We start from the raw sequence: 144,179 nt of genomic DNA on the forward strand, positions 1-144,179 counted from the left end.
ACCATCCGGATTGTTGTAGGCGCAAAGTTGAAAAGCCAGCATCTGTGATGGTATGGGGGTGTATTAGTGCCCAAGACATGGGTAACTTACACATCTGTGATGGCGCCATTAATGCTGAAACGTACATACAGGTTTTGGAGCAACATATGCTGCCATCCAAGCAACGTTACCATGGGCGCCCCTGCTTATTTCAGCAAGACAATGCCAAGCCACATGTTACATCAACGTGGCTTCATAGTAAAAGACTGCGGGTACTAGACTGGCCTGCCTGTAGTCCAGACCTGTCTACCATTGAAAATGTGTGGCGCATTATGAAGCCTAAAATACCACAACGGAGACCCCCGGACTGTTGAACAACGTAAGCTGTACATCAAGCAAGAATGGGAAAGAATTCCACCTGAGAAGCTTAAAAAATGTGTCTCCTCAGTTCCCAAACGTTTACTGAGTGTTGTTAAAAGGAAAGGCCATGTAACACAGTGGTGAACATGCCCTTTCCCAACTACTTTGGCACGTGTTGCAGCCATGAAATTCTAAGTTAATTATTATTTGCAAAAAAAATAATAAAGTTTATGAGTTTGAACATCAAATATCTTGTCTTTGTAGTGCATTCAATTGAATATGGGTTGAAAAAGATTTGCAAATCATTGTATTCCGTTCATATTTACATCTAACACAATTTCCCAACTCATATGGAAACGGGGTTTGTATATATATATATATATATATACATATGTATATATACGCCTGTATTTTTTTAAAATTATTATTATTTTTTAAATCTGTCCTTCCTAATCAATTTTCTACCACTTGTTTCTCTCTGTGTCTCCTAGCCACTGAGGCAAATCATATTGTCTAAAAATGCACTTTCCCATCGATAACGTGACATCAAGTGCGCGCTCTTTCAGTCAATTAGTGCGTGAGGAATATATACTGTATGTATATATGTATGTATATATACGCATACATATATAAATTTACATATATATGTATATATATGTTTATATATGCATATATATATATATATATATATATATATATATATATGTGTATATATATATATATATATATATATATATATATATATATATATATATATATATATATATATATATATATATATATATATATATATATATATATGTATATATATATATATATATATATATATATATATATATATATATATATATATATATATATATATATATATATATATATATATATATGTATGTATAAAAAATTAATGAGCGTGTCGTCAACTTGGCAAAGCAATTTGAGTGTAACACTGCTGGTCTGCACCATACTGAAGCAGAATGAGTCGAACACCAGCCAAGAATGTTAAAATCATCTTTAAATGGCGGATATTTAGCCATTAAAAAACATGAAAAGCTGCTAATGGTGTGTTTGACGGAGAGGCAATTGGAAGGAGATACCGTAAAAGTCCATTCTTCAAGGTAAATGCTGTACATTATTATTACATTACGTCATAAAACTACTGAAGTATATTGTACTACATTACGTTTTCAAACAATATTTCTCATCTTAAAGATTGTTTTTATTTTTAAAAGGCATGTTACATGTTAAATTGGTTCAGTTTTTTTTTTTTAATTGAAAAAATTGAATTCAATTCATTTACATTGATTTGAGATACAAGTGTTTTTTGAGTTAGGAGCTCCGTCACAGAAAGTTGAGGTTTTACTGTAGCTGCAAATTAAAAATACACATAAATAAAGGCCCAAAACACGTGCATGAGCTATATTCTGCACAAAACGGGAATTAGCTAGACTACCAGAATGTTAACAAAGCGACAAGGCAGCGTTGCCAGCTGGGAAATGTTATCATTATCAGTTATTGTACAATAAGGTTAAAATGATTGTTTTTTTTAGGAATATTATCATTCATATACCTTATTTGACATTGCTCAGTCAGGACCATTTGTTACATTAAAACATTAAAAGTATAGTGTATTGTATACTTCCGTTATACTACTTTCAAATAAACTAACAGCACTGTTGGAACAAAAACTGTTTCGATGGCATCACAGCGCCCCCACTTGGCTGTAAAATAACACACAAATAAAAGGTAATGCACAAAAGGTACTGGATGTTTGTGTTTGATGATATACATGTATTGAAGGGGCGCAATTATCCTACATTAGGACACTTTTGGTATTATTGATCGTACATCGGACAGAAGTGTAAATACAATAATTAGGCTATCCCTCTTTAAAAACATGTCCACAGGAAAGATGTTGAAATTAAATTGTATTGTAATATTGCAACCGATTGTTACAGCCAAGTGTTTAACAGAGAAAAATGTAAAACTGTTTCACAAGCAGCTATCAACGATTGAAAAATTATGAATGTATATATTATTTTAGTTTTTTCTTACAGTACAATAAACAAATAAAACATGTGTACAACTATTATACTATACTAATACTGTCTGTATAATCTAATAACTAATACAAATCTAACCCATATACGTGTCGTGTGCCTATTTTAAACACATAAATTGGCAAACTGCATCAATACTTTGCTTTTTCCTTTGAATAGTATTATTTTACATGTGTACAAAAAATATAATAATTATTCTCAATGGAATGCAATAAAAGGATTTGTGATGGTTGCACATTAAATGTATGTACATTTGACCTTTAACCTTTCGAAACACCATGGGAAGCCATCCAATAAATGTGGGTGGCGTTCAAATTGTGTTACTCTCAAGTGTTTATACTGAACTCTTGTGTTCCGAGTCTGCATTACATTGATCAGGGTTTTTCCTTTCATGAATAAAATGGCTAGACAATCAACTACAACAGTGATTCTCAGCATTATTTCAATGAAACACCCCATGTTTAATTTTATTTCAGTCAAATAACAGCCCCTAATCCGAAAACCGTTTTTCTTTGGTTGAAAAAAATAAATAAAACATAGTCAGGTAGCATCAGTGATATGATTTATTATTGTCCTAAACAGTGCTCATTTGTAGCGTTCTTGTGTGAAACATTTGGAAATACAAATACATAATCTATATGTATATGTATTTTTTTATATTACAAAACTTTACAAAATATTTTACGACTATAATTACTGGGGTGTGGGAAAATATCGATTCGAATTCGAATCGCGATTTTCACGTTGTGCGATTCAGAATCGATTCTCATTTTTTAAAAATCGATTTATTTATTTTTTGTAATTTTTTTTTTTAATTTTTTTTTTTTAATTAATAAATCCAACAAAACAATACACAGCAATACCATACCAATGCAATCCAATTCCAAAACCAAACCCGACCCAGCAACACTCAGAACTGCAATAAACAGAGCAATTGAGAGGAGACACAAACACGACACAGAACAAACCAAAAGTAGTGAAACAAAAATTAATATAATCAACAACAGTATCAATATTAATTACAATTTCAACATAGCAGTGATTAAAAATCCCTCATTAAAATTATCATTAGACATTTATAAAAAAAAATAGACATTTATAAAAAAATTTAAAAAAAAGAACAATATAGTCACAGTGGCTTACACTTGCATCGCATCTCATAAGCTTGACAACACACTGTGTCCAATATTTTGGTTCAATTAATAGTTAAAACAAATTTACATTATCGCAATCAGTTGATAGAACATTGTCCTTTACAATTATAAAAGCTTTTTACAAAAATCTACTACTCTGCTTGCATGTCAGCAGACTTGGGTAGATCCTGCTGAAATCCTATGTATTGAAAGAATAGAGAATCGTTTTGAATTGGAAAAAAAAACGTTTTTGATTCGAGAATCGTGTTGAATTGAAAAAAAAAATTGATTTTGAATCGAATCGTGACCCCAAGAATCAATATTGAATCAAATCGTGGGACACCCAAAGATTCACAGCCCTAATAATGAGATATATGTTCTTAAACGCAAATAAATATTAATTTATAAAGTTGATTTGATATTTAATTTATGGATAAAAACTAAACATTTCATTATGTCTCTCTCATTTACAATTACCATAATATTAAAATGATCAATCAATCAATCAATCAATGTTTATTTATATAGCCCTAAATCACAAGTGTCTCAAAGGGCTGTACAAGCCACAACGACATCCTCGGTACAGAGCCCACATACGGGCAAGGAAAAACTCACCCCAGTGGGACGTCCGAGTCCCACTGGGGGAAATTATCTACTGTTTTTATTTAATCAAGTTAGTTAAAGTTAAAGTACCAATGATTGGGGCGTTATAGCTCGGTTGGTAGAGTGGCCGTGTCAGCAACTTGAGGGTTGCAGGTTCGATCCCTGCTTCTGCCATCTTAGTCACTGCTGTTGTGTCCTTGGGCAAGACACTTTACCCACCTGCTCCCAGTGCTACCCACACTGGTTTAAATGTAACTTAGATATTGGGTTTCACTATGTAAAGTGCTTTGAGTCACTAGAGAAAAAGCGCTATATAAATATAATTCTTTTCACTTCACTTCACACACTAGGTGTGGTGAAATTGGTCCTCTGCATTTGACCCATCCCCATGTTCACACCCGGGAGGTGAGGGGAGCAGTGAGCAGCAGCGGTGGCTGCGCCCGGGAATCATTTTTGGTGATTTAACCCCCAATTTCAACCCTTGATGCTGAGTGCCAAGCAGGAAGGTAATGGGTCCCAGTTTTATAGTCTTTGGGATGACTTCTTTTTTTTTTTTTTTGTCATAAAAAAATACAATCATGCGTGCTTACGGACTGTATCCCTGCAGACTGTATTGATCTATATTGATGTATAATGTAGGAACCAGAAATATTAATAATAGAAAGAAACAGCCCTTTTGTGCGATTGAGTGTGAATGAGTGTATATGGGGGAGGGAGGTTTTGTGGGTTGGTGCACTAATTGTAAGTGTATCTTGTGTTTTTATGTTGATTTAATAAAAATAAAAATGATTTTTTTTAAAAATGGTTTTATTTCTTGTGTGGCTCGGTACCAATCGATCCACGGACCGGTACCGGTGGTTGGGGACCACTGTGTTAGGGGATAAACTTTCGAAATGAGTTATAAAATGACGCCATAAATGCTCAAATAAATACAGGCCTACTCGTGAAAGTTCAATAATAAGGTTGCTTGACTCAAATTAAGAATGTCTTACCCCCTATCGAAAATGCACAATGGTTTGTTCCACTTAGATAGGCAATATTACCTATGAACACATCAGAGTCACACAGACAGTCATGGCATCATCAAAGCTCACAATTAAGCTTTCAAACACACCGCCATTTATCAACAACACCCAGAAACGCCGCCGGCTTTGCTGGGCCCGAGCTCATCTAAGATGGACTGATGCAAAGTGGAAAAGTGTTCTGTGGTCTGACGAGTCCACATTTCAAATTGTTTTTGGAAACTGTGGATGTTGTGTCCTCTGGAACAAAGAGGAAAAGAACCATCCGGAATGTTCTAGGCGCAAAGTTGAAAAGCCAGCATCTGTGATGGTATGGGGGTGTATTAGTGCCCAAGACATGGGTAACTTACACATCTATGAAGGCACCATTAATGCTGAAAGGTGAAAATGATAATAACGATGTGTCATTACGATTTGTATTATCCACTGATAATAATCCCATGTGTATCAGCTAATCTTTACTTCACACCGAAGTAAAATAAAACTTGACTTATTTTTAATCATATTTAAGTAAATAATGACAGATTATATAAATATTTAAAATCTTATTCTTGCCACTTTATATTGAATTTCCCCTTTTTTTTGGAAAAAAACCCCCCAAAATATATATATTTTTTAATCGTTTTATTTCTTGTGTGGCTCGGTACCAATCGATCCACGGACCGGTACCGGTGGTTGGGGACCACTGTGTTAGGGGATAAACTTTCAAAATGAGTTATAAAATGACGCCATAAATGTTAAAATAAATACAGGCCTATTCGTGAAAGTTCAATAATAAGGTTGCTTGACTCAAATTAAGAATGTCTTACCCCCTATCGAAAATGCACAATGGTTTGTTCCACTTAGAAAGGCAATATTACCTATGAACACATCAGAGTCACACAGACAGTCATGACATCATCAAAGCTCACAATTAAGCTTTCAAACACACCGCCATTTATCAACAACACCCAGAAACGCCGCCGGCTTTGCTGGGCCCGAGCTCATCTAAGATGGACTGATGCAAAGTGGAAAAGTGTTCTGTGGTCTGACGAGTCCACATTTCAAATTGTTTTTGGAAACTGTGGATGTTGTGTCCTCTGGAACAAAGAGGAAAAGAACCATCCGGAATGTTCTAGGCGCAAAGTTGAAAAGCCAGCATCTGTGATGGTATGGGGGTGTATTAGTGCCCAAGGCATGGGTAACTTACACATCTATGAAGGCACCATTAATGCTGAAAGGTGAAAATGATAGTAACGATGTGTCATTACGATTTGTATTATCCACTGATAATAATCCCATGTGTATCAGTTAATCTTTACTTCACACCGAAGTAAAATAAAACTTGACTTATTTTTAATCATATTTAAGTAAATAATGACAGATTATATAAATATTTAAAATCTTATTCTAGCCACTTTATATTGAATTTCCGCCTTTTTAAAAAAACCAAAAAAAAACCAAAATATATATTTTTTTTAATTGTTTTATTTCTTGTGTGGCTCGGTACCAATCGATCCACGGACCGGTACCGGTGGTTGGGTACCACTGTGTTAGGGGATATACTTTCAAAATGAGTTATAAAATGACGCCATAAATGTTCAAATAAATACAGGCCTACTCGTGAAAGTTCAATAATAAGGTTGCTTGACTCAAATTAAGAATGTCTTACCCCCTATCGAAAATGCACAATGGTTTGTTCCACTTAGATAGGCAATATTACCTATGAACACATCAGAGTCACACAGACAGTCATGACATCATCAAAGCTCACAATTAAGCTTTCAAACACACCGCCATTTATCAACAACACCCAGAAACGCCGCCGGCTTTGCTGGGCCCGAGCTCATCTAAGATGGACTGATGCAAAGTGGAAAAGTGTTCTGTGGTCTGACGAGTCCACATTTCAAATTGTTTTTGGAAACTGTGGATGTTGTGTCCTCTGGAACAAAGAGGAAAAGAACCATCCGGAATGTTCTAGGCGCAAAGTTGAAAAGCCAGCATCTGTGATGGTATGGGGGTGTATTAGTGCCCAAGACATGGGTAACTTACACATCTGTGAAGGCACCATTAATGCTGAAAGGTGAAAATGATAATAACGATGTGTCATTACGATGTGTATTATCCACTGATAATAATCCCATGTGTATCAGCTAATCTTTACTTCACACCGAAGTAAAATAAAACTTGACTTATTTTTAATCATATTTAAGTAAAAAATGACAGATTGTATAAATATTTAAAATCTTATTCTAGACACTTTATATTGAATTTCCCCTTTTTTTTAAAAAAAAAAAAAAAAAAAATTTTTTTTTCTTTTTTTAAAAACAAAACCTAATGTGGAAAAACAGTGGATTACACGTTTTGGCATTAAGTGGTTCCAATTTTTTTTTTCACGCTCCCCATAATGGACAGACATTTTTTCATGACTCCCTCCCCCCAACTTTAAATACCATATTCTTCTGACTATAAGTCGCTCCGGAGTATAAGTCGCACCAGCCGAAAATGCATAATAAAGAAGGAAAAAAAACATATATAAGTCGCACTGGAGTATAAGTCACATTTTTGGGGGAAATTTATTTGATAAAACCCAACACCAAGAATAGACATTTGAAAGGCAATTTAAAATAAATAAAGAATAGTGAACAACAGGCTGAATAAGTGTACGTTATATGGCGCATAAATAACCAACTGAGAACGTGCCTGGTATGTTAACGTAACATATTATGGTAAGAGTCATTCAAATAACTATAACGGGGACGGCGTGGCGAAGTTGGTAGAGTGGCCGTGCCAGCAATCGGAGGGTTGCTGGTTACTGGGGTTCAATCCCCACCTTCTACCATCCTAGTCACGTCCGTTGTGTCCTTGGGCAAGACACTTCACCCTTGCTCCTGATGGCTGCTGGTTAGCGCCTTGCATGGCAGCTCCCGCCATCAGTGTGTGAATGTGTGTGTGAATGGATGAATGTGGAAATACTGTCAAAGCGCTTTGAGTACCTTGAAGGTAGAAAAGCGCTATACAAGTATAACCCATTTATCATTTATTTATAACATATAGAACATGCTATACGTTTACCAAATAATCTGTCACTCCTAATCGCTAAATCCCATGAAATCTTATACGTCTAGTCTCTTATGTGAATGAGCTAAATAATATTATTTGATATTTTACGGTAATGTGTTAATAATTTCACACATAAGTCGCTCCTGAGTATAAGTCGCACCCCCGGCCAAACTATGAAAAAAACTGCGACTTATAGTCCGAAAAATACCGTATTGAGAACCTGATAATACTTACCGTAATTTCCGGACTATAAGCCGCACCTGACTATAAGCCGCACCAGCTAAATTTAGGGGAAAATACAGATTGCTCCATATATAAGCCGCACCCGACTATAAGCCGCAGGGTTTTGATGTGTAATTACCGTAGTATATAGGGGTTCCTGCTACCACGGAGGGGATTGTCGGGACAGAGATGACTGTTTGGGAACGCAGAGCATCCCATTTATTAACAATAAATCTTTCAATCATTCAATCAAACTTTCACATCTTTGACATGGCGAACAGCATTCGTGCAGAGTACAAATAATACAACGGTGCAAAGTAATACAAAGTGCTCGCCTGTACGTTATCAAAATAACCAGCCTACCGGTATATGAAAAGTCAGTCTTTAATCATTGTGTCATCGTCTTCCTCCTGCGTACTAAAACCACCGAAATCCTCTTCGTCGGTGTCGGAGAAGAACAGGCCGTAAATAAGCCGCACCCTTGTATAAGCCGCAGGGACCAGAACGAGGGGGAAAAGTAGCGGCTTATAGTCCGGAAATTACGGTATTTAGTTAAACATAGCTATATTTCGCATTATCCGATTATCGGAATCGAATAGTAAAAATGATCTGCAATAACAAACACACACACACACACACACACACACACACACACACACACACACACACACACACACACACACACACACACACACACACACACACACACACACACACACACACACACACACACACACACCTCACTGTGGGACAGTGAGAAGTATTGTGTTTAGTATCTGATAGCGGTGTGTTCCACTGAAGTATATTTTAGATACTCTATTATACCATTGGATACAAATTTGCCAGTTGGTTATTTATGCGTTTTTATTGTATTTGCAATAATAAGGACATTATGATCCGAACAAAGGCGCAAGAAAGCCTACTTTGTGAGTAATTCCGTAGAGTGGGAGGGTCTCACTGGCCGCTCTTGTGTGTATTGCAGTAAAAAAAAACAAAAAAAACCCAAACCCAACAACATTCAATCATTCTTCCAAGTTCAGCACTGTTGCTGCTGCCTCGCTTGGCTGTTTTGACCGCAACCGAGCCACTCCTCGGGGGGACAGAAGACAAGGTAAAGTAAAATAAAAGGTCTATTTAGAGAATATCATCAAGATGTCATCTGTTTGTTTTAATGAGCTTGATCATGATATTTCCAACCTTAATCTTGTAAAATGATAATAAAATGCACGTCACCTGCATGTGCACTTGTTGTTAGTGCGCCTTATCTCTCCTGTGAAAACCATATCTCAGCACATGGCAAGGCCAAGTGTTAAGTCTGGTCAAAGGTAGCCTTGATTAGTCCACACAGGCTGCTTTCCACTGGCCTCACGCCTGCCCTGCCGAGGTGGATGCCAGGAGGGATTAGGTGGGCTGAAATCCCCCCGTTAGTGGATGAGGAAGTAAAAGCTACTTCTCATGTGAAGAAAATGTGCAGCAATGCATCAGCCATGAATGCTGCTTTGTCCTCCCGCGGGTCATTCATTCCCTCTCAGGGCTGCTACGTTTGCCAGAGCCCCACCTTCAATGGTTCAGTGTTAAAAAACAAAAAAATGCGCTCAATAATCAAAGCCTTTTACAATGACACTGCACATCCACAACAGCATGTTATCTCTGTTATCTCTCAGCGTGTAATCAGTAAAATGCAATCCTTATTTGTTTGTGGTTGCTAGTTGATAGCCGTCACTGAACGTAACAATCCCGACTACCTGGAGATATCGTCTGACATGAAGATGCACTGGTGAGGTGAGTATTTATTCATTTTTATTGTTGAATACCGGGACCTCGTAAAAGTAGAAGGAAGTTGCAAATGGTTGCCTAACAGTTGTGATTGGCAATGCAATTTTAAACAGGCACATTATATTGCATAATGTAATGTGATTACAGGGAATGATGGAATGTATTAAATGTGAGATGGTGAGTCAGTTCAAATGCTGAATCAGGATTTTAATGCAAAACAAACTGCTTAAATAACTTTTTCCCCCCAAACAAAAAATAAACACAAAAATTAAGATAATAATAAAATTAATAAATAAATTAATAATTTTATTGTAAAAAATGTAATTACAATTTTTAAATTATAAATGTCATTGTAGCAAGTGCAACTAAGTTGTGTGAAGTCCTATTCATTGCAAAAAACAAAAACATATCAACGCATTTTTCTCAGGATTCACTTTTTTACCAAACGTTTCCAATATCATGATTGTTTTCCGTCCCATTATTCTGCAGAATCCAGTGCCCAAACAAAAAATCCCACGCGTTGGTAAATCAGTCGCGTTTTTTTTAATTGTTGCAAAATAACCCACCAGGGGGCCAAAGAAAGTCGCAAGTGCCAGCGCTTTGAGAAAAAAGCTGATCGACACTATTGAATTCAAGAAAGAACAAAACTTTGTTCACACTTTTGAGACAATGTTTATCATTTTATAACCAAACTTGAATCTAATTTGATGCATGTTTTGTACTAAAACTAATTCAAAGGGAAGAAGGTTTTTTTTATATTTGTGAAAAATACCAATATTAACATCATTAGAACCTAAATGGGAAAAAAAAAAGGAAATTGGATAAAATTGCTATGGTATGAAAAGGGGTAGGATTAAATAAGTTCTGCTTCTTTCTACTCCTTTTCGGATGTGCTGTAATGAAACAACTGGAAATGTGTGATGCATTACATTGTATCGTATGCATGTTCGAAATGAACTGAAACTGAACTGAACTGAACAATAAAGACAAAGCAAAAACAAAAAGAATAATGTGTCCTGAATTGCACATTTCATTGCAGATAAATAAGTATTGTAGTTAGTTTAATATTGCATCATGGTTTCATGAAAACTTCTTAGAAACAACAAGATTTGGCGTGTTGGATATTGCACGGGAGCAGTAATTGTTGACTTATTATTGCGACTACCCTGTGATATGTAGTATTTCTTACACAATGTAAGCAAATAAAATATTGAATGTGGCGACATGTAAGAGTGATGGTGTGGAACAGGGGTCCCCAAACTTTTTGACTCTGGGGCCGCATTAGGTTAAAAGAATTTGGCTGGGGGCCGGGCTGTATATATATATACATATATATGTATATATATTTGAGTGCGATGATGTCACCTTATCGATGGGAAAATGCATTTTTAGACAATATGATTTGCCTGAGCGGCTAGGAGACACCGGGAGTAACAAGCGGTAGAAAATGGATTAGAAAGGACTGATTTAAAAAAATAAATAAATAAAATAAACAGGCACATTGTATTGCATTATATTGCGTTCGATATAGTGTGATCCCATATATATATAAAAAAAAATGTTCCAACTTTTTTCCCGTGGGCCAGATTTTGGACGCTGGCGGGCCGGAAACTCTGCTTCTTTCTACTCCTTTACAGACATATGGAATTGTACAAATGTAACCACGTGATGTAAATTGTAGGGCTGTCAAAGTTAATGCATTAGCGCATGTGAATAATCACAAAAAATTACCGCATTAATCATGTATGTGCAAACGCAGATTAAAGGCGCAATTTATATTTTGAGAGCACATGCTTCTTTTAACGTTAAAGCGGATGGTTGCATAAAAGAGGGAGCAGGATTTTACACGGTCAGTGATCACGTCAAAGATGAGCGAGGAGACTCCAACTGTGCTCGCTGGTTAATTTCACTTCAAAATACACCCTGACGGTCCTTTAGACAAAACTGTTTGAGGCAAATAAATGACGTGCATTCAAAGTGAAACATAAAAAAAAAGAAAAGCTGGATGACATAATGACAATAACATTGCATTTGTGTCCAAATATTGGGCTGTGTTTTAAACGCAAGTCATTTACTGCGATTAATCGCGATTAGTCACAATGTAAAAGTGTGAAAAATCTGATCAAAAATGTAATTGTTTGGCATCACTAGTAATTTGTTAAGCATATTTGAAACAACAAATCCTTCCAAAAACCAAAATGAATCAATAAAATTGCATTTATGTTAAAACATTGGACTCTTTTTGAAAGTACACTCAAAGTTCGATATAGTGCGGTCCCATATAATGCAACGTTGCAGTGACGTGCGGTCACGGAAAGAAAAAAAATGTAAAAAGAAAAAAAAATGATTTAATTGTTATATGTATTCAGTGATTATACTATAAAGTTATTTTCTATTTAACTTCACCAGTTTTAGATTATTTTTATTCAAAATTGCTGAATTTTCACATTTGCCGTTCAAATACTGAGAAGAGACGGTGCGGTGATCACCAGCCAGTTGAGGCACGTCACTCAGTTGTGCCTCAACATGGATTGCTGACTCGGCTAACTGCTGACCTGCTGTGCAGTGAGACCGTATTGCTATATGAATTATATTATACATTTCCATAGTTTAGTTAGCTGAGGTATATCATGTACAGTGTATTTTGTCAACAACTGTATGTGTGTAAAGTATTTCTTGTGCTGAGCGATCATAAAACTGCTGCGAAGACGCACTGTGGGAGGCTCGCAGTAACCCCGCCTCCTTGTGCCAAGCACCCCCGCCGCAGAACCCCCGACGGGAGCGCCACACCAACCAAAGCCCACACCCAAACCCTCCACGTGCAAGACCGAATACACCCAAAAAAAGTCACTTAACAAGAAGCCAAAAAGTGCAAAAACAACAATGCTCGCGCCGGAGGAGCCGTGAACGAGTGCAGGGACACAACATTAGGTACACCTGCAGACTGCAGCACGGATTTCATATTTCATTCATTCACAACTCCTCCAACACGAACACCACTGTTCCCGCACTTATAAGTAAAGGTAAGACCATAATAACGTTTTTTTTTATTAAATGTGCTTTTTTGTGTGCTACAGTTTGTATGTGTAAAGTTAAAGTTAAGTTAAAGTACCAATGATTGTCACACACACTAGGTGTGGTGAAATTTGTTCTCTGCATTTGACCCATCCCTTTGATCACCCCCTGGGAGGTGAGGGGAGCAGTGGGCAGCAGCGGCGCCGTGCCCGGGAATAATTTTGGTGATTTAACCCCCAATTCCAACCTTCGATGCTGAGTGCCAAGCAGGGAAGAATGCTGGTATGAGCTTTTAAACATAACCCATTAACTGCTGCCAATCAAATGGTGAATAAGATACTCTTTAGGGTTCGTATGTTTGTAAATCTGACTGTGATGAAGTCAGTGCCTCACCAGCCATGAACCTCACCGCACGCCACTGCAACGTTGTATACAACGCAATTGTGCCGTGGACCCGAATTTTCGCCCGTTAACATGGCAGAGTCAATCGCGTTGTTTTTCAGCAAATTATTGCATATTCACAAACTTACAAAGTACGTTTTTATGAAAGTCTCCAAAAAGAAGCAATAAAAAAAAAAAATTGTTTAAATATTGTCCAACAAATGATGTCCAAAACTATACTGGTGGATAGTGCCCGCACCATTCTGCGACGTGCAGGCACTATCCACCATTCATGTCATATGGAGGCACTATCCACGATTCACGTCACGTCACATGGAGGCACTATCCACCAGTCACGTCACGTCACATGGAGGCACTATCCGCCATTCACGTCACATCACATGGTGGCACTATCTGCCATTCACGTCGCGTCACATGGAGGCACTGTCCACCAGTCACGTTATATGGAGGCACTATCCACCAGTCACGTCACGTCACGTCACATGGAGGCACTATCCACCAGTCACGTCACATGGAGGCACTATATATCCACCAGTCACGTCACATGGAGGCACTATCCACCAGTCACGTCACATGGAGGCACTATACACCATTCACGTCACGTCACATGGACGCACTATCCAACAGTCACGTCACGTCACATGGAGGCACTATCCACCATTCACATCACGTCACATGGAGGCACTATCCACCATTCATGTCACGTCACATGGAGGCACTATCCACCAGTCACGTCACATGGAGGCACTATCCACCATTCACGTCACGTCACATGGAGGCACTATCCACCAGTCACGTCACATGGAGGCACTATCCACCATTCACGTCACGTCACATGGAGGCACTATCCACCAGTCACGTCACGTCACATGGAGGCACTATCCACCAGTCACGTCACGTCACATGGAGGCACTATCCACCAGTCACGTCACGTCACATGGAGGCACTATCCACCAGTCACGTCACGTCACATGGAGGCACTATCCACCAGTCACGTCACGTCACATGGAGGCACTATCCACCAGTCACGTCACGTCACATGGAGGCACTATCCACCAGTCACGTCACGTCACATGGAGGCACTACCCACCAGTCACGTCACGTCACATGGAGGCACTATCCACCAGTCACGTCACGTCACATGGAGGCACTATCCACCAGTCACGTCACTTCACATGGAGGCACTATCCTCCATTCACGTCACGTCACATGGAGGCACTATCCACCATTCACGTCACGCCACATGGAGGCACTATCCACCATTCACGTCACGCCACATGGAGGCACTATCCACCATTCACGTCACGTCACATGGAGAAACTAGTCACCATTCACGTCCCGTCACATGGAGGCACTATCTACTATTCACATCACGTCACATGGAGGCAGTATCCACCATTCACGTCATGTCACATGCAGGCACTATCCACCAGTCTCGTCACATGGAGGCACTATCCACCATTCACGCCACTTCACATGAAGGCACTATCCACCATTCACGTCACGTCACATGGAAGCACTATCCACCATTCCCATCACGTCACATGGAGGCACTATCCACCAGTCACGTCACATGGAGGCACTATCCACCATTCACGTCACGTCACATGCAGGAACTATTCGCATTTCACGTTACGTCACATGGAGGCACTAGTCACCATTCACGTTACATGGAGGCACTCTCCACCAGTCGGGTCACGTCACATGGAGGCACTATCCACCAGTCACGTCACGTCACATGGAGGCACTATCTGCCATTCACGTCACATCACATGGAGGCACTATCAGCCATTCACGTCACGTCACATGGAGGCACTATCTACCATTCACGTCCCGTCACATGGAGGCCCTATCCACCAGTCACGTCACAGGAGGCACTATCCACCATTCACGTCACGTCACATGGAGGCACTGTCCACCAGTCACGTCATATGGAGGCACTATCCACCAGTCACGTCATATGGAGGCACTATCCACCAGTCACATCACGTCACATGGAGGCACTATCCACCAGTCACGTCACATGGAGGCCCTATAAACCATTCACGTCATGTCACATGGAGGCACTATCCACCACTCACGTCATGTCACATGGAAGCACTATCTGCCATTCACGTCACGTCACATGGATGCACTATCCACCAGTCACGTCACATGGAGGCACTATCCACCATTCACGTCACATGGAGGCACTATCCACCATTCACGTCACATCACATGGAGGCACTATCCACCATTCACGTCACGTCACATGGAGGCACTATCCACCATTCACGTCACGTCACAGGAGGCACTATCCACCATTCACGTCACGTCACATGGAGGCACTATCCACCATTCACGTCACGTCACATGGAAGTACTATCCACCAGTCACGTCATATGGAAGCACTATCCACCAGTCACGTCACGTCACATGGAGGCACTATCCACCAGTCACGTCACATGGAGGCACTATCCATCAGTCACGTCACATGGAGGCACTATCCACCAAGCAGGTTTAGGCAGCCGAGCTACACGCATAAAAGATAAGGATTTGTAGATAAAGTGATCTCAGGAATAACAAGATCTGCAATTTATGGACCCCAAGGGCCGTGTTATATCAGACTTTGAGTGTAACGCAACTAATTTACTGCAATTAATGGTGATTAGTCAGTATGTTAAAGTGTGACTAATCTGATGAAAAAAATGTCATTGTTTGACAGCACTAGTCATTTGTTCAGCGTGTTTCAAACAACAAATCATACCAAAAACCAAAATGAATCCATAACATTGCACTTGTGTCAAAATATTGGGCTCTTTTTGAAAGTAACTCGAGCAATTTAGTGCGATTAATCGCGATTGCTTGTATTCTTCATCATATATTGTTGTACTATAATTTGTCATTTTCTTTCATTATTTAAAATCTGATTATGATCATTGTCTGTCTTCAATAATAGGCCAACATGGTTATGCTGCCTTATGTCAGACATTGTCCTATGAAGAGAGGCGGTATAGTATTTCATAGTTACGATATGAATGTCCTCTGTTAAAGTCCTACACTGCAAAACTGACCTGACAATTATTCACTGACACGTTGAACGATCCGCCCATTCCTACACCTACCCTCTCCCCTCTCTACATCCTCCACTCACTCCCTACCTCCTTGCGTGACATCCAGCCGCGCTCCCACCTGTGTCTTCTTCTCCAAGTCCCTGGTCTCTGCGTCCCTGAGCCTAAAAGCATGGCGTGCGCCACCCTGAAGTCGCTTTTGGCCAGCCTGTCCCAGAGGAAGCCCCTCGAGCCAGAAGGGGAGCAGTCTACTTTCAAACGATGCCTGACCACCCTAGACCTGGTGGCCCTCGGCGTGGGCAGCACCCTGGGGGCCGGCGTCTACGTCCTCTCTGGAGAAGTGGCCAGAGAAACGGCCGGACCCAGCATCATCCTCTCGTTCTTCATCGCCGCCCTGGCGTCCATATTCGCCGGGCTTTGCTACGCGGAGTTTGGGTCCAGAGTTCCTAAAACTGGCTCGGCGTACCTCTACAGCTATGTGACGGTTGGGGAGCTGCTGGCTTTTATCACCGGGTGGAATCTGCTTCTCTCCTATGTCATAGGCAAGTTCTCTGCATCTTTTTATACCAAGTATAGCAGTTTAATTGTCTGCAATCTGTCATGGTGTCTACAAACCCCGTTTCCATATGAGTTGGGAAATTGTGTTAGATGTAAATATGAACGGAATACAATGATTTGCAAATCCTTTTCAACCCATATTCAATTGAATGCACTACAAAGACAAGATATTTGATGTTCAAACTCATAAACTTTAATTTTTTTTTGCAAATAATAATTAACTTAGAATTTCATGACTGCAACACATGCCAAAGTAGTTGGGAAAGGGCATGTTCACCACTGTGTTACATGGCCTTTCCTTTTAACAACACTCAGTAAACGTTTGGGAACTGAGGAGACACATTTTTTAAGCTTCTCAGGTGGAATTCTTTCCCATTCTTGCTTGATGTACAGCTTAAGTTGTTCAACAGTCCGGGGGTCTCCCTTCTGCTATTTTAGGCTTCATAATGCGCCACACATTTTCAATGGGAGACAGGTCTGGACTACAGACAGGCCAGTCTAGTACCCGCACTCCTTTACTATGAAGCCATGTTGATGTAACACATGACTTGTCATTGTCTTGCTGAAATAAGCAGGGGCGTCCATGGTAACGTTGCTTGGATGGCAACATATGTTGCTCCAAAACCTGTATGTACCTTTCAGCATTAATGATGCCTTCACAGATGTGTAAGTTACCCAGGTCTTGGGCACTAATACACCCCCATACCATCACAGATGCTGGCTTTTCAACTTTGCGCCTGTAACAATCCGGATGGTTCTTTTCCTCTTTGGTCCGGAGGACACGACATCCACAGTTTCCAAAAACAATTTGAAATGTGGACTCGTCAGACCACAGAACACTTTTCCACTTTGTATCAGTCCATCTTAGATGAGCTCGGGCCCAGCGAAGCCGACTGCGTTTCTGGGTGTTGTTGATAAACGGTTTTCGCCTTGCAAAGGAGAGTTTTAACTTGCACTTACAGATGTAGCGACCAACTGTAGTTACTGACAGTGGGTTTCCGAAGTGTTCCTGGGCCCATGTGGTGATATCCTTTACACACTGATGTCGCTTGTTGATGCAGTACAGCCTGAGGGATCGAAGGTCACAGGCTTAGCTGCTTATGTGCTGTGATTTCTCCAGATTCTCTGAACCCTTTGATGATATTACGGACCGTAGATGATGAATGCCTAAATTCCTTGCAATAGCTGGTTGAGAAAGGTTTTTCTTTAACTGTTCAACAATTTGCTCACGCATTTGTTGACAAAGTGGTGACCCTCGCCCCAATCTTGTTTGTGAATGACTGAGCATTTCATGGACTCTACTTTTATACCCAATCATGGCACCCACCTGTTCCCAATTTGCCTGTTCACCTGTGGGATGTTCCAAATAAGTGTTTGATTAGCATTCCTCAACTTTATCAGTATTTATTGCCACCTTTCCCAACTTCTTTGTCACGTGTTGCTGGCATCAAATTCTAAAGTTAATGATTATTTGCAAAAATGTTTATCAGTTTGAACATCAAATATGTTGTCTTTGTAGCATATTCAACTGAATATGGGTTGAAATTGATTTGCAAATCATTGTATTCCGTTTATATTTACATCTAACACCATTTCCCAACTCATATGGAAACGGGGTTTGTACTTTTCTATGCAACATATTTTGCTGGAAGACCGCACAGAACATAAATGATCAACCATCAACATCATGTGACTTTTCACCTGCTGTAGAAGCAGATTCTTCAAAGGGGACACGTCACATGTGACAGCCATGTAAATAGGACCATAAAACCTAGAGTCTAAAGTGTAGCGGATGGCAGGAAGGGAAATCATCTTTTTGTTTTTATGACAGCAGTTACACGGTGACTCACTTTATTGCGTTTTTCCACTTTCTGCAGGGACGTCCAGCGTTGCGCTCGCATGGAGCGGGACCTTTGATGACCTCCTCGGGGGTGTCATGTCCAAATTTTTCGAAGAAAATGCAGCCATGGGCCTTCCGGGCTTGGCCTCCTACCCAGATGTGTTTGCAGCTTCTCTCATTATGCTCTTATCTGGTAATACTGAGAAAAACTACATGTTGTTACAGTCAGGTTTTTATCATGTTTTTTTGTTGTTGTTTTTTTTATACAGGTGTACTCTCCTTTGGGGTCAAAGAGTCAACCACAATCAACAAGGTCTTCACTGGGGTCAACATCCTGGTGCTGGTCTTCGTGGCCATCGCGGGCTTCATCAAGGGAGACATCTCAAACTGGCGAATCAGTGAAGAGATGGTGCTCAACGCCTCTGCGACACTCAAGTAAAGTCAAAGAGAAGCACGATGCTGTCTCTGTTTGGATGCATGCTGCAGATAAACTATCATCGCCTTGCAGATTACAATATTCAACTACCGTATTTTCCAGACTATAAGACGCACTTTAAATCCTTTTTTTTCCCTCAAAAATCGACAGTCTGCCTTACAACCCGGTGCGCCTAATGTACGGAATAATTCTGGTTTTGCTTACCAACCTCAAAGCTATTTTTATGGTACATAAGTGTGACCAGTAGATGGCAGTCAAACAAAAGAGATACGTGTAAATGGTTATACTTGTATAGCGCTTTTCTACCTTTTTTTAAGGAACTCAAAGCGCTTTGACACTATTTCCACATTCACCCATTCACACACACATTCACATGGCGGGAGCTGCCATGCAAGGCGCTAACCAGGACCCATCAGGAGCAAGGGTGAAGTGTCTTGCTCAAGGACACAATGGACGTGACTAGGATGGTAGAAGGTGGGGATTGAACCAGTAACTAAGATTGCTGAGATTGCTGGCACGGCCACTCTCCCAACTTCGCCACGCCATCCCCAAGTGTAGACGGCAATATGATGGCAGTCACACACAAGAGATACGTGTAGACTGCAATATGATTGAAGTAAACAACGCCAACATTTTATTTGTTCCGTTGAAAATATAGAACAATACACACGGCGCTCAGAAATCTATCAATATTTTAAGTTAAGTTAAAGTACCCATGATTGTCACACACACACTAGGTGTGGCGAAATTATTCTCTGCATTTGACCCATCACCCTTGATCACCCCCTGGGAGGTGAGGGGAGCAGTGAGCAGCAGCGATGGCCATGCCTGGGAATAATTTTTGGTGATATAACCCCCAATTCCAACCCTTGACGTTGAGTGCCAAGCAGGGAGGTAATGGGTCCCATTTTGTAGTCTTTGGTATGACTTGGCCGGGGTTTGAACTTTAGTACGACTTTGGTAAGCTATGAAGTCGCAACGCTTGATGGATTGTACTGTGCTTCAACATACGAGTATTATTATGGTGTGTGTATAAGGCAAGACGTTTTGATTCGCAATGTTATGCAAAAGCAACTTTTCTTACCTCCTGGCACCTGCTGATCTGTATTTGGGATCTGCATAAGTCCTGAAAAATTGCACGCCTTTGTAGTCCGTGCCGACACCGTAGTCGATAAGCTATTTATTTTTCTCTATCTTGTTATGTGACTGTGACAGACTCCAGCTGTCGGGTGGGTTCTCAGGACCACCAAGGAATGACATTGTCGAGCAGGTGTAGACTTTCTTTATTTTTCAATATCTCAAAGTCTCTCGCTGGTTGCTTTTAAGCTCCGGCTCCACCTGCTGCTCGCTTTTCCGCCTGCTTTTCAGCCGCCTGCGTCTTCATCTCCCTCTGGCTCTCCTGCGCTCTCGCTCCGCATCCGCCTTTCGTTGGGTCTGTCTCTTTTCGTCTCTCTCCGTCTCCTTCTCCTTTCTGTCCTCCTCTGCTTCTCCCCTTTTATTTAGTGCGAGGAGGTTAATTAATTGTGCCCAGCTGCCCGATCCACGCACCTGCAGTCCATTTCGATTGCGGCGTCGCTACCGGCGCGCCCCGCCTTGCTGCTCGCTCGTCGTCCACGCCTTCTCGCCGCCATCTTGGAGCGGGCTCCGGTGTGCCCTGCTTCGCCGCTGGACCATTGGCCACGCCTCCTTGCCGCCATCTCGGAGTCGGCCCCGGCGGGACACGCCTCGCTGTCGGTCCGCCGGCCCCGCCACCCCACAGTGACATTCATCCTCCGCTGTTGCTATTTCTAATATAAAGTAGCGTAAAGTTCTTACTTATATCTGTCAGTAAACTTGCCATGAAAGCGCTAAAACATACCGGTGTAGTGAGTTTACAGTATTCACCCAAGGAACTTTAGCTATTAGAGAGTTCCGGTTGGACGGTTTTTCACAGGACACATTTCCGGCATTGTTATTGCACAAGTGAGCCACGGATGAGGAGATGCTGCTCCGTTATTGATATACGTAAAATCTGAATGTCATTAAAACAGTTAGCTCCCTCTTTTGACATTTCTTCCACTCCCGTCCTTGCACGCTACACCGCTACAACAAAGATGACGGGGAGAAGACGCTGTTGAAGATGAGCCACGTAAATAAGACCGCCCACAAAACAGCGCATTCCTGAAGCGACTGTCAGAAAGCGGCGTGAAGATGATCTGTAAAACACAATCTATGCAACATTTTGACCAAATAACCACCATTACATGTTATGTAGACCACAAGGAAGTGTTTTCAGTGTAGAAAAAAATAATAATAATATGACTCTAATGCGCCCAATGTCAGTGTGCCTTATGTTTGAAAAAAGATAAAAAATAGACCGTTCATCGGCAGTGCGCCTTATAATCCGGTGTGCCCTATGGTCTGGAAAATACGGTAAATTGTTTCGGGGGCCACATTTACAGAAAGCTAAGAACCGTACTTGTCCCTTTACTATGAGTCTTATTTTGTTTATTTCAGAACTAGCATCCTCTCCAGTAAACATTTGATTTTGGTCTATTTTGTCAGCGTTACAGGAGCGCTCACCTTCTGCAAATAATCTAGTCAAACATAACCACCATGACTCTTTTTTACAATTTTTTTTTTCAACCGAACTTGCGGGCTACTACCGTATTTTTCGGAGTATAAGTCGCTCCGGAGTATAAGTCGCACCGGCCGAAAATGCATAATAAAGAAGGAAAAAAACATATATAAGTCGCACTGGAGTATAAGTTGCATTTTTGGGGGAAATTTATTTGATAAAACCCAACACCAAGAATAGACATTTGAAAGGCAATTTAAAATAAATACAGAATAGTGAACAACAGGCTGAATAAGTGTACGTTATATGACGCATAAATAACCAACTGAGAACGTGCCTGGTATGTTATGGTATTATGGTAAGAGTCATTCAAATAACTATAACATATAGAACATGCTATACGTTTACCAAACAATCTGTCACTCCTAATCGCTAAATCCCATGAAATCTTGTACCTCTGGTCTCTTACGTGAATGAGCTAAATAATATTATTTGATATTTTACGGTAATGTGTTAATAATTTCACACATAAGTCGCTCCTGTGTATAAGTCGCACCCCCGGCCAAACTATGAAAAAAACTGTGCCTTATAGTCAGAAAAATACGGTAGTTGAATTGCCCAAATGATGAAAAAAGAGAGGACCTAAAATGGAACCCTGAGGAACGCCACTAGTATAACTAAAGAAGTTAAACAAATGACTACTGACTGCATCAGCAACACTTTTGTTACATAAATCTCATTACGGAGAAGAAGAAAAAAAGGAGAGGCCTTTAAGGGGTGCCTTGGTTATGTAAATCACAAGTTATGCCCCCCAGTGTTCTATGTTTGCTAGAAAGGTTAAAATTTCAATGCAAGGATCTGCCAATGTGTTTGTATTGGTACAAGTTCCTCTATACAACAGGAGCACTGTGATGTTTTATAGGGATTTGCTGCAAAAGTTTTTGCCTCCCATGTTTTGAACAGAACAGTTTTGAACAGTAAACACGCTAACGAGATAATGCACTTTTTTTTGTACAGTAACCTGAGCAGCACCGCCAACCACACAAGTTCGTATGGAGTCGGCGGATTTTTCCCCTACGGCATCAGCGGAACCCTGGCTGGTGCAGCGACATGCTTCTACGCCTTTGTGGGCTTTGACTGCATTGCGACGACAGGTGAGATGACGGTCTGAGGATATAAACATGTTTTATTCTATAGATGATTACTTACATATCAAACAATATGCAGTGAACTGCTGTACTGTATAACTAACAAAACCTCGAGCAATTATATAAAAGCCTTCTGCATATTGTAAATTTTGACATCCTCCAGCAACATCCGAAAAATCATCTTGAAGTCACACTAGGTCAGGGGTCGGCAACCCAAAATGTGAAAAGAGCCTCATTGGACCAAAAAAATAAATTAAAAGCCTTATATAAGTTTTATAATGAAGGCAACACATGATGCAAGTGTCTATATTAGCTATATTAGCCCAAGGCTGATACACAGAAATGTTTTATCAACATTTTTATTCTACAGGCTTCTCACAGGATGAAATACCTTTTGGAAATTACTGACTCATAATGGCCAAAAGGTATAGATGTGTGTGTCCAAGTTTAAGGAAACAGCAGGCTATCTTTTTCTAATGGATTTATTACAATCTTTGTTAGATGGGTAACGTTTGCTGTGGTCTGGAACAACATGGCACACAAACAACTATGAGAAATTCAGCCAATATTACATACGGATAACGTGTCATGAGACACGCAAATATAAATTAAATACGGATAGGAAATAAGTAAAGAAAATTAAATGAGCTCAAATGTAGCTACAAACAAGGCATAATGATGCGATATGTACATGCAGATAGCCTAAATAGCAAGTTAGTATCGATTAGCTTGCAGTCATGGATTGACCAAATATGCCTGATTAGCACTCCAGCAAATCAATAAAATCAACAAAGCTCACCATTGTGCGTTCAGACACAGCATAAAACGTTTGGTGGACAAAATGAGACAAAGAAGGAGTGGCATAAAACCAACTTTCTGTGGCAGTATCGGAGAAAATTGTACAAACTATGATGAGTTCAAGGACCGCTGAAATTAGTAGGACAAAACGGTGCTTGCCAAATACTCTCATCAGTGAAGCATGTATAACATAAACATTGGGATTTCTAACAATTAGGAAGATTTGTGTCCTGTTTGTTCTCCTACAGAAAATATATATAATTTTTTCTTCATCTTTTTCGATTTTCACACATCTCTGAAAGAGGTCCAGGGAGCCACGAGGGCGACACTAAAGAGCCGCATGCGACTCTAAAGCCGCGGGTTGCTGACCCCCGCAATAGGTTATAAAAAGAACAAATGCATCTTTATATTCCCATAAACATCAACTGTACTTGACTCTATAGTGCTGGTCCACAGGCCGATGCCTTTCAAATGCTTTTTCCCACAGGAAGTAATGCAAATTATCTGTTCCAGGGTCCAACTGGTGCCATTGTGACATGTTCTGTTTGAATAATAGGCCATCTATTGTTAGTTGTAAAAATTAAAAACAACAAAACTTCCATTCAACCTTATAGCCCCACTTAAGAACTTTCGGTTTTGGTTGATTTTGGCGGCACCAGTGGACCAAAGCGGTAGTGTTTTGCCTGAAGAAAGACCACATTTCCCATGAGGACCAGCCGATAGCGTCCAAAATTGTCAGAAACTACTGTCACTGACACGATAATACCACAATGATTCAGTATGACTGATCTTTCCACAGAATGAACCTACATATTTTACTCAAAGTTTATATTTGCGGTTTGTTTTTTTTCTTAATACAGTACTTTTGAGTTTGTTGCGTGGCTGGTCATGTCAGTGTGGAACTGTAAACATTTCCGATAGCTAACATTAGCAATATCATTTTGATTTGAGGTTGTTGGCATAAACCGAGAAGTTGGTCAACTTTGACATTCAACTTAGACCCGGAGGTCGTGAGAATGACACGAAAATAATATGCTTTTTTACCTGGGCGAGGGTTATGATAAACTGAATTGAGAAACTTCCCATCAGTCAGCATCCCTGTGAGAGCAGACATTGTACAGTAAGTGAATATTTTATGACGTTTATAGTTTGTATTTCTTGTTACTTGCTAGATATGGTTATCGCTCAGCTTCTAAAACTTGTTGCTTATCTTCCGCAAAATAAGGCTCAAAAATACAAGGTTTTGGATCATCATTTGTCCCAAAGTAGTCTTTGTTTTCTCCCATGAAGTCTGCCATGATTAGTAGTGTTGTTGTTAAAGGAAATAGTAAATGTTGTGTGATGCTTAAAATGACCAAAACATGTAAATATTACATGTTATTATGATCATGTCTGCTACCAGATTACCAGAGGTGGGTAGTAACGCGCTACATTTACTCCGTTACATCTACTTGAGTAACTTTTGGGATAAATTGTACTTCTAAGAGTAGTTTTAATGCAACATACTTTTACTTTTACTTGAGTATATTTGTAGAGATGAAACGCCAGATTTAATCCCCTCCATTTATCTACATTCAGCTCGCTACTCGCTACTAATTTTTATCGATCTGTTAATGCACGCTTTGTTTGTTTTGGTTTGTCAGACAGACCTTCAAAGTAGGATCTATCGCATGCCTGCGTTTCACCAATCAAATACAGTCACTGGTGACGCTTGACTCCGTTTCATTTACATTTATTAACACACTGCAGCCTCATAGACACGCACAGTCGCACACACACTCACGCATGCATACAAACACCAATCAGAAGTGCACAGTGTGTTCTCAGGTGCAGCCCACACCTATCAGTTTATGGTTTGCGTAAAGGCTAACTTGTTATTTTCCTTTGTAATCTCTGCTTACTGAGCCTATGGTGCTGTTAAGTTATTGTGGCTCAATTTGCCTTCATTTTTTTTTATGTTAATGTATTATTATTTAATATATATTATTGTTTTAGTTGCTTAAGAGATATTCCTGGCTCTGAATTTGCTCATTGCTATTTTTATGTTTTTGTGCATTATTTGTTGCCGTCATCATTAAACGAACAGGTTACTCATCAGTTACTCAGTACTTGAGTAGTTTTTTCACAACATACTTTTTACTTTTACTCAAGTAAATATTTGGGTGACTACTCCTTACTTTTACTTGAGTAATAAATCTCTAAAGTAACAGTACTCTTACTTTAGTACAATTTCTGGCTACTCTACCCACCTCTGCAGATTACATGCATACTTATTAGACTTAGACTTAGACAAACTTTATTGTTCCACAAGGGAAATTGTTCCACACAGTAGCTCAGTTACAAAAGATGGAAAGGGTAAGGATGGAAAGGATAATGCACTCAAAGGCACAAAAAGAGGGCGAAAACAAAAGGTATAAAGTAGATTAAAATTGTACCATAGTAGCAATGTAAAATATAACATATATGTAATATTTACATATTATATACAGTATACAGTATATATTATATACTGATATTTGGTATTATTATATCATACTATATTGTGTGTATATAAAACATTGTTAGTGGTCTTTAGATGTTTTTAGAGTGCTTAATAGGCGAAACAATTGCTATTGTTTATTTACATGCATCAACAAAGAAAAACACATGTTTGCTTGTCTCACATAAGAAAATTCCAATACAAGTACAGTTCCCTTTTAATCATCTAATACAAGTTCTGGGTCATACATAAAATATAGTATGTGGACATTTTATTGTATGGAGTTGTCATGCAGGAAGGTGTTGCAAATTTAAACGACCACTTTTATTGAATTTACACTTTATAACTCTCAAGGAAGCCAGGAGCCAAATAAATATTTATAGACTGTTTATGAGAATTCATGTTCTTCCCAGGTGAGGAGGTGAAGAACCCTCAAAAATCTGTTCCTGTGGGGATTGTGGCCTCGCTACTTATCTGCTTCCTGGCCTACTTTGCTGTTTCTGCCGCGCTAACCCTGATGATGCCTTACTACATGCTCAGCCGAAAAAGCCCCCTGCCTGTCGCTTTTGAATATATCGGCTGGGGTCCTGCCAGATATGTTGTGGCAGTGGGGTCACTGTGTGCTCTGTCCACCAGGTACAGTATGCCACTTGTTATAAATTGTTGTTTTGCACCAACTTGTATGTTTAGTTGTTCCGCATACCAATACTAACACCCTGTGTACGCGAATGTGTGCAGCCTGTTGGGTTCCATGTTCCCCATGCCGAGGGTTATGTTCGCCATGGCGAGAGACGGTCTGCTTTTCCAACCGCTGACCAAAGTCACATCTAAAGGTAGTCCTGCAGTGGCTACCATATCATCTGGAACTGTGGCAGGTAAACAGTTTTTTTAATGCCTAACCACCTGTTGCTAGGCAAAATTCAGATCGCTTGGTTGTAACTACCCTATTAAACAAGTGTGTCCATTTTTATACGGGAAATTTGAGGGCAAAATTCATACGTGTTGTAGAAACGAGCAAAGCAAAACAGCTTTTGTTACAGGTGACAAAGGAAATTAGTGTAATTTACAGTAATATATATACCGTATTTTTCGGAGTATAAGTCGCACCGGAGTATAAGTCGCACCTGCCGAAAATGCATAATAAAGAAGGGGAAAAAACATAAGTCGCACTGGAGTATAAGTCGCATTTTTTGGGGAAAGTTATTTGATAAACACCAACACCAAGAATAGACAATTGAAAGGCAATTTAAAATAAATAAAGAATAGTGAACAACAGGCTGAATAAGTGTACGTTATATGACGCATAAATAACCAACTGAGAACGTACCTGGTATGTTAACGTAACATATTATGGTAAGAGTCATTCAAATAACTATAACATATAGAACATGCTATACGTTTACCAAACAATCTGTCACTCCTAATCGCTAAATCCCATGAAATCTTATACGTCTAGTCTCTTACGTGAATGAGCTAAATAATATTATTTGATATTTTACGGTAGTGTGTTAATAATTTCACACATAAGTCGCTCCTGAGTATAAGTCGCACCCCCGGCCAAACTATGAAAAAAATTGCGACTTATAGTCCGAAAAATACGATGTAATTAATTTTACATTGATTTTATATTTTACAACAGCCAATAAAAAGCGAGCTGCAGGCCCCAAATGACCAGACCATCCCAGAATTTGCGATGTTGTGATCGCATTCATTCAAAGAAATTCAACCAATCTAGCGAAACACACACAGCTGTGCAATTTTGTCCTATCCCCTCAACTTTACCGCACATTTGGCCAATCATCATAATTTCCCCCCTGAGCCAATGGAGGGTCAAATGGGAGAAAAATACACAAACAATCTGTAAGTAATTATTTAAAAGTGTCATCAATTTATTCATTGTAAAAGTACATTTAATGATTTAATAATTTATTTCAATATTTATTTATTTAATGATTTATTTGGTTATTTATTTAACAATTTAATACATTTTCTAAAGATTTCACTTATTATTTATTTAACAATTTAATAAATGTTCTAAAGATTTCACTAATTATTTCACAATTTAATCAATCCAATCAATTAAGTGAATGATTACATTTGTGTTAGCCTCGCTCTCTGACTTCGATGGGTGCATTTGACAAATCAAATAAACTCATAAAGCGGTTCATTAAAAGAAAAAGAAAAATCTAATAAATCATTAAAACATAAAATAATTACACTACCGTTCAAAAGTTTGGGGTCACCCAAACAATTTTGTGGAATAGCCTTCATTTCTAAGAACAAGAATAGACTGTCGAGTTTCAGATGAAAGTTCTCTTTTTCTGGCCATTTTGAGCGTTTAATTGACCCCACACATGTGATGCTCCAGAAACTCAATCTGCTCAAAGGAAGGTCAGTTTTGTAGCTTCTGTAATGAGCTAAACTGTTTTCAGATGTGTGAACATGATTGCACAAGGGTTTTCTAATCATCAATTAGCCTTCTGAGCCAATGAGCAAACACATTGTACCATTAGAACACTGGAGTGACAGTTGCTGGAAATGGGCCTCTATACACCTATGTAGATATTGCACCAAAAACCAGACATTTGCAGCTAGAATAGTCATTTACCACATTAGCAATGTAGAGAGTGTATTTCTTTAAAGTTAAGACTAGTTTAAAGTTATCTTCATTGAAAAGTACAGTGCTTTTCCTTCAAAAATAAGGACATTTCAATGTGACCCCAAACTTTTGAACGGTAGTGTATATCAATCGTGAAATAATTATTTAAATGATTAAATAGGGCAGCACAGTGGCACACGGTTTAGTGCTGGTGCCTCAAAATAAGAAGATCCTGGCTCCGATTCCTTGGCTCAGGGTATTTCTGTGTGTGTGGGCTTCCTCCCACCTCCAAAGACATGCACCTGGGGATAGGTTGGTTGGCAACACTAAATTGGCCCTAGTGAGTGAATGTGAGTGTGAATGTTGTCCGTCTATCTGTGTTGCCTTTGCGATGAAATAGCGACTTGTCCAGGGTGTACACCGCCTTCTGCTCGTATGCAGCTGGGATAGGCTCCAGCCCCCCTGAGACCCCGAGAGGGACAAGCGGTAGAAAATGGATGAAATGTTATTGGGGGGAAAAAAATCGCAACTCGGAGAAAAAGCTGTTTCTCAGAGTTTCATGATTTAAGTACTGTCTCTCTCCCATTTTCAGCCATAATGGCTCTGCTATTTGACCTGGACGCCTTGGTGGAAATGATGTCAATCGGCACCCTGTTTGCCTACACACTCGTGGCCATTTGCATCTTGATACTGAGGTTCCAAATGATCTTGAACACTTTGTGTCACGTTCAGCCTGCATGCTTCAAGATATATCCTTCATACATGTGAACTCTTTGAAGGTACCAGGTGAGCCCGTCTCAAGAGAGAGAACTGCAAACCATCGAGAGAAACACCAAGTTTGGCTTCCTGAAGCCGCCGTCATCTCCAAATTCAGTCAGCTCAAGAGCAGTCACTATTCTGATTTTAGTCTCTGGTAAGCACCAAATAGTCAACTTAACTCCGTCCTTGCATGGTGGTGTACGTCACTGTGCTTCTCTTCTGGGCACAGTTGCATGTGTGACTGCGCTCTGCATCACCCTCAGCCTCGGTATCGATGCGTTATCGTCTATGGAAGCATGGAGCATCACACTCGTCTGCACCTTCTCCATCATCCTGATACTTACGGTTTTCCTTATCTGGAGGCACCCACAGAATGCTTCCAAAGCCTCCTTCATGGTACTTCCATCTGAATGCAAAATTTAAGCAACAAACCGTGAATCTCCATGTTATAAATATTTCTGTACTCACAGGTGCCCTTACTCCCTGCACTTCCCATTGTGAGCGCACTTATAAACATCTACCTCATGTTCCAGTTACAAGGCGCCACGTGGGTTCGCTACGCTGTCTGGATGGCAGTCGGTGAGGCTAAACTTGGGATGGACAGGTTTAAAAAGGACTTCACTGTCCAAGCCAGTGAGCTGTATTGTTGTGTCTCTGCAGGCCTGCTCATCTATTTTGGCTACGGGCTGCATTACAGTGTCCAGAGGCAGCGGATGAAAACCAACGTGCCAGCATTCAAAAGCATCAGTGAAAAAGCAGACAAGAACATCATTAAAGAGGACAAATTCTAAGCCCAGGATGGTGTGAGCGGAGATGAATAGAGATGTTACAGTGAGTCACTGTTTTGTAATTGTGTGCACCTACATGCATGGCTGCTGCTCTGACAGTGTTAAGCATAAGTACTTTATCACATATATGTGCAGTTTGAATTAATTTCCTGTTTTTTCACTTTGAAGTTGTGTATCATCATTAATCATTCGTATATATATATTGCCTTTTGATTGCAAAGTAGTTCTGTGCATTTTTTAAAAATTGTATAAAATGTACGGCATCAAAACATTTTTTTCTAATACTATTTCTACTTTTAGAAGTGTATATAAATGATCTGTAATAGTATTTCTGATTTGTTGATACGGAATGTATACATTTATTTTGTATTTGTTGACAATGTGGATATGTATTGTTTCTTGTTTCAAAGTGTAAATATGAATAATGTACATGTTTTGTCAATATATATTGTAAATGTATCTTTTAATTAAAGAGAAACTCATATTTTCAAGATGTTTTACGGAATGATTTCTAACTATTTTCCCCCGTGGAACATATGGAGTTTGTTTTTACGATAAATAAATAAATAATGTTGTTTTTTTTACCCCTATTGTTCACATTAGGTAGCTGGTGATGGATTCCAAAATATTTTAGTTTTAGTTTTAGACACTCTTAAGCGATTGTAATGAGAGAACACCACACTGATGTTGTTATGTATAAATACTGATGATTATATTCTGAGCATCAACCAGTTTTTAGTAAAAGTTGCATTTTTTATACTATTCCTTTTTAATTTAAGGTTTTCAATCATCTGTTGTGGTGAAGAAGGAGCTGAGCCGGAAGGCAAAGCTCTCAATTTACCAGTCGATCTACGTTCCCATCCTCACCTATGGTCATGAGCTTTGGGTTATGACCAAAAGGACAAGATCACAGATACAAGCGGCCGAAATGAGTTTCCTCCGCCGGGTGGCAGGGCTCTCCCTTAGAGATAGGGTGAGAGTGTGACCCGACCTCGGATAAGCGGAAGAAGATGGAAGGATGGTTTTCAATCAAACCTGAAAAGCTCCTGTAAATTGTTAAGGTTTGACATAAACTTGAGAAAATGAACTGAAGTTGAGTTGATAGAGCAACCTTGACAATATTCTCAGCCTTTTTAAGTACAGGTGGACTAAAATCCTAAAGAACTTGACAGTTATTGGATCCTTGACAAATTTGTCACCTGAAAACGCAAAATAAGTCAAAAGGATCTTGGCTAAATTCTCACTTGAAAATGTGAAATAAGTCAAGCGGAGAGTTCTTCAAGTCTTTGGTATGTTCAGGGAAATTGACAACGCAGTTCCGGAACAAGAGAAAAACTTGGTTCTCCCCAACCAAATGAAAGATGATGACAACAAAGCCCTAGGCCTTGGCTGTCATCTTTAAGATAATTGTATTGATCAACATTTCCAAGAAGGAAAACAAAATGAGATGAGGAACATCTCACCAAAGAAGTGTGATGCAACACACCAAACATTTTAAAAGAAGAGAACTCTTAAGCCAAGTTGCCAGACTACATGATCCTACTAAGCAAAAATAAGCAATCCTCGTCACAAGCATTTCAAGAAGTAGGGAAGGAAAAGTCAACCAGTGGGAGATGGGACAAACGAGACTCTGATAGCCTTAGGGAAGAAGCTATTAAGTCATTTGAGGAATATGTGCAACTTGCACAAATTAAATTCCACAGGAGCCTCACGTTACACAACTGTCAGGGAGAACTGATTAGAATCACATTCTCCAAGGGCAGTGACAAAACATTAGGAGCCGTAATGTACCTAAGCTGGAACACTGACCAAGGAATTCAAATAAGACTTGGATAATCGAAGGCAAATTGAAGTTGACACTACTAGATGAAAAGGCAAAAGCTGCCAAAGCAGAGACTTTTGGGGAAACCTTTGCAGCCAGGCTCAGAAAATATATGGAAAAACGAGGTATATTAACCGATGGTTCCACCTAGTCGACAGTCAAACCATCCTGGAAACCATTCAAAGAAGAGCTATGATACCAGACGTTCTGCACCAACATATTTGAGGAACTACAAAAAAATTGGCCAAGTACAAGATTGGTGGTGGATCCCTGGAGATCCCAGCATTGCTGACATCACAAGCAGATGCAACCCTGATGAGCAAAGATAATTCCACAAGTAAAAATGCACCTGAACTCCTGAAATGGCCAGGAGAAAAGTGGCCTACAAAGTCAGCTGGAGAAATGATAACACAAGCCAGAGAAAGTGTCCACAAACTCCAGAGACGCCATGTTGTCTCTACAAGACTTCATTGTAGTGCCAAATCAGAAAAACAAAAGTCCAAAGTTGCCGGGACCAGGGACTTTTGTCAGTGGATAAGAATAACACAGCGAACCGGGAATTGGCGACAGAAGCGGGATCAAATTAAGCAGATTTCATTGTATTGTCATTAAAACATAACAGAAGCTCACAAAAGTTACTACTTAAAAGATGATGAATTAGTTGATTTCCATGATAAGTCCAATGGCAAAAAGAAATAATACATTCCTTAAAAAGGGGCTTTTTTTGACACACTTTTTTTAATGTTGTTCCAGTAAGACCAGCTACAAAAACAGCATATAACAACATGTACTTATTTTGCACAACAGAAAACATTTTTATTTGGCGTTTGCACAGGTCCCATCAGGACGGTGTTGTTGTCACATGCTGCTGGCAGACTTCACTCCAGCAGCTAAGCAAACAGACTGTGTGACTCCACATGGAGGGGCCTCTGGTTTTACACCCTCATTGGTCCAGACAGGCTTGAAAGCCTCCATTGAGCCCAGTCTGGAGGAATTTGGGGTACTAATGCCACTCTCAGGAGGAGGAACTCGTGTGATTGCGGAAAAGCAGCTGACCATTCACATTGCGAGTTTGGTTAACCACCTCCTGTCTCTGCACCTTCTTTTCTGTCGCTCTCGATAAAGTTAGCACTTTGTGTTGAACCGCAGAAGGTTTTGGTAAACCAGTATCATGACTTCAGGGACCTTGTTTGGGTCGAAGCGGAGGCTGGTGTTGGGCACTCTCCTTATTTGTTTGATAATCTCAGAATTAGGTAAGTGATTTATTTGCCTTGCTAAGTGCTTCTGTGAATGTACAGTATTATGTAATAGTCTGACACCACCATTGGATTTGTAGCTATACACAAATACCAAATACTGAATAATTACAATACAATAAAAAATAGAGCATGACATGGACCACAGGAGTTGAAAAAATGGTGCACTGCCATATTTGTGTTTGATGGTTCGCAGGCTACTTCCTGGATCATAGAACATAGAGGACATTCAGATGGACGGTGCTATCATGGTCCATCGTGATCACTTCCTCTAAACGGGGCTACATTTCCAACTTTTCAGACTTACATTTATGTTTAAAATATTTTTATTCTGGTCTACATGATTCCGGAGCACGGCCACTGCTGCTGCTCACTGCTCCCCTCACCTCCCAGGGGGTGGAACAAGGGGATGAGACCAATGCAGAGGATATTTTCACCACACCTAGTGCGTGTGTGACTATCAGTGGTACTTTAACTTTTGTAACTTTAACTTTACATGATGTGGGGAAATGTCAGTAAGGTGGTGTGTTTTGAGTTATCCCTTGTTTCATTTTTATGTCACTTAAAAATTAGTTGGGTACGAGAAATCTTGTGAATTTCAACTTTAGGTAGTCCACGTATGGAAATTGGTGCACACAGTAACCGATGCTTAATACTGTTTGTTCCGGTTACTTGAAAATGGCAGACATGAATGGTTTATTTTTAATCACATCTAAGAATTGCGTATCCAAACCAGAGAAAGGCATTAATGGGAAGAATTTTTTTGTTCACAGGGGTTCTAATGGTCTACCTCAAGGTCATTGTTTCTCTGCTCTCGCTGCTTCACAGACAGCTGTTTTGCAAACAAAGTTCTCCAATTCTCTAATATTTATCCAATTCTGCAATAAAATGTGACTTGTTGGGGTGGTGGCAAAACCACTGGGGGGCTACATGATCATGGCATGCACTGCAAAAAGTCAGTGATCAAAAACAAGGAAAAAAAAATTACAAAAATAAGGGGTATTTTATTTGAACTAAGCAAAATTATCTGCCAATAGAACAAGGAAATTCGTCAAGACTTTCCAAAACAAGTAAAATTAGCTAACTTAAATGAACCCAAAAATACCTTAAAATAAGTATATTCTCACTAATAACAAGTACACTTTTGTTGGTAGAAAAAAAAAAGAGATCTTTTTGCTCAATATGTTGAAAAATATTCTTAAATTAAGTAAATGCCAGTGCCATTATCTTGACATAATGATATGGGCTCGGCATTACATTTCTTGAAACCAGCAAACTTATACTAAACACTAATTTATTGTTCTTAATGGAAAGGCAACAAGGAAACCGCTTGTTACTCTTGGGGTCTCCTACCCGCTCAGGCAAATCATATGGTCTAAAAAGGCATTTTTCCATCGATAACATGACATCATCGCGCCAAGTGCGTGCTCGTTCAGTCAATTAGTGCGCATACTGTATATACAGCCCGACCAAAAAAATTTTAATTGTAATTTTGAAGAATTTATCTGAATGTGCATGAACTATTTCTGTTCAAAATTGTTAGAAATGTCTAAATATTAACTGTCAGTTTACTGTACTGTGCCAACTGTACTACTATATGAGTACGTATTTTCTATAGTTTCATTGAAAATAAAACAGCAAAGGCAAAGTCCATTCGGCTGTCATCTGTTTTAATTATGAGACACAATTGTGTCAAAGTCATGATTTTTTTTTTTCATGCTTGAAGTAAGAAATTATTACTTTAAAAAAGCAGTTTTATACTTGTGAGTGTTGATGAAACAGCTTTGCAACAGTTGATATTCTAGTTTCAAGCATGTTTTAGTCAATATAGGTCATAAAATCTCAGCAACACGCTGTAATATCTTACTGAGATCATTTAGGTCTAAAACCCTTAAAACAAGTAAAACACTCTAACATAAAATCTGCTTAGTGAGAAGAATTATCTTATCAGACAGAAAATAAGCAAATATCACCCTTATTTGAGATATTTAATCTTACTTAGATTTCAGTTTCTGCAGTGTGGGCTTTTGTAAAGATTTGACGATTTTTCATCTAAATCAGGGGTGTCAAACTCGTTTTTATTGAAGGCCACATTGCAGTTATGGTTGCCGTCAGAGGGCCGTTTTTAACAATGAGTAACACATGTATGTATATATATATATATATATATATATATATATATATATATATATATATATATATATATATAATACATTAAAATATTTTTTTTTACATAAGCTGCACAAAAACTGGCAGCTTAGTCACCAGAATTTTACAGTAAAAGCAGTGTTTTTTTTTACAGCATATAAAAAAAATGGAATAAATGGAATGGAATGGAAAAACAATACCGCTGTTTTTAGCGGTAAAATTCAAGCAACGGAGCTGCCAGCTTTTGTTTTTTTACCGTTAAATCTTGTTGTTTCAATGTTTTTTGTTTGTTTTTTAATGTTTTAGTGTCTTACTGTGTATATGGAAAAAAACAGTACCAATGTTGATTTTACGGTAAAAAAAAACCTCAGTCAGCGGAATTTAACCGTAAAATCCATTGTCAATTTTACAGTTTACAATTTGATTGATCATTTTTTTCAAATCATAAGTCAAGCAGATATTTAAGTACAGTATTTATCTTTATTTTAACAAAAAATATTGTTGGAATACATGATAATATAATATTTTGATTTTGATAATATTGCATTTTAAAAGATATGCAATTGCATGCGGTACATTATTTTTTACATCAAAAGGGAAATAAGAAATACAATTAGTAAGAAAAGATCAAGCATTTTACTAACGCATATTATTTCCAGGCTTTCACGGGCCACATAAAATAATGTGGCTGGCCAGATTTGGCCACTGGGCCTTGAGTTTGACACCTGTGATCTAAATCCATCAATCCTGAAATAATAAGTTAAGATAAAAATCAAATTTGCTGTCAAAGTTCAATAAAGAGGTTGTTTGAATCAAATTAGGAATGTGTAACACTACCTACCTGCCCTATAAAAATGCAAAATATAATTAATTTTGGTTGCATGCAACACTGCGCTGTTCCATTCCACATAGATGTCATAATGTCATCAGAGCTCACATTTATGCATTCACACACAGCACCAACATTGGGAACCAGGATGGGGTGATGGAAGGAAGGTTAACATATAATACATTCATTTGTGGCAATATTATGTAACAGAGGCCAGCCAGTGTGGCTGGGCAATGTGTACGTTGGTAAAACACACTCCCTGACAACCTCAAGAGCAGCGCTGGCTATTGGGTTGGTAGACCAGGATTTTAGCTCGGTACTTAACATGCTTGTCTCTCATGTGAACGAGCCAGGTACGAGTCCTGGGTGGAACGGAAGTTATGTGGAAGTTTCCCATTTGCATTCCAGAGCATAAGTGTGGTGCATTCAAGGACCCTTAAACTATTAATGCACTAATTTGATATGAATTTGAATTACGATAGCGCCAAAATGGCTGACCCTTATCCCCGGACCAATCTCAACAGAGGTCTGGGAAGAGGCTCCGGAATCCAAGTATGTAGGCCTACTGTAGACCAAAAGGAGAAGAATCCAGATTTACCCTTTACCCAACTTCAGTTTTATGGAGTATTTTATTGAAATAGACTCAATTCAATATAATTTGCGAAGCCCCAGAAATGAGCAGGATTGAGCAGGACCTTTATTAATGAATTCTTGTGCCTGCACCTTTACTCAGACTCATCAAGATGTATTCCTTTGCCAATGCACAGCCCACTATAAACTTATGGAAAGGATTATCTACCCTACAAAACAAATTGACTGCTGTTATTGAACAATAACAATCGCTCATTGCTGGCATCAGAAACTCTTGATGTTTTGCTCGCCAGCACAGATATTTTATGATGATGTGTTCCAAATGTTATCTAGTTTACTGTCATAAAGATGCTAACGAGCGGAAGAAAAGTCCAGGCAGGAAGGCCAAGTCTAGCAAACCTAAACTGGGAAAAGCAGCAACCAAAGATACACCAGCAGGAAAAAACAAAGCAAAGGTTAAAGCTCCAGTGCAGGCTCAGACCTTACTTACGCAGGTATTTTCACCAACGTCGTCTTTAAACATGACCAATCATTCCCTTCATGTCAGTACAGTAACTCTTCTTTATAGGTCATAAACAAAGGTAAGTTCACCAAGGTGGGAGAGACAATCAGCATTCAGGCTGGAGACACTCTGGAGCTAAGGTGCAGAGGTAAACCTGTGCAGTGGGGCGTCCCCCCATACTTGGAGGACGATGACGAGGGCAGGCTAAGGTAAGCTTTTTGATTATGGAGCGCAGATCCGAGTTTGACTCGTCTTTGCTTAATACAAGTTTAAGTGTATTTCCTGTTTCGCTTCCACAGGATAGTCCAGAATGAGCGATACGGCGTTCTGACACTAGTCAATACAACAGGTGCAGATACAGGGGAGTACACCTGCTACCCCATGTTCTGTGAGGACACAGACTGCAGAAAGAACCACGACAAAGCGGGCAAAGTCTTTGTTTTCTTCATGGGTACAGAGAAATCGAGACTGCAGTATCACAGCCATTTCATTCAAGTCTAAGTTTACTTGTCCAAATGTTCCGAAATAGACCCGCAAGAGCTTTTCGTCCCATCGTCTGACTACTACGAAGTGATCCAGCTGAGAACCAACTGGCCAACACGCCTCCCCTGCCAAGTGACGTCACCGGAAGCCAATGTGACGCTGCACCGCGAGTACCCGCCAGTGGAGGTGCCAGTGGACGGGACAGAGATCTCCTTCAACATCAAGAAAGGCTTCACCATCCATCGGCCGAGACCGCATCACGCCGGAGCGTTGTACTGTGTGGCCAGCCTGGGGCGCCTGAGGCAGAGCTCCACCAAGTACATGCTCATCTATGTCAACTGTGAGTGCTGCGGACTTCACACTTTTTACATTCATTTAAGAACCCAACTTAATAAGGGTTGTATATGTGTGTTAGTCTACTGCAGACCTAGGCAAATTTAGCTTTTCAATCTGGCCCGCCGGACAGTCCCCAAACATTTTTTTAGATCTTTAAGATGGAAACTGTAGGTGCCATTATGATTGATTGATTGATTGATTGATTGATTGATTGATTGATTGATTGATTGATTGATTGATTGAGACTTTTATTAGTAGATTGCACAGTGAAGTACATATTCCGTACAATTGACCACTAAATGGTAACACCCGAATAAGTGTTTCAACTTGTTTAAGTCAGGGTCCACTTAAATTGATTCATGATACAGATATATACTATCATCATAATACAGTCATCACACAATATAATCATCAGAGTATATACATTGAATTATTTACATTATTTACAATCCGGGGTGTGGGATGTGGAGGGGGGGTGGGGGTTAGGTTTGGTTGTTAACAACACTTCAGTCATCAACAATTGTATCATCAGAGAAATGGACATTGAAACAATGTAGGTCTGACTTGGTAGGATATGTACAGCAAGAAGTGGACATGGAGAGAGAGAGAGAGAGAGAGAGAGAGAGAGAGAGAGAGAGAGAGAGAGAGAGAGAGAGAGAGAGAGAGAGAGAGAGAGAGATCAGCAAGCATAAGAAAAAGTATCTACCTTTGATTGTTTACATTTGATTATTAACAATACGGGGAGGGTGTTAGTTTAGGGTTGAAGTTGCCTGGAGGTGTTCTTTTAATGCGGTTTTGAAGGAGGATAGAGATGCCCTTTCTTTTACACCTGTAGGGAGCGCATTCCATATTGATGTGGCATAGATGTGCAGTGATGTTTTCAAGTATTTCAATGTTTTTTTGCATGATATACTAGTTACTATGGTAATTTAAGTCACAGCAGCTCAGACGGGGCACCAAGCAGTCTGGGTGGGGAGCGTTTCCACAGAGTGTTTCCAGAGCGGCCAGCCTGAAATGCAGGTGTCAGGGACAGACACGGAAGGAGATTTTTACAGTAAAGTTCTAAAATTTAGTGATATATCAGATTGTAGTTGGGGTTTGTTGTTTTTACCCAATTTGCATTCATATTTCACTGTTTGTTGCATTTTTGTTGCGTAAATTATGTCGATCGAGAGGGGGTGTGACATTCATATTTTGTAAATATTCCGTGTTTTATAGTTCATAGTTAATATTGTACATCCCGCATTATTTATTTTCATTAAGTGCTTTTCCTTCAAAAATAAGGACATTTCAATGTGACCCCAAACTTTTGAACGGTAGTGTATATATATATATACATATATACATATACATACATATATATATATATATATATATATATATATATATATATATATATATATATATATATATATATATATATATATATATATATATACATATACATACATATATATATATATATATATATATATATATATATATATATATATATATATATATATATATATATATATATATATATATATATATATACACATATACATACATATATATATATATATATATATATATATATATATATATATATATATATATATATATATATATATATATATATATATATATATATATATATATATATATATATATATATATATATATATATATATATATATTCGTCAATTGGAGGAGCGAATTGACGAAGCAAATGAGCGAAAGAGGGCCAAATACGCTGAGCTCACTGTAGAGTGTCGGAGTAACGGCTGGAGAGCCCGCTGTGAACCAGTCGAGATTGGGTGCAGAGGTTTTGCTGGTCATTTACTACAGCGTGTGTTCAGAATCCTTGGCATTAGAGGACTGCAGTCGAGAAAAGCCACCAAGAACATCCTAGAGGCCGCAGAAAAGGCCTCCCGGTGGCTGTGGATCCGTAGGGGGGATCCGTGGTGCGCTACTTGGACACAGGCCGGGGTCTGATCACCCCCGGCTGGGTCGCCCGGGCGAGGGTGTCTGATGATTAAAGACCCGAAACACCCTATGACCCCGGGTTTATCACTGATGACGTGTCTGATGACGTTCTATATAAATATATATGTATATACCTGTATATATATATATATATATATATATATATATATATATATATATATATATATATATATATATATATATATATATATACATATACATATACATATATATACATATATACATATACATACATATATATATTATATATATACACACATATACATATACACATATACATATATATACACATATACATATATTCATATATGTATACATATATACATATAAATACATATATATATATATATATATACATATATACATACATACATACATACATACATATATATATATACATATATGTGTATATATACACATATATATATACATATATATACATATAAACATATATATATATATATACATATATATATACATATATATACGCATATGTATATATTTATATATACATATTGATATATACATACATACATACATACACTACCGTTCAAAAGTTTGGGGTCACATTGAAATGTCCTTATTTTTGAAGGAAAAGCACTGTACTTTTCAATGAAGATAACTTTAAACTAGTCTTAACTTTAAAGAAATACACTCTATACATTGCTAATGTGGTAAATGACTATTCTAGCTGCAAACGTCTGGTTTTTGGTGCAATATCCACATAGGTGTATAGAGGCCCATTTCCAGCAACTATCACTGCAGTGTTCTAATGGTACAATGTGTTTGCTCATTGGCTCAGAAAGATAATTGATGATTAGAAAACCCTTGTGCAATCATGTTCACACATCTGAAAACAGTTTAGCTCGTTACAGAAGCTACAAAACTGACCTTCCTTTGAGCAGATTGAGTTTCTGGAGCATCACATTTGTGGGGTCAATTAAACGCTCAAAATGGCCAGAAAAAGAGAACTTTCATCTGAAACTCGACAGTCTATTCTTGTTCTTAGAAATGAAGGCTATTCCACAAAATTGTTTGGGTGACCCCAAACTTTTGAACGGTAGTGTATATACATATATATATATATACATATATATATGCATATGTATATATTTATATATACATATTGATATATACATACATACATACATATATATACACATATGTATATACATACATACATACATACATACATACATACATACATACATACATACATACATACATACATACATACATACATATATATACACATATGTATATACATACATACATACATACATACATACATACATACATACATACATACATACATACATACATATATACTGTATATGTATAAACATTTTGCTGTTTTCCTTTTTTTTCCTAGTTGAATTCCTACTATAATCTGCCCTGAGTTTGAAAAAACAAAAGCACAGGTCCAAGCCCAAGGCTTGACCACACTTTGGAGTTCGAACACTTCAGATATGCAGCTGTTTAACCACTAAACGTTTCTAGTTTTAAGTATGGTGAATGTTGTTAAAGTATATACGCCTCCTTTTTGCAGTAATTTCTTCAGTCTATTTTGTATAGGACTTCCAGGTTCGAGTCATGGGTGTTATATACATGTGTGGTCACTAGTCAATCACAAGCAGACAAACAAGCATTCACACTCACATTGTCTTTGTGAACCACTACACTTTCAGTGACTACATTACACCCATAATGTACAGTATTTCTGCCCAGACAGCTGCTCATTCGGGTTTGCAAGCTTTTCCGTGGTCCTTCAACGTGTCTGGAAAAAATAACATGTGTTTTAGAAATGTCAAAATATCCCTGCATGACACTACAATTATGTTCCGTTTGTACAGAACCCCGGCTGCTTCTCTTCAATAGACACATTTTAGTCATTTTTACATGCCTTGGTAAAACAAAATTGTGTTTTAGACCCAATGGCACCTCCCGCTCCAGTAATCCAAGCCAATGCGAGTTCAGTGGCCACTGGTGACAATCTACGCGTCAGCTGCACAGTGATGGGAGAACGTGATGTGGTCGTGGATGTCACATGGGAGTACCCAGGACAGGAGGTACTGCTACACAACTTCTATAAACATGTGCTTATTTATGTACAGCAGGGGTGTCCAAAGTGCGGCCCGGGGGCCATTTGCGGCCCGCAGGTCATGGTCATGTTTTAACGGCCCTACGGCACATTTTAAAAATACAATTTAAAAAATAAATAAATTTAAAAAATAAAAAAAAAATAAAAAAAATACAATTAAATTTTTTTTTAAACGTACCAAGTGGTATAAAAGAGCAAACAGGTGAAATGTAACAAGAAAATGTTGCAATGTTTACTCTTAATAACACAAAGCTGCCATGCAGGCTGTTTCTTTCTTTAAAAAATAATAATGAATCAAAATCAATGTCATTATGAATTATTGACCTATTCAAAAGGCTCCAATTACATCACGTTAAATATTCCACATTGAGATATTTTTGGGGGAAAATGTAGCATATTTTGTGTTTGCCATATAAAAAACTGAGCTGTTTTTTTTTTTTTAAAGAAAGGCCTAAAACGAACAAACAAAAAACAAAAACAACAATAAAACTTATAATTGACGGATGGATCTGAAGTTGATCTTGAGATTATTGTGTTAAAAGTAAACAGTAAAAAAAATTGTATAATTTATTTTTTTAACACTTTAATGAGTAGGACCCTTTTGGATCCACAATAGTTTTAGTGTGATTTGTTTTTAAGTGTCATTGCTCAAAAAATAATAATGAATTAAAATCAATGGTGTTATGAGTTGACCTTTTTAAGGCTCAAATGATTATATAATCTCAAATATTCCACTTTAAAAAAATTATTGGGTGAAAATATTGCATATTTTGTGTTTTTTCCATGAAAAAACTGCGTTTTCTTTGACAAAAAGAGAATACAACTTAAAGCTTTAAAAACATTATATTGACAGATAGACCTAATGTTGATCTAGAGATTTAAAACTTGAATAATAAAAATAATAATACCGAATAATGACACATTTATTATATTTTTTTTGACCAAAATCCTTTGGGGTCCCCGGGATCAAGCCTGAGTGCAGGCCTGAATGTATATTTGTTATACATATATTGTATTGGTTTTTAAAATAAAAAATATCAAAATGGCCCCCGCTCCTTTTGATTTTTCAGTGTGCGGCCCTCAGTGGAAAAAGTTTGGACACCCCTGATGTACAGTAAGAATGTTGTTTGTGTTTTACAGATTGGAAGGCCTCAGTACACGCAAGAGAGCATCAGTCCAGTGAGTGGAGTGTCAGGAGGACTCCTGACTCAGTCCATCCTCCTGGTGGATGAGGTGAGGGACGTGGACCAAGGAACATACACCTGCACTGCTGAAAACCTGCAGGGATCCAAATCTGTGTCCACTACAGTCAATGTGATTCCCAAAGTTAAACCTCCAAAACCATAAAACCTGCAGCTCGACTGCACTGATGTTGATGTCAATGCTACTTTCGTGCCAAACAATATTTCTTGTCAGGACATACAGAATATAACAAAAATAAGAATAATTATGTTTTTTCCCTCTGACATGTATGTAAAATATTGTGTTTTACAACTTTATATATTAAACAGATGTATAACTGTCAGTTGTTATTTTTGCTTTAATTCTCAAATTATAGGAAACTTTTTTTGGAGTAAGACGTCCTAATAAGCAATCAGATTATGTTTTGTTTTATTATTCTTACTGTATAGTAGATAAAGGTACTTGGACAGCGGTAAAGTTTTTATCATTTGTGATTTTATTTTACAATGTAGTTGGAGCAGTGATGGGCAGTGGAAAGTTACAGTCGTGGTCAAAAGTTTACATACACTTGTAAAGAACATAATGTCATGGCTGTCTGGAGTTTCCAATAATTTTTACAACTCTTATTTTTTTGTGATAGATTGATTGGAGCACATATTTGTTGGTCACTGAAAACATTCACAAAGTTTGTTTCTTTTATGAATTTATTATGGGTCTACTGAAAATGTGACCAAATCTGCTGGGTCAAAAGTATACATACAGCAATGTTAATATTTGGTTACAAGTTTCACTACAAGAAGGCGTGTTTAGTAGCCATCCACAAGCTTCTGGCAACTTCTGGGTGAACTTTTGACCACTCCTCTTGACAAAATTGGTGCAGTTCAGCTAAATTTGTTGGTTTTCTGACATGCACTTGTTTCTTCAGCATTGTCCACACGTTTAAGTCAGGACTTTGGGAAGGCCGTTCTAAAACCTTAATTCTAGCCTGATTTAGCCATTCCTTTACCACTTTTGACGTGTGTTTGGGGTCATTGTCCTGTTGGAACACCCAACGGCGCCCAAGACCCAACCTCCGGGCTGATGATTTTGGAGGTAATCCTCCTTTTTCATTGTCCCATTTAAAGTGCCAGTTCCATTGGCAGCAAAACAGGCCTATAGCATAATACTACCACCACCATGCTTGATGGTAGGAATTGGTGTTCCTGGGATTAAAGGATTCACCTTTTCTCCTCCAAACATATTGCTGGGTCTTGTGGCCAAAGAGCTACATTTTTGTTTCATCTGACCACAGAACTTTCCTCTAGAAGGTCTTATCTTTGTCCATGTGATGTCCAATGAAACAAAAATGTAGCTGTTTGGCCACAATACCACAATTTATATGTTTTTATAAATCAATTGCAATGTCTAATAACAGCTATTATACTAATAACTATGTTATCGTCCAAGTACTTTTTGACATTGTGTAATCATAAGGTGCAGTTTCTGAATATGTTTCTGAATTCTAATCTCACTTAACCCTTGTGTAATGTTCATATTGTTGTTACTGAGCCAGTGTTTGTGGGTCTGATGGACCCGTTGCATTTTGTGGCTTTTAAGCCTCACAACCAAACACTTTTATGTTAAAATAGTGAACAGATGTTTATTGGGATAAGATAAACATGTTTGTGGGTCTGATGGACCCGTTGCATTTTGTGGCTTTTATGCCTCACAACCAAACACTTTAATGTTAAAATAGTGAACAAATGTTTATTGGGATAAGATAAACATGTTTGTGGGTCTGATGGACCCGTTGCATTTTGTGGCTTTTATGCCTCACAACCAAACACTTTTATGTTAAAATAGTGAACAGATGTTTATTGGGATAAGATAAACATCTGTTCAGTATTTTAACATAACAGTGTTTGATTGTGAATCATTAAAAGCCACAAAATGCAACGGGTCCATCAGACCCACAAACACTGGCTCAGTAACAAAAATATGAACATTACACAAGGGTTAAGTCAGACTAGAATTCAGAAACAACCAAACACTTTTATTTTAAAATACTAAACAGATGTTTACCTTATCCCAATAAACATCTGTTCAGTATTTTAACATAAAAGTGTTTGATTGTGAGGCTTTAAAAGCCACAAAATGCAACAGGTCCATCAGACCCACAAACACTGGCTGAGTAACAATATGAACGTTGCATGGAAATGTATCTGCCAGTTTCTGCATCCCACAGGGATTCTTCTTTTGTGTTTCTGTACCTGCGGTTCCCACACAAGGTTGCAACATTGTTTGTCAACACGGTCTGCTCTCATTTTCTCGCACATTTGACCCTCTAAAGTTCTGTGTACCTACACTCTGTCCTCCTCCTGTCTAAGTCTGCTGTGTGTGTGTGTGTGTGTGTGTGTGTGTGTGTGTGTGTGTGTGTGTGTGTGTGTGTGTGTGTGTGTGTGTGTGTGTGTGTGTGTGTGTGTGTGTGTGTTCAATTTCCACACTTCTATTAGCCCCGGGTCCAGTGGACCCGGACATCTTATATGTAATAGAAATGTGTAGGGGGTGGGGGGTGGGGGGGTGTATGGTGTGTAGGGCTGCGAATCTTTGGGTGTCCCACGATTCGATTCAATATCGATTCTTGGGGGTCACGATTCGATTCTAAATCAATTTTTTGCGATTCAACGCGATTCTCAATTCAAAAACGATATTTTCCCGATTCAAAAGGATTCTCTATTCATTTAATACATAGGATTTCAGCAGGATCTACCCCAGTCTGCTGACATGCAAGCAGAGTAGTAGATTTTTGTACAAAGCTTTTATAATTGTAAAGGACAATGTTTTATCAACTGATTGCAATAATGTACATTTGTTTTAACTATTAAATGAACCAAAAATAGGACTTATTGTATCTTTGTGAAAATATTGGACACAGTGTGTTGTGAAGCTTATGAGATGTGATGCAAGTGTAAGCCACTGTGACACTATTGTTCTTTTATTTTTTATATATAAATGTCTAATGATAATGTCAATGAGGGATTTTTAATCACTGCTATGTTGAAATTTTAACTAATATTGATACTGTTGTTAAAAATATTTATTTTTGTTTCACTACTTTTGGTTTGTTCTGTGTCTCCTCTCAATGTGTTGCTGGGTCGGGTTTGGTTTTGGAATTGGATTGCATTGTTATGGTACTGCTGTGTATTATTTTGTTGGATTGATTAATTAAAAAAAAAAAAAAAAAATTTTTTAAATAAATTAAATAAACTAAAATAAAAATAAAAATCGATTTTTTAAAAATGAGAATCGATTCTGAATCGCACAACGTGAGAATCGCGATTCAAATTCGAATCGATTTTTTCCCACACCCCTTTAAATATGTATTCTGATATATGTTCTTCACAGAAAATGAGCCAAAGCCAGTGAGTCTCAGTTTGAAAAATTCATTAATTGTATCCTTTTTCTTTTTATAAAAATCGAAAACGGGTCCCACAGACCCGAACACCACACAAGGGTTAAGTTTAAAGATCAAACCATTCATCATTTTTTTAATATTCGTTATCCTGAGAACACACGGCAACCTTCTTTAAAACAAATGATAATTGCATTGTTGTGTTTTGTGCTCAAATCCCGAACAATGAACAAAAAAACAACTTAAGTAAGTTACTCATAAAAAGATAATATTTATCAATAAAAATATTAGACATAAAATTATATTATCTTTTATGGACTTGGAATTAGTCCTTTGAGTACAATAAGTCACCAAAACCAATCAAGCATTAAACAACTGTAGTGTCACGTTATGGCCACTAGATGTCCTCCTTCCCTGCAGCACCATGCTGCGTCCTCCCAGCCTCTCATGTTTCACTCCGTCCAAACCTCGCAGAGGCAAAAGGTTCAACTCTCAGTCTGAGTTCTTACGAGCAGCGAGCAGGCAGATTCTTCTCTGCTGCTGCATATGCAGAAACTTTGGAAAGTATCTCCAGGACCACTTTAAGACACTTGTAAAAAAAAAAAAATTCACCAGAGGGGTCCACGCTGAAGAAGATGTCGTTGCGAGATATGGTGAGTGTCAATCTTTTTTTTTTTTTTTTTAAATCTTTCTCCCACTTCATTCATGAATGCATGCACACATGACGTGTATGATAAGATGAGTTGGATGTGATGATGATTAGTTCATGCACACTTTCATTGTACACGCAGCCATGGTGGTCCTCCATTGCTCTCTAGTGTGTTAAAAGGTGTTTGGCATGCACAGCTGTAAATGTTTGGGTTCACACACACACACACAAACACACACATGGTTTCTTTTGATGTACTGCAGTTTAGGGGACAAAAGTTGTGTGTGTGTGTGTGTGTGTGTGTGTGTGTGTGTGTCACTCACTCGGTGTGTGTGTGTGTGTGGGCAGAGTCAGAGGGGATAAAACTCAGTGTTGGGGACTGCCAGGCTGTCGTCCTGGAGACCGGAGGCCACAGGTGACCTCTGACCTAAGGGCTCTTGGAGGGTCCTTTGAGCATGGTGGCTAATGTGTGCATGATGACGTAAGTGAGGGACAATGGAGACACAATAGATGTGTAGAGAAGCCCCTGGTAGCTTGTAGGTGATTTTGGCCTCTGCAATGTGAACAAACACACAGTTTCCATTGTTGTAGCAACATGATGTTAAAAACTGTGCGTTCTATCCTTCCAAGCTGGCACGTGTTTTTGTTATAAACACGAGTTCAAACAAAATCTTCATAAAAACTGCCTCAAAAGTCAAAGAAAGCGTGGACTAAACAAACGATCATCACGTGTGACATCAGCATCTACAAACCCCGTTTCCATATGAGTTGGGAAATTGTGTTAGATGTAAATATAAACGGAATACAATGATTTGCAAATCATTTTCAACCCATATTCAGTTGAATGCACTACAAAGACAAGATATTTGATGTTCAAACTCATAAAGTTTTTTGTTTTTTTTTGCAAATAATTATTAACTGAGAATTTCATGGCTGCAACACGTGCCAAAGTAGTTGGGAAAGGGCATGTTCACCACTGTGTTACATGGCCTTTCCTTTTAACAACACTCAGTAAACGTTTGGGAACTGAGGAGACACATTTTTTAAGCTTCTCAGGTGGAATTTTTTCCCAGTCTTAAGTTATTCAACAGTCCGGGGGTCTCCGTTGGGGTATTTTAGGCTTCATAATGCGCCACACATTTTCAATGGGAGACAGGTCTGGACTACAGGCAGGCCAGTCTAGTACCCGCACTCTTTTATTATGAAGCCACGTTGATGTAACACGTGGCTTGGCATTGTCTTGCTGAAATAAGCAGGGGCGTCCATGGTAACGTTGCTTGGATGGCAACATATGTTGCTCCAAAACCTGTATGTACCTTTCAGCATTAATGGCGCCTTCACAGATGTGTAAGTTACCCATGTCTTGGGCACTAATACACCCCCATACCATCACAGATGCTGGCTTTTCAACTTTGTGTCTATAACAATCCGGATGGTTCTTTTCCTCTTTGGTCCGGAGGACACGACGTCCACAGTTTCCAAAAACAATTTGAAATGTGGACTCGTCAGACCACAGAACACTTTTCCACTTTGTATCAGTCCATCTTAGATGAGCTCAGGCCCAGCGAAGCCGACGGCATTTCTGGGTGTTGTTGATAAACGGTTGTCGCCTTGCATAGGAGAGTTTTAACTTGCACTTACAGATGTAGCAACCAACTGTAGTTACTGACAGTGGGTTTCTGAAGTGTTCCTGAGCCCATGTGGTGATATCCTTTACACACTGATGTCACTTGTTGATGAAGTACAGCCTGAGGGATCGAAAGTCACGGGCTTAGCTGCTTACGTGCAGTGATTTCTCCAGATTCTCTGAACCCTTTGATGATATTACGGACCGTAGATGGTGAAATCCCTAAATTCCTTGCAATAGCTGGTTGAGAAAGGTTTTTCTTAAACTGTTCAACAATTTGCTCACGCATTTGTTGACAAAGTGGTGACCCTCGCCCCATCCTTGTTTGTGAATGACTGAGCATTTCATGGAATCTACTTTTATACCCAATCATGGCACCCACCTGTTCCCAATTTGCCTGTTCACCTGTGGGATGTTCCAAATAAGTGTTTGATGAGCATTCCTCAACTTTATCAGTATTTATTGCCACCTTTCCCAACTTCTTTGTCACGTGTTGCTGGCATCAAATTCTAAAGTTAATGATTATTTGCAAAAAATAAAATGTTTATCAGTTTGAACATCAAATATGTTGTCTTTGTAGCATATTCAACTGAATATGGGTTGAAAATGATTTGCAAATCATTGTATTCCGTTTATATTTACATCTAACACAATTTCCCAACTCATATGGAAACGGGGTTTGTAAGTAAGTAAGTACCAATTATTGGTACACACACACTAGGTGTGGCGAAATTAACCTCTACATTTGACCCATCACCCTTGATCACCCCCTGGGAGGTGAGGGGAGCAGTGAGCAGCAGCAGTGGCCGCGCCCGGGAATCATTTTTGGTGATTTAACCCCCAACTCCAACCCTTGATGCTGAGTGCCAAGCAGGGAGGTAATGGGTCCCATTTTTATAGTCTTTGGTATGACTCGGGGTTTGAACTCACAACCTACCGATCTCAGGGCGGACACATCTAGAGCAGCGACTCTATTAGTGTGTTTGGCTTTTTCGTTGGCTTTTTAAGTGACGCCTCTACAGAAGGATACCAGTGATTGCAAAGAGAAAAAGTGTAACGATGACCATAGAACATGAAATTCAACTTATTGTTACTTGGGAATTACTTTTACATGCTGAGTACAATACGAATAAAACTTCCATGTTTCAGTAATTCTAAAGGAGGTCCCACATTAGTTTATTGGCCACAATGCAATTTAAACAGTTAAAACGTGCTTTTAGGAAGCCATACCTGGAACACACAATTCTGTGGACCTTTAGCTTTTATGGTAATGAGCTGTGTCTATGATGGATTGTACACTTTACTCACTTTTTATATATATTTATATATATGGTACACTTTAACACTAAGAGGATTGGCAAAACTAGACGGTGCTAACATTACACCCACATTTTAACAGTAACATCATGCTACTGCAGGTTGCAAAAAACACAATGATCATGTCTGTAGCTGACTGACGGACAGTTGGCAGAGCTGTAGGTTTTATTTTAAGATGTGTAGCAAAGCCTGCCACAGCAGCACGATATGTGCTTTCACGATAAGAGTGTCCAATAAGACTGGAAAAAGGCGCTACAGTTGTCACTTTTTTGAAAAAGTCCGAATACTCGCTAAATATACCAACACATTTGCCTGATCCCTGAACCCTCCTGCTACTTATTCTTATTCTCTGACAGAGTAAGTGTGCATGAGGTGATCCAAAGAGGTTCATTAGGTGTTCAAAAAATTATGCAATTTGAGCCAGACCTGTGTGTTTATTTCCGTACCTGACCGGACAACCTCTGAGGAAGGCAACAGTTGTAGCCGAAACTGTCAGGTACGGAAATAAACACACAGGTCTGGCTATCAGAATAAAAATGGTGTGCTTGTGGTGCATTATGAAGCAGAGTTAGAATGGCATCTGATGTATGGAGTCGTAACGACAAGCTACGAGGGTACCTGTACCACAACAAAAATAACAACAACTGAACCTCTGTACTTGAAATTCACTACAATGTACATACCGTAATTAAAAACTCTTACTCTTTTGCACATACATTAAATTGTAGTATCGGCTGCCAAGAGGTTACTAAGCATTCAAAAAAGAACAGCAGTGGCTTTTAGCCTCCCAGTGTATCAAAACAAACAATACCTTGCTTATAAATATGCTTATAAATAACAACAATAGTCAACTAGTTTACTTTATATAAAAAAAATTTTTTTTAAAAACCCAGAAGTGGCATTGAGCTTTTAACTATATAAAACCAACAATATTGTGAATTATTATTAATATTCTCTCAATATGGTGTACCCCGCCTTCCGCCCGAATGCAGCTGAGATAGGCTCCAGCACCCCCCCGCGACCCCGAACGGGACAAGCGGTAGAAAATGGATGGATGGATGGTGGTAGTGTGATATGACATAAGCTAATAAAAAGGCTCAAACATACTGTATATTTAAAGACACACCTTGTTATCAGTGTTTCAGTCTTTTCAGAATCAGAATCAGAATCAGAATAGTTCTATTGCCATTGTTTGAGAACGGGTTCACAAACTAGGAATTTTTCTTGGTGCAATCGTGCAACATAAAACACATATAACACATATTTGGTAATAAAAAGAGCCCGTTACGTTATGCCTTTTTGCAAATTTTTCTTGTTTTTTTGTTTGTTTCCACACTTTGATGAAACAAGTAAAGCAGTGGTGTTCAAAGTGCTGCCAAACGACAAATGAGTGTCTCTAAGCCGAGTGGTTTTTTTTAGCACTTATGGAAGGGATACAGTTTGGGTGGCACGCTTTTGGAGGTTTTCTGCACGCTGCAGTAATGCACACTGCCTGGGCTTGTGGTGGCGGACTCGGTGAATACTTTCGCGATCGCTTGAATTTGATTAGCGAATAAATGCATGACACAAGATACACATTTCCTTCACTTTTATAATGAACTTCTACTCGTTAACGACTTTGTCGCTAAAGTGCATCACATCATTTCGGCTATGTCTTGAGGCGGAGTTACGCCACACCTCAATTATCCTGCACTGCCACTCTTCCATTATCATTTGTTTATTATCGAGGGCGAAGCGGAATACAAATACAAATATGGCAATACATTGGAAATATTGTCTCCTTTCTTTTAAAGACGGCTGGCGTTCTTCTTCACATGCCGAGGATTGACAGGGCTTACCGAGGAAAAAGTTATGTACAGTATTCGGTACTGATGATGAAGATACTGAAAAAGGCAGGTATCAACAGTATCTTTTGTGTGTCGGTTTCCACTTGGTATCGAAGTATCAATACTTTTGATGACTCAACAGGCTACAATCACAGATGTCTCCATTATTTTGTGAACATTGCTCCAAATGTCCTTGTAGCGGTCTAACTCCAAATGTGTTGGTATAATGAAATTGCAGTCTTGTTTTCAACAGCAAGTTATTCAAGGTTTTGAGAGTCATCCATCCATCCATTTTCTACCGCTTGTCCCGTTCGTGTCAGCATGTTTCAATCTTATCTGCCGGCTAACCGCTCAGTCAAGACAGCTGATGCAACGTCTTCACTCAGCTGTTAAAAGTCTCAGTGGGTATGTGTGTGTGTGTGTGTGTGTGTGTGTGTGTGTGTGTGTGTGTGTGTGTGTGTGTGTGTGTGTGTGTGTGTGTGTGTGTGTGTGTGTGTGTGTGTGTGTGTGTGTGTGTGTGTGTGTGTGTGTGTGTGTGTGTGTGTGTGTGTATATATATATCTTGAAATACAAACGTTTGTACATGTATATACACTACCGTTCAAAAGCTTGGGGTCACCCAAACAATTTTGTGGAATAGCCTTCATTTCTAGGAACAAGAATAGACTGTCGAGTTTCAGATGAAAGTTCTCTTTTTCTGGCCATTTTGAGCGTTTAATTGACCCCACAAATGTGATGCTCCAGAAACTCAATCTGCTCAGTTTTGTAGCTTCTGTAATGAGCTAAACTGTTTTCAGATGTGTGAACATGATTGCACAAGGGTTTTCTAATCATCAATTAGCCTTCTGAGCCAATGAGCAAACACATTGTACCATTAGAACACTGGAGTGATAGTTGCTGGAAATGGGCCTCTATACACCTATGTAGATATTGCACCAAAAACCAGACATTTGCAGCTAGAATAGTCATTTACCACATTAGCAATGTATAGAGTGTATTTCTTTAAAGTTAAGACTAGTTTAAAGTTATCTTCATTGAAAAGTACAATGCTTTTCCTTCCAAAATAAGGACATTTCAATGTGACCCCAAACTTTTGAACGGTAGTGTATATACATACTGTATATATATACTGTATATATATACGGTGTGTGTGTGTGTGTGTGAGTGTGTGTGTGTGTGTGTGTGTGTGTTCCGTCTGTAAACACCAGCAGCTGATGAAACATGTGTTAGATGTCTGCTGACCATTTGCTCCTCCTGAGAAGTGTTTTTAAAGTGAGTGGCCTCATTGCCACTGTGTGAAATGAGCGTGAATAGCGTTTTTTAAATGCTTAAGTAGCGTTGGTGTGCACATGAGTTCAGTCATGCACACTTGGAGTCCGGCAGATGGTTCAATGGCGCTCTTCTGGTTCACAGAGGCTTCCCCCCTCCAGCCAGTCAGCTAATCAAAGACTAATAAGCCCTTCTGCCCTCGCCTCCTGTTCCTTTCACCTCTTTTTCTCGCCGCTTCTTCCTAATCCTGAGTTTATTCTCGTCTCATTGACTCTCTTTGGACCATCGCTCTGAGGCGGAAGAGTTTGGTTGCACGTCTTCTTGGAAAGAGGAAACGGCAAAGTTAATGATTATCCCACAAATAGCAGGTGTTTCCTTATAGCTAAAGAATGTCTTTCAAAGGATGTTGACATTCCTGCTCGTTCCTTATCTGGAGTGAAAGATGAATTAACCTTTGTGTTTATGGACTTAAAAGCATTTGGCACAATAAATCATAATATCTTAATTACCAAATTAGAACCATATGATATCAGAGGCTCGGTAAAAAGCAACCTAACAGGAAGAAATATGTGAAGATAGGCGAACACACATCTAGCTCTAAATATATCTTGTGGCGTACCAGGGATCAATAATGGGACCAAAATGGTTTAATACAGGGGTCCCCAAACTTTGACTCGGGGGCGACATTGGGTTAAAACAATTTGGCCGGGGGCCGGGCTGTGTATATATATATATATATATATATATATATATATATATATATATATATATATATATATATATATATATACATACACTACCGTTCAAAAGTTTGGGGTCACCCAAACAATTTTGTGGAATAGCCTTCATTTCTAAGAACAAGAATAGACTGTTGAGTTTCAGATGAAAGTTCTCTTTTTCTGGCCATTTTGAGCGTTTAATTGACCCCACAAATGTGATGCTCCAGAAACTCAATCTGCTCAAAGGAAGGTCAGTTTTGTTAAGACTAGTTTAAAGTTATCTTCATTGAAAAGTACAGTGCTTTTCCTTCAAAAATAAGGACATTTATCGATAACGTGACATCATCACGTGCGCGGAAAGTGCGCTATATATATCTAATATACTGTATATATATATATATATATATATATATATATATATATATATATATATATATATATATATATATATATATATATATATAATATATATATATATATTATATATTATATATATATATATATATATATATATATATATATATATATATATATATATATATATATATATATATATATATATATATATATATATACAGTATATTAGATATATATAGCGCACTTTCCGCGCACGCGATGATGTCACGTTGTCGCTGGCGGGCCGGATATATAATATATATATATATAATATATATATATATATTATATATTATATATATATATATATATATATATATATATATATATATATATATATATATATATATATATATATATATATATATATACAGTATATTAGATATATATAGCGCACTTTCCGCGCACGCGATGATGTCACGTTATCGATGAGAAAATGCATTTTTAGACAATATGATTAGCCTGAGCGGCTAGGAGACACAGTGAGTAGCAAGCGGTACAAAGTGGATAAGAAAAGACAGAAAAAAATTATATATTTTTTTTATTTTATTTTTTTAAATACTTGGGACTTCCCGCGGGCCTGATTTTGGACGCTGGCGGGCCGGATCCGGCCCGCGGGCCGTAGTTTGGGGACCCCTGGTTTAATCTTTATATAAACAACATTTATAAAGTTAAAGCACTTAAAGGGGAACTATAAGACGAGAACACATATGTTTTTTTTTTTTTTAATGCATTCTCATATTTACTAGATGAGGCATCTCCTGAAGGAATCACATGTGAATACTGAAGTTGAACTGAAATCCTGGAATGTTTTTAGAATTGTTTGAGTAGAACATGCAATTCCCAAACAGGCTGAATATTTTGAAGCTCAAACAGTTTGAATCAGATGACAAATGTGGGAGTTGTGGAACTTTGAAGAATGTCCCATTGATTTAAATGGGAATTTCCCCAAAATTTGGGAATTTCCGGAAAAACTGAATTTTTTTTGAAAATGGTAAAAAACTTGAATGGTCTGAATGAGTTGAAATGGTTGTTGTTGGAATTTTTCTAATCGGTCGAAAAATGTTGAAGTAGAATTAAGAAATTGTATTACGGAATTCCTGGAATTTCGGGAAAACCGGGAGTTTTTCCAGTTCAAAAAACAACTTCGGTTTTTGTCCTGATTAAGAGGACTGTTTGGACGGTGGAACGGTTGAAATGCGTTGAAAAATGTGGAAGGGGTAGTGGCCAGAAAAAAGGGTGGAGATAGGGCTTTGGAAAACCAGGAATTCTGGAAAATCCTGGAATTTTTTTGAACTTGAAAAAAGGGTAGTTTAAATTTCCAGGATGGTAGAATGTGTTGAAGGTGGAATGGTTTGAATCGGTTGAAAAAGGTGGAAATGGTGAAGTTTGAAAATGGCCAGTTCATTTTGAATGGGAAAAATTGGAATTCTGGGAAATCTGGGAATTTTTGGAATTTGTCAAGGGAAAGCCCGCGATTCCCAAATAGGCTGGACAGTTTGAAATTGGAACGGTTTGAATCGGGTGAAGTTTGGTTCTTTTATGAATTTTTTATGAGTCTACTGAAAATGTGACCAAATCTGCTGGGTCAAAAGTATACATACAGCAATGTTAATATTTGGTTACATGTTCCTTGGCAAGTTTCACTGCAATAAGGCACTTTTGGTAGCCATCCACAAGCTTCTGCTTGAATTTTTGACCACTCCTCTTGACAAAACTGGTGCAGTTCAGCTAAATGTGTTGGTTTTCTGACATGGACTTGTTTCCTCAGCATTGTCCACACGTTTAAGTCAGGACTTTGGAAAGGCCATTCTAAAACCTTAATTCTAGCCTGATTTAGCCATTATTTTACCCCTTTTGACTTGTGTTTGGGGTCATAGTCCTGTTGGAACACCCAACTGCTCCCAAGACCCAACCTCCGGGCTGATGATTTTAGGTTGTCCTGAAAAATTTGGAGGTAATCCTCCTTTTTCATTGTCCCATTTAAAGCACCAGTTCCATTGGCAGCAAAACAGGCCCAGAGCATAAGACTACTACCACCACGCTTGACGGTAGGAATGGTGTTCCCGGGATTAAAGGCCTCACCTGCTGAAGAAACAAGTAGACCCATAATAAATTCATAATAGAACCAAACTTCATCAATGTTTTTTGTGACCAACAAGTATGTGCTCCAATCAACTCTATCACAAAAAAAAATAAGAGTTGTAGAAATTATTGGAAACTCAAGACAGTGTCATGTCTTTGTGATCATGTTTTGTTTAGTTATGTCCTGTTGGTTTTTGGACTCTCTTTTTCTGTTTATGCTCCATTGTTTTGGTCACCATGGTTACCTATTAGTTTCACCTGTCACCTGTTTGGACTCACGCACCTGTTGCGAATCATGTCACTGTTATTTAAGCCTGTAATTTTCCGTTGGTCGTCCAGGCGACATTATCTGCTCTTACCTCTGTTCATGCTCGTTTCATGCCATGGATTCCATGCTTGTTCCAAGTAAGTTTTTGTTTATTCATGTCACGTTTAGCAGTTCTTTTGTTTCATGTCCTTAGTCTATGTTAAGTGTAAGTTTTTGTTCATAACCAAGTTTTATCTCCGCCTTGTGCGCGCTTTTTGTTCACTCTTTTTATAGTCAGAATAAATATGTATTTACCTTCACGCCATGTCCACTCCAACGTCTCTTGCATCTCGGGAAAACAAAAACCCCCCATAGTCCACGCCCTGACAGACAGCCATGACATTATGTCCTTCACAAGTGTATGTAAACTTTTGACCACGACTGTAGATTGCATGAGTGTGCATGAGTGAGTCTGACATGTCGAGGTGACCAGAATTGTTCATTCCATTCAATCAATAGGTGGCAGAATGGGAAAAGTAAACAGTTGATGCAGCGTTGAACAATAGTGCCGTCGTCATGGGACAGGCAGGACCTACTGACCTTCACAGGAGGGAAAAGGTCTGCAAGTGCACGAAGGCGTGCAGACCCCTCGCTGACCTCTTTGTCCCTAAATGTCAGCAACTTAATTGAAAATAAACTCTGACAGCTTCTCATGCACGGACTATTGTCTTATTATCTTCTTGCTCTTTTCAACTCCAGTAAAAGGATGTGATTATCTCGCTGCAGCTGTATCTGTTTTTTTTTTAATGGTCAGCCTTATTTTGCAAAGTATTGTGTTTTGAACCAGCAACATTCACGCACACATATGTATTGTACTGAGCAGCCAGGACAAAGGTAACGATCCTACTTACCGATTTTCCCGCTCCCTGGTTTTATCGTTCCACAACCACTTGTTGTACATTTGTCCTCTTTGCCATCAACTGGTCTGCGGTAGCGTCACGGAAAAGGAACAACCAAATCCAAAGAAAAAGCAAAGCACAGCACAAAGTTAGTCATTCAGGTGCTCATTGCAACATCTGAGGGGTAACTTTCCAACACTGTAAACAAATATTAGGATTTCACAGCATTTTAACAGTTTTGTTTTTTTTACAGTAAATTAATGTAATCAACATTTACTGTAACATTACAACAAATTGCTGTAAAAATTAAGATACCTTTATATTTCACAGCAGGGGTCTCAAACTCAATTTACCTGGGGGCCACTGGATGCAGAAACTGGGTGAGGCTGGGCCGCAAGAAAAGATTTGTTAAAAAAATCTAACATGCACTTTTTAATGAATTCACCTTCTTTTAATGGCTTTCCCGCCCTAGCAACATACTTGCCAACCCTCCCGATTCTTCCGGGAGGCTCCCGAATTTCAGTGCCCCTCCCGACAATCTCCCGGGGCAACCATTGTCCCGAATTTCTCCCAATTTTCACCCGTGATGGCACTGCTTTTAACGTCCTCTACAACCTGTCGTCGCACCCGCTTTTTCACCATACAAACAGCGTGCCGGCCCAGTCACATGTTGCATGAGGCTTCTGCAGACACACGTAAGTGACTGAGACATACTTGATCAACAGCCATACAGGTCACACTGAGGGTGGCCGTACAAACAACTTTATCACTGTTACAAATATGCGCCACACTGTGAACCCACACCAAACAAGAATGACAAACACATTTCGGGAGAACATCCGCACCGTAACACAACATAAACACAACAGAACAAATACCCAGAACCCCTTGCAGCTCTAACTCTTCCGGGACGCTACAATATACACCCCTAGCAACCATCTCACTCACCATGTAGCTAGCTTTGACTGCTGCATCGCTCTTTTCGCTTGCTTTCTTGAAGAAATCTTGTTGGGGGAGGCGGGGTTTGGTGGTAGCGGAAGAGTTAGGGCTGCATGGGATTCTGGGTATTTGTTCTGTTGTGTTTATGTTGTGTTACGGTGCGGATGTTCACCCGAAATGTGTTTGTCCTTCTTGTTTGGTGTGGGTTCACAGTGTGGGGCATATTTGTAACAGTGTTAAACTTGTTTATACGGCCACCCTCAGTGTGACCTGTATGGCTGTTTAAAAGTATGCCTTGCAGTCACTTACGTGTGTCCACAGAAGTCAAATACAACATGTGACTAGGCTGGCACGCTGTTTGAACAGGTTGTAGAGGGCGCTAAAGGCAGTGCCATCACGGCACGCCCTTAATATTGTTGTTTGGGTTAAAATCGGCAGACATTCTGGTGAATGGTTGCCCTGAAATTCGGGAGTCTCCCTGAAAAATCGGGAGGGTTGGCAAGTATGACGCTGTCAAGTGTCATTCATATAAAACATGCGGGCCGCACTAACATTACATTTTCATATTAAGGTACAGGCTGCAAAATAACGTCTCGCGGGCCGCAATTGGCCCACGTGTCTGAGACCCATGTTTCACAGCAATCAAGTGTTTTCACAATAAAATACTGCAATCGTAGTCCTCTGAAATATCACAACTAATGACTGTAAATTCCAACTGATTTGTCTCTAAATGTGTTCCATTGAAACGTTGATTACAGGAGAAATTCCTTGTTGGGTTAACGATGCTACAAATATTTAGGATTATTTCTATCAAGGCCAATGAGATTGGAGTAGTAATTAGTTTTAGCTAAGGTAAGCGCATGTTTATAAGTTATTAAACTATCACTGCATACTTGATGGAAAACCTCAAGTTTAGTGACACACTATTTGCGTTGCAGCTTTACTGAGAACCAGCCTTTTTTTTTTTTAGCTTTAGCGGTGTTATACGATCAATGAGGGCATCGTTAAAGTTGTTAGCGAGGTTATTGATGGAGCCCACATCATTTGGGAATGGTGCCATTACCGAAGGCAGTAGGCCAGCATTGATGTTACGGCTGCGGTTGCTGTAAATGTTATGTGAATGTGACATTGTTATTAGCCAGGAATTTGCTGTGAATTTACAATTAAAATGTTTACAGTGTAAACCAGATGTGCCCAAACTACGGTCCTCGGGCCAAGTGCGGCCGGCGGGACATCATGAGTTTTATAAAGAAATCTGGCCCGCAGGTAAATTTCAAATACATTTTAGACATATCGTGAACAAATTAGGTCAATGACCATAAATTGTGATTTGAAAACATTTCAGCAAAGCATGCACTTATATGACCAAATCCAAACATCCTTCCCTAGTCATGGTGCAAAAAAAATGCAATCAACACCAACAGTCAATACACATGGTCACAAATAACACAAGCTGCTCACTAAATTTTGTGGATATATTTTTATTTTTTTTTAAAGTCCAAGCACGATAAAAAATTCAAAATTATACCTATTAAAATCAGTTACAATGCATGATGGGGAACATTCTAAACACTCTTGCAAAACGCTCTCTCCACACGTATCTATGTTTGGCGCATTTTAGCTGCTTCATATTTCTGATTGATTACAAAACTTTAAAGAGGTTGTCATGGAAGTAAACAGGGTGGATTCGAACTTTCACATACTCTTAATATCCAATTAAAATAATATATATATAATATATAGTATGTACATATATACACATATACATACACAAACATATATACATATGTGTATACACACGTACATATATACACATATATATACACATTTATACATATATATACATACATATAATATACATTTATAGTTATATATACATACATATATACAGTATATACATATATACATACATATATATATACGCATACATATATACACACACATACATATATACTCATATATACACATATACATACATATATTTATATATATAAATATATTTATATATATTTATATATATATATATATATATATATATATATATATATATATATATACATACATACATACATACATACATACATACATACATACATACATACATACATACATACATACATACATACACACACACACACACACACACACACACACACACACACATACATACATACATACATACATACATACATACATACATACATATATATATATATATATATATAACACACACACATATATACATCCATCCATCCATTTTCTACCGCTTTTCTCTTTCGGGGTCGCGGGGCGTGCTGGAGCCTATCTCAGCTGCATTTGGGTGAAAGGCGGAGTACACCCTGGACAAGATGCCACCTCATCGCAGGGCCACACATATACATATATACACATAAATATATATATATATATATACACATAAATAATATATATATATATATATATATATATATATATATATATATATATATATATATATATATATATATATATATATATATATATATATATATATACATATATATATATACAGTATATATATATATACAGTATATATATATATATATACATAAATATGCAAACATACTGTATATATATATATATATATATATATATACACATAAATATACAAACGTATATATATATATATATATATATATATATGTATATATATATATATATATATATATATATATATATATATATATATATATATATATATATATACACACACACACACGCACATATATACATATATATTATATATACTGTGCATATATAGATTATTTGTATTTAAAAAGTTTTCTGTGGTTTTTCAAGTCAAGTTGCTACTTTGAATTTTTTCCTCCTACCTGCTAATCATCTCCAGCAGCTACTGTACTGTAAGCAAAAGTTTCTCCGGAGCCAGACAGCTTATCTGCGTCTTGTACTGGTATTATCCCGGGGAGCTTAGACAGAGGAAATGAGTCTGGTCCTCCTGACAGGTCCAACAGGTATAGAATCTGTAAGCAGGCCTTGTCTTCTGTCACCATCTATGCATCTCCACATGCTTTTTGGCATTCTGCAAGATATAACCTGTTTGAAGCAGGACTGTGAGAAGTAATAATAGTAATACAGCCTTTCATCGCAGGGGTCTTTTCATCTATGCTTTTTTTTTTCTTACTTAAAATACAACCAGCATGATCAAGCTGCAGGAATGTCTTAAATAGTGTGCCAGTCTTTGACCAGGTGCTTTATTAAATAAGATTCCTGCATGCCCACCCATTGGTGCCATCTTTAACATCTTGTGGAAGAAGCACTGTGGTAGTTTCTCTAAAAGGCAGAGAACAATGCGCGCTCTTTTCTTCCCTCGCAGTATCTCCGGTTTAATTTATGTAACCTAATATGGTGTGGAACCCGTCTAGTAACAAATCTGACAATCGCTCGATTGTGCAGGCTGCGAAACCCCTTTTGGGGTCGGACTTTCAGTCCAAGTCTCAGATGTTGTCAATCAGAGTAAACAAACATGTTGCGTTGGTGGAGTCTGTCCGGCGAGGCTCTGAGTGTTTCTGGACTGTCCGCCCTCAAAACGGATCCACATGCAGGTCTTTTGTATGCGGGAACTGGCAGAACGAGTCCAACCACACGGGCCCCTAAATGTGTGCACAGTGCACAAAGAGATGAGCAGGTGGAGGGACGTCGGAAAGTACCAGATATTTAAAAGTGCACTTGATACACCATTCAAAAACAGAGACTGCAGGGATTCTATTGAAATAATGATTATCATAAATAATCGTCATCTTAGCCTTGTCTTTACATACATGCAAACTCAACCTGCAGGGGATTGTTTACTATAGGACCTGGCAGCTCCCTCCCACCTGTCAGACTGAGACATAGGAAGTCATGTGACCTGATGATCAGTAGAGAAAGAGAAACATTGGATAAGAGGCAGATTCAGGAGGACAAACAGGTATGGAGATTTCATTCCATTCTTGACCCATTTACACACAACAAAAAATGAGGTTGACCCCAATTGAGTATTTCTGTAAGTAACAAACAGTATGCTATGTTTTTTGAATTTATAGCTGAAGTGTAAGTTAAATACGCTTAATTTGCTTGGTTGTAAGGTTTTTACTCATCAGTCATTTACCTTTTATGCCTGTATTGCTATTCTTTAGCACTTTAGTCTGTGTTTACCGGTTTTGGTTTATTTAATACAAATTAAGTTGGGTTGACTTGATCGGAGTTCAACTTGATTTTATGTTGATGTTTAATTAACATATTGTTTTGCTTAATTTTGTAATTTTTCGTAAGTTTTTAAAAATATTAAGTTGGGAGTATGTCAAAGATTTTTCCGTATTGCTCCCTCTAACTTAATATTATACATTAATATTAGAGATGCCGATAAATGCTTTTAAATGTAATATCGGAAATCATTGGTATCGTTTTTTATTATCGGTATCGTTTTTTTTATTTTGTTATAAATCAACATAAAAAACACAAGATCCACTTACAATTAGTGCACCAACCCAAAAAACCTCCCTCCCCCATTTACACTTATTCACACAAAAGGGTTGTTTCTTTCTGTTATTAATATTCTGGTTCCTACATTATATATCAATATATATCAATACAGTCTGCAAGGGATACAGTCCGTAAGCACACATGATTGTGCGTGCTGCTGGTTCACTAATAGTACTAACCTTTAACAGTTAATTTTACTCATTTTCATTAATTACTAGTTTCTATGTAACTGTTTTTATATTGTTTTACTTTTTTTTTTATTCAAGAATTTTTTATTTATTTATTTATCTTATTTTATTTTATAATTTTTTTTAAAAAGGATCTTATCTTCACCATACCTGGTTGTCCAAATTAGGCATAATAATGTGTTAATTCCACGACTGTATATATCGGTATCGGTTGATATCGGTAATTAAGAGTTGGACAATATCGGAATATCGGATATCGGCAAAAAAGCCATTATCGGACATCCCTAATTAATATTAATATTATAATTACTTAATAATCTCAGAATACAGTCGCTTTTAACTTAGTTCTTTTGCTCTGATATTCTTTGCACTGCCGAGTATCGTACATTATTTATTGTTGTTTTAGTGTATTTTTTTAATTTAATTTATTTGATTTATTATTTGTTTGTTTAACAGGGACAGTGTACGTTAATCAACATTTCTGAAAACGTACCAGAATTAACGAAAAACAATAGTCTTCATTTGTTGTCCCTTAAAAATTAAAACAGAAAAAAATATTATACAAATTACATAGCAATTACATTTTAAATATTAGTAAAAGTACACACATATAATGTAAACTACAGTACGTAGTTCAGACATTAAAACGTTTCGGAATATATTTGCATATTTTTATATTGCAATTACAGTATAACGTATTTTTCGGAGTATAAATCGCGCCGGAGTATAGGTCGCACCGGCCGAAATTGCATAATAAAGAAGGAAAAAAACATATATATGTCGCACTGGAGTATAAGTCGCATTTTTGGTGAAATTTATTTGATAAAACCCAACACCAAGAATAGACATTTGAAAGGCAATTTAAAATAAATAAAGAATAGTGAACAACAGGCTGAATAAGTGTACGTTATATGACACATAAATAACCAACTGAGAACGTGCCTGGTATGTTAACGTAACATATTATGGTAAGAGTCATTCAAATAACTATAACATATAGAACATGCTATACGTTTACCAAACAATCTGTCACTCCTAATCGCTAAATCCCAGGTAATCTTATACGTCTAGTCTCTTACGTGAATGAGCTAAATAATATTTTTTGATATTTTACGGTAATGTGTTAATAATTTCACACATAAGTCTCTCCTGAGTATAAGTCGCACCGCCGGCCAAACTATGAAAAAAACTGCGACTTATAGTCCGAAAAATACGGTATTTCCATGGCTTTTAATCTTTTCCGCAAGAAACAGAAATGCTCAGCATAATTTCATTGCACATTTGTATACAGTAATAACAATAAAGACGATTCTGATAAAAAAATGTTACAATATTTAAGATATTTTTGAATACATTTTCACTCTCTGTTCTCTCTAACAAAGTATGTCATTATTGTTCTATTAATTAAGATTTTAATCACAATTTAATGAGTCGAAAATACACACACATTAAATGACCTAAATAGATTTGGTTGTTTAAAAACAAATATGTTTAAAACAAGTTTTAAAAGTAAGAGTTGAAGTTGTTTAGTAATAGTTTAAAAACAATACATAGCCAACTAAATGTAATATTTATATGGACTTATATTTGTAGTGCTGCAAATCATTGAAGATTTAATGTGCACAAATCCCAGAGAGGAAGCAACTATGTTGTGGAAACAACGGATGGACATGGCTGTGAGATGAGCATGCTCACACGTCAAACTGTGACTCACTCGTTCGCCCACAATAAATGTTTTGTTTTTTTGCCTGTCTGAATTAAAATGAGCAAACATTTACTTTTGAACTCTGAAGTCACACCTAGGTGCTAATTAACATGTAATTACTGATTGGCCCTAAGTGAAACCACATGCTGCATGGATACGAACACATAGGATGGATTATCTGCTGGTTTATGCATCTCTTTGGTTTATTTACATTCTTTTCTTTGTATTTACAATTGCTTACCTGATGGTCTCGAAACATTATTTGTAGAATACCCAAATTGTGTTAGTCGTTAAGGTGCATTTGTTTTGTTTGTGCTTCCATAAAAGGCCCAGTCTCCTTTTTGCTGTTGTGAATAGAAACAGTGCAAGAACTTGTTTCTACTTTGTGGTTTCTCAGCACAGCAGTAAAAAGTGCTGATTATAAGCGTGTGTCAGCATCTTAGCTCACAGGGTGATATGCAGGCGTCTATTAGTGTGTGATCACATTTGTCATTTTTGGTCCGGTTCAAAAAGGACCAGAGATGTTGGGTTGGAGGGTTTTTTTACTTGCATCCTAACAACTAGGGATGATCTGATCAGGGATTTATGCCGCCAATTCTGATATTGACCATCCATGAGTGAGATCGATCACATATTTTAAATGTAAATTTTTAATTCATTTATGGTGAGTGCTATTGACAGTTTAGCAATATCAACACGACATGTAATCTAGTTCCTTATCCTCCTTTCTTGCATTCAATAGTTTTATTTTAAAAAAGTCAATAGTACACAATAACTAAACAAAAGCAAAAAGTGCCATATACTGCTTAACTAAATTATTTGTTTTTGCCCTCAAAAGTTATCCTATGTCCAGGGAATTATTCCCTGAGTTTGTAAACATTAACAAAAAGAACAAAAAAATGGTTGAGAAAATTAAAATATTGTGTTAACCATACTACTATCACTCATATACTGATACTACCTTTGGTATCGACGGCACCAATTTATGGAGCAATCTGTCCTCCTTAATAAAATAAGAAATGTAGTTTATTTGCCGTATCGTAGGCGATTATTATTAGTTAGGGGGGGGCTCCACACTGTGTATGGATACACATAATTACTTAGCTGATAGCCGCTTGTCAGCAGGGGGACTGAAATTACTTAAGATACAGTGTCAGACAGCATTAGTGATCGACATTAAAAAACATTAATCGTCAATTGTGATCACGTACTTTTTCACAAAAAACGACTGATACTGATTTATGGTCTAATTTGCACATCCTTAAAATAGACTAGAGTCCGTTTGCTAGTATGGTTTGTTTGATGAAGTGTAAACGCAGTCGAGGACAAAAAAAGCGGACCAAATAGGTAAACTGAAAGATGAGTCTCCGTTTCAATCTTTAGTCTTAAAAGTGTGTATGTCCACCACACCAAGTGAGCAAAACATTGGATATAAAGTCACCAAATGCGAACATAACCAGATGATATATAGCACTGATTGATGGAGACTTTTATTAGTAGATTGCACAGTACAGTACATATTACGTACAATTGACCACTAAATGGTAACTTGTTTAAGTCGGGGTCCACTTAAATTGATTCATGATACAGATATATACTATCATCATAATACAGTCATCACACAAGATAATCATCAGAGTATATACATTGAATTATTTACATTATTTACAATCCGGGGTGTGGGGTGTGGAGGGGGGGTTAGGTTTGGTTGATATCAACACTTCAGTCATCAACAATTGCATCATCAGAGAAATGGACATTGGAACAGTGTAGGACTGACTTGGTAGGATATGTACAGCAAGAAGTGGACACAGAGAGAGAGAGAGATCAGAAAGCATAAGAATAAGTATCTACATTTGATTATTTACAATCCGGGCTGGTAGGATGTGTAAGGGAGGGTGTTAGTTTAGGGTGGAAGTTGCCTGGAGGTGTGCCTTAAGTGCGGTTTTGAAGGAGGATAGAGATGCCCTTTCTTTTACACCTGTTGGGAGTGCATTCCACATTGATGTGGCATAGAAAGAGAATGAGTTAAGACCTTTGTTAGATCGGAATCTGGGTTTAACGTGGTTAGTGGAGCTCCCCCTGGTGTTGTGGTTATGGCGGTCATTTATGTTAAGGAAGTAGTTTGACATGTACTTCGGTATCAGGGAGGTGTAGCGGATTTTATAGACTAGGCTCAGTGCAAGTTGTTTTACTCTGTCCTCCACTCTGAGCCAGCCCACTTTGGAGAAGTGGGTAGGAGTGAGGTGTGATCTGGGGTGGAGGTCTAGAAGTAATCTGACTAGCTTGTTCTGGGATGTTTGGAGTCTAGATTTGAGGGTTTTGGATGTGCTAGGGTACCAGGAGGTGCATGCGTAATCGAAAAAGGGTTGAATGAGAGTTCCCGCGAGAATCTTCATGGTGCTTTTGTTGATTCTAAAGAGAAATCTCGTTCGTTGGTTGACCTTTTTGATTACCTTGGTTGCCATTTTATCACAGGAAAGATTAGCCTCTAGAATGGAACCTAGGTAGGTGACCTCATCTTTCCTGGTGATAACAATGTCACACACTTTTATAGTGAAGTCATTGACTTTCTTAAGGTTGATGTGGGACCCAAGTAGGATGGATTCCAAATGGATTGCAACTTATTAACTAACTTATATTTTAATTTTTCTGAGCAAACTCTCCTGAAGGATACAATAAAGTACTATCTATCTATCTATCTATCTATCTATCTATCTATCTATCTATCTATCTATCTATCTATCTATCTATCTATCTAACTCCCAACGGAAAGTTGAGAGAAAACCATCCTAAAAATAAGAGTTTGAAGAACAGAAGCATACATTTGAAAAATAGGTATTTTTGCTCAAGACAATTTCTTTAAGTTATCAGAAACATCATCTCCTTGCAGCACATCTCTATGAACCTTTTTGACATCTTTCAATTCATGTTGTTTTGGACAAAGCAGATAAATGTCTCAAAGACTGTCCAATAGAGGCTTTATGTGTATCCTAAAAGGTTCCACAGCGTCCAGATTACCGAAATTTCACTAACAAGTTCTCTTTGTGCATTTTTTTTGCTTCTGACAATGAACATTGTAGTCATTTCCCATAATATCAATTTTATTTTGAAAAATAAGTAGATAACTAACTGTACTTGGAATGCCCCCTGTCAATTGCCAGACTTGATGTCACCCCCTCTTGGTGTGACGTCATCTACAGAACTAGAGCCAATTTCCCTGCATATACAGTGTGGATAAAGTCATGTAAACCGATTATTTTCCTCACTTTTTGCATGTTTTTGTCGCCGTGGTCCATTATTACTTAAAAACTGATATGGTTAACATTATGAGCAAAACAGATGTATACAGAAAAATTCCAGATTCTCTTCCATGCTGTGTTTCCTCATGCTCTTTAATCATTTCCTCAAGCATCTTGAGGAAAACATCAGTAGAAGAGGATGCAAAATAGAATACTCGCGACTTGTCTTCGATTTCCCTCATTTTTAAGGGCCTGATCTTATGTCTCAGTTTTTCGCCCATCAAGGGTGCTCCTGATTTTCGGGATCACATTTGGCTGGAGTCATGTAATTAGTTTTGATCCAAACCCTTCGTCTTCAAAATGATTGCAGCAAATTACACTCCCCTCGCGTGGTGCGTCACATTTTGCATGAGTCAATTCGACTGAAGAGGTACATTTTTTTATTCATATTCCATCATTTGGAAATGTATGCAAGCTGACTCGTTCTTTAGTTGGGCGTTCCAAAATGTACTGAAACTTGTTAGAAAACGAGCCTAAAGTCACTAATGTGTCCATTTTGGTGGAGAATTTGAGCTGTAGACATCATTTTTAGGCCCACAATTGTGAAATAAGTGCCAATGTTGTTAGCATTAGAAGGGCCCTTTAAACTGAGGGCATTAACGTATTTTCCGGACTATAAGGCGAACTTAAAATCTTTTTTTTTTTCTCAAAACTCGACAGTGCGCCTTATAACCCGGTGCGCCTAATGTACGGAATAATTCTGGTTTTACTTACCAACCTCGAAGCAATTGTATTTTGTATGTGGTGTAATTATAAGTGTGAACAGTAGATGGCAGTCAAACATAAATGATAAACGGGTTATACTTGTATAGCGCTTTTGTACCTTCAAGGTACTCAAAGCGCTTTGACAGTATTTCCACATTCACCCATTCACACACACATTCACACACTGATGGCGGGAGCTGCCATGCAAGGCGCTAACCAGCAGCCATCAGGAGCAAGGGTGAAGTGTCTTGCCCAAGGAAACAACGGACGTGACTAGGATGGTAGAAGGTGGGGATTGAACCCCAGTAACCAGCAACCTTCCGATTGCTGGCACGGCCACTCTACCAACTTCGCCACGCCGTCCCCAGAGATACGTGTAGACTGCACTATGATGGCAATGTAACTCAAGTAAACAACAACATTTTATATGTTCCATTAAGTATATATATACATATATATACATACATACATACATACATACATACATACATACATATATTATATATATATATATATATATATATATATATATATATATATATATATATATATATATATATATATATATATATATATATATATATATATATATATATATATATATATATATATATATATATATATACACTACCGTTCAAAAGTTTGGGGTCACATTGAAAAGGAAAAGCGCTGTACTTTTCAATGAAGATAACTTTAAACTAGTCTTAACTTTAAAGAAATACACTCTATACATTGCTAATGTGGTAAATGACTATTCTAGCTGCAAATGTCTGGTTTTTAGTGCAATATCTACATAGGTGTATAGAGGCCTATTTCCAGAAACTATCACTCCAGTGTTCTAATGGTACAATGTGTTTGCTCATTGGCTCAGAAGGCTAATTGATGATTAGAAAACCCTTGTGCAGTCATGTTCACACATCTGAAAACACTTTAGCTCGTTACAGAAGCTACAAAACTGACCTTCCTTTGAGCAGATTGAGTTTCTGGAGCATCATTTGTGGGGTCAATTAAACGCTCAAAATGGCCAGAAAAAGAGAACTTTCATATATATATATATATATATATATATATATATATATATATATATATATATATACACACACACATATATATATATATATATATATATATATATATATATATATATATATATATATATATATATATATATATATATATATATATATATATATATATATATATATATATATATATATCTTGGTTCAGACCAAACTACTGGACTACACGTGTGAATGCACCCTGAGTAAACATGACTGCTTCTAAAAGAAAAAACATTGATAATTCACATGTTAAACGCACTGAGTGCCTCTGAATCACGATCAATGTCAGCTGTCCATTCTGTGTCCGAACGTCCTGTGTGTGTGCGGGAACACGTTCACTGCAGCTGTGGATTGCGTGGAACTGGTTTTTGGTGTGGGTCGATGTTGGACGCACACCATTTGTGTTGCTGCAATTACAGAGGGGTGACGCCTACATGAAGCGCTTCAGGAAACAAAGAAGCTACAGAGAAAGAAGAAGAGTAAACTCTCCCCACTCGGTCTCTAATGAATTTAATAAGAAGTTCCCTCTCCTATGCTTTTGTCTAATCAGTTTATCTGCTAAAATGACCATCATTAGATGGCTCGTATTACACATACTGGATGTGGTTCCCATGGGATCCTGGCTGTTTTTGATAGCAGGTCATTTCAGAAAAGGACTCATGCTTTAGCGGCACTGTTTTGGTTTCATGAAGGCACATTAATAATTAGCCAGTGAGAAATGTTAAGAATGTTTTCTCCTATCGTTTCACATTCTTCTCTCTGAGCTCCTGTTTGTTCACAAATTGATTACAGAATGTGGTGAACTAGTTACAGTCAGACTCTGGCACAGATATGTACGAGCACAGTAGTCCCTCGCTTTTCATTAGAGAGCATTCCTCAACTTTCTCAGTCTTTTTTGCCACTTGTGGCAGCTTTTTTTTTTTAAACATGTGGCAGGCATGAAATTCTAAATGAGCTGATATTTGCGAAAAATAAAGTTTACCAGTTCGAACGTTAAAAGCAGGGGTCCCCAAACTACGGCCCGCGGGCCGGATACGGCCCCCCAGCATCCAAAATCCGGCCCGCGGGAAGTCCCAAGTTAAAAAAAAAAAAAACAAACATTTTTTTTAATTTTTTTTTTATTATTATTTTTTGTAAATTTGTCCTTACTAGTCCATTTTCTACCGTCTCCTAGCCACTCAGGCAAATCATATTGTCTAAAAATGCATTTTACCATCGATAACGTGACATGCAGCAAGTGCGCTCTTTAAGTCAATTAGTGCGCGAGGAATATAAATGTATGAATACATATACATATACATACATATACATACATACATACATACATACATACATACATACATATATATCTACATATATATATATATATATATATACACACACATATAGACACATATACATATATACACATATACCGTAATTTCCGGACTATAAGCCGCACCTGACTATAAGCCGCACCAGCTAAATTTAGGGGAAAATACAGATTGCTCCATATATAAGCCGCACCCGACTATAAGCCGCAGGGTTTTGATGTGTAATTACCGTAGTATATAGGGGTTCCTGCTACCACGGAGGGGATTGTCGGGACAGAGATGACTGTTTGGGAACGCAAAGCGTCCCATTTATTAACAATAAATCTTTCAATCATTCAATCAAACTTTCACATCTTTGACATGGCGAACAGCATTCGTGCAAAGTACAAATAATACAACGGTGCAAAGTAATACAAAGTGCTCGCCTGTACGTTATCAAAATAACCAGCCTACCGGTATATGAAAAGTCAGTCTTTAATCATTGTGTCATCGTCTTCCTCCTGCGTACTAAAACCACCGAAATCCTCTTCGTCGGTGTCGGAGAAGAACAGGCCGTAAATAAGCCGCACTGTTGTATAAGCCGCGGTGACCAGAACGAGGGGAAAAAGTAGCGGCTTATAGTCCGGAAATTACGGTACATATATACACATATACATATATATATACATATATACACATATACATATATATTAAAGATTACATACATGGACATATACATATACATAGACATATACATATATACACACACATATACACATATACATATATATATACATGGACATATACATATACATAGACATATACATATATACACACACATATATACACTTTTACATATACATATATACACACACACACATTTATATATATATATACAGTATATATATATATATAATATATATATATATACACACATATGTATATATATATATACACACATATATATATATATATACACACACACACACACACACATACATATATATATATATATATATATATATATATACATATATATATATATATATATATATATATATATACATATATATATATATACTGTATATATATATATATATATATATATATATATACAGTATATATATATATATATATATATATATATATATATATATATATATATATATATATATATATATATATATATATATATATATATATATATATATATATATATATATATATATAGCGCGGCCCCCCAGCCAAATTGTTTTACCCCAATGTGGCCCCGGAGTCAAAAGGTTTGGGGACCCCTGGTTAAAAGTATCTTGTCTTTGCAGTGTATCCAATTGAATATAGGTTGAAAAGGATTTGCAAATCATTATATTCTGTTCTTATTTACGATTTACTTCACTGGTTTGGGGTTTTGTAATTTGTGAAGCAAATAAAGTATCCTCTTAATTCCAGTTGTTGCCTGTTTTTATTGAATGGTATCTGTGCGTTGAGACTGGCGCATGCGCGATACGAAGAGTCTATTCCTGAGCTCACATCCCTCGAGAGATCTGGTTTTCAATCGCGTAATCTAGGTGTGTTCCGACTTTTCAAAAACCAGATTAAGGTGTTCCCATGGGTTGTAGGATGCTTAATTAGAGACAAATCGGACTATTTAGTGCATGGACACATACTGACTGATACAGTTATAGTGGCTTTGTAGACAATGCTGTGCAGTGCGTTATAGAGTATTAATATTGATGCACATTTGACTGTGCGGATTGTTTTTACTTTGCTGGCTGATTAGTGTCCATGTGTGTGATGGTTGCAAAGAAACACTGAGGTCAGGGTACTTATCTGAATGCTCCTAAAGCTAATCTTACACACACACAAGGGAGGGATCAACAAAAACAATCATTTAGTCAAAATGGTCAGACATGGTGCAATCACTCCTCATGCAGTTGCTACACAAACACAGAGCCCATAAATAACACTGCTTTTAAATGAGCACCCCCGGGTGCCGTTACGTAACTTTGGTCAGATCCTGATCAATACTCTTCTATGTACCAGTGTGACCCCAGATAATGCTACCGTGGTCAAAAGCTGCTAACTGTGGGGCGGTATAGCTCGGTTGGTAGAGCGGCCGTGCCAGCAACTTGAGGGTTGCAGGTTCGATCCCCGCTTCCGCCATCCTAGTCACTTCCGTTGTGTCCTTGGGCAAGACACTTTACCCACCTGCTCCCAGTGCCACCCACACTGGTTTGAATGTAACTTAGATATTGGGTTTCACTATGTAAAGCGCTTTGAGTCACTTGAGAAAAAGCGCTATATAAATGTAATTCACTTCACTTCACTTCACAATTGAATTCTTTGTAAGAATACAATAATGTCAAGTCAGCAGAGGTCAATCACTGGGCTAACAAGGGAGGCTCCAGAGCTGCAGACTGTGATATCCATACTAGGATTGAGTGGTTTCTAAATAGTAATAAAATAATCATTGTCATTAAAACTGTGCTAATACTCGCATTATCTTCTTAGCCTTTTTAAGCTTACTAAATCCTATTATTCTATGCTCACTTTGTGTTATTGACGTTCAGTCTGTTGTTTACACAGCCTCCTGCCTGCTGGACTCAACACCATATCGTCATCCATCCATCCATTTTCTACCGCTTGTCCCTCTCGGGGTCGCGGGGCATTTCGTCATTTGTTTTTGCTTTATTTATTTTCTCAGTTAGACACTTTAGGAGAAAGATAGCCCTGTTATGCAAAACACAAACATAAGCTGCAGAAGACACTGATTTTAAGGAGGATGTTGACCTGACTTTAAGACATCTCTAAATATAAGCAGACACCCCTTTTCAGAACCTTTTTAAATAACATATTTCTTAGAGCAGTGGTGAGTGGGCTCTATCTAGTGGTTAACCAAAGAATCACTTGATTAAAGTACTGTTTTTTTTCCCATATTCAAACACAGTCTTACTGTTCAAACTGTGTGTAATGTTACAGTGGCCAAAACTATTAAATATACTTGTTAAATAAAACCTCTGCTTTGTTTTTAATGAATATTCAGGCCTACTAAGTTACTGTAAAAATATCTGCTTAGTTTCTGCTGTTACGTAGTTCCATCTAGACTTCTTAAACTCTACTAAGCTAGGCTGACCATATTCTGGAATCCCAAAAAGAGGACACATATATGCGTGCCAAGGCGGGCAGCACGCCAAGGCCGGGACTAGGTGAACATTTGCCAATGATACTCGAACTTGCTTTATAAATAATATATTTATTTAGATAAAGCATTTTTTCTCCTCTGTTGACAGCAGTGTTGGCGCTAGGAATTTTCAAAATGGGGTCCCAGGGACCCCATCAAGTCATAAAAATGGGGTCCCACAGCAAATTTTTGGAGTCCCACTTTTTTGTAAGCGTTTTGAAAACAAATGACAAATATATGCATTATCCTGTTATATCTCACATTCTATATTGTGTTTTGGAAAAAGGTTGTCATAAACGTTACTTAATTAATGAAAAAAGATAATAAAAAAGAAGACAAATGTATTCAGTTATAAACATTCATTCACTTTCTTCTTTCCTTCATGGATCTAAACTTTACCGCTGCTGGTAGTTTTTTCTATGTTTTTATTTAATAAGTTGTAGGTGTATTTATTTCAGTATAAAAGTGTAAAAAGTGTTTTGCTTGGGTCATGAAATGATGATAATGGTGTGCCAGGGCAGACATACATTTTATATTTAACGCTTAAATCTCTGGAGTCTACATCAACTTCGGATCTATTCCTCATTTCAAAATGTTTTAGTTTTTTTTAAGTTGTTTTTTTTGTTGTTTGTTTTCCGCCCTTTTTTGTCAAACAGAACTATGTTTTTTATGGCAAACACACAAAATATGCAAAATCTTCCACCAAAAATATTTTTCAAAGTGGAATATTTCATGTGAAGTAATCAGAATCTTTGATAGGTCAATCATTCATAATAACATTGATTTTGATTCAATATTATGTTTTGAGCAATGACCGTTTGAAAGAAGAAAAAAACAGCTTTGTTTTATTAGTCAACATTGCAACTTTTTCTAAATTACATTTCACCTTTAAGCTTTTTTATTTCACTTTTGTTATGTTTTTGTTTATTTTAATAGTATTTTTAGAATGTGCCGTGGGTCTTTAAAACATTGGCTGTGGGCCACAAATGGTAAAAAACAATTTTAAAAAATTAATAATCTGCGTCCTTTCTGATTTCAATGCATTAAAAAAGACACAAAAAGTGCGTTAACGCCAACACTGGTTGACAGTATAACAAAATAAGTCACACTTATATTCTGTAACATTCAGTTTTGGAAAAAAAAGTCCAAAGGTAGAAATATTCAAAATAACCTCTTGTATATAATCTAAACATAAATAACGCCTCAAAACAAGTTAATTAAATTTAAACAAAAAACAGCAGACGAGCTCTCGCCCTGCACAGCTGTTTTGTGCTTTGTAGTGTCGATATGGGCTTGTAGATCGTTGGCCCCTTTATTTGCCACAGAAAAATACGTTGCTGCTTTGCACACAGTGCATTCTGCTTCCCATGTGTCACGGCCAGGATGAAAACATGAATACTTTTCCCGCAAATCATCCGTGAAGTTGCATTTACGTTTCGGCATTTCTTGTTCTCATGTCTCTCCACTCACTAGCTCTCTCGCTCTGTGTCTCTGCCCCTCCCTCACGAATGTTTCTGCGTGCGCACACCTTCAGTTTTTTTTTTTAAACCCCTTCTTAACTTAACCCTGGACGTACATTGAAAATACACGCAACCCTAACTCAAAATGCCGGACATTTGAAGCATTTAAGAAACCCCGCCCGGACACCCCCGCAAAAGAGGACGTGTCCGGGGAAAAGAGGACGTATGGTCAGCCTAACTACGCAGTTATGTCGTGGTGTTTTTTCAGACGAGCTTAGCGGTTAGTTTTACCTACACTTCTTAAAGTTTACTAAGCAGTTATTTCTTCTGTTGTCTGGCTTAGCTAGCATGTCTGCTCCTGATTGCTCTCAGTGTGTAACATATTTACTTTCATCCCCCAGTGATAATGCTACTTAAAATACAAAGAAATACAGTTTCTTTGCCGTATTGGAGGTGATTATTAATTTAGGAGAGTGGCTCCACGCTGTGTATGTTGACAAACAATTAGCTGCTACCTAGGAATAAAAATAGATACAATATTAGCCAGAGTGGAATGGCGTTTGTGATCGCATCTAAAAATGCATTCATCTGCAAAAGTGATCGCATGCTTTTTATGAAAATCAGCCGATACTGAACGATGGCCGATAAACCTGCACATCCCTACTTTATTTCAATCAATCAATCAATGTTTATTCATATAGCCCTAAATCACAAGTGTCTCAAAGGGCTGCACAAGCCACAACGACATCCTCGGTACAGAGCCCACATAAGGGCAAGGAAAAACTCACCCCAGTGGGGCGTCGATGCGAATGACTATGAAGAAAGCTCTGACTTCCTTGGGTTGGTTGGCACCACCTGTTAGTTTACATGTATAAATATCTAGGCCCAGAATATAAGATTTTTTCTTAGAAAAAAGTTATGTTTTTTTATTAGTGTTAAGATGGTTAATCAGTCTACTTAGGTATTAAATCCAGGTTTTAAACCAGCGTCCTCTGTGGTGGACACTCGTTATTGATCTACTTTTGTCAGAGTTACGCAATTCAGGACAAAAATGTCCTGCTTTGCCAAACAAAAGTGTCCACTACAGAGGATGCTGGCTGTCAGTATATAATGTAGTTTTGAATGTAGAATGGAGGTCGTTGCCCTAATTCAGGCCTGGGCAATTATTTTGACTCAGGGGGGAAAATTTAGAGAAAAAATGTGTCTGGGGGCCGGTATATCTGATTTTTAGGAACACTAATACAAAAACCTCACCATAATGTCTGATTAAAAGCTAAAAACGTCATGACAGACAGCCTTAAAAAAACAGAATGGAATTTAAATTTTTTTTACTGATTGAGACACGCTGAATATACATGAAAATAAAGAATGTGGGATTTACAATATTAACTATGAACGATAAAACACTGAATATTGACAACATATGAACATCACACCCCCTGACATATTTTACAATCAAGCAAAACGCAACAAACACAGCGAAATATGAACGTGAAGGGTAAAAAAATACAAAAAAACACCTACAGTATTTTTCGGACTATAAGTCACAGTTTTTTTCATAGTTTGGCCGGGGGTGCAACTTATACTCAGGAGCGACTTATGTGTGAAATTATTAACACATTACCGTAAAATATCAAATAATATTATTTAGCTCATTCACGTAAGAGACTAGACGTATAAGATTTCATGGGATTTAGCGATTAGGAGTGACAGATTGTTTGGTAAACGTATAGCATGTTCTATATGTTATAGTTATTTGAATGACTCTTACCATAATATGTTACGTTAACATACCAGGCACATTCTCAGTTGGTTATTTAACGTATATAACGTACACTTATTCAGCCTGTTGTTCACTATTCTTTATTTATTTTAAATTGCCTTTCAAATTTCTATTCTTGGTGTTGGGTTTTATCAAATAAATTTCCCCAAAAAATGCGACTTATACTCCAGTGCGACTTATATATGTTTTTTTTCCCTTCTTTATTATGCATTTTCGGCCAGTGCGACTTGTACTCCGGAGCGACTTATAGTCCGAAAAATACGGTACAATATGATAAATCAAATCAACTTAATTTATAAAGCACATTTAAAATTTACCATAGGGGTAGCCAAAGTGCTGTACAATGGGCAGGTTAAAAGATGGTACAAGAACCAAGCAAACACAACACAACACAACACAAACAGAGCACGATAAAAAATAAAATAAATAAAATAAATAAAATAAATAAAATAAATAAAATAAATAAAATTAAAATAAATAGAACATAAAAACATAAAAACAGGTTCACAGCAGGTGTATTATGGGGCGCCATAACAAGATGGATATCACTCAGTGTTAAAAGCCATGGAATAAAAGTGTGTTTTTAAGAGAGATTTAAAAACAGGAAGAGAGGAGGCCTGTGTAACACTCAGGTAGGTCGTTCCAGAGCTTGGGAGCAGCAGCGGCGAAAGCTCTGTCGCCTTTAAGCTTCAGCCTTGTGTCAGGGACCCATACTTGCCAACCTTTAGACCTCCAAATTCGGGAGATTTGTGGGGGGATTTGAGGAGGGCGGGTCGGGGGGGAAGGCGGGGCGGGGTTAAGGTGGGGGGAGTATATTTATAGCTAGAATTCACTGAAATTCAAGTATTTCTTATATATTTATATATATATATATATATATATATATATATATATATATATATATATATATATATATATATATATATATATATATATATATATATATATATAAAATAAATACTTGACTTTCTGTGAATTCTAGCTATATATATGTATTTTATTATATATATACATATAAATAAAATAAATATTTCAGTGTTCATTTATTTACACATATATACACATAACAATCCTCTACTCATTGTTGTATTTGAAAGTGCAATGCTTTGCAGCCAGTAGCACAGCCTTTAAAGGAGCATAGGTATGGACAGTGTAATATTCTGGGTATGAGTCAATAACCAGGCGAGGTGATGAAGTTACGTCTCTTTACTTCATACTTCAGAACCGACTCCCACACTTGCCCCTTTAAAAAAGATTTAGAACTCTTCATTAACACACTGTCTACCTCTAACAACCAAAAAGCTGTGAAAACGATGATGCTGTGCTCCAAATTTGGATTATTTACGGAACTTGTGTGAGCCTATTATATGGCTTTACATTTTGTTACATGTATATATATATATATATTTTGCATTCTTCTTTAGTTGCTTTATTGAGTTTACAAACCCCCTGGCGCTGTTTTGTACTGTGTCTGTACTTGTTTTGATTTTATTTATTTTTTTGATTGCATGTAAATGTTGAATGTCATAAATAAAAGTTTTGGAAAAAAAAAAAAAACCTCCCACACTTGTCAGGGTGCGCAATTCAACGTAAACCGTTGGCCAACCAAAAAGTAACCACAGAAAACTATACGGTGTTCTGTGGTTACTCTTTGGTTGGCCAAGCGGACGTGACGACAGGCTGTCCTCACTCAGGTCCGCACGGACCTGGAGGGGGCGTGCCTTTTGTCCGGCTGGAAATCGGGAGAAATTCGGGAGAATGGTTGTCCCGGGAGATTTTCATGAGAGGCACTGAAATTCGGGAGTCTCCCGGAAAATTCGGGAGGGTTGGCAAGTATGCAGGGACCGTCAGTAGCAGCTGATCGGCTGATCTTAGGGATCGGGTGGGACTGTAAGGCTGAAGGAGGTCGGAGAGATATGTTGGAGCGAGGTTGTTTAGACATTTAAAAACAAATAGAAAGAGTTTGAAATTGATTCGGTGACGCACAGGGAGCCAATGAAGGGACGCTAATATAGGGGTGATGTCCTCATGTTTGCGGGTCTGTGTTAGCAGACGAGCAGCAGAGTTCTGCACAAGCTGCAGGCGGGCGAGGGAGGCCTGGCTAATGCCTACATACAGGGCATTGCAGTAGTCTAGACGAGTCGAAATAAAGGCGTGGATTAATTTCTCGAGATCATGTCCTGATAGAAGCGGTTACACTTTCGCTATTTGGCGTAATTGATAAAAGCTTTTTTGTACGACGCTGCTGATTTGTTTTTCTCATATGTCTCATATGTCACTAGGTTTCAGAATTTTGTTGTAAAAATCTCCTTCCTTCCCTGACACCCGCATTTCAGGCTGGCCGCTCTGGAAACACTCTGTGAAAACGCTCCCCACCCACACTGCTTGGTGCCTCGTCTGAGCTGCTGTGACTTAGATGACCATAGTAACTAATTAGATGCAGTGTTTCCCATAAACTGCCAAGATACCTGTGGTGGTGGGGGCGTGGCTATGGGCATGGTTACCATGACATCATCGAGTAATTTGCATAATTTACTACAATGATATGATTTTCTCTAAAAAGGCTCAAAAAATGTATACTTACTAATTAATAATAACAGTTTTGTTTTAAACGACCATCTAGCCATCCATCCATTTTACAATATAATTACAACACTTTATGTACATATTTATATACAGATTTGAACAATAGGTTATTCACTGAAATATATGTATTATATGTGGTTCTTACAAAAAATATATCTTATAAAAATATAAAAGCTAAAATGTCTCTTAAAGCTCTGCCCCTTTAATTAGTGCATACTAAATAATGTAACTTTAGCCTTCTACTACAACCATATTATTTACCAGCAACATAAAGTAAAACAGAGGCAGAGGTGTCCTGCCACAGTCAGTAACAAATAAACAGAAAACAGTAGTGGTGGTAGATAGACACAAAGCTTCATCAAACATCTGATCCACTGAACAAAGAGCTCCAAAAATCTTGATCCTACACTTCTCTTTTGTAAAGTAAATCTGAACAGCCGATATGGGCATCCACATCAACTATATGATTTGCCTGAGAAGCTGGACAGGACACACAAAAAAAAAATTTAAAAAATTTTGTGGCGGCCTTAATTCTTTCGTGGCGGGCCGCCACAAATAAATGAATGTGTGGGAAACACTGTAGATGACCATAGTAACTAGTATATCATGCAAAAGCGCAGGTTCCAACCATTTAAATATTTTGTATAGTTCTAGATTTACGGTCATTTGAAAACATCACTGCACATCATAATGGCAGCTACAGTTTCCATCTTAAAGACCTAAAAAAATTATTTGGGAATGTCTGGCGGGCCAGATTTAAAAGCTTAACGGGCTGCATGTGCCCCCCAGGCCTTAAATTGCCCAAGTCTGATCTAATTTAAAGTGTTCTTCCAACACCCTAAACAGTATACTGATTCCAAGCAAAGCAAGTGTGACTTTTCACTAATTTAATCATGTTCCTTCTGCCAGCACATGTCATAAACATCAGCGTGAAGTGCCAGGAAGAGAATGTTTATGTCCTACGTGAGGCCAAGGAGCGCGGCACTGTGTGAATGGGCGCAACCATGCCGAGAGTGCGCGACTGAGATGAGTGCTCAGCTGCAGCCTCTAATTGTTAGCCAGTTTTTCATTACGGATGGGAGACACAGACGGACCCTGCGGCTTTGCACAGAAGACTGAGATGCAATTTGAGTGTCACGTCGCATGTGTGAAATATGACATGACACAAGTGACACACACGTACATGGAAATGTGGTCCGAGATGCCTGCGGCTACACCGCGCCGATGTGGTTCTTGTCTGGGGAGTGCACAAGAGGTCCACTGAGGATAAGAAGCGGCCTTTCGGGGAGACGCTGAGCGTGATCCCGCGGTGGTCAACGGAGGGGCGGCGTTAAAGCTTAAGTGTTCTCTCTGTCACACTGTCTTCATTGATGGCGGCGGCGTGAGTCATGACAGGGGTCAAAGGGGTGCTATTTGTTCATGGCGGCAGAGAAAAGCTGCTATTGAGCGCGCGGTGTGCAGACGCATGACGCAAAATAGGGCAGTGGATATTTTAGGGAGCAGACAGTGGTTGTTTTTATACGAGAAGAAATGGTAGCGCACCAAGCACTTAAAAACAAGAACGGGGGGGTGTTTCAGGGGGGTGGGGGGGTTGAGCCTCACTGATACTTTTTAGGATGTAAATTTCTCTCCCAACATTAATTATGAACAATGCACAGAAAACACCATTATAACACGTACCGTATTTTTCGGAGTATAAGTCGCACCGGCCGAAAATGCATAATAAAGAAGGAAAAAAACATATATAAGTCACATTTTTTGGGGAAATTTATTTGAAAGGCAATTTAAAATAAATAAAGAATAGTGAACAACAGGCTGAATAAGTGTACGTTATATGAGGCATAAATAACCAACTGAGAACGTGCCTGGTATGTTAACGTAACATATTATGGTAAGAGTCATTCAAATAACTATAACATATAGAACATGCTATACGTTTACCAAACAATCTGTCACTCCTAATCGCTAAATCCCATGAAATCTTATACGTCTAGTCTCTTACGTGAATGAGCTAAATAATATTATTTGATATTTTACGGCAAAGTGTTAATAAATTCACACATAAGTCGCTCCTGAGTATAAGTCGCACCCCCGGCCAAACTACGAAAAAAAACTGCGACTTATAGTCCGAAAAATACGATACTTAATATGTACACACTTTTTTATGGCGCAAAAAAACACTGGATTCAGCTTCATGGCAAAGACTACTTCCTGACTAGGCAACACACGGTAGCCTGTACACTTACTGCCATCTAAACTCTTGGAATTGCAACTGCATGCAAAGTCTACTATATAATATTTACAAACGAGACTCTGAAATGTAAAAAAAAAAAAAACAAGACAACATCTGGACAGCATAGTTATCATTATTAGCTCAGTGTTAACGTTAAATCAATTTAAAAAAATTAAACGTTTATTTACAATTTAACGTTTATTAACACATCTGAACACACACAGAAGTACCGGAAATTGGCACCGTTGAGTACCGCTATCGATTACCAGGTATTAAAATATTATTATCGCATGGATTCCGGTGTGAAAGGTACCTATCCCTAATCGTGTGTGTGTACTGGCGGTGAGTCCAGGGTGTAGCTTGCCTCTCACCCAAGCTCCAGCTACCCTGTGACCCTGAGCAGTTCTTCTTGTCAATGTTAGTAATTCCACCTTGGCAGAGGTCTTCACTGTGATGTGTGCCATTCTAAATTAATGTTGTATATTTTTATACCAAGACATTAGAAACTACGTTTAGCTTGTCTTTGTTATTTAAGCTGGGATAAATATAATGATATGACGTCTTCATAGCGTTGCTTGCAGGGTCCAACACAAACTTGAGTAACTAAATATGGTTTGTTGCCTGATAAAAGGCTTACATGGGGGATATTTAATGGTCAGTGGGTGGAAAACGAACCAATGAAAAGTGTAACAAACAAACCATAAACCAAAGGAGGTTCTCAGATAACAAAAGTGTGGAATGTTGAGGAAGTAGCTATCATATCAGTTAGAGCTGAGCAAATCACTTGACAAGGCGAGGTCACAGTATTGCTGTGCACTGACTTTTACTTTGCATGAATTGCTGGCTGCTTACACTTTTCTCCTGGTCACTCACGTCTAAAAAAAGATTCTGCATCTTTTTATTGCATATCTTGTCGACTATACTGCCGTTTTGACCCAAGTATGAGACCACCAGTTTTTAAAGACAAAATTGACTAAATTAATCTCTTTTTAATCAATCAAGGTGTATTTGTATAGCACTTTACAACATCACGATGGTGCACAAAGTGCTTTACAGGACAAATAGGTTTAAAGCAGTCCTGGGCATGACGTTAAAGTGCATCCGGCAGTGGAGGCTCCTCTATGGGGTCTTGGGGCACTAGGAGGTTAATCCCTTTACTACTGTTACCCCAGGTGGCCCTTGGCAAAGGCCTAGTACCTGACTAACCCCTAGCCAGGGATACGGTGAAGACATCAACGGCGGAGCAAGCGGAAGACGGTAGATTTAAGAACTACCACAACGGCTGCGATGGCAGAAGAAGGCTGCAGCAGAAAAGGGTCCCCAGTCGTCTTGGACTCTATGCCACTGGACCCTGACCCGATTCTGTCAACGATGGTGTGGTGACTGTCTGTGCACCAGTCTCCCCACGTAAAACAAAGTCACGCACAGGTATCCTCCATAAAGGGATACACCCCTACCAGGAGGATCGTCATACTCGTTCGAGTGACCGCCGATAAAAATAATAATAAGGTTAAAAGCAGGTAAAACCACGCATATTAGAACAGTAATAATAAATACCGTATTTTTCGAACTAAAAGTCGCAGTTTTTTTCATAGTTTGGCTGGGGGTGCGACTTATACTCAGGAGCGACTTATGTGTGAAATTATTAACACATTACCGTAAAATATCAAATAATATGATTTAGCTCATTCACGTAAGAGACTAGACGTATAAGATTTCATGGGATTTAGCGATTAGGAGTGACAGATTGTTTGGTAAACGTATAGCATGTTCTATATGTTATAGTTATTTGAATGACTCTTACCATAATATGTTACGTTAACATACCAGGCACGTTCTCAGTTGGTTATTTATGCGTCATATAACGTACACTTATTCAGCCTGTTGTTCACTATTCTTTATTTATTTTAAATTGCCTTTCAAATGTCTATTCTTGGTGTTGGATTTTATCATATAAATTTCCCCAAAAAATGCGACTTATACTCCATTGCGACTTATATGTGGTTTTTTTCCTTCTTTATTATGCATTTTCGGCCGGTGCGACTTATACTCCAGAGCGACTTATACTCCGAAAAATACGGCAATCTGTTCCAAAAGGTCAGACAAAGACTGAATTGTACCAAAATATGATCAACGTTTCGCGTAAAAAATATTATACAAATCCGATCTATCCTTTGTAGTCATCCAAAAATGTGCAGAAAACAACACAAAATAGATTAAATGGATAAGTCACATTTATTGCAGACTAGAGATGTCCGATAATATCGGACTGCCGATATTATCCCCCCAACCTCCTCATGCTCTCTCAGGAAGAGCATATCCCAAATTCCAAGCTGCTGTTTTGAGGCATGTTAAAAAAAGAATGCACTTTGTGACTTCAATAATAAATATGGCATTGATTGATTGAGACGTTCATTAGTAGATTGCATAGTTCAGTACATATTCCGTACAATTGACCACTAAATGGTAACACCCGAATACGTTTTTCAACCTATTTAAGTCGGGGTCCACTTAAATCAGTTCATGGTACAAATATATACTATAGACTTAGAGCTATTATCAGCATAATACAGTCATCACACAAGTTAATCATCAGAGTATATACATTGAATTATTTACATTATTTACAATCCGGGGGGTGGGATGTGGAGGGTTTGGTTGATAACAGCATACTTCAGTCATCAACAATTGCATCATCATCATGTGATAGTGCACGTCGCTGATTGCAGAAACTACTCGCCACGGTGTGGTCCAACTTGTTTGTTTTTTCCACGTTTACACCATTCTAGTTCTGCACTCTACTTAGTGCTATTCTTGTGTAGGTCGATGATTAACTAAGGTCATTGTGATGTTTGCCCATGCCTCAATGTGGTCATCATATTGTTAGTTGTTGTGTAACCGAGGTTTGGTTAGCTATCCGGGGGGACGGCGTGGCGAAGTTGGTAGAGTGGCTGTGTCAGCAATCGGAGAGTTGCTGGTTACTGGGGTTCAATCCCCACCTTCTACCATCCTAGTCACGTTCGTTGTGTCCTTGGGCAAGACACTTCACCCTTGCTCCTGATGGCTGCTGGTTAGCGCCTTGCATGGCAGCTCCCGCCATCAGTGTGTGAATGTGTGTGTGAATGGATGAATGTGGAAATACTGTCAAAGCGCTTTGAGTACCTTGAAGGTAGAAAAGCCCTATACAAGTATAACCCATTTATCATTATTTATATCCCTATCCCTATTTCTTGGTGTCATGTAAACACTTCCTTAACATGTTCCTCCCTGAAATATTTGTGACCTTATAGGTAGGGATGTCTGATAATGGCTTTTTTGCCGATATTCAATATAGTCCAACTCTTAATTACCGATACCGATATATACAGTCGTGGAATTAACACATTATTATGCCTAATTTGGACAACCAGGTATGGTGAAAATAAGGAATCTGGTAAACCCAGATTCTGAACTAACAAAGGTCTTAACTCATTCTCTTTCTATGCCACATCACTGTGGAATCCGCTCCCAACAGGTATAAAAGAAAGGGCATCTCTATCCTCCTTCAAAACCGCAGTAAAAGTTCACCTCCAGGCAGCTACAACACTAAACTAACACCCTCCCCGGATTGTTAATAATCAAATGTAAACAATCAAATGCAGATACTTTTTCTTATGCCTTCTGATCTCTCTCTCTCTCTCTCTCTCTCTCTCTCTCTCTCCATGTCCACTACTTGATGTCCATATCCTACCCCCCCCCCCACACCCCTGATTGTAAATAATGTAAATAATGTATTGTGATTATCTTGTGTGATGACTGTATTATGATGATAGTATATATGATAGTATAATGCATTTATTTATTATTTATCATTTATATATCTGTATCATGAATCAATTTAAGTGGACCCCGACTTAAACAAGTTGAAAAACTTATTCGGGTGTTACCATTTAGTGGTCAATTGTACGGAATATGTACTTCACTGTGCAATCTACTAATAAAAGTCTCAAACCAATCAATCAAAATCTTTTTTTTTTAAATAATAAAATAAGATAAATAAATAAAAAATATTTTTTTGTATAAAAAAGAAAGTAAAACAATATAAAAACGGTTACATAGAAACTAGTAATTAATGAAAATGAGTAAAATTAACTGTTAAAGGTTAGTACTATTAGTGGACCAGCAGCACGCACAATCATGTGTGCTTACGGACTGTATCCCTTGCAGACTGTATTGATATATATTGATATACAATGTAGGAACCAGGGTCCGTATTTATCAAGCTTCTTAGAATTACTCCTAAGTAGTCTGCTAAGAGTTGACTTATGAGTAAAGGAATTCTTCGCTGAAATCTGCACTTAAAAGTTAGTTATCAAGCGTCTTACTCACACTTTCAGCGAAGTGTAGGACTGAATCTTAAGTGTCACACTCAGAGCTGAATTACGACATTACTATGTGCCGTAAATGGAATTTTAGGTGACGTCATTTCTGTGTCCATAGAAATGAACAATCACGGAAGGGAATCCCTTGTCTAAGAATAAAGAAATATCTTAAAAATATTTAAGTGGACAATGGGAGTGTACATTTTGACAATAAACTACAAAATAATACAAAACAAACAATATCGGCAATGAATCAAAAATAAATGTTTCCTTTTCTTTCCAATTCATTAATTAGGCAACTAATTTGAAACTGGTGTGGGTGGCTCTGTATATACTAGCCCACTGCAGCCACATGCAGAAATCAACATGGAATCGAAAAACTGGCGAGAGGAGACGCCCCTTATTAATAAATCCGTGACAAAAATAATACCCGCTCTGTCTAAACCAGGGGTGTCAAACTCATTTTAGATCGGGGGCCGCATGGAGAAAAATCTACTCCCAGGTGGGCCGGACTGGTAAAATCACGGCACGATAACTTAAAAATAAAGACAACTTCAGATTATTTTTTTTGTTTAAAAATAGAACAAGCACATTCTGAAAATGAACAAATCATAATGTTGATGGCTTTTTTTACACATACATGTTGCAGTTAATAGTATTCTATCTTTGTCGTTACTTATACTTTCTGAATAAATGATGTCATAATGTTCATCAGTCAACTCATAGGTGTAATTTTCAATCTATTAAGATAAAAAAAATATCAAAATCAAATTACAGGATGTTATTTATGTAGTTTGCTCATTTTTCTCAACTGGTGCACTAAGATCATGTGTTTTTTTTTTGTTTTTTTTACATATGTAGCATCATCTAAAATGATACAAAGAATTGCTATTGCGACATCTAGTGGACACATTTAGAAGAGCAGTTTCTTTCATTCCAAAATTTCGCAAACTCATCCCGCGGGCCGGATAAAACCTGTTCGTGGGCCTGATCTGGCCCGCGGGCCGTACGTTTGACACCCCTGGTCTAAACGATACCGTTTGATCAGCTGCTCGTCATCAAACAAAGCTCCCTGAACGTTCGCGCACGTCTCTCTTGCCTCAGTGCCATCCCCCGCTGGCAACTCCTAACCACTTAGGACACCTCTGAAGGTCTCTTAAATATCGTGGAGAGCAAGAGTGATTCTTAGACTTAAGAAAGTTGATAAATAGCTTTTATTCTTAAATTTGAGAGTAGGACTAAATTTCGCAAATTCTCAGGACTTAAGTGTAAAATGGCTCTCTGAGACGCTTGATAAATACGGCCCCAGAATATTAATAACAGAAAGAAACAACCCTTTTGTGTGAATGAGTGTGAATGAGTGTAAATGGGGGAGGGAGGTTTTTTGGGTTGGTGCACTAATTGTAAGTGTATCTTGTGTCTTTTATGTTGATTTAATAAAGAAAACGATACCGATGATAAAAAAACCCGATACCGATAATTTTCGATATTACATTTTGAAGCATTTATCGGACATCTCTACTTATAGGGTTTAAATGTTTACTGAGAGCATCCATGTTGAGTGGTCCACTTCAATGATGTAGGATTATCAGAACTGAACCTGACTGTTTTTGGATTAGATTAAGTAGAATAGAATAGAATGGACTTTATTGTCATTATATTTGCATATAACGAGATTAAGGACTCCAATTTAAGGTGCGGTAACGGGAACAAATATGGGATAAAAATAAATTACACGAGAGGTAATAAAGATAAAACTAAGAATTGAAATAAACAGACTACTGTCCAATAAAAATAATAAGCAAGGTGAGGTTGATTTGGGTTTTTCCTCCAGTTTCCGGCCTTCATGTGGTCATGTGATGTAACCCCGCGTGTGCTGTGTGGGAGTTTTGAGATGGAACCTGCACCATTACCCCTCAAATGTAAACAAACTTTGATATGAGGCGAAGGGGTGGTGGTGGTGATCTCTGTGGGGGTAGAGGATCTGGAGCTTTAAAGCAATCCTTTTTTTTTTTTTTTTTTTTTTTTTTTGCAAGGCTGTGCTGAGCGACCCGCATGCATACATGAGTGTGAGTGAAGCGTCCGTGGGAGTAAGCTTTTGGTGCATCAAAAACCGACAAGTCGGAGCTTGTGTTCTGTGAAGTATCTTTGGAATTTGCCTTTCTCTCTTTGTTGTCGCCGCACCGCTGACTGACCCTTGTGTGTCTCGGAGGGTCTGAAACGTCCCCTCTTTACGCTCAAGTGTCAAACCTCATTCGACTATTTTTGGGAGAGTTTGTTCTCCAGAATCCACTTGAAGGCTGCAGGTTTTGTTGTCTTTGTGGTTGTCATAGATGTGGCAGTTGTGTGGGTTTAGCCATGGAGTTCATGGTCATCATGCTGAGGAGATGAAGAGCAACCAACATTTCCATGAAGGGACCATAGTGGAAACACAAACACACCATTGTCATGTACGGTATGTCCAATTATAAACAAGTCATGTCAAATACAATTCACGCTATTTGACGGTCCCGTATAGGAATAATAGAAATGGTCACAGGGTCAAACTGTCACCATTAAAAAACATGTACCGTATTTTTCGGACTATAAGTCGCAGTTTTTTTCATAGTTTGGTGCGACTTATACTCAGGAGCGACTTATGTGTGAAATTATTAACACATTACCGTAAAATATCAAATAATTATTATTTAGCTCATTCACGTAAGAGACTAGACGTATAAGATTTCATGGGATTTAGCGATTAGGAGTGACAGATTGGTTGGTAAACGTATAGCATGTTCTATATCAGGAGTCACCAACCTTTTTGAAACCAAGAGCTACTTCTTGGGTACTGATTAATGCGAAGGGCTACCAGTTTGATACACACTTAAATAAATTGCCAGAAATTGCCAATTTGCTCAATTTACCTTTAACTCTATGTTATTATTAATAATTAATGATATTTACACTTAATTGAACGGTTTAAAAGAGGAGAAAACACGAAAAAAAATTACAATTAAATTTTGAAACATAGTTTATCTTCAATTTCGACTCTTTAAAATTCAAAATTCAACCGAAAAAAAAGAAGAGAAAAACTAGCTAATTCGAATCTTTTTGAAAAAATTAAAAAAAGAATTTATGGAACATCATTAGTAATTTTTCCTGATTAAGATTAATTTTAGAATTTTGATGACATGTTTTAAATAGGTTAAAATCCAATCTGCACTTTGTTAGAATATATAACAAATTGGACCAAGCTATATTTCTAACAAAGACAAATCATTATTTCTTCTAGATTTTCCAGAACAAACATTTTAAAAGAAATTCAAAAGACTTTGAAAAAAGGTTTACATTTGATTCTACAGATTTTCTAGATTTGCCAGAATAACTTTTTTGAATTTTAATCATAATAAGTTTGAAGAAATATTTCACAAATATTCTTCGTCAAAAAAACAGAAGCTAAAATGAAGAATTAAATTAAAATGTATTTATTATTCTTTACAATAAAAAAAAATACATTTACGTGAACATTGATTTAAATTGTCAGGAAAGAAGAGGAAGGAATTTAAAAGGTAAAAAGGTATATGTGTTTAAAAATCCTAAAATCATTTTTAAGGTTGTATTTTTTCTCTAAAATTGTCTTTCTGAAAGTTATAAGAAGCAAAGTAAAAAAAATGTATGAATTTATTTAAACAAGTGAAGACCAAGTCTTTAAAATATTTTCTTCGATTTTCAAATTCTATTTGAGTTTTGTCTCTCTTAGAATTAAAAATGTCGGGCAAAGCGAGACCAGCTTTCTAGTAAATAAATACAATTTAAAAAATAGAGGCAGCTCACTGGTAAGTGCTGCTATTTGAGCTATTTTTAGAACAGGCCAGCGGGCTACTCATCTGGTCCTTACGGGCTACCTGGTGCCCGCGAGCACCGCGTTGGTGACCCCTGTTCTATATGTTATAGTTATTTGAATGACTCTTACCATAATATGTTACGTTAACATACCAGGCACGTTCTCAGTTGGTTATTTATGCCTCATATAACGTACACTTATTCAGCCTGTTGTTCGCTATTCTTTATTTATTTTAAATTGCCTTTCAAATGTCCATTCTTGGTGTTGGGTTTTATCAAATTAATTTCACCAAAAAATGTGACTTATACTCCAGTGCGACTTATATATGTTTTTTTCCTTCTTTATTATGCATTTTCGGCCGCTACAATATACACCCCCCGCTACCCCCTACCCCCCGCCCCCCTCCCTGAGAGAGCATGTCCCAAATTCCAAGCTGCTGTTTTGAGGCATGTTAAAAAAAAATAATGCACTTTGTGACTTCAATAATAAATATGGCAGTGCCATGTTGGCATTTCTGTCCATAACTTGAGTCGATTTATTTTGGAAAACCTTGTTAATTAATTAATTAATTAATGCATCCAGCGGGGCATCACAACAAAATTAGGCATGATAATGTGTTACATCCACGACTGTATATATCGGTATCGGTTGATATCGGAATCGGTAATTAAGAGTTGGACAATATCAGAAATTGGCAAAAAAGCCTTTATCAGACATCTCTAATTGTAACGATACTACCTAAAAGAAAATCACATTTTTGAGGCAGCCACTGGCAAGAATGCTACCAATACATGGACAACAAGCGACAACACAGGTACTCCATATGTTGTTAACAAAAATATTACAAATAAGTTAAGCAACACTTTTGTAGCAACGCTGATTCTTCATGATTAGTCCTAATTCAAAAGTGTGATTAATCTGATTCAAAACAATCATTTGACAGCACTAGCTGTAACTCAACATATATTTGTCATATTTCCTGCCTTTACAGTAAAACATTAATAATGTAGGTAAAATCACACGCTGATGCAATGTTATTGCAAGTTTTACACAACTCTTTGAAAAAGGTGCTGCAAATTCAAGCATTTAGGCCAGGGGTGTCCAAACTTTTTCCACTGAGGGCCGCACACGGAAAAATTTAAGCATGTGGGGGCCATTTTGATATTTTTCATTTTCAAACCATAACAAAATATATGGATTTTTTTTAATTGTATTTTACCTTTAGGGGTCCCGGGGACCATAAAGGGTCTCAGTTATTAAAATGTTAAAAATAAGTATAATTTTTATTATTATTTTTTATTTAACGCTTACAGTAAATCTCTATATCAACTTAAAAAAAAAAAAAAGGTTTATGGCTTTTCTGTCAAAAACAACTTTTTTTTTTTATAGTACAACTGAAATATGCAGTATTTACTAATAATTGGAGCCCTAAAAGATCAATAATGCAGGACACCATTGATTTTAATTATTTCATAATTTTGAGTAATCACAGTGAAAAGATAAATAAAATACCACTTAAAACATATTTGGGATCCAAAAGGTGCCCCACTCGTAAAGTGATACATTTTTATTAGTTTTTTTTTTTTTTTAATACTTTCAACACTTAAGTTACGAGATCAACTGTCGATTTTACGTTTAAACTATTATTTTGTTTGTTTTATGCTCTTTTGTCAAAGAAAACAATGTTTTTATAAGGCAACTACACAATATATGCAATATTTACCACATAAAACATTTTAAAGTGAAATATTTGAACTAATTGGAGCTTTGAAAATAATTCATTATAACATGGATTTTTTGTCTTTTTTTTTTGAGCAATGGCAAAAAAAGAAAAAGAAAAAAAAACAAAAGAAAAAAGCAGCCTGCATGGCAGCTTTGTGTCAACATTGCAACTTTTTCTCATTAGATTTCACCTCATTCCACTTTTTTTAAAGTTCTTTTTTATTTTTGCAATAGCATTTCCAGAATGTGTGGCGGGCCGGTAAACAATTAGCTGCGGGCCGCAAATGGCCCCCGGGCCGCACTTTGGACACAGATTTAGGCCAAAACAATAATAAAAAACCCTTGGGGAGCTGAATATGGGACCTTTAACAATACATTGCATCGTATAAGTCCAAGTGGACATATTATTGTGGGCAGACTCGCTACTTTAATGGCAGCAGGGAACACATTATTGTCATGGTCAGCATGTGATCTCAGTCCGTGCTGTATTATACATTATATTGGCCTATTAGCGTCAATGAAAAAGTTTTACATTGTGGCAAATAGCTCCATGAATTAAACATGTGCAGCTTTGATCCAAGTCTATAAGGAGGGCCGAAGCAAAGTGGGCCGAAGTTGCTGCTGCAGCGCTCTTTTGCTTGGCTATTTGAAGCATTTGCATAATTGGCGAAACTGCCGAGGGCAGCAGTGCAAAGCACTTAATAATTTATTCCGAGCGAGAGTCGCTCAAATGTTTGCATGAGACAGAGACGTAGAAATAGGATTGGCGAGGTGGGCAGAATGGCTTTGAATAAGGGTTCTCCTATATTTGATAACATCCCTGATATTTCTGAAAATATCTCTAAATGATATCAAGACAATATCTTATGGTGTCAGAGTTGCTCCGTTTAAACATGCATGTTATTTCACTTTATTAAATCCTCACAGTATTGGTTTTATTTTGCTATTTTTGTTAAAAAATAGTAAGCAGTCTTAAAGTTTTTCACATTTGATTGATGTTCTCGTGCAAAAAACATCAATATACATTACATTATCATATATGTCCTACTATATATCCTACTAAAATGCTTAATTTAGGCCAAAAATGTGGTCCAGTTCAGTTCAGTTTATTTCAAACATGCATACGGTACAATGTAATAGATAGATAGAATAGATAGAATAGAATATAAAGTACTTTATTGATCCCTGGGGAAAATTCAGCACCACAGTTTGCTCACAATAGACAAGAATAATGATAAATAATATAATATATATACTACATTATGTATATAATATATAAATAATATAAATATATTCTACATATACATAATGCATCCCATATTTCCAGTTTTCATTACAGCACGTCCGAAAAGTAGTAGGAAGAAGCTGAGCTTATTTAATCCTACCCCTTTTCATACCGTAGCAATTTTATCCCATTTCCTTGTTCTCTGTAACAGAACAGTGAATAGATAAATAAAAACTAAATAATATACCATAGTCCATCCATCCATCCATTTTCTACCGCTTGTACCTTTTGGGGTCGCGGGGGGTGCTGGAGCCTATCTCAGCTGCATTCGGGCGGAAGGCGGGGTACACCCTGGACAAGTCGCCACCTCATCACAGGGCCATATACCATACTATATACCTATATACTTACTATATACCATAGTAAGTAAACAAATCTAAAAAAAAAAAAAAAAGGGGGTCAAGACTTTAATCATAATTCTTGTTCTATGTACTTTGTGAACACTTGTGGTTTGAACAGTCTCTTAAACGGAATCATATTGGTGCTTTGTTTGATTTCTTTGGTTAATCCATTCCATAATTTGACTCCACATACGAATATGCTAAAGGTTCTAAGTGTTGTACGTACATACAAATGTTTTAAATTAGATTTTCCTCTAAGGTTATATTTCTCCTCTTTTGTTGAGAAGAATTATTGTACATTCTTGGCTAGCAGCTTATAGTTTGCTTTGTACATCATTTTAGCTGTTTGCAACTGCACCAAATCGTTATATTCCAATATTTGTGATTCAATAAATAAAGGGTTTGTACGTTCTCTATATCCAACATTATGTATTATTCTAATTGATCTTTTTTTGTAACCCCCGTTAGTGAATGAAGCGCACATTTGTAGTTGTTTCCCCATATTTCTACACAATAACTCAGATATGGTAACACTAGCGAGCAGTAGAGAATAAGAAGTGATTTTTGGTCTAGAACATGTTTTGCTTTATTCATTATTGACGTATTTCTTGCTACTTTATGTTGTATATTTTTTACATGAGATTTCCAGTTGATTTTATCATCTATTTTTACACGCACACACAAAAAAAAGTCCGAAAAAATCCACATTGTGGTAAAGCCACAATATTTGAAGCGCGATGTGGCGAGGGACAACTGTATGTGACAACCAACCCCACAGAGAATGTGAAGACAAACCTTGCTGATAGCAGGGCTAAAAAACGTTTAACAACTAGTTAGCTATCCGATACAGAAGCTTAACCTTCACACTATTTAAGTGTAACAATTTTTTTGTTTTAAAGTGACTGCATAAAAGCCAACGAGACAAACACTGAGGCATTGTATTGAATAGTATTAATATAGTTGTGCTGAATATTTACATGGAAGACACAAAATACACTTCATTTAGAGAAGGCTATGCAGGTCAGCTCAAATCCTAATTTTGTACATTTTTTGTGCCACAATCTGAGAAACAGCACCCTCTGGTGGCGAGATATAATGAGTGTGACAACCAACCCCCTTCTTCCCTACAGGATGTCAGCGTTTATTTGATGGTCTCGCAAATTATTTATAGAATGGATTGATTGATTGATTGAAACTTTTATTAGTAGATTGCACAGTACAGTACATATTCTGTACAATTGACCACTAAATGGTAACACCCAAATAAGTTTTTCAACTTGTTTAAGTTGGGGTCAACGTTAAGAAATTAATGGAAGCTGAACTAGATGGCCTTAATGAGTAGAATTCAACAGAAAAACATAGAAAATAAATTTTCTGGACAGATGTTGCATCTAACATGTTGACTTCTAAAATTAAAATGTGTAAAATATTTACTTTTGCATATTAAAAAATCCACTGCTATGAAGTCCAGAAGATAAAACCGGCTGTTGGCTTATGCATCGTGCTTTGCTGCCATCAACTTTAGCTTTATTGATATCATGCATGTTAATTTTTTTACTTGCAGTGTGGGATTATTTGGGTTTAGTTTTTTTTTTTCCAGAAAAAGAGTGTTGTCATCCTTTATCCTGTTCTTAGATTTGTAATGCTCGGGAGTATTAGTGGTGGCTGCTTAAGAATGCTGGGATTTGTAAAGGTTTTCTTTATTGGATTTTATTTTTGTGCACTCGTAAGTATGTTGTGACCTTAAGCTTATTTTTTTCTGCCATTTAAATATGTAATGGCATACATGGTCATTAGAAATTCATATCGCCGTGAAAGTTCAATACCAAAGTTTGCTTGAATCAAATTGATAATGTCTCAGACTTCCTGTAGTCCCTGTCAAAAATACGAAATGGTTCGAACACTTCACTCAACAAAGACGTCACAACGTCATCAAAGCTCACATTTAAGCATCCACACACAGCACCAAACATTTTGAACAATACGAGGTGATAAATAAAGGTAAAAATATAATAGGAGAACGTTATGTACAAGTTTCACTTTTGCAGCTCATTGCCCATAACTGTGGTGCGTTCAAGGTGTCTCAATTAAAGTAAGAAACAGAGGTGTTTTTAACGACAAGGGGAGATTTATCTCCCAGGAGATGCACTAACGATAATTCAATTAAAATTAAAATGATGTATTATTATAATTTGTATTATCTACTGCTGATAATACTATGGGCCTGATTTACTAAAGGTTTGTGTGTACTAAAACACTTGATAGCACACGTAAAGATGTTCGACTAAACATGTGCAACCTGGATTGTGTCTATTAAGTGAGCAGATTAAGGTGTGCAATCCATTTTGTGTCTCTGTCTTCATTAACATGCAAAAGATATGCTGATCTTTTAAAACACCCACAATATTGTGTGGATAAGATGTCAATATTTTTATTTAGCACACGCAACACTCATCACTTTGTCAGCCATATATTGCGTTTTAATTAACTGACAGTTCCACACACGTGCTGCAAAAACAGACGGCAGACAGAAGAGAATCCTCCATCATACGTTTTTGTATCAACATTTTAGACGGTCAGAAATAAAAAAAAATAGACATATCGTCTATTCAGCAACATCTGTTTTAATTGTATGGCTTCTAGAGGACTTTCAAGGCTGATAAAACACATTCAATTGATGCGTTTTTGTGCGCTTTAATATTTTTTAATGACGTTTTTTTCCCCCCCACAAAATATATATATTATTTAAATATTTCTTATATTAAAAAAAACTCTTTGAGCATGCATTTTTTTGTGTCTTTAGGAGTGAGTGTAGCATCTCTGCAAAAAAGTGGTGTCATCATTGTCGATGCACTCCACGACTGTTTGTAAAATGACCATAAAAAGTGGGAGATGTTTCCCGCATGTTTGAAAAGATAGGAAAATGCCACAGGTAACATAATATAAAGGTGCAGTAAATGATAATGTCTCTTTTATGAAGTAAATGCAAAAATCCTCATTTAAATAAGGCGGTCTGTGCCACTATTCAATTGCACAGGCAGTGTTAGTAACTCACACATAACACGTTCACTGATAATACACGCTATATTAAAGATTGCACACATTGTTTAGATTTGGATCTTAGTACATCGGTGTGTGTATCAGCTAATCTCTACTTTACAAAATGAAAAAAGAAAAACTTGACATAAATGTAATCATATTTAACTGAATAATTGCAGGTCATATGATTATTTGAAATCATATTCTGGCCACTTTATAAAGAATGTAAAAAAAAATGTTTTTTAAAAAGTCAAACAAAAGCAATTTATTTAAGAGGGTTTATCAGCAATTTATTTAAGAGGGTTTATCTACATATGTTGCAGACATGTTAATCCCATCTTTCAATAGTCAAAAATGTAATTACGGTTTTAAAAAGTTGGTTTCGATAAAATCCATGCAATAATCTGTTTTTAGTACATGGTCACTACTGCCTAGTTTCTCTTGTTGTATTCTTATTTTACTGTTATATTTTTATTCTCATTGTTGCTTTTTGTTTTTATTCTTATTGTAATATTTTTCTATTTCCATTTATACCCCCATTATTTACTTTTTAAATTTGATCTCAATTCTGTACACTGCTGCTGGAATTTTAATTTTCCTGAGGAAACTCTCCTGAAGGAATCAATAAAGTCCTATCCATCTATCTATCTATCTATCTATCTATCTAAACATACCAGAATTCCAGATGAGATGTGGGGCGAAGCAGGATTGTGTTCTTGCTCCTACCCTCTATGGAATATTTTTCTCTGCCCTACTACGTCACACATTCCCCGAGGACTTTGGCATCCTCTTACATACCCGCAGCTCAGGAAAACTTTTCAATCTATCCAGACTGCGGGCTAAGACCAAAGCACGTCATGTCACGGTGCGTGAACTGCTTTATGCTGATGATGCTGCCTTTGCCACCCACTCAGAGGCTGAACTACAACTGCTCTGCACATCTTTTTGACTCTGCATGTCAAGAGTTCGGCCTGCAGATTAGCTTAAAAAAAAGACAGTTGTCCTTTTCCAACCTGCAACCCTAAACCCTGCTATCTCCATCTCCAACACACCTCTATCTGTGGTGGACAAATTCACCTACCTGGGATCCACAGTCTCCTACAACCTCGATGCAGAACTTGACATACGCGTTGGAAGGGCATTGTCAATTTTTAGCAAATTGCGAAAGCGCGTTTGACACAACAAGAACCTTTATTTGCTCCTCAAGGTTCTTGTATACCACTAGGGGTGTAACGGTACGTGTATTTGTATTGAACCGTTTCGGTACGGGGGTTTCGGTTCGGAGGTGTACCGAACGAGTTTCCACATGGACATATTAAGTAGCGTACTGTACGTTGTGTAAACAATGCACACCGAGGCACAACACACGGCATGCTATCAGCTAACGGGCTACGATAGACTGACCATACGTCCTCTTTTCACCGGACATGTCCTCTTTTGCGGAGCTGTCCGGGTGAAGTTTCTTAAATGCCTCAAACGTCCGGCATTTTGAGCAGTGTTGGGTTAGTTACTGAAAACCAGTAACTAGTTACAATTACTAGTTACTTAATTTCAAAAGTAACTCAGTTACTAACTCAGTTACTTACATCAAAAAGTAATGCGTTACTGTGAAAAGTAACTATTTAGTTACTTCTTTTTTTCTTCTTTTTTTTTTAAAGCTCCCATTAATGCCTTTTTAGCCTTCATTTCAGTACTGTTATTGCACTGGAGAATAATACAATCTGTTGATCAACTTGACATGCATTTTTATTTTCATTTTAACATGATTAATGAAAAACAGTGCAACATAAAAAGGCATTTCTCCTTTCTTTAAACTTGGACCAATGACCATTAATAAAAAACAACTGAAAGTGCAACATAAGAAGGCACATCATCTTCCTTGAAACATAGATAGTGAAATAAAGTCTGACATCTGGAGTGATGCTGCGGTCTTCCACACTTGGAGTCATGGATTGTAGAATCCTTGTTTTCAGTGGCAGGATCATTGACACAGATGGTGAAGTTTCAGTGCTCAGTGGAGATGTAACAGTTTTGAGGGGTTGAAGCACCTGGAGGACCTCCTCTGCCACTCTCACATCATTATCAGACAGGTTGATGATGTCTTTGACATTTTTCTTCAGGGTCTTGTGGGTCAATGCAGAGTATATAGCTGCCTGCTGCTCCAACATATCATAAGTGGAGTTCCACTTAGTTGGGACATCATGTATGAGCTTTATGAGTAGGCAGCTTTAGCATTTCTTGCTTTGTCTTAAGTACATGAGCAGCTGTTGTGCTAGCAAACCTTCCTGATCCATCCTATTGACTGAGATGTGATGCCAAATTCACTACTTGCACTACCTGTGGTCCCAGTCCTGCCTCATTCACTGCAATTATTACATTTTTGGCATTATCACTTGTGACTGGGATATCTTTATCTTCATTCCTCCACTGCTTGTGTCAGTACCTGCGCAAGGTGACTCTCGGGGGCGTCTTCTCATCTGCCAGTCTGCTGTGATGAAGTGAGCGCTTATCGTCACATAGCTTCCCTGGACGTGCACCAGTCTGTCGTGAGCGCAACAGGTGATGCTCGGGATAGTTCATCCACAACCTTTTTCTTCTCCTGCTCATAAAGATCTGGCACAATCTTATCGCTGAAGTGGTTGCGCGACGGGATGTCGTAACGTGGCTCAAGCACGTTCAGCATGTGTTTAAAACCCTCGTTTTGCACAACGGAGTCTGCACCTATAAACACACCGATTGAATGGCGCGGGGCGTTCAAGCTCCTCCGTTACTCCGCTCGCCATGACCACGCTGTGTGTGGACTGAACGTGCATGCAAACAACCTTTTTGTTTTGTTTTATATATCAAACCGCGGATCACGTGTGTGCCTCCCCTTCCCATACCCACACCCAGACACACACACACGGCTCTTTTTCTCTCTCCGGCTTGTGACAGAGGAATATTTAGAAGAACGACACCGCAGCGCATCTGTTTCTAGCCGATACTACATAAAAAATAACGTAAAATAACGCAGTAACGCATCATGTAGTAACGGTAACTGAGTTACTGAATATAAAAAAATAACGCGTTAGATTACTAGTTACCGCCGAAACTAACGGCGTTACAGTAACGCGTTACAAAGTAACGCGTTAATCCCAACACTGATTTTGAGTTAGGGTTGCGTGTATTTTCAATGTACGTTCAGGGTTAAGAAGGGGTTAAAAACAAAACAAATTGTGGAGGTGTGTGCAGCAGCATTGGTGAGGGAGGGGCAGAGACAGAGAGAGCGAGAGAGTTATGATAAACTCGCATGCGTCGCCAGGCTCTGCTTTTTATCCATAGATTTATCAGATTTAATTTTTTATTATTTATAGCAGGGGTGTCAAAAGTGTGCCACGGAGGCCATTTGCGGCCCACAGCTAATGTTTTAAAGGCCCACGGCACGTTCTAAAAATACTATTAAAATAAACAAAAACATAACAACAGTGAAATAAAAAAGCTTAAAGGTTAAATGTAATTTAGAAAAAGTTGCAATGTTGACTAATAAAACAAAGCTGTTTTTTTTTCCTTCAAACTGTCATTGCTCAAAACATAATATTGAATCAAAATCAATGTTATTATGAATTATTGACCTATCCAAGGTTCCGATTACTTCACATGAAATATTCCACTAAGAAAAATATATTTGGTGGAAGATTTTGCAAATTTGGTAAATAAATAACCAAAAAATTTATATTTTGTTGTTTTCTCACTGTACCGAAAATGAACCGAACCGTGACCTCTAAACCGAGGTATGTACCGAACCGAAATTTTTGTGTATCGTTACACCCCTATATACCATACATGTGTACTTAGTACCCTACTATACGCATCTGAATCATGGACAACATACCGCAGGAACGAACATCGCTTCAATGCCTTTAATTTCCACTGCCATTGTTGCATACTGGGCGTTTGTCGGAAGGACCATGTCACCAACTCACTCATACAACAGAAAACAGGCTCCAGTGACCTGTACACAATTCTTCACCAACGCCATCTCAGATGGGCCGGGCACATTCATCGTATGGATGACGCTCGCCTCCCCAAACTCTTATTGTATGGCGAACTAGCCAATGCTCCGCGCAAACAAGGACGTCCCCGCCTACGTTTTAAAGACATAATCAAGAGGGACCTGAAATATTTCTCCATCAACAAGTGAAGGATCCAACTGGCGTGCAGCAATCGACAATGGCTGCAGAGACTCTCAAGAGGCATACGAGTCATTCTTGGAAGAGAGACGTTTAACACGGGTAGCAGGAACGGCCATAGTAGCAGTAAACATACCAAGTGTGTGTGCAGGGAACGAGGGAAGTCTTATGTATGGGGGCCCAGGATTTGGTGCAACGCCCCTGTGGATGACACTTTTGTCTAATTTTCTTGAAGGCCTACTGAAATGATTTTTTTTTATTTAAACGGGGATAGCAGATCCATTCTATGTGTCATACTTGATCATTTCGCGATATTGGCATATTTTTGCTGAAAGGATTTAATAGAGAACATCGACGATAAAGTTCGCAACTTTTGGTCGCTGATAAAAAAAGCCTTGCCTGTACCGGAAGTAGCGTGACGTCGCAGGTTGAAGGGCTCCTCACATTTCCCCATTGTTTACACCAGCAGCGAGAGCGATTCGGACAGAGAAAGCGACGATTACCCCATTAATTTGAGCGAGGATGAAAGATTTGTGGGTGAGGAACATGAGAGTGAAGGATTAGAGTGCAGTGCAGGACGTATCCTTTTTCTCTCTGACCGTAACTTAGGTACAAGGGCTCATTGGATTACACACTTTCTCCTTTTTCTATTGTGGATCACAGATTTGTATTTTAAACCACCTCGGATACTATATCCTCTTGAAAATGAGAGTCGAGAACGCGAAATGGACATTCACAGTGACTTTTATCTCCACGACAATACATCGGTGAAGCACTTTAGCTACGGAGCTAACGTGATAGCATCGTGCTGAACTGCATATAGAAACAAAAGAAATAAGCCCCTGACTGGAAGGATAGACAGAAGATCAACAATACTACCAAACACTGGACCTGTAACTACATGGTTAATGCTGTGCCGCCTGTCGAAGCCTAGCAATGCTGTTGCTAACGACGCCATTGAAGCTAACTTAGCTACGGCACCTCGTCAGAGCTATGATAAAAACATTAGCGCTCCACCTACGCCAGCCCTCATCTGCTCATCAACACCCGTGCTCACCTGCGTTCTAGCAATCGACAGCACGATGAAGGACTTGACCCGATCATCGATGCGGTCGGCGGCTAGCGTCGGATAGCGCGTCTGCTATCCAACTCAAACTCCTCCTGGTTGTGTTGCTGCAGCCAGCCGCTAATACACCGATCCCACCTACAGCTTTCTTCTTTGCAGTCTCCATTGTTCATTAAACAAATTGCAAAAGATTCACCAATACAGATGTCCAGAATACTGTGGAATCTTGCGATGAAAACAGAGCTGTCTGTATTGAGATACAATGTGTCCGAATACTTCCGCTTCAACCATTGACGTCACGCGCAAACGTCATCATACATAGACGTTTTCAACCCGAAGTTTCCCTGGAAATTTAAAATTGCACTTTATAAGTTAACCCGTATTGGCATGTGTTGCAATGTTAAGATTTCATCATTGATATATAAACTATCAGACTGCGTGGTCGGTAGTAGTGGGTTTCAGTAGGCCTTTAAATGGCTATGACATATTTAAAGATTTAGCCAAAAAACATGTAAACTAAATGTATAAAAATGAAACACTGGAATATTCACATACTGTATTGCAGTATACTACATATTAAACAGACTGCCATCATTCCAAAATTGGGACATTAAAAATGTGCGACTTCCGTGGAATGCATGTTATTTGCAAGCAAAATAAGCACTAGATTGAATTGTCCGTACGACTCAGCAACGGATCTTTCCCCCAGTTGTAACCTAGTTATTTGGGTTTTAGTTACGCAACAGGCTTGTGATTTGACATATGCTGCCTGAGCCATCTGTCGCATATGCTGCATGGTATTTTCTGCTGGGACGTGAGCTCCTGATGGGAAAAAGCATTTCCCAAACAAATGCAAGTATGCAAAGTGTATTTTTCGATAGATTGTGTAATTCTGCATGTGTTGTTGATGGGAGGTGCTGTGTGTGTTTATGCGGTGGCGTTAAGCTCCAGCTGGGCTGGGAGAAAGCTGCCCTACACACTCCAGATGATGACATCAGGGTTAAAAAGTGCAATTCTTACTTTTGTCTTCACAGAGCACCTTTCCGCCCCTGTGAGCCGTGTAACCAATGGCAACCTCAGTCCAGACTCTTCCTCGTCCTGGCAAGAACTTCAAAATCGCCTTCCCGACGCCGTCCTTTTCGCAGCGCTGCAGCATGGGGAGTGTGGGCAGTCTGGTGGAGAGGCCCGATGTCTCTCCCGCCAAGGTGAACCGAGCCGTGCCCCAAGTCAGGCCCAAGCAGTCCGGCGGCCTCCTGAAGAAAGGCTTCGCTCAGAGAGAACTCCTCAACTACCTCAACATCACCAGGTGTGTGCGACATGCCGCCATGGAACGTGTCCCTATATTGTCGTCACGTGACCACAGCTGTGTTCACCAAACAGAAAAGAGCCCAAAGCCAACCAGGCCAGGGGCAACAAGAAGGACATCGTGATCTCCGTCGGAGGACGAGAGGAAGAAAACTTGTACGCTCGGGTCTTCCACAAAGATGGGACTGAAATTGACTTGGCAAAGAACTCCCTGCCAAGTGGGGGCAAGTATGAAAAGGTGAGTGGCGACTCTTACGGATAAAAGTACAGTTTTAACATTCAGAACTGTCATACAAGTGTACAATATTTTTCGGAGTATAAGTCGCACCGACCGAAAATGCATAATAAAGAAGGGAAAAAAACATATATAAGTCGCACTGGAGTATAAGTCGCATTTTTGGGGGAAATGTATTTGATAAAACCCAACACCAAGAATAGACATTTGAAAGGCAATTTAAAATAAATAAAGAATAGTGAACAACTATCCCCGTTTAAATTTTAAAAAATTCATTTCAGTAGGCCTTTAAAAGCTTGTGATGGCTCGCAACTTACGTGGGAAGGAGTTCCATAACTTGGGTGCGGATGCAGATTTTTTTTTTTTTTTTTAACTCTAGTCCTTAAGAAATAATGTTTTCAATATCGGTTGTCAAGATCTTTGTGACAGTTTTTGAGTTGTTTTCCTGTGTGTAGTGTTACTTCCTGTCTAGCGCGCTTATTTTTGTTCCACCTCCTGTTTTGGTTATGTCTTGCAGTGACTTCACTACTGTTTATGAGTGTTGTTCTCCATGCCTGCTATTGATTAGTGATCAGGGAACTCACCTGCCTCTGATCACTAATCGGGAGGGTTTACCTGTCAGTGTCACCTTCCTTGTGATACTGATTCATGTTCAATAGTGACTAATGTTCATGGTGTGCCTTTAGTTTTTTGTGTTCATTAAACCTCAGCTGAGATAGGCTCCAGCGACCCCGAAAAGGACAAGCGGTAGAAAATGGATGCATGGATGGATGGATAAACCTCCTTATAACCTGCATGCTGTTTTATTTTTCTACTTGACAGCTATGTGTCATACTTAAAACATTGTTTCCACCATGAAAGAAGATGTTAGGCACCCCCTGCTGGTTTTCATGAATACATCTATAGACAGGGCTGGGTTTCCACTTACTGTATACCGTATTTTTCAAAATATAAGTCGCACCGGCCGAAAATGCATAATAAAGAAGGAAAAAAACATATATAATTCGCATTTTTGGGGGAAATTTATTTGATAAAACCCAACACCAAGAATAGACATTTGAAAGGCAATTTAAAATAAATAAAGAATAGTGAACAACAGGCTGAATAAGTATACGTTATATGACGCATAAATAACCAACTGAGAACGTGCCTGGTATGTTAACGTAACATATTATGGTAAGAGTCATTCAAATAACTATAACATATAGAACACGCTATACGTTTACCAAACAATCTGTCACTCCTAATCGCTAAATCCCATGAAATCTTATACGTCTATCTTACGTGAATGAGCTAAATAATATTATTTGATATTTTACCGTAATGTGTTAATAATTTCACACATAAATCGCTCCCGAGTATAAGTCGCACTATGAAAAAAACTGCGACTTATAGTCCGAAAAATACGGTAAGCGACTCACCTTTTTCGGACCGCCCATCAGACAGGTTGTGTTCGTGGAAGTAGAGAGTCAACTTCACCCCAGCGATCTTTAACATTTACAAACATACACATATAAAAAGAAGTTAACCGCAGTACAATAAATCCAAAATAAAACAAAACTACTCACCTACGTGACAAAGTTTTAGGAAGTGGAGTGGAACGACTGTTCAAGGCGAGTCGGTTTACGGCCTACCAGCTTTTCATTGGAACCGTCACTGTTGAGTATAAACAAAAGGTTAACCACTACGCTGTAGGGTGAGATCAAGATCAAATCTTATTACTCACCGTTTGATGATGTGTGTAGGAGACGTGGGATTTAGGGGAGGTGAGCGAGATGACCTCTGCATCAAGAGTTCTTACATTAACTGACAAAGAAGAGTGAATTGTGTACTTGTAATGAGCAGCCAGGACACAGATATGTGCACTTCTCTCTTATGTTCTATTTTCAGCTCCATGGTTGTCATCACACAGTACCCTTCCGTGGCTGCATGACAACAAAAAGTCAAGAGAGAATTCATAAAATAAATCCATGGCATATTCTAGCACCACGTGAAGGCTGTACTGTGATTTCCAACACATTGACAACTTCTCAGCAGCCATTGTGGGTGTTTTGTACGGACATACAGCCAATGGCTGACTGCCAAGGTACTTCTCAAAGTATCAGTATTACATGTAGACATATCTGGCAGCATCCTTCCACACCCCCGCTGCTTGTCAGCAGCATCAATCAACCTTTTATTCCACTGCTTATGGATCCAAACTGCAGCGCTTGTTTTGCGTTCAATTTATAGCCGCTCTGAAATCTATTAATCGACGCGGAGAAACCTGGAAGCCAAACAGTTATGGATTTAATAGCATGTCTTTGCATTGCGATGGAATTCCTCAAACTCGACTGTTTGCGTTTTTGTTTTTTTCCCCCACAGGATCGTTTGAGGTCGTCCGCCTTCAAACCCGTCACCCCCAAAAACTTTAGCTCCATGCAAAACCTGTATCCATCTTCCAAATCAGAGGACTTGGACCACGGCCTCTCCAATGGGCTGCACAGAGCCTACGCCCATGTCACCAAAGCTGTTTCCAGCTCTTCTTGCTCCTCCTCTCCCTCACGCCATGCTGGGACAACCACGGCCACCAAGGTACACTGCCTCTCCTACTGTCAATTATAACAAGTGTCGTCTTGTATTATTCTCCATAAGCCACAAATGTAAATAATGGACTGTACCGTTTTTCACAGGCAGGGAGAGGTCAAATTTAAGGTGCACTGTACTTGTGTTTTTTAAATAGTATGCTACTTTTTTTTTTACGCAGTTTTTATTAAGACTTTTTCAGAGGGAACAGACATACAAACCCCGTTTCCATATGAGTTGGGAAATTGTGCTAGATGTAAATATAAACGGAATACAATGATTTGCAAAACATTTTCAACCCATATTCAATTGAATGCACTACAAAGACAAGATATTTGATGTTCAAACTCATAAACTTTTTTTTTTTTTGCAAATAATAATTAACTTAGAATTTCATGGCTGCAACACGTGCCAAAGTAGTTGGGAAAGGGCATGTTCACCACTGTGTTACATGGCCTTTCCTTTTAACAACACTCAGTAAACGTTTGGGAACTGAGGAGACACATTTTTTAAGCTTCTCAGATGGAATTCTTTCCCATTCTTGCTTGATGTACAGCTTAAGTTGTTCAACAGTCCGGGGGTCTCCGTTGTGGTATTTTAGGTTTCATAATGCGCCACACATTTTCAATGGGAGACAGGTCTGGACTACAGGCAGGCCAGTCTAGTACCCGCACTCTTTTACTATGAAGCCACGTTGATGTAACACGTGGCTTGGCATTGTCTTGCTGAAATAAGCAGGGGCGTCCATGGTAACGTTGCTTGGATGGCAACATATTTTGCTCCAAAACCTGTATGTACTTTTCAGCATTAATGGTGCCTTCACAGATGTGCAAGTTACCCATGTCTTGGGCACTAATACACCCCCATACCATCACAGATGCTGGCTTTTCAACTCTGCGCCTATAACAATCCGGATGGTTCTTTTCCTCTTTGGTCCGGAGGACACAACGTCCACAGTTTCCAAAAACAATTTGAAATGTGGACTCGTCAGACCACAGAACACTTTTCCACTTTGTATCAGTCCATCTTAGATGAGCTCAGGCCCAGCCAAGCTGACGGCGTTTCTGGGTGTTGTTGATAAACGGTTTTCGCCTTGCATAGGAGAGTTTTAACTTGCACTTACAGATGTAGCGACCAAATGTAGTTACTGACAGTGGGTTTCTGAAGTGTTCCTGAGCCCATGTGGTGATATCCTTTACACACTGATGTCGCTTGTTGATGCAGTACAGCCTGAGAGATCGAAGGTCACGGGCTTAGCTGCTTACGTGCAGTGATTTCTCCAGATTATCTGAACCTTTTGATGACATTACGGACCGTAGATGGTGAAATCCCTAAATTCCTTGCAATAGCTGGTTGAGAAAGGTTTTTCTTAAACTGTTCAACAATTTGCTCACGCATTTGTTGACAAAGTGGTGACCCTCGCCCCATCCTTGTTTGTGAATGACTGAGCATTTCATGGAATCTACTTTTATACCCAATCATGGCACCCACCTGTTCCCAATTAGCCTGTTCACCTGTGGGATGTTCCAAATAAGTGTTTGATGAGCATTCCTCAACTTTATCAGTATTTATTGCCACCTTTCCCAACTTCTTTGTCACGTGTTGCTGGCATCAAATTCAAAAGTTAATGATTATTTGCAACAAAAAAAAAGTTTATCAGTTCGAACATCAAATATGTTGTCTTTGTAGCATATTCAACTGAATATGGATTGAAAATGATTTGCAAATCATTGTATTCCGTTTATATTTACATCTAACACAATTTCCCAACTCATATGGAAACAGGGTTTGTACATACAATTAATACTAATATAATGATACTGTAATTGAAATTAAACAAAACTTTTAAAGTAAATATATACAGCACAGGCCAAAAGTTTGGACACACCTTCTGATTCAATGTGTTTTCATGACTATTTACATTGTAGATTGTCATTGAAGGCCTCAACACTATGAATGAACACATGTGGCGTTATGTACTTAACAAAAAGATGAAATGACTGAAAACATGTTTTATGTTCTAGTTTCTTCAAAATAGCCACCCTTTGCTCTGATTACTTCTTTGTACACTCTTGGCATTCTCTCGATGAGCTTCAAGCACACCTGTGAAGTGAAAACCATTTCAGGTGACCACCTCTTGAAGCTCATCGAGAGAATGCCAAGAGTGTTCAAAGCAGCAATCAGAGCAAAGGGTGGCTATTTTGAAGAAACTAGAATATAAAACACACTTTCACTTATTTCACCTTTTTCTGTTAAGTACATAGCTCCACATGTGTTCATTCATAGTTTTGATGATTTCAGTGACAATCTACCGTATTTTTCTAACTATAAGTCGCAGTTTTTTTCATAGTTTGGCCGGAGGTGCCACTTTTACTCAGGAGCGACTTATGTGTGAAATTATTAACACATTACCGTAAAATATCAAATAATATTATTTAGCTTATTCACGTAAGAGACTAGACGTATAAGATTTCATGGGATTTAGCGATTAGGAGTTACAGATTGTTTGGTAAACGTATAGCATGTTCTATATGTTATAGCTATTTGAATGACTCTTACCATAATATGTTACGTTAACATACCAGGCACGTTCTCAGTTGGTTATTTATGCCTCATATAACGTACACTTATTCAGCCTGTTGTTCACTATTCTTTATTTATTTTAAATTGCCTTTCAAATGTCTATTCTTGGTGTTGGGTTTTATCAAATAAATTTCCCCCAAAAATGCGACTTATACTCCAGTGCGACTTATATATGTTTTTTTCCTTCTTTATTATGCATTTTCGGCCAGTGTGACTTATACTGCGGAGCGACTTATACTCCGAAAAATACGGTACAATGTAAATAGTCATGAAAATAAAGAAACCGCATTGAATGAGAAGGTGTGTCCAAACTTTTGGCCTGTACTGTACATTTATATTTTGTTAAAAAAAAAAGAAAAAACGATAATTAAAATATGTTCGAACATATGCTTGTGGGAGCGTGTGTGCAGTCTGACTACGCTGTGACATCCCAGCGAGATGGTCGTACATATTTGGACTTTAAGTCAAGCTCTCATGCTTGTGGGAAAACATTTTTGTTTCACCCTTCCAGTAGTTAGTGTCAAAAAGATTCTTCTATACCAAACTTTGGTATTATTTTTTCTAAATAAATTGTCCACTTCAGCCATATTTTCTTTAAAAGGGACTTATGATGATTTTAATCAACATTTAAAAAACGTCCTTGGTGTGTAGATATGTATTGAATATGCTTTGGTGTAAATTTTGCAAACATTTTTCTCCACAGTGACTTTTGAAACCAGTTTTGTTTTTTAGTCTGTCTGCAAGGTGTTCATTTCTGAAGGCATTCCAAGATTGCAAATGAAACCACAGAAGTAGCATAATTTATCTTTTGAAAATGTACACTGTTTAAATATATATCTAGATCTGTATCGCTCTGGAATAACCTGCCTCAAATTCTCACCGGCATTGAAAGTAAACAGGTTTTTAATAGGAAACTAATATTTTATCCGAGTCTGTAAATTAGTTTGCTTGTTGATGATTTTTGTTTGGTTTTGTATTGTGTAGTTATATTTATATGGTAATTAATATTCTGAGACTGTAAATTGTTTGCTTGTTGATTATTTTTATTTGTTTCTGTATTGTGTAGTTATAATTATATGCTTTTACTTGTAATTGTATTGAGTTTGTGGACCCCAGGAAGACTAGTGGGTTGTTGTGGCAACCAGCTAATGGGGATCCTTAATAAAAATACAAATCTAGAAGTCCGCACCGCTACTTTTTTCCAGACATGATCGAGACAAAACGCTGTAAACATTATATAGATTCACCCGGTCACAACATCAGGTACATCACAACACTCTTCTATCAACTCAGACTGCATGAAAACCATGCTTTTAGCAGCATTTACTGTGTGCCACTAGTGGTGCACATCGGTGTAATTATGCTCATGGCAAGCTTAGATGAAAATAATACTTTAACCTACATTTTTGTGTTTCCTCACATGAAGCAGAGGGGCTCCTCCCACCTCTGGCTGAGAGCTTGACTTACGTAATGTTTAAATAACTACGTTCATCTCGCTGTGACATCACAATGTAGCCAGACTGAAAACCCTGCCAACAGAGGCATCTAAAACTGCGCGCAAGCTGTCACCCAAATGCATGAACCTTATAATTTGACACATGAATATCGAACATCATAAGCCAGAAAAGAGAAATCACCATGGGTCCCCTCTAACATAGAGGTCTCAAACTCACAGGCCCATACTTTGGGATCCTCTACTTAACTTTGGAGTTCACAACACAATGAGCAAGTTCCTGTAGGCAAGCTTTAGTGTTTCTGACCGTCTCCTGGGGAACTTAACGCTGTCAAAACATAAAATATTTACATTCTGTCATGATCCGTTGCCCGGATCATATTTTATTTTAGTTTGACTCCCTTAGTTCTGTTTACAGCGCCCATGGGTTTGTGTTTCTTAGTTGTTATGAGTGCTGATTATTTTCACCTGCCTCTGATTAGTTTTCGGGACGCTCACCTGCTCCCGGGCACTAATCAAAGAGCTATTTATTTCTGCCTTTCGCCACACTGGCTGTCTTGTTTGCTCATGCAACAAGTTACGTTATATACCGTATTTTTTGGAGTATAAGTCGCTCCGGAGTATAAGTCGCACCGGACGAAAATGCATAATAAAGAAGGAAAAAAACATATATAAGTCGCACTGGAGTATAAGTCGCATTTTTGAGGGAAATGTATTTGATAAAAGCCAACACCAAGAATAGACATTTGAAAGGCAATTTAAAATAAATAAAGAATAGTGAACAACAGGCTGAATAAGTGTACGTTATATGACACATAAATAACCAACTGAGAACGTGCCTGGTATGTTAACGTAACATATTATGGTAAGAGTCATTCAAATAACTATAACATATAGAACATGCTATACGTTTACCAAACAATCTGTCACTCCTAATCGCTAAATCCCATGAAATCTTATACGTCTAGTCTCTTACGTGAATGAGCTAAATAATATTATTTGATATTTTACGGTAATGTGTTAATAATTTCACACATAAGTCGCTCCTGAGTATAAGTCGCACCCCCGGCCAAACTATGAAAAAACCTGCGACTTACAGTCCGAAAAATACGGTACCTATTTGATTCCTGTTCTTGTACTGAGCTTCGCCATAGCTTCTCATGCTATCTGCATGGTTTTCTGTTGATTTGTATTTCATAACTGATTTGTACTAAATAAATCATTGTCCTACCTGCACGCTGCCTCCGGAGTTCTGTCTGCATCTTGGGGAAACAATCCGCGCATTAACACGCGACCCCGCCTTAACACATTCAGACTTTAGGCCTACCACACCTCAGAGTCACTATACTATAGCTGCTGGTAGGAGTAGTTAAAAAATGCACTGCAAAAACTGAAATCTAAGTAAGATTAAATATCTCAAATAAGTGGGAAATTTGCTTATTTTCTGTCTGATAAGATAATTCTTCTCACTAAGCAGATTTTATGTTAGTGTTTCACTTGTTTTAAGGGTTTTGGTCCTAAATGATCTCAGTAAGATATTACAGCTTGTTGCTGAGATTTTATGACCTGTATTGAGTAAAACATGTTTGAAACTAGAATATAAACTGATGCAAAGCTGTGTCATCAACACTCACAAGTATAAAACTACTTTTTTAAAGTAATAATTTCTTACTTCAAGCATGAAAAAAAACGTGATGCCGAGCGCATATCATTATGTCAAGATAATGGCACTAGCATTTACTTAATTTAAGAATATTTTTCAACATATTGAGCAAAAAGGTCTCTCTTTTTTTCTACCAAGAAAAGTGCACTTGTTATTAGTGAGAATATACTTATTTTAAGGTATTTTTTGGGTTCATTGAGGTTAGCTAATTTGACTTGTTACGGAAAGTCTTGACAAGCTGAATTTTCTTGTTCTATTGCCAGATAATTTTGCTTAGTTCAAATAAAATACCCCTCATTTTTTTCTTTTTTTTTTCTTGTTTTTGAATACTGACTTTTTGCAGTGTGTCTGACATTTTTAAAATCGGCAATACTTTTTGCCAGCCATCCCTATCCTGACTCAACTTCCAGTGGTCGCCTTTTGGTTCATGGAGTGATATAAGACATTAGTAGGCAAACGGAACTCCAGCATTTGCATTCTTGGGGAGGGAGAACGTTTCCATACCGACTCAAAGATACACAAAGAGTTGTGCAATCAACAAAGCAATGACAACCCCTCCAGTCTTCATGTTTTCTTATTGGCATTGCTGCGTAGGCTCATTCCTCAGCGCGTGGGGCGAGCCAGGAGGATGACAACCTGTCGGACTCGGGCCATAACTCCATGAACAGTTTGCCGCCATACCGCCCCCCTTTCCGCCCACACCTGGCCCACATCAGGTTTGCCTTGGCTCTGTCCAATAGCATTGATAATGTATCGTTATGTGAACTTTTATGGTGCTCTTCAGCGCATCAATGGGTCATATCAACACTATCGGCTCGCTGGACCGCACCACTTTGGGCGCCAAGGCTGCTGGCTCAGGGGGCGTGGCCATGGGGGAGATGGCATGTCGCAGCATGGCCACGCTCAGCCGCCTGGTGCCGTATGGAGGGGAGGCTCCACCTCCTTATGATTGGACTCTGTCCATGTCTGTTGAAGAAGTGGTGAGTACTGGCCAGATCTGTGCAACGCAGGTAGAACTATGTCCGAGCTGATTACCTGACCTTCTCCCAAGGTGCGGGATCTGGAGGAGCGTCTGGTGGAGAAAGAACATGAGCTGAAGCAGATGAAAAGAAATCTGGACGAGAGCGAGGGCGCGGTCGCTCAGGTGAGTCTCACATCCGTAGCTCAGTCTAGATATCGTGTGTGAAGCCTGAGCGGAATGTGTGTGGGTCTGCGGGCAGGTATTTGAAGGCAAACAGCGTCTGTGGGAGAAGGAGGTAGAGGAACTGAAGCGCCTCTACGCTGCCAAGCTCCGCCAGGTTTCCCAGCATGCCCAGCGAGCCCAACGTGGCCTCCAATTGCAGCTCTACAAGGCCCAGCAGGACAAGAACCGACTGCAAGAGGAGCTGGATAGCGTGAAAGGGGAAAGAATCCCCGAGTGCGGAGACAAAGAGAAGCCGAGCAGTCCAACCCTGGAGGAGACACAGTGGGAGGTGTGGCCTTGCGAGACACGTTCATGACAGGGAGAAGCGCACACTTTGACGTAATTACAGGGGAGCGAAGTGAATTCCAACATTGTTCCGTTCTCGCCTTCAAGGTTTGCCAGAAGTCGGGAGAGATCTCCTTGCTCAAGCAGCAGTTTCGGGACTCTCAGGCTGAGGTGACCCAGAAGTTGAGCGAGATCTTCCAGCTGAAGACGCAGCTGAGGGAGAACCGCATGGAGTTGCGCAACAAGGAGAGCCAGATAGACGCTCTCCAGGTAATCCTGCAGGACAACCAAATGCACAGACGACCCTCTCAGAGCGCCAGCGACCATGGAAAAGGAGAAGAGAGCGCTGGAGCAACAGGTACTTTGATTTTTTTTTCTAAGGAGTCAAACCGGGGTACACCCTTCACAATACAGCAATATCTTTTCGACAATACCATAGAAATGTAACTTGGATGTCACTTAGAAAATGAAAATGAAAAAATAGGTCTAAATAGCAACACAAGTGAGTACACCTCACAGTGAACATGTCCACATTGGTGTACATTTTTAATGTGAGCACTATACGCTGCCGTAATGCTCTTGGGCATGAAACTGAGCAGAGATGCACAGGTTGTTACTGGAATCATTTTCCACTCCTGCATGACGACATCACCCACATCATTCTGCTTGAGGATGATACAAAGGTGCTCAATTGTCCATCCATCCATCCATTTTCTACCGCTTATTCCCTTCGGGGTCGCGGGGGGCGCTGGAGCCTATCTCAGCTACAATCGGGCGGAAGGCGGGGTACACCCTGGACAAGTCGCCACCTCATCACAGGGCCAACACAGATAGACAGACAATATTCACACTCACATTCACACACTAGGGCCAATTTAGTGTTGCCAATCAACCTATCCCCAGGTGCATGTCTTTGGAGGTGGGAGGAAGCCGGAGTACCCGGAGGGAACCCACGCAGTCACGGGGAGAACATGCAAACTCCACACAGAAAGATCCCGAGCCCGGGATTGAACTCACGACTACTCAGGACCTTCGTATTGTGAGGCAGACGCACTAACCCCTCTACCATCGTGCTGCCCGGTGCTCAATTGTGTTTAGTTCAATTGGTCACTCCATCATCTTCACCTTCCTCATCAAAGCACTTGTAATTTTTTTGTATGTGTGTTTGAACTCCTTATCATATTGGAAAATGTTAGTTTTTGGAGCGGAATATTCTCTGATCAAGTGTCACGGTACATGCAAGTACTCCTGTTTCCCTTAAGAGGCCCCTCTATTGCTGACAACATTGGCACTGATTTCATAGTTCCAGCGGCTCTAGATGCGGCTCTTTAGCTCAGACCTAGTGGCTGCCTGGAGTTTTTTTTTTAAAATTCATACACATTTTTGTTGGTTTCTTTTGAAGGACAAACATGACACAACCCTTCCTAACTGTTAGAAATCCCACTGTTTATAATAAACATACTTTACAGACGAGCGTATTTGGCAAGCTCCATTTTGTCCTAATTTCAGCGGTATTTGATTACAAGTAGGGTTGTCCGATAATATCGGACTGCCGATATTATCGGCCGATAAATGCTTTAAAATGTAATATCGGAAATTATCTGTATCGTTTTTTTTATTATCGGTATCGGGGGTTTTTTTTTATTAATTTTTTTTTTTTTATTAAATCAACATAAAAAACACAAGATACGCTTACAATTAGTGCACAAACCCAAAAAACCTCACTCCCCCATTTACACTCATTCACACAAAAGGGTTGTTTCTTTCTGTTATTAATATTCTGGTTCCTACATTATATATCAATACAGTCTGCAAGGTATACAGTCCGTAAGCACACATGATTGTGCGTGCTGCTGGTCCACTAATAGTACTAACCTTTAATAGTTAATTTTACTGATTTTCATTAATTACTAGTTTCTACATAACTGTTTTTATATTGTTTTACTTTATTTTTTATTCAAGAAAATGCTTTTAATTTATTTATCTTATTTTATTTTATTATTTTTTTTTAAAAGGACCTTATCCTCACAATACCTGGTTGTCCAAATTAGGCATAATAATGTGTTAATTCCACGACTGTATATATCGGTATCGGTTGATATCGGTATCGGTAATTAAGAGTTAGACAATATCGGAATATCGGATATCGGCAAACAAGCCATTATCGGACATCCCTAATTACAAGTACAACTTTCTACAACACTGCCACAAAAAGACGTGTTTTTATGCCACCCCTGCTTTGTCTCATTTTGTCCACCAAACTGTTTATGCTGTGCGTGAATGCACAAAGCCGAGCTTTGTTGAAGTTATTGACTTGTGTGGAGTGCTAATCAGGCATATTTGGTCACTGCATGATTGCAAGCTAATCGATGCTAATGTGCTATCTAGACTAGCTGTATGTACATATTGCATCATTATGCCCCGTTTGTAGGTATATTTGAGCTAATTTAATTTCCTTTACGTATGTCCTCTGTGTATTTAATTTATATTTGCATGTCTCATGACACATTATGTGACTGCATTTTTGATAGTTGTTTGTGCGCCATGTTGTTCCAGACCACAGCAAACGTTACCCAACTTGCAAAGATTGTAATAAATCCACTAGAAGAAGACAGCCTGCCGTTTCCTTTATCTTGGACACACATTTATACCTTTGGCCATTCTATGCCAGGAGTTATCTCACCCTCTGAGAAGCCTCTGTTTTACTAATGTTTTCCAATGTTGTAAAAATGTGTAGATCACTGTCAACATTTCTGTCAACGAATATTTGCGTCAGCCTGTGACAAACAGTCATTTTGATAGTAGGCTAATATAGACACTTGCATCATGTGTTGCCTTCATTATAACGCTTATACAATGCTTTTATTTGTTGGAGGCTCCAGACAGATTTTTTTTTTTTAGCTGTACACCAACTACAGTATATCCAGGTTTCAATTCTTTAGTGTTGTCCTTTCAGAAATATGAGGAGTGTACTAACGTTTGTATATTATTTAAAGATTGGAATAAATAAAATATGCACAATTTCGGTTCAATCATGTTGAAATTTTGGGATTTGGAAAGAGCTGGAAAAGGAAAAATCGAATATTTAAATATCATAGTTCCATGTGTGAAATGTTAAATATTTGTCACTGAACGAAAATTCCCAACATGATAATTTTTCTTAATGGAAACATAATTAGAAGTCATATCCACAAACCATAAAGGCACACCTTAGTAGTATTTTAAACTGTTTAGTGAAAGCACTTGGCTATTTTAAGTAATAAAAATGAGGTTATTAGCTCTGTAATGTAACCAGGTCAGCTGCAGACTGCTCCACTGGACCGCAAATGAACCATGTGACCATCTTTTGCTTGCAGGAGGCTGTGTGGGCCCGAATGAGGAGCGTTTGCGTGCCGAGCTACTGCTGGAGCGCCGCCAAAGCGAGGCCCAGGCCATGGCTTTTGAGGAGGAGAGGAAGACATGGCAGACAGAAAAGCACAAGGTCATCCGCTACCAGAAGGAGCTGCAGGCCAGCTATTTAGAGATGTACCACCGCAACGCAGAGCTGGAGAGGGAGGTGCACCAGCTGAGAGGGGGCAAGAACCGGAACGGGACTTTGGAAAGAGAAGTGCCAGAGCTGCAGAGTGAACAGGAAGTGGAAAAGCAAAAAGACTGCAGTCCATCCTCGGGTTTGCCATGGATAGACAGGATTGAATCCTCTGAAATCTAAACCTTAATTTTTTTTTCAGCAACGACCGGAACGACAAGGGCTGTTTGGACCAAAAGTTGGAAAGAACAGAAAAAAAAACTTTTAGATTTAGGACGAAGATATTGGGTCAAATGTTTGTTACTTAACAACGATTGTAATCGTCAATCAAAGATCTGCTAGAATGAAGCACTAACCTTCTGCAAGGGAGAACAATCATACACTGCACAAACTCATCCAAGCAAGATTACTTTAAAAATCAAGGTCAGGCTTGTGCACAATTCCACTTTTGGAATTTCAATGTAATTCATTTAAAGAATTGGAATTGAATTGTCTCCACCCCACAGGATGTTGAATTGGAATTACAGGACGTGGATTTAATTATAATTACTTTCTTATAGCTGAGGAACAGGAAGAATGTGTCATGTTTAACACATATTTTGGCTTAAATAGCAGTATTTTTACACCATATTCCATAATTTGAAACATCAGAATCAGAATCAAAAATACTTTATTAATTCCCGAGGGGAAATTAAAATTTTCAGCACAATCATACAGTACATCTTACACAAGAAGTAAACGGTGTGTACATGAGGTTCCTATATTTCTAGGAAATATGTAAAACAGTCACGTATGGAATTTACTGTAAAGCATAATTCTGGAATAACCAAAATGATCAATTGGAATTTCCCAAAATGTTTCTTCTTCCTTCAATTTGAATTGCAATTCAAGGACCGTGAGTATTATTTGTCAATTTGTACATACAAAAGGCCAAAAGTTTGGACACACCTTCTCATTCAATGCGTTCTCTTTATTTTCATGACTATTTACATTGTAGATTGTCACTGAAGCCATCAAAACTATGAATGAACACATGTGGAGTTATGTACTTAACAAAAAAAGGTGACATAACTGAAAACATCTTTTGTATTCTAGTTTCTTCAAAATAGCCACCCTTTGCTCTGATTACTTTTTTCGCACACTCTTGGCATTCTCTCGATGAGCTTGAAGAGGTAGTCACCTGAAATGGTTTTCACTTCACAGGTGTGCTTGAAGCTCATCGAGAGAATGCCAAGAGTGTGCAAAGCAGTAATCAGAGCAAAGGGTGGCTATTTTGAAGAAACTAGAATATAAAACATGTTTTCAGTTCTTTCACCTTTTTTTGTTAAGTACATAACTCCACATGTGTTCATTCATAGTTTTGATGCCTTCAGTGACAATCTACAATGTCAATAGTCATGAAAATAAAGAAAACGCATTGAATGAGGAGAAGGTGTGTCTAAACTTTTGGCCTGTACTGTACATCACTGTTGGTTTGCAACCTCAATTCAAATTGATTAATATTCTCAATGAAATTCAGAACTCTGCACAAGCATGACATGACATAAATAGGCAAAATAATTAAGAAAATGTTTTAAAATGCTTGAAAGAAGCAAAATGTCCGTGTACTATATCTAAAGATCTGACTACTTGGCCAAGCAAACACAGTAAGAAAAATAGCTTGAGTAATTCAGATATTTATCGGTGCTTATATTTCAGTTTGTGCAGTGTAACGCCTTCATAAACAGTCCCCTCATGATTATAAGTATTGCATTATTCACCGATTTTGTTGACAATTATGAATATTTATGACTTGTGATTTTCCTTGATTGGGAGAAGTCGTCTGCACACATTTGATGACATTCACGCGTAACCTGACTAGTCCATCGCTGGACTTGATTGAGAGTCGAGTGCGCTAGTCAACGAGCTAAAAGCCCAAGCTGGTTGTTTAACACGACTCTGAAAGTGTCAGGGAGTGAGATTTACGGACGTACTCTAGCACAGCTGCACATACGCGCCCCACTCTGTGCATCATAGAGCTCTCCCTAAATGTGAATCTGCGCATAAGCAAATGATTATTGTGGGAATTGTGTTGTTGCTGTACAGTTTTTACAGTAACCAAAATGATTTGAAGGGATTTATCGTCAGCTTTGGGAAGCTCGGTGTGGATTCAGGGACGTAAGCTGCATGTGGAGGTTAAGTATCACATAGACTCTCTGATGCAAAGGCTGTAACCTTATTTTTCTTGACATTGTAAAAATGTTCAACTGTATTTTATCCTAATTATTTCTTGTCAGATGTGTCTTGTAAATATTTGTCGTTTTCTAATTGCCACCAATAATTTTTCAATGTTAATAGGATTTGTTAAGACACTCCGGTGCATGTTTTTTTTTGTACACAAATTCATAAGCTGTCCTTTGACCTTTCAGCATACTACTGTGACTATTATCTGTGGGTTCAAATTGCACTTTGTTGCTCTGAATAAAACAGATGTTTGTGGATTAGTGACGTCTGGATTTTGGTGAGCAGAAATCATGTCAATATGCTGGAGGTGGATCAGGCGCACCGGAGGGCCCAGAAATTTGCGGCTCCACCAAAGGGCTTAAAAGTCTCCTCAAAGTGTGCCAATAAAAAGCCAAGGACAGAGGGCTTTATGGCAAAATCAACAAGCGAGCAGCAGAGGCTTTTGGATCAAATGTGGATTTTAGAGGTTTAGCCTCGGATCCTTATCTTGGCCTCTCTCTGTTACAGAGGAGGCAGGATCCAGGTTTGCTTTGAAAAAGTTGAAAACACACTGGGAATACGGAGGTTGGATAGATGGCATTATGTTGAAGGATGACTCACCAGGTCTGTACCTCGACATTTAAAAACATTACATAAACTGTGCTGAATATAACTGCAGAGCTCAGGAGGTTGAATGATTTGTAGAAGTGGGATGAGAGGAGATTCTTACCTCACATATTTGCAGTTCTGTAGGAGGGATGCACCGCCCAATGTGCCGATTTGTCCGATGCACTGCAATGGTTTAAAAGACAACAAAGATTTAATATTTAAAGTGGTTCTCTGCAGCTAGTCATTCTGATTAAATTCCTAAAATTCAGATATATTGAGGTTAAAATGTAATAAACAGCAACAGTGACACCCAGTGGTATGTATGAGGAAAAAAAGGAAAACAATAATAGAATATTTCTATAATTTTTCAGTACAAGCCCAATACTGAACCACCTGTTGAATAATTTGGAAGCATAAAAAAAAAGTAAAAAACTTTTTAAAGGCCATCCATGGAAGGTTTGGACAGTTTGACTGTGAGCTTCCAAAGTGCAATTTAAGTAACTGAATTTTTTACTGTAGTTTTTGTAGCTAAACACAAAAAATTATAAAACAAGGCTGTGGAGTTCAAAAATAATTTATAAATAAAACAATTAAGGATTAAAAGCCATCCTAAATGTGTAAGTGGCAGCATTGTGTTATTACAAAACCCAAAACCAGTGAAGTTGGCACGTTGTGTAAATTGTAAATAAAAGCAGAATACAATGATTTTCAAATCCATCCATTCCTTTACTACCGCGTATCCCTTTGGGGGTCGCTGGGGCATATCTCAGCTGCATTCGGGCGGAAGGCGGGGTACACCCTGGACAAGTCGCCACCTCATTGCAGGGCCAACACAGATAGACAGGCAACATTCACACTCACATTCACACACTAGGGCCAATTTAGTGTTGCCAATCAACCTATCCCAAATCCTTTTCAACCTATATTCAATTGAATAGACTGCAAAGACAAGATACTTAACGTTTGAACTGGGAAACTTTATTTTTTGCAAATATTAGCTCATTTGGAATTTGATGCCTGCAACATGTTTCAAAAAAGCTGGTACAAGTGGCAAAAAAGACTGAGAACGTTGAGGAATGCACATCAAACACTTATTTGTAACATCCCACAGGTGAACAGGCTAATTGGGAACAGGTGGGTGCCATTATTGGGTATAAAAGCAGCTTCCATGAAATGCTCAGTCATTCACAAACAAGGATGGGGCGAGGGTCACCACTTTGTGAACAAATGCATGAGCAAATTGTCCAACAGTTTAAGAACAACATTTCTCAACGAACAAGGAATTTAGGGCATTCACCATCTACGGTCCATAACATCATCAAAAGGTTCAGAGAATCTGGGGAAATCACTGCACGTAAGCAGCTAAGCCCGTGACCTTCAATTCCTCAGGCTGTACTGCATCAACAAGCGACATCCGTGTGTAAAGGATATCACCACATGGGCTCAGGAACACTTCAGAAACCCACTGTCAGTAACTACAGTTTGTCGCTACATCTGTAAGTGCAAGTTAAAACTCTACTATGCAAAGCGAAAGCCATTTATCAACAACACCCAGAAACGCCGCCGGCTTTGCTGGACCCAAGCTCATCTAAGATGGACTGATACAAAGTGGAAAAGTGTTCTGTGGTCTGACGAGTCCACATTTCAAATTGTTTTTGGAAACTGTGGACGTTGTGTCCTCCGCAACAAAGAGGAAAAGAACCACCCGGATAGTTATAGGCGCAAAGTTGAAAAGCCAGCATCTGTGATGGTATGGGGGTGTATTAGTGCCCAAGACATGGATAACTTACACATCAGTGAAAGCACCATTAATGCTGAAAGGTACATACAGGTTTTGGAGCAACATATGTTGCCATCCAAGCAACATAATCATGGAAGCATAAAAAAAAAGTAAAAACTTTTTAAAGGCCATCCCTGCTTATTTCAGTAAGACCATGCCAAGCCATGTGTACAACAGCGTGGCTTCATAGTAAAAGAGTGCGGGTACTAGACTGGCCTGCCTGTAGTCTAGACCTGTCTCCCATTGAAAATGTGGGGTGCAATATGAAGCCTAAAATACCACAACGAAGTTCCCAGACTGTTGAATAACTTAAGCTGTACATCAAGCAAGAATGGGAGAGAATTCCACCTGAAAAGCTTAAAAAATGTGTCTCCTCAGTTCCCAAACGTTTACTAAGTGTTGTTAAAAGGAAAGGCCATGTAACACAGTGGTAAAAATGCCCCTGTGCCAACGTTTTTGCAATGTGTTGCTGCCATTAAAATCTAAGTTAATGATTACTTGCAAAAAAAAAAAAAAGAAGTTTCTCAGTTCGAACATTACCGTAAATATCTTGCCTTTGCAGTCTATTCAATTGAATATACGTTGAAAAGGATTTGCAAATCATTGTATTCCGTTTTTATTTACGATTTACACAATGTGCCAACTTCACTGGTTTTGGGTTTTGTATAACAGGCTCATTGCTAACATTCTGATTGAGTTCAGTGCAAAGTCCCTATAGCAGACTGATCAAGATGATGACATTCATTTCCCGGCTGACTTTGCATTTGAAACAATCACACTGATCAATAATCACACAATTTAACATACCACATTTCAATCATGCATGATTTTTGGGAAAACAGAAAAATAAAATTATAAGCCTTACGAATCCCCCTGGAGTATAAAGTTTTATTTCTGATGCAAGTATATGAAACATGTCAGGATAAATATGTACAATAAAGTTGTATCACACACAGGAAAGCAGGAAATAGAGACAGACTGTATGGAGAGCGTTACTACCTGAAGGGACACTCGACAGTGCAATGAATGATTCGAAACCAAAGAAAGGAAATTCTCTGAAGCTCCACACACACACACAAACTAAAACAAATCATGTGCTTTGTTCCATTTCAAATCAAATCTGGAGAAGCTCTGCGTAACACTGAATAAATCTAAAAGTTGTGTCATGAGTGCCAGCTATGCTGGTGCCGTGCTTGCTAATGAGCCTCACCCACTGAAGTGAGGTCACATCACTGCTTTCTAGAGGACACTGGCAACATACATCCAGATGCCTTGGAGCCTTGTGCGTGTGTCCCAAAGATTTCAGCCTGCCTGTCTGCATAATTAGCTGTTTGTTCTTATTTATTATTAACACTACCTGTGTGTTGTGTCTATGAGCCCTGAGGAAATCAGTTGTTTTTAATGATTTCTATTGCGACCAAATCGTAAAAGATCATCCAAACTTATGCAGCAGTGGCATTGGAGAAAAATATATTAAACACCAGCCACAATAATCAGCGGACTCCCCGCCTACGACAAGTAAAGCTGAAGAACAAAGCCTACAGTCACTGCAACATGTACCACACGGCGACCAACACACCGCTACGCATCTCCAAGTCACATGGCGTGAAAGCATTAGGATGGCGGGAGAGTGAGGCCCTGTTATGGCGAGCGGTTGGACTAGGTTGCACTAGTTTTGATTACACGCGTTCACTTGACTATTTTACGTCAGCCTGTTGGGCTGTCACGATGACAAACTGAAAGAGAGCACATTTCACAGTAGCGTACGTTTCCTTTTTGTTGTGTTCGTTAAATACAAGTGTGGAACAAGACAAAGGGATTCTATGACGATGAGAATCTTGCTGGTGCAGTTTGTCACAACGAGATACTATTAATAAAAAAAAAGCGGTTTAATTATTCATTGATGAGCGGATCTGACAGGCGCCACTAAATAATAGTTCTATTGCACATTCCTTCTAAAATGGCTTCTTATGACAGTTGTGTAAACCCAATTGTTGCCAGTTCAACTCACCCGTCCGCAATCATTCATTGCCAACTGCTTTGCCAAAAAAAAAAAAAGAAAACAGAAGCAGTCTTTTGTAAGAAGCCTACTCAAATGGTCAATAAAGCCCAGAGAACAAACACTATAAATAATAATTTTAAATTTAATTTGCAAACAAGTTTCAACAAGTGTTTCTTAGTCAGTGGCTCTTCGTGAGTACATTCTCATACCACTCCTCCTTCCGCTGCAGGTCGCAGTTGGACCTTGGTTTGTACAGGGTGGCCAGGGCTGTCCCATCAGCACTGAAGAGAAAAAACCTTAATGCTTACAATAAGTTTATGGGCCTGGGACAAAAGGAAGAGGAGGAGAGCCAGCATAAAGGGTCCTGGAAATGCAAGGTGCTCCAGGGAACTTAATCCTTCCTCTCACAGGACGAGTGTGCGCTATCAAAAGTAGATCTGTTTGGCGTGTGAGGGATTCTGCTCCATGGGGCAGTATGGGCACTTCAACCTGACAAGATGACAAAGCACAGGAAGGAGGCTGAGTCATAAAGGTAAAAGTCATGTTACATATTGATTTATCCATTTCATTACTCATTTGTTTTTTTAATGTATTATTATTCTCTATAAAATCTGTTTTGTGTTACTATTTTTGGGTTTCTGAGTGTCTGCAACCGATTAATTGGATATACATTATTTCTTATAGGAACAAATTGGTTTTCATTGGGGTACCACTGTACTAAAGTTGGCACAAGAAGTAAATTAAATCAGTGTGTACAAGAAAACTTAATGGTGAACTAGCAATAACAACTATAGTCATATTATAGAAGAAGTGTAATATAATAAGTGTCTCCATGTCAACAGATTTTCACTTTTAATAGGATTGTCCTATAGAAAAAAATCCCAAACTACCTTTAATACCTAATAAAAAATGTCATACTACATTTTCTTGATATCACAATTAATGTTAAGGACAATCTTTAGGTATACGTGAAGATGTACCTAAAACTAAATTAGGATTGTTTGTCGGAGTCATTCTAGTTCTAAAATGTTTCGTACAACCAATGTGTATAAAGCAACAAAACTGTCTCCGGAGTGCTGCACATAAAAAGAAACAATAAAAAGTAATACAATAGCAATCATTTAAAATGAAACTAGCAAAAAAAATAGAATGAAATAAAAGACCTCAATAAAATAAAATAAAACAAAAAACAAATCAATAAAATAAAATACAAAAATAAAAGACAGAGGACCACAAGACTCACGTCCATTTAAAAGCCAGAGAATAAAAGTGGGTTTTAAAATGAGATTAAAACATTCAACAGTGGGGGCCATTCTGACAGGAGGGGGCAGATCATTCCAAAGTTTAGGGCCAACAACAGAGAAGGCAGTGTCTCCCCGAGTCTTACGTTTTAGGCCCCACAAGTTGGAACTGGCCCTCGGACCTCAACGCGCGAGCCGGAGCATAAATTCGGATGAGGTCCGTGATGTACTTTGGGGCCAGCCCATTCAAAGCTTTAAAAACAAACAGTAAAATTTTAAAATCGATTCTAAAACAAACAGGAAGCCAATGTAGAGAAGCAAGAATTCTGGACTAACTGTAAGCGTGACAGAGCATTTTGACTTATTCCAGTGTAAAGTGCATTACAGTAGTCCAGACGTGATGAGATAAAAGCGTGCATGACCTGTTCATGTTGTTTAAAATATAGAAAAAATGTCATCTTTGATAAAAGCCAAAGGTGATAAGCGTTTTAAGAAAGTCCAGTTCAAGCAGAGGGTCACTGTTGCCCAGCAGCACAACTTCAGTTTTTTTCCTTGTTTAGCTTTAAAAAATTCTGCGCCAACCAGGCCTTGACGTCATTTAAGCACTCAAGTAGGGGGTACAACCTTTTTTTGAAATTTGCAAATATATTTGGCTGTCATCTGCATAAAAATGATAAAAGATGCCGTGCTTTCTGAATATTGCACCAAGGGGAATTATATAAAGTGCAAACAGGATGGGCCCAATAATTGATCCTTGGTGGACTCCACAGTCAAGGGGGTGATGGATGAAGTTGAGTCCCTTAATTTTACACAGAAACTTCTCCCTGACAGGTAAGACCTGAACCACTTCACCTACATAGTCTTCCAAACGAGACGAGAATTGTGTGGTCTACTGTGTCAAAAGCAGCAGTCAGTCACAACAACTGACTCTGGCAAACACTGAAACACTCAACACATCAAATGAGTGCTGACATACTTCCCAGCGTTGGTCAGTTTGTTGAGAGCATCTCTGGAGATGACGTGACCACAGATGAGCTTCATGGGGGGGTTGCTCTCTGAGGTTTGCTGTCTGAGGATGGGGCAGGCGAACACCGAGTGGTACCAGCATTTCTTGCCAAGGTCAATTTCAATCTGCATATTTGGCGGGATACAAACCAGCCAGGAGATGAAAAGAACGGGGAGATATCAGGGATAAAGTCTGACAATGTGGGGGTGTGTGGGGTAAAAATAAACTCACGGGCAGCTCGTCTTTGTGCGTCCAGACGCCACTGCATTGTCTCTGCTCGATCACCTGCTTGATGTTCATCAGCACAGGCAAAGCCATGCAGCCTGATGCAAAGCTGGGGAACAAAATGTGGCCTCTTTTCAGCAAACAACCTTGGTTAGACAATACACTACATCGAGTGTTCTTACCTAACACTTAGAGGAGACTCTACCGAGAGGCCGAGTAATGCGCAGGCGTCTCTGGTGAAGATGTTACAAATCTCAGCCCACTGATTGGTTTCCAGCAAACTACGGTATGGAGAGTTCTCAATGCCGTGACGCAGGTACACCAGACTGCCCATCAGGATCTGAATATCTGCAGGTTCAACACAGAGGAGAGCGCTGGCCTGTAGTATTCAGGTGGTTACCAATTTCCATTTACTGCTGTTAACTTTCATTAAAGGGGCTGTTTGCAACATTTACACAGATGCCGAGAGGGCACTAACTTTCCAATGTATTTTACGCAGTGTATCTCTTACAGATTCTAAGATGTAATGACGTAACTACATACGTACATAACACGTTACTTCTCTTGGACTACTTTTGTACATGTGCACGTGCTCCATGTGCGTATGTGACAGGCTGAGTGACTGCTGTAAACACCAACCATTTTATCCAGCCGACAAAAGATGTCATTACATAAAATTGATAACTGAAAAATATAGACAATTTTTTAAAATGTGTTCTATTAAACAACAAATGGTAAAATAGTATAGCCGGTGGTGTTATTACTTTATTTGCTTTAAAAATATTACTGTGAGAAATTTGCAAACAGCCCTTTTAAGGAAGGAGATAACATTTGTAAAATGGGAGAAACAAGGCAGAGGTTAGTTATTTAGTTAGTTAGTTTCAGTTTATTTCGAACATGAATACAATACAATTACAATGTAATGCATAACATATTTCCAGTTGTTTCATTACAGCACGTCCGAAAAAGAGTAGGAAGAAGCAGAGCTTTTTTAATTCTACCCTTTTCATATCATAGCAGTTTTATCCCATTTCTTTGTTCTCAGTTTGTAACAGAACAGCGAATAAATAAATAAGTAAATACATTTTTAAAAAATACCATAAGTTAGCAAACATATCCTAAATATATAATATATTTTAGACATATAAATATATACACAATAATTAAAGTTCTCATAAATAAATAGTTAAGTAGTTTATGGTTCATCTAGATTAGTGACATTTTTTTTTTTTTTTAAAAGGTTCAAGGTGTTTATCATAATTGTTCTTCTTAGTGAACAGTTGTAGTTTGAACAGTTTCTTTAACTGAATCATATTAGTGCTTTGTTTGATTTCCTTGCTTAATCTATTCCATAATTTTATTCCACATACTGATATGCTAAAGGTTGTAAAAGTGTGTTGTAGAAATGTTTTAAATTAAATTTTCCTCTAAGGTTATATTTCTCTTTTGTTGAGAAGAATTGTTGTACATTCTTGGGTAGCAAGTTATAGTTTGCTTTGTACATAATTTTAGCTGTTTGCAAATGCATCAAGTCGTTGAATTTCATTATTTGTGTTTCAATAAATAAAGGGTTTGTATGTTCTCTATACCCAACATTATGTATTATTCTAATTGATCTTTTTTGTAACACTGTTAGTGAATGAAGCGCACATTTGTAGTTATTTCCCCATATTTCTACACAATAATTCAGATATTGTAACACGAGCAAGCAGTAGAGTATGGAGTGATTTTTGGTCCAAAACATATTTTGCTTTATTCATTATAGATGTGTTTATTGCTACTTTATGCTGTATATGTTAACATGAGATTCCCAGTTCATTTTATCATATAATATTACACGCAAAAATGTGTTTTCTTTTACTCTTTCAATATCTACTCCGTCTATTTACATTTGTGTTTGAATTTCCTTTCTACTGTTTCCGAATAGCATTATTTTTGTCTTACTGAGATTTAAAGATAGTCTGTTTTTGTCAAACAATTTTTTAATTTGTTCATTTCTTCTGTTATCATTTATATTAGCTTTTGTGTTTTCTCTCCTGAAAAAAAAGCAGTCGTGTCATATGCAAATAGTACTAACTTTAAGTCCTTTGTAACACGACAAATGTTGTTTATATGAAGATTGAAGATTGTTGGGCCGAGTATTGATCCCTGATGTACACCAGAAGATATTTTCAGCTCTTTAATTGTATGTTCTCCTATCTTCACGTATTGCTTCATGTTGGTTAAATAGCTTCATACCCAGTTCAAGACCAACCCTCTGATGCCATACCGTTTTAATTTGTTCATTAAAATAATATGATTGATTGTGTCAAATTCTTTGATTAAATCCATAAACACTGCAGCAGCACATTTTTTGCTATCTGCTGCAGTTTTTATGGATTTAACAAAAGCATTTGACACAAGCAATCAAAGGTTCACCATCTTTCACTCCAATGCCTACCTCTCTGGTGTTGAGAGGCAAAGGGCTGGAAGTGCCTGGCGTATTGTAGCGCCTCCATTTGGTTGCCAATACCACCACTCAGCAGGCTGATAAAGTACAAGCGATGCAATTTAAACTCTAAACTGCTGTTGAGGTCCAGAAGACGCTGCCTGTTTGTCACTGCCCACCTGAAAGAGGTCAAACACAGACAAGTTTAATCATTAAAAAAACAACAATTAACATTTCAAAAGTTTTTCCTCTCTCTTTCTTGTCATACAGTGCTTGATTTACAGTGATTACACCGACCCCAGAGACTAAAAATGCAAGCAACCTTATTAGCTTTACTCCAGCAACCCAGGTACAGTATTTATTGGCCTATGCTTTCTTAGTGCGTTTTGTAATGAGCTCTGGCTTGCAGTGACAGGGAAGAGCCAAACGACACAAACAGACTTGCATCTGAGATTGAGTGTACGATGCTGTAAGGCTAGGGGTGTAACGGTACATGTATTTGTATTGAACCGTTTCGGTACGGGTGTTCTGGTTCGGTTCGGAGGTTTACCGAACGAGTTTCCACATGGACATATTAAGTAGCGTAACGCACGTTGTGTAAACAATGCACACCGAGGCACAACACACGGCATGCTAGCAGCTAACGGGTTACGATAGACCAGCGTTTCTCAAAGTGTGGGGCGCGCCCCACTGGTGGGGAATAGAGACATGACAGGTGGGGCGCGAGGAACGGGAGGAAATTTAACTTTAATTTTTTTTTTTTTTATTATATTCTTAGATTTTCTTTTTTACTATGCTTTCATTTTCTATAAACACTGTAAATCACTTTGTGATTCTGTCTGTGAAATCCGCTATATAAATAAATGTAAATTACTTATTTTTCCTGTAGGCTTTACATTTCTAGGTAGGAGCGAAAGTTTGACAGACATAGCAACTGTAACTAATGGGGGCGGGGCTAAGCGGAAGCTTTGTGAATGGCGAGTCACTGTGCGAGGATTTGCTGTTTTGCAAATACATAAAAAAATAGAGCCACTGCTGATGAGCTGTTCAAGATAATGGACAGTTTCCTCAAAGAACACAACATTAAATGGGAAAACTGTGTGGGCTTTTGCTCTGATGGCGCACAGACCATGGCAAAGTCAAGAAACGGGCTGCAGGCTCTAATAAAGAGGGTTGCGCCAAATGCGCATTGGACACACTGTGTCATTATTGAACTTGATGCAAGTTATAACACTTTTTTTTATTTATTATTGAACTTGATGCAAGTTATAAGACTTGTTTTATTTATGATTGAACTTGATGCAAGTTATTTGATTTATTATTGAACTTGATGCAAGTAATAACACTTTTATTTGATTTATTATTGAACTTGATGCAAGTTATAACACTTTTTTTGATTTATTATTGAACTTGATGCAAGTTATAACACTTTTATTTTATTTATTATTGAACTTGATGCAAGTTATAACACTATTTGATTTATTATTGAACTTGATGCAAGTTATAACACTTTTTTTGATTTATTATTGAACTTGATGCAAGTTATAACACTTTTGTTTTATTTATTATTGAACTTGATGCAAGTTATTTTATTTGATATTGAACTTGATGCAAGTTATACCACAGCTGCACAGTTATTTTATTTATTATTGAACTTGATGTTATTTTATGTTATTGAGTTTGAATGTATACAACTTGATGTTACTTGATGTTCAATAAATTTGAAAATGTTAAGCTTGGCATTAGCGTTCTGTTGGGGCGATGGGGGCAGGTGGGGCTTGAAAACTCCCCCTTGTCCAAAGTGGGGGATGACAAAAAAAGTTTGAGAATCACTGCGATAGACCGACCATACGTCCTCTTTTCACCGGACATGTCCTCTTTTGCGGAGCTGTCAGGGCGGAGTTTCTTAAATGCCTCAAATGTCCGGCATTTTGAGTTAGGGTTGCGTGTATTTTCAATGTACGTTCAGGGTTAAGAAGGGGTTAAAAACAAAACAAATTGTGCGCGCAGCAGCATTCGTGAGGGAGGGGCAGAGACAGAGAGAGCGAGAGAGAGTTATGATAAACGTGCATGCGTCGCCAGGCTCTACTTTTTATCCATAGATTTATCAGATTTAATTTTTTATTATCTATAGCAGGGGTGTCAAAAGTGTGCCCCGGAGGTCATTTGCGGCCCACAGCTAATGTTTTAAAGGCCCACGGCACATTCTAAAAATACTATTGAAATAAACAAAAACATAACAAAAGTGAAATAAAAAAGCTTAAAGGTTAAATGTAATTTAGAAAAAGTTGCAATGTTGACTAATAAAACAAAGCTGTTTTTTTTCTTTCAAACTGTCATTGCTCAAAATATAATATTGAATCAAAATCAATGTTATTATGAATTATTAACCTATCCAAGGTTCCTATTACTTCACATCAAATATTCCACTAAGAAAAATATTTTTGGTGGAAGATTTTGCAAATTTGGTAAATAAATAACCCAAAAATGTATATTTTGTTGTTTTCTTACTGTACCGAAAATGAACCGAACCGTGACCTCTAAACCGAGGTACGTACCGAACCGAAATTTTTGTGTACCGTTACACCCCTACGTAAGGCATATCAAAACTGTGCAGAGCTGCCAACATTTGATGTTTGCAATCCAGGAGATGTTTCCCTCCGGACTTTAGCGTTAGTGTGCAAACGGGTAATACTGAACTTTCAGGTTTGTGTCATAATAAATGTGCAACATTTATCTCCTGTTTTTGGTTGGTTTCTAGATGCGCATGTGTCCATCTTTTCACATGCACCTGAGATTAAAAAAACATTCACCATGTTTTTACTGGGCAAATTCAAAAATTAATGCAGACCTCATCATACATCTTATATATTAATATAGTTATGAACACAGTAATGCTCAAACAAATCAGCCAAAATGTGCATGACAGCCAGTTGATGTTTTTTTTATGTGGATGGAGATTTTTTTCTAACAATTTCACTCTAGTGGATGGATATCATTCAACACCAGAGTGGGGTAAGTGCGCATTTTGGAATTTAACCATGTTTGTGTGGACAAGGCCTAAAAGCTCTATGATAGTTTCCCACTGACTGTCAGGACGTGAATGTGTGCGGGCTGAGTTCAGGAGACTAAATGCAAGCGACTATGCCAAAGAAAGGGAGAGGGTGTCTGTGTGTTCAGTAAGAGACAGTTAGCATATGTTCATTTGACGTGGTTGCTGTAGACAGCAACTTGTTTGTTTCAAAAGCTACAGTATTTTTTTTAATCAGGCAGATTTTTAACTTTAGTCCAGATATCGCGAGACTAGGACAATTTCTGGAAAAGTTGGCAACTCTGGCATAAGTGGAAAAAAGATCAGTATTGTTTGGCTTAACCATGTTGCATATATTCCACTTGAGATCAAGAACGGAAGAGTGAACATCACACCCTCAAACTGAATAAAAAATAATAGTAAGACAACTATTTGCATAACCATGTTTCATCACACAGTATGAATGTGTGGTCATATTAAAGCCGACATACTCAAGTGCCGGCCTCAAGTTCTGCATCCTTAGTGCTTCAAGGATCCTGTTGAGCTCCAAAAAAGGCTGCTTCATGCTCATATCTATAACTACACCAGATTCCTAGAAAACAAATTTGACTCATTCAAATTATGATTTAACACTAAACAGTACATTAAACATTTGTTTATTTACCTGACAAAGATCTTCGGCCACACTGAGCATGCCTTGTCTGTACAAATGCTCCACTATGGTTTCACTTAGGTGTTTTTGTCTCTCTGGGGTGTCCCACACTGTCTCTGCAACCACAGCACTAATCTCTGCATCAAAGTTCTGCAAAGACAGAAAACACATCAAGTATAAGTGCTGTCTTTAAATGCAATAAAGTGTACCACATACCCTGTCGATGGCTTTGCCCACTTTGGACACGCTGCCGTGAATGTCCTTATGTCGAGAGGCTAGCATCTGCACCGTCTCTTTGATATTCTTACAACACTGAGCCATAGTCTGAGACAGGACAGACAAGTCTCCATCTTGTACTCCTGCAAAAGATTAAAAAGTCATCACATGTGATAAAATAAGACCCAAATAATTAAATCTATCCAGATTTTGCTCACCAAAAGCAACCAGCTGTCCTCGTATCTCACAGACGCTGCGCAGGAGCTCGTCCAGCCTCTCCTCAGACTGGTGGCCGTACATGACAAAGCGGTGGAGCACTTTCTCCAGCTCCCGTTCCACACATGCACACTGTTCCATGATTCACAATGGGCTACACGCACGCACACACACACTCACAAAACACCACCTAAACAGAGAGAGAGGAGGAAAGTACAATTCCCATCAATTTCACCTTGACTTTTTATTGTAGATTGGGACGGCGTGGCTCGGTTCGCTTCCCGGCTTCCGCCATCCTAGTCACGTCCGTTGTGTCCTTGAGCAAGACACTTAACCCTTGCTCCTGATTGGTCGGGGTTAGGGCCTTACATGGCAGCTCCCGCCATCAGTGTGTGAATGTGGAAATAGTGTCAAAGCACTTTTGACTACCTTGAAGGTAGAAAAGCGCTATACAAGTATAACCCATTTACCATGGGTATATTTTACCTTTGTGACACATTTTACCACTATTTTATATCAATAAAAAAAGTTTGTAGAGGACAGGCTCATTCAGTTTCTAAAGATCTATCTTCTTTTTTTCATAAGGTTTACCGCAATCTACCGTATTTTTCGGACTATAAGTCGCTCCGGAGTATAAGTCGCACCGGCCGAAAATGCATAATAAAGAAGGAAAAAAAACATATATAAGTCGCACTGGAGTATAAGTCGCATTTTTGGGGGAAATTTATTTGATAAAACCCAACACCAAGAATAGACATTTGAAAGGCAATTTAAAATAAATAAAGAATAGTGAACAACAGGCTGAATTGTTATATGACGCATAAATAACCAACTGAGAACGTGCCTGGTATGTTAACATAACATATTATGGTAAGAGTCATTCAAATAACTATAACATATAGAACATGCTATACGTTTACCAAACAATCTGTCACTCCTAAGCGCTAAATCCGATGAAATCTTATACGTCTAGTCTCTTACGTGAATGAGCTAAATAATATTATTTGATATTTTACGGTAATGTGTTAATAATTTCACACATAAGTCGCTCCTGAGTATAAGTCGCACCCCCGGCCAAACTATGAAAAAAACTGCGACTTATAGTCCGAAAAATACGGCACTGTCATTTGTTCTTTCACTGATAGTGAAACATGATTTTTCAAAGATGAATTTTGTCTTTCAAAAACAGTCACAGTTGTGTCCTATTCAGGTCCATACAGTAATTCCAGCAAAGTCAACATATGCTCAAGTAAATCACTCAATTCTGTGTCATCCGTGTTGATTAAATCTTTGTTCCCTTGGTATTAGTCTGACTTGTTTCCTTTAACTTAGACTCAGACACTGAAAAGGATGAAAATTACCATAAATTGTAGGGATGTCCGATAATATCGGACTGCCGATATTATCGGCCGATAATTGCTTTAAAATGTAATATCAGAAATTATCGGTATCGGTTTCAACATTATCGGTATCGGTTTCAAAAAGTAAAATTCATGACTTTTTAAAACCGCTGCTGTCTACACGGACGTAGGGAGAAGTACAGAGCGCCAATAAAACTTAAAGGCACTTCCTTTGCGTGCCGGCCCAGTCACATAATATCTACGGCTTTTCACGCACACAAGTGAATGCAAGGCATACTTGGTCAACAGCCATACAGGTCACACTGAGGGTTGCCGTGTAAACGACTTTAACACTGTTACAAATATGTGCCACACTGTGAACCCACACAAACAAGAATGACAAACACATTTCGGGAGAACATCTGCACCGTAACACAACAGAACAAATACCCAGAACCCCTTGCAGCACTAACTCTTCCGGGACGCTACAATATACACCCCCCCGCTACCCTGCCAACCAATAATGCACTTTGTGACTTCAATAATAAATATGGCAGTGCCATGTTGGCATTTTTTTCCATAACTTGAGCTGATGTATTTTGGAAAACCTTGTTACATTGTTTAATGCATCCAGCGGGGCATCACAACAAAATTAGGCATAATAATGTTTTAATTACACGACTGTATATATCGGTATCGGTTGATATCGATGTCGGTAATTAAGAGTTGGACAATATCGGAATATCGGATATCGGCAAAAAAGCCATTATCGGACATCTGTAATAAATTGTTTGTTAACATTATAGTATATATTTGTACCATGAATTGATTTTAGTGGACCCCGACTTAAACAAGTTGTGTTACCATTTAGTGGTCAATTGTACGGAATTTGTACTGTACTGTGCAATCTACTAATAAAAGTCTCAATCAATCAAAACAGATTGACATTAAACGTGACTATATACTGTATGTTTTGACATTGAATGAATATCATACAGCTTCCCCTACAAAGTACAGTTGTCAGGGGGCGTTATGTAATTATTTGAAAAGGCGGAAAATAATATAAAAAAACAAAACTGTTCGTGCCAGGAGGAAATACTGCAGTCTACGGCAGGGCCTGATTTGTGATAGAGGCGCCCTGTGTCCTTTGAGGCCTGGTGTTTACTAACGGCAAAACACCGATAGGTCTGATTTAATCATAGCATAATCCTCAAAAGTACAGGATTGGTAGCAGTTTCCCCCCTTATGTCTTCATTACACAATATAAGGCTAATGGCCCAATGTGATCTATTGTTTTCCAACTGTCTAGGCTACACACTATCACACAAGGCTAGCCCAAAATATACATAAGCTGCAGCTTGTGCTTTATCTAATTGACATCAGCGGATGTAATGTGTAGCCAAACATATACAGGATATAAATAATATATAAACGGGAATGTAATATAACTGACGAATGAACCGGTCGCAGAGGGCGAGCGTAAACAAATGTTATCGCCGCTAACGCTAGCCGCCGCAGCTAGCTAACTATGTTGGCTTTGCCAGCTACTGACTGACTAGACAAGGCCCAAATTGTTTCGGAATAAAATGACAACCTGCCAGCTTTGTTTTTAAGTGTTTCCACATAACCTACGACGTGGACAGTGAGGACTGAATATTCGGATAAGTTAAAAGGGAACACACTTACCTCGCTAGAATAGTTAGCAAACATTAGCGTAGCCACTTGTCAGCAGTAGAAAGCAGTCGTAATGCGGATGTTCCTGTGTCGCATCATGCGTTTACATGGTCACTTCAAAATAAAAGTCCAAGACCAAGATGCATGACAATACCAATAAAAATAGAAATAATGATCATCCATCCATCTATCCATTTTCTACCACTTGTCCTAATAATAATAATAACTAATGATAGTGATTATAATAGCAACAACACATTAGGATTACAGTAAAATAATACAATAATGTTCTGATATATTATAACGAATAATAATATCAATTATATTATTATTTTAATATTATATAAATACATGTATATTAATATATTAATTTTATGAATAATATCATTAATATTATATATATATATATATATATATATATATATATATATATATATATATATATATATATATATATATATATATATATATATATATATATATATATATATATATATATATATATATATATATATATATCAGTGATGCGCAGTAAGGGGAGGCAGGTGAGGCGGGGCCTCACGTGCTATCATGGAAAGAAAAAAAATGTAAAAAGAAAAAAAATGAATTAAATTGTTGTATGTATCCAGTGATTATACTATAAAGTTATTTTCCATTTAACTTCACCAGTTATTGATAATAATTATTTTTATTCAAATTCGCTGAATTTTCACATTTGCCGTTCAAATACTGAGAAGAGACTTGCGGTGAGTCACCAGCCAGTTGAGCCTGGCCATGGATTGCGCAATGACTCGGCTAACTGCTGGCCTGCTGTGCAGTGAGACCGTATTGCTATATGAATTATATTATACATTTCCATAGTTTAGTTAGCTGAGGTATATAATGTACAGTGTATTCTGTCAACAACTGTATGTGTGTAACGTATTTCTTGTGCTGAGCAATCATAAAACGGCTGCGAAGACGCACTGGGTGAGGCTCGCAGTAATCCCGCCTCCTGGTGGTAGAGGGCGGTAGTGATCCCAGAGATCATTCTTGCGACTACTCGGCTGCAGAAGAAGTGACAACAAGCAGCAACAGTTAGCAGCGATCGTTTATTTTTTCCTCTCGCCTGAACTTTTAACATGGAGGATTACATATCTAAAATAAAACGGTTTTCTAAACTGGACTTTCCAATCGAAGCAGGAGGTAACAATTAAAGGAAGATCTCCATCGAGACAGAGAGACTTTTAAAACTGAAGAAAGATAAGGAAGACTTCTATAAACAAGTTATCGATGCTTTTGTTCAGAAGGAGCGGCGCATGGACTTCATTTATAAGTAAAGGTAAGACCATAATAACGTTTTTTTTATTAAATGTGCTTTTTTGTGTGCTACAGTTTGTATGTGTAAAGTTAAAGTTAAGTTAAAGTACCAATGATTGTCACACACACTAGGTGTGGTGAAATGTGTCCTCTGCATTTGACCCATCCCCTTGCTCACCCCCTGGGAGGTGAGGGGAGCAGTGGGCAGCAGCGGCCCCGCGCCCGGGAATCATTTTTGGTGATTTAACCCCCAATTCCAACCCTTGATGCTGAGTGCCAAGCAGGGAAAAATGCTGGTATGAGCTTTTAAACATAACCCGTTAACTGCTGCCAATCAAATGGTGAGTAAGATACTCTTTAGGGTTCATACTGTATGTTTGTAAATCTGACTGTGATGAAGTCAGTGCCTCACCAGCCATGAACCTATATATATATATATATATATATATATATATATATATATATATATATATATATATATATATATATATATATATATATATATATATATATATATATAGACTTAGACTTAGATTTAGACTTAGACTTCCTTTTTATTGTCATTCAAATTTGAACTTTACAGTACAGGAAATAATGAAATTTCGTTACATAAGCTCATGGTAGTGCAGGATAAAAAAGCAATAAGGTGCCGATATGAATAAATAAATAGGTTACTGCACAGATAAATATATTGCACTTTTTCACATGCGTCCACGTTTATGGATGTATGTTATATTGTCTTTTTTAATCCAGCGAGTTAATCCATTTTGGGGGGAGTTGAGGGGATAATTTAATTATGATGCGTTCAAGAGTCTTACGACCTGAGGGAAGAAGCTGTTACAGAACCTGGAGGTTCTGCTTCGGAGGCTGCGGAACCTCTTTCTAGAGTCCAGCAGAGAAAACAGTCCTTAGTGGGGGTGGGAGGAGTCTTTGCAGATTTTCTGAGCCCTGGTCATGCAGCGGCTTTTTGCGATCTCCTGGATAGGAGGAAGAGGAGTCCTGATGATCTTTTCCGCCGTCCTCACCACTCTCTGGAGAGACTTCCAGTCTGAGGCATTGCAGGCTCCAGTCCAGATAGAGATGCTGTTGGTCAGCAGGCTCTCTATAGTGCCTCTGTAGAATGTGGTGAGAATGGTGGGAGGGAGCTGTGCTCTTTTCATCCTACGCAAAAAGTGCATACGCTGCTGAGCTCTTTTTACAAGAGCTCCGGTGTGTAGGGACCAGGTTATATTGTCAGTTATCTGCACCCCCAGGAACTTGGTGCTGCTTACTATCTCCACCGCTGTGCCGTCGATGAAGAGTGGAGCGTGGCTGGACTCTTGCTTCCTGAAGTCAACGATGATCTCCTTGGTCTTGTCGACATTCAGGACCAGGTTGTTGGTTCTGCACCATTCAACCAGATGTTTCACCTCTTCCCTGTAGTCCATGTCGTCGTTGTCACGGATGAGGCCCACTACTGTCGTGTCGTCCGCATACTTCACAATGTGGTTGGTAGTGGACCTAGCGCAGTAGTCATGAGTCATCAACGTGAACAGCAGCGGACTCAGGACGCAGCCCTGGGGGGAGCCGGTGCTCAGGGAGATGGCACTGGAGGTGTTGTTGCCCACTCTGTCAGCTGCATTCGGGCGGAAGGCGGGGTACACCCTGGACAAGTCGCCACCTCATCGTAGGGCCAACACAGATAGACAGACAACATTCAGAATCAGAATCAGAATCAGCTTTATTGTCATTACGCAGGGTAACGAGATTGAGGCCATTCCATACAGTGCGATAAAACAAGTGTACACTCTATACAGAGGGTGAAATGAATATGTACATGAATATCTACATCAAACAGGGTGGTTGGTGGAATGGGTTATTGCACCGAAGAGAAGGCAGTTATGAGGGTCAATGGGGAAGTCTGTTCAGGGTGGTTATGGCCCTGGGGAAGAAGCTGTTTTTTAGCCTGTTCGTCTTGGTTTTAATGCACCTGTAGCGCTTCCCAGAGGGCAGCAGGTGGAACAGGTCAGAGCCAGGGTGGGTGCTGTCCTTGATGATGGCACTGGCTCTGTTGAGGCAGCAGGAGGTGTAGATGTCCATCAGAGAGGGGAGAGGGCGGCCGATGATCTTTTGAGCCGTCTTGACCACTCTTTGCAGCCTCTCCCTGTCTGCTGCAGTGCAGCTGCCGTACCATTCTGTAATACAGTAGGTCAGCAGGCTCTCGATGGACGAGCGGTAGAAGGTCAGCAGCAGGTCAGGCTTCAGGTTGTACTTCCCGAGGACTCTCAGGAAGTGTAGCCGCTGCTGAGCCTTCTTGATGATTGCTGTGGTGTTGACTGTCCAGGAAAAGTCGTTAGAGATGTGGACTCCAAGGTACCTGAAGGTGTGGACCCCCTCCACACGCTCGCCGTTCATGTAGAGGGGGGAAGGGTCGGTGCTGCTCCTCCTGAAGTCGACGATGATCTCTCTGGTCTTGCTGGTGTTGAGAGCGAGGTTGTTCTCTGAAGACCAGGCCGTCAGCTTCAGGACCTCCTCCCTGTAGGCAGCCTCGTCACCCCTGGAGATGAGCCCGACCACTGTGGTATCGTCAGCAAACTTGACGATAAGGTTGTCACTGTGGGCTGGACTGCAGTCATGGGTGTAGAGGCAGTAGAGGAGGGGGATCAGCACACATCCCTGTGGGGAGCCGATGCTCAGCGTGCGGGTGGATGAGAGGTGGGGGCCAAGTCTCACATTCTGGGGTCGGTCCGTTAGGAAGTCCCTTATCCAGGCGTTTGTGAGAGGGGGGATGCCAAGAGTGTCCAGTTTATTGCAGAGTCTGTTCGGGATTATTGTATTGAAGGCAGAACTATAATCCACAGAGAGCATCCGGACGTAGCTCTGCTGCTGCTCCAGGTGGTTCAGAGCAGAGTGGAGAGCAACAGCGATGGCGTCCTCTGTGGATCTGTTCGCCCGGTATGCGAACTGGTGGGGGTCAAAGTCTGGAGGGATATGGTCCTTGATGTGCTGGAGAACCAGTCTCTCGAAGCACTTCATGATTACCGGAGTGAGGGCCACTGGTCGGTAATCATTCAGGCTGGTGATGGGAGACTTCTTCGGCACCGGGATTATTGTAGATGACTTCAGGCAGGATGGGATGACTGCCTGAGCCAGGGAGAGGTTGAAGATCCTGGTGAGGGGGGGAGCGAGCTGGTGGGCGCACGCCCTGAGCACCTTTCCAGGTACTCCGTCTGGTCCGGCAGCCTTCCTGGGGTTCACAGCCAGGAGCACTCGTCTGACACTGTGCTCCTGTACAGTGAGTGGAGTGGTGCCGGAGCCCGGTGGGGGCGGGGGCAGGGCTGGAGCAGATGAGTGTCGCTGGGGGGTATCGAAACGGGCAAAGAAACAGTTAAGCTCATCTGCCAGTGTCGCACTCTGATCCGCAGTTGTCACATTGCAGCCTCTGTAGTTCGTGATGTCATGAATGCCCCGCCACACCTCCCGTGAGTTATTGCTTGACAGATGGGACTCTATGCACCTCCTGTGGTCCGCCTTTGCTTTTTTAATCCCTCTCTTCAGGTCGGCTCTAGCAGCACTGTACAGTGCCCTGTCCTCTGACCTGAAGGCTGCGTCGCGGGCCCTGAGGACATTCACACACTAGGCCCAATTTAGTGTTGCCAATCAACCTATCAACCTATGGGTCCTGGTTAGCGCCTTGCATGGCAGCTCCCGCCATCAGTGTGTGAATTTGTGTGTGAATGTGTGTGTGAATGGGTGAATGTGGAAATAGTGTCGAAGTGCTTTGGAGTTCCTTAAAAAAGGTAGAAAAGCGCTATACAAGTATAACCCATTTACCATCCCCAGGGGCATGTCTTTGGAGGTGGGGGGAAGCCTGAGTACCCGGAGGGAACCCACACAGTCATGGGGAGAACATGCAAACTCCACACAGAAAGATCCAGAGCGCAGGATCGAACCCAGGACCTTCGTATTGTGAGGCAGACGCACTAACCCCTCTGCCACCGTGCTGCCCTATATATACATATATATATATATATATATATATATATATATATATATATATATATATATATATATATATATATATATATATATATATATATATATATATATATATATATATATATATTAAAATGATTGATATTGTTATTGGAAAATACTGTTGTTGTTGTTATTATTTTTACTAATGGATAGATGGAAGGATCGATGGAAGGATATTATCATAATACTGCAATAAAATAAGACCATTATTATCTTTAAATAAAATATATGTATATAAATATATATAATTATGATTATTAGTATTAACATAGGTACAAATAATAATAAAAGCTCTCTCTATCATCATAAAATACTTCCAGACCAAGCTGAATGACCATATTTGTAACACTTGAGAATTCATGTTGTGTATTGTATTTAAATAACCTAAGAAATGCTGCTACATGTCGCCTTTATAATGTAAATGGGTCCCCTATAATTTAGCTGATGTCTCAAAACATTATTTCGCAATGCATTTACAGTATAGTAAATAGAACTAATGGTAGAAATTGATCCAACAGCATTTAACATTATGCAACACCAGATTGCTAAATATATATGGACTAAATATGTAAATGTTAAAAACACCCAACTGCTGAGTAAAATGTGTAAAGGAGTTATTATTCATTTAGTGAGCAACTTTAACCTTGACTGCAAACAAATATTTTCCATCAGCGTCTGCTCAAGGATCTAATAATGACTGAGAATTAATGCTGATCTCATGCGGTATTTGGAAAGAGACAGTTGGCTTATCCAAACTGAAGAGTCAAACATGTCCAGGCAACCTCGTGTGGCTTATGTCTGTCCTCCTGCCAACATTAATGAACAAAATGGGCACATTGGTGCATGTATTTTATCAGCTCTCGTGAAAGATCCAGGCATTAGGTGACAAACATGTGAGCATACCTGTCTCATGTTATGCAAGGATACAGTCAGCAAACATGCTGCATTTGACCTGTGTAAGTTGGATGGTCTGCAACCACCTTTGACCTGCCCCCTCCCACCCCCAATCCCCACCACCAAGACCTTACCATGAATATATAAACATACTTACATTTACACTACGTGTGCTTTTTTACGAAAAAGCCCATAGGATAGTAGAAATAACAATAGGTGGTCTGTACAATGTGCTTCGTATCATTTGCAAGCCTGCCCGAGCAAACAGCGAGAGCTATGGCTATCTTCCTCCGATAGTATGGTTCTATATATAGTTGGGCCCTGTGACTGAGCTGGCCCGAAGTGTCAGATTCCAGTTCCACTCATCCGCCCTGGCTGGATCAGCACCTGCTGCTAACTATAAACCCACCCGTCCCAGCTCTCACTTTAGGAAAGCCAATGCCCACCCGAAGCTCAGCTCAGGGATAGAAAAGTGAGGAGCCAGTGTGGACTCACAAGGCGCTTTGACCAAGGCCAACTGAAAAGGGAGGGGCAGAAATGGAGACGAGAGCACCAGGAGGATGCAATGTGTCGGTGAGAGATGCCGCGCTTTGCGTTTTCTATTGAAGTCTGAGCCATGTCACTGCTTTGGTGCTCCGAAGCAGTGAGGCTCAGTCACTTTGGACTCTACAAAGCAGCTCATTCTCACATGGTTAACTCCTGAAGACTTGAGGATTTAAAAGACTCTTCGTATGACTGGGAGATATCCCCATACATAGAAGAACTCAGTGGCCGTTGGAAAGGACTCATCGTATACCAAAGGTACAATATTGAACATTTTGCCCACCTAATTCCATTTTTAGACTGACATTTTTTTGTTTCCATAAATTTTTGTGGTGAGCCATTGACAAATACATTTGTGATTGTAACCTCAAAATAAATTATGTCTGATTGAGTTATTTTTTATAACATTTTAATGTATTCTACAGTATTACAATTTACTATAATGCTAGTTTTTTGTTTTCATTCATTTTTGTGGTGAGCCATTGACAAATACATTTGTGATTGTAACCTCAAAATAAATTATGTCTGATTGAGTTATTTTATACATTTTACATTACAATTGACTATAATGCTAGTTAAATATATTAAATAATTATCAACCAAACTCAGCACTAGTAGTCACAGTTTTCAATGTGTACCTCTTCAGTTTATATGTGAGCACAGATATAAATGAGTGAGCTACACACCAGCCAGTTGACCCTATCTCATTTCAGGAACATAACCAAGAGCAGGACGATAGAGGCAGACTGAACGGCGAAGGGACTTTGGCGCTTGTGGACTAGTGATGGACAGCTGGACTCTTCAAGGGGACAGTTACTCTTTCCTACACAGTGCACCCTGCACTCCATATTCCTTGACCCATCGGGACGGATCCCCCAACCACGTTGAAATATTTGACATCATCAGCTCTCCGATCCAACGCGGTGCCATCTCAGAGACCACTTGCCTGTGTGACATATTTGGGGATGATTGTGA

At 38.5% G+C, this 144,179-nt stretch overlaps 5 protein-coding genes and 1 long non-coding RNA gene across 9 annotated transcripts in view; 4 read left to right on the forward strand and 2 right to left on the reverse strand.

Moving 5' to 3' along the window:
* The first annotated feature begins 9,429 nt into the window (after positions 1-9,429).
* On the forward strand, positions 9,430-31,032 carry LOC133647992 (cationic amino acid transporter 2-like). 3 transcript variants are annotated; one of them, XM_062043759.1, is made up of 13 exons: positions 9,430-9,529; positions 10,128-10,200; positions 16,771-17,203; positions 19,097-19,252; positions 19,329-19,494; positions 23,070-23,206; positions 26,891-27,113; positions 27,216-27,352; positions 29,669-29,771; positions 29,856-29,989; positions 30,065-30,231; positions 30,306-30,414; positions 30,496-31,032. In XM_062043759.1, exons 3-13 carry the CDS (start codon positions 16,834-16,836, stop codon positions 30,624-30,626), a joined length of 1,833 nt encoding a protein of 610 aa, XP_061899743.1. In that variant the 5' UTR covers positions 9,430-9,529; positions 10,128-10,200; positions 16,771-16,833; the 3' UTR covers positions 30,627-31,032. The 3 variants fall into 3 exon arrangements, 2 of the variants coding, with proteins under 2 accessions (XP_061899743.1, XP_061899744.1); XM_062043760.1 differs by having other exon boundaries at positions 30,533-31,032; XR_009825817.1 differs by lacking the exon at positions 30,496-31,032 and having other exon boundaries at positions 30,099-30,231; positions 30,306-30,409.
* A 2,412-nt stretch (positions 31,033-33,444) lies between these two features.
* On the forward strand, positions 33,445-44,183 carry LOC133647993 (platelet-derived growth factor receptor-like protein). The gene is made up of 7 exons (XM_062043761.1): positions 33,445-33,698; positions 37,603-37,763; positions 37,838-37,980; positions 38,071-38,222; positions 38,301-38,594; positions 42,509-42,648; positions 43,821-44,183. Exons 1-7 carry the CDS (start codon positions 33,617-33,619, stop codon positions 44,025-44,027), a joined length of 1,179 nt encoding a protein of 392 aa, XP_061899745.1. The 5' UTR covers positions 33,445-33,616; the 3' UTR covers positions 44,028-44,183.
* Positions 44,184-47,714: 3,531 nt separating this feature from the next.
* n4bp3 (NEDD4 binding protein 3) lies at positions 47,715-118,838 on the forward strand. Of its 2 annotated transcripts, none has more exons than XM_062045693.1 (10): positions 47,715-47,906; positions 104,066-104,337; positions 104,412-104,574; positions 106,936-107,145; positions 113,430-113,551; positions 113,620-113,815; positions 113,887-113,979; positions 114,056-114,307; positions 114,412-114,661; positions 117,660-118,838. In XM_062045693.1, exons 2-10 carry the CDS (start codon positions 104,099-104,101, stop codon positions 118,010-118,012), a joined length of 1,878 nt encoding a protein of 625 aa, XP_061901677.1. In that variant the 5' UTR covers positions 47,715-47,906; positions 104,066-104,098; the 3' UTR covers positions 118,013-118,838. The 2 variants fall into 2 exon arrangements, with proteins under 2 accessions (XP_061901677.1, XP_061901678.1); XM_062045694.1 differs by lacking the exon at positions 47,715-47,906 and adding an exon at positions 63,150-63,172.
* Positions 105,995-106,332, reverse strand: LOC133649020 (uncharacterized). The gene is made up of 3 exons (XR_009825971.1): positions 106,298-106,332; positions 106,144-106,227; positions 105,995-106,059 (listed from the first exon to the last, which is right to left on the reverse strand). It is a non-coding gene; the product is annotated as an uncharacterized LOC133649020 (long non-coding RNA).
* Positions 118,839-124,546: 5,708 nt separating the features above from the next.
* rmnd5b (required for meiotic nuclear division 5 homolog B) lies at positions 124,547-136,577 on the reverse strand. The gene is made up of 10 exons (XM_062045695.1): positions 136,464-136,577; positions 133,440-133,627; positions 133,222-133,364; positions 133,018-133,155; positions 132,845-132,945; positions 129,335-129,501; positions 127,077-127,242; positions 126,901-127,003; positions 126,640-126,794; positions 124,547-124,911 (listed from the first exon to the last, which is right to left on the reverse strand). Exons 2-10 carry the CDS (start codon positions 133,576-133,578, stop codon positions 124,848-124,850), a joined length of 1,176 nt encoding a protein of 391 aa, XP_061901679.1. The 5' UTR covers positions 133,579-133,627; positions 136,464-136,577; the 3' UTR covers positions 124,547-124,847.
* A 7,411-nt stretch (positions 136,578-143,988) lies between these two features.
* The window catches only part of si:ch73-43g23.1 (uncharacterized), a 7,755-nt gene continuing 7,564 nt past the window's right edge, over positions 143,989-144,179 (forward strand). The window contains exon 1 of the mRNA XM_062046055.1: positions 143,989-144,179. This exon is cut by the window's right edge and continues 1,453 nt beyond it. Within this exon, the coding sequence (XP_061902039.1) occupies positions 143,989-144,179 (191 nt within the window).

The sequence above is a fragment of the Entelurus aequoreus genome, linkage group LG04, assembly GCF_033978785.1.
Source record: "Entelurus aequoreus isolate RoL-2023_Sb linkage group LG04, RoL_Eaeq_v1.1, whole genome shotgun sequence".
NCBI lineage: Eukaryota > Metazoa > Chordata > Actinopteri > Syngnathiformes > Syngnathidae > Entelurus > Entelurus aequoreus.

Excerpts from the sequence above, each read along its gene's own strand:
- n4bp3 (XM_062045693.1), top strand. The coding sequence starts at position 104,099 with ATGGCAACCTCAGTCCAGACTCTTCCTCGTCCTGGCAAGAACTTCAAA. Across the intron at positions 113,816-113,886 it reads CCATGTCTGTTGAAGAAGTG|GTGCGGGATCTGGAGGAGCG; the intron begins GTGAGTACTGGC and ends CCTTCTCCCAAG. Across the intron at positions 114,308-114,411 it reads TGGAGGAGACACAGTGGGAG|GTTTGCCAGAAGTCGGGAGA; the intron begins GTGTGGCCTTGC and ends CTCGCCTTCAAG.
- LOC133647993 (XM_062043761.1), top strand. The coding sequence starts at position 33,617 with ATGACTTCAGGGACCTTGTTTGGGTCGAAGCGGAGGCTGGTGTTGGGC. Across the intron at positions 33,699-37,602 it reads TTTGATAATCTCAGAATTAG|TTTACTGTCATAAAGATGCT; the intron begins GTAAGTGATTTA and ends AATGTTATCTAG. Across the intron at positions 37,764-37,837 it reads CTCAGACCTTACTTACGCAG|GTCATAAACAAAGGTAAGTT; the intron begins GTATTTTCACCA and ends TCTTCTTTATAG.
- LOC133647992 (XM_062043759.1), top strand. The coding sequence starts at position 16,834 with ATGGCGTGCGCCACCCTGAAGTCGCTTTTGGCCAGCCTGTCCCAGAGG. Across the intron at positions 19,253-19,328 it reads TCTCATTATGCTCTTATCTG|GTGTACTCTCCTTTGGGGTC; the intron begins GTAATACTGAGA and ends TTTTTTATACAG. Across the intron at positions 27,353-29,668 it reads ATCATCTGGAACTGTGGCAG|CCATAATGGCTCTGCTATTT; the intron begins GTAAACAGTTTT and ends TCCCATTTTCAG.
- rmnd5b (XM_062045695.1), bottom strand. The coding sequence starts at position 133,578 with ATGGAACAGTGTGCATGTGTGGAACGGGAGCTGGAGAAAGTGCTCCAC. Across the intron at positions 133,156-133,221 it reads TGGGCAAAGCCATCGACAGG|AACTTTGATGCAGAGATTAG; the intron begins GTATGTGGTACA and ends CTGTCTTTGCAG. Across the intron at positions 127,243-129,334 it reads TGCCTCTCAACACCAGAGAG|ATATTCAGATCCTGATGGGC; the intron begins GTAGGCATTGGA and ends TTGAACCTGCAG.